A 144,179-nucleotide genomic window follows, 5' to 3' on the forward strand; every position below is an offset into this window, starting at 1 on the left:
AGCGCACGGGTGCACATGAGTTCGATGTGATGCGACCGAGATAAATCCCGAGTGAATATAACACCTAGACATTTATATTGTTAAACATCCCCTAGAGGGCAGCCATGAAACGAATAGGTAAATCGAGAAGGGAAAGAACGTTTGGTAAATGATATAGATACAGTTTTCTGGAAATTTATTTGCATCTGCCAAGTTTCACACCATGATTGAAATGATGCAAATAAATCATTAAGAATAATGTGATCTTGAGGAGTTTTAACCCTACGGTAAAAAACGCAATCATCTGCGTACATGCGGATTTTAAGAGGCATATTGCTTGGCAGAACATTTATGAACATCAAAAACAGAAGGGGACCTAATATTGAACCTTGAGGTACGCCAGACGTTACACTGGAAGTGGAGGATTGAGAATACCTAAAGAGTACGCACTGAGACCGATTGGATAAAAAAAAAGAGATACAGTTAACTATCGCTTGGTTGTTAAGAATAGCAGTGAGCTTTTTCAACAGTTTGGAGTGTGACACAGTGTCGAAAGCATTTGAAAAATCTATAAATATTGCGTTAATTTGATCACCTGCATCGAAGGCCTGCATGTTGTCATGAGTGAATTCACCGAGCTGGGTTGTGGTGCTAAATCCGCGCCGAAAAGCCTGTTGAGCATCCAATAAAACACTATTGGACTCTAGAAATTCAAATATATTTTTGTAAATTATGTGTTCAAGTATTTTACAAGAATGAGATATGATAGAGATGGGTCTGTAGTTCAGTAAGAACTGCTTATTTCCGGATTTGAATAGTGGAAAAATTTTAGCCGATTTTCATGCAAAAGGGACAACAGACGTCGAGAGAGATTTCTAAAAAATAACAGTTAAATATCGACTAGTCCATAAAGTGTATCTAATGAGGAATGCATTGTCTATATTGTCGGGGCTACTATTCTTTTTCGGATCAAGTTTTAAAATCAAATTCAGCACACCCTGGTTTGAAACACCAATGTTGTTAACAAAACTATGCGTCTGTTCTATTAAAGGAGGAACATATTTCTATTCTATCAAGCGTAAAAACATATTTAAAGTAACTATTAAATGCGTTTGCAATCATAGCAGTATCACATGTAACTATGTTTATTTCAAAAGTATCAGTGGTGGATTCCTTCGGCCGAACAGAGCTCCAAAATTTACGTGGATAATTTGAGGTGAAGTGTTACCGGGAAGAAAAAATCCCGAGCAGCATTAGTTTGGTTCCAAGTTCCTCCTTAAGAGCAATGAATTGTGCAGTAAGAACAGAATCACCAGTACGTTTGCACGCCGCAAACGTCCAAGTCGTCGCGACAGGTGCAAAATTTCCCGTGTGATAAAAGACAGCTCTGAATTCGTCTCTTTTCTTTTTAACGGTACAAAACGCGTGAAGCACTAACAATGTAGCAAGATCACTAAAAAAGTTGATTAAATTATCAACATCGTCAAAAAGACTAATCGCTTCAAACTGGCTTAAGGAAGCGCTAAGTGTATCAATTAAACCCACATCATCAGCATGGCTCATATCGTCGAAAGTAGAATAAATACCCGCTCGTATATCGGTTTCTCGGTACAGGACAAGAAATGGATGCAAATACCGCTTATGATCTGATATGCCAACAAAAGAACATACATAACCATAATCGCTGACCATAGGGCTGAAAAAAACAAGATCTAGAATCGCCGTGCCTCTTGTGACATCACTGACTATTTGCTTTAAGCCGGTAGTCACTGAAAAGTTCAATGTTTCTCTGTACAGTTGGGAATCATGGCCTAGCAGAGATAACGATGGCCAGTGTATACCGGGGGCATCAAAATCACTCATGTATATTAGATTTGGTGAATGAGGTGCTACTTCATGAATGAATGCATTCAAGGAAATCATAGGATCTGCGATCAAGTTAGGTGGGCGGCAAAAGACGCCAACAACATAAGTCAATGACTCAAAACAAAGTTTACATCAAAGCGGCTCAGTTTGAGATGGAACATCAAGCACAGCAAATTCTAAGTGGGAGTATAAATATAAGGCAACGCCACCACCTCTACCTCTTGTTCTATCAGTTCTTATAACATTAATGCCAGGTAGGGATACTTCGGCATTGCAGATTTCACTATGAAATCACGTTTCCGTGACTCCAATAATATGGGGGAAGTAGGACAAAGTTAATGACAATTATTCAGGAAGCTTGTTGACTAAACTTCTGGTGTTAATATTTAAAATGCGGAGATTATCAAGAAACTCACGTGGGCGTCAGCGAGAATTAGAAGCAGTAGCTGAAGTATCGCGATTACGAGACTGCACAATCGTGTTAGTCTGCGCGTCTCAATTGTACACTCTAATCTCGGTAACCTATAAGTATACCTATAAACAAAGTAACGGATAAAATATCCTTTACATCGTCCGTCCTTTTGATGTTTTCATTATATTGCTCATGCTAAGGGTTACAATGACGAAACTGAGTGCGACGGGAGCTGTTTATTATAGTTATCTTGATCTGCTGCAACCATGTAACCTCTATATTGTAACCTAGAGAATCTTAAGTAACCTTTAACGAGACCTCACATAAGTAACCTTTAACCGAGACATGCCGGCGTCCATGCCGGCGGGTGGGCGCCGGCATGTCTCCGTTACAAGGACCGACTGCCAAAGGCTCTCGCCGCCATACCAGAGGGGGAGACAAAAATCCGAGGCTTAGGGCAGCGAGTTCGCGGCTCATATTCCAGGCATAGTTTTTTTAGGAGGCGTTTGCTGTGAATGTGTGTTTTGCTGCTGGTTTCGCGCCAATTTAGTCAGTGGCAATGGCAGTGACGAGCCGGGACTTGTTTGAGATAGCGTGTGGCCGCTGCAATGATTCATTTTGCGACTGTGAGCGTTACAGTGTCCTCATTTCGACAAAGATTCGCTGCGAATACTGTGACCTGCAGCCTTGGATGAATCGCATAAGAGAATAGACGAACTTGGTAAGTGTTATTGCATTGTGCTGGTTTGTCTGTGTTCAGTATATAACTAGGCTGCAGCATTTCTTTCATTAGAGGAGAGGGAAGTGGAAAAAAAGAAAGCAAAGGTTTAAGCAGCGATTATCGAGGGAACGCATCGGTGTTTCTGCCACGCTCAAAAAGCAAGCTTTAAGAGGCCCGTCCACGTTAACGTCACGGCCACTCGCCGCGCGAGGCGTCGGCACATTTGCTTCTATATTCCTTGCCATTCTTTGAGGGATCGGGCATTTGTACATGTTGAATGTCGTCTTTTGTAGAGTGCGTTCATAAGGAGGCTGTCAGTTGCATGGAAGGCCCGGAAGCACCGGGCAAGAAAACGTGCAGATTTATTTGTGTCACCGGCACCCTACGCAACTATTACAAATAGAACGTTGCTTCTGAACTACAGGTTTGTTCCTTAACGTCTTTAATAAACATTAGAAGCAACATCATGCCAAGTCTGTTTCTTTGAGCATGAAACCGTGCGAAACAACGGGACAACATGAGAACTCAGGTACATGGTGCTGTTTCTTTGTGTTCTCTTTTGTTGTCCCGTTTTGCGCTGTTTCACGCTCAGATACGTACCAAATAGGCCCGCCTACAATCCGTGTTGCGGGCTATTTCTCTGTACACATTCTGTCTAGAGAGGGGCGCTGCCATTTATGCAAATAATCAAATTCTTTCCAGGCCCTAAGCTCCTTAATTATGACGGGTGCATCACTTGATATGGAAAGAATAAGAATCATGCTCACGGTGACGCTTCCAGACCGCCGCAATAGACAAATGGACTCTCTCCTACAGTACTTTTTAGTAGAGGAAATAGTAAGTTACCGTTACTAATATTTTAACGTTGTCTGAAGACAAAACGTGTTTATATAGATGAAGAAAATCAGGTGCATGTAAGATGGGAGTGTTTTAGCTACAAAGCCAAGATTTCGTATGGGGACTTGCCTAGCGCAGGCAAATTCCTGGCTTAAACGAGAGCTTATGCACGACTGTTCAACTTATAGTCTGTTGTTACTAATGTTACTTTATGGGCCGAATATCATACAAGCCGCTGCAGAGTTGTTTCTTTTACGAAAAGTGATTGCAGGTTGTAGTGCATATTTCGCGAAATGCCACACAGGATGCAATCATTATGCAAATGTTATTGACATAAGTTAAAACTTTCAGTTAAGTTGGCAGAAGAGGAAACGTAGCAGGTATTAAAGCATGTGAGCGTAAATAAAAAAGAGAAACAAATAGGTTAGCAGCTTTCATTAAACTCTTAACGTATGTCGTAGTCTATCTGGAGTTTGTTTGAACTGTGCAAGAATGTCATCTCGAAAATTTTAAATCAAGTTTAGAATATATACTCATTAAATATCGGCCAATAAACACGATAGTAGTATTAATGGTGAACAGTCCCAAGTAGTTCTCAGCGAATGAGCCACTGCACTTAATTATTGATAGTGTTCTCATCTGTGCAGCTTATTTTTACGATGTCAAACAATATTTATTATTTGAAGCCCATTTTGTGAACAGTTATTCATCCTAATTTTCCAAATTTCAGTGTTGCAGCTATGCATTGACGTGTAAATTCGGTTTGGATCGAAGATAAGAGAACTTGAAAACAAACTAACTACTGTGGCACCAGTCTTCTCAGAAAATGAAGACTGGGAATACGCGCTGGTTGAAGGACATACAAGGCAATGTTGGGCACAGTCTCATACATGAGATAGGTGGGCATGCCCTCTTATACACTTTGCTGCTCATATCCTCTCATAGATGTGTGAACAGGATTCTTTGCGAGACTGAAAAATCTAGTTCAACATATTCGCATCTATACCACTTCTAAAGTTCGATGTACTTTATTGTGTGGTTGGGATCTGTCTTTATATGCCTTTGCTTCTTTAAAACACATTTAGTAAAGTATTTAGAGGCAGTATCATCAATAAAATAATATTGGGGCTTTGAGTTAGTAAGTATAGCACAAAGCCACGAATGAAATCCCTTCTCTGCTTTGTGCAGCAATACAGCTTTTCATCCTTGGATAAACCTCCCTACTTTTGTGAGTGTTTCTTGCAATGTTTACAACAATGAGTCGGGATTTATTAAGCAGATTCACTTGCGAGTCGGAAAATGTTGTAGCTGGTCAAGTGGCGTGCTTTGAAATGGACGAACTGACTGGCATGTTAGATCCAGTGTAGAGAATAGAGGGCGAAAAAGGATAGAACGTCAGATGATTGTGTCGTTTGGCTGAGAGCGTCGTGCCGGAACGCACTGTTCGACGTTACAATATTATTCAATTAGTCTCAGTGATACGTTGCACTTTGTGCCCTAGGCGGACGAGTTCCTTGTGCTGCATATAAGTGGCCACAAAGGGCTGCAGCGTGGACATTCCGTGTCTTGTGGTGGGGCATCCAGGTGCCCATAGGCGTATTTACCAGGGGATGGGGGGGGGGGGGGGCACTTGCCCCTCCAGTATCAAAAGAGGGGGGCTGAGCTCCCCCTCCTCCATTCACTTTTGATTTGGTCGCTGTCGGCAGGCATAAAATGAAATCAGCTCGCCCAAAAAGGGGTAAATTCTAAAATATTGGAAAGGCCTTGGCCATGCAGTGGACATAGCATATGCTGATGATGTGGACGCTTGGCAGCACATTGGCAAATCCAGCTGAGGCGAACTTTTCTTTCGGCGTAGCAATTATATAATTAACGGGCCTTTATTACGTATTCCGTCTTTGAACAGAAGTGAGCATCGCCTTTCATGCCCCAACGCATAACAGGTTCTGTCGGTGCGAGCCACCTGCGCGACGCTTTCATGCCCTGCGAGCCAGCATTGCAAACGAGGCTACCGCTGCACAGACCTCCTCATAGTAAGTTTGAGCTTGTACCACTTGCATAGGTGTATTTACTAGGGTCGGGGGAAAGGGAGACCATACCTCCTCCCCTTCACTTCTGAAAGCGCGCATTGTCGGCTGCATGCGTGCACTCGAGTGCAGTCAAAATATGGTGCGGTAGGGATGCATCTTTGCTGAAAGGAATCCAGGCGTAGACCAAAGTGAACACAATATTTCAGAATAAGCTGAGGTATGCTGATACAATGCAGGTGTCCTGAGAAATGAAAGGAATTTGAGTGAGTGCCTCTCTCTCTGAAGTTGCTTTTTACCAGGGCAACCACAACAACTTTTAAAACCAAACGGCAGAAATATCCCGATTTACGCATTGTACTTTAATTCATGCATATATAATAGATTTGATTCTATATTTGTCATGAGCCAATAAAGGAAGAAAGAAAAAAGAAGAAAAAGCAGAAGATAAAAAGAGAACAAGAAGACACGATGAGTCGGTGGCAGAAATAAAAAAAGAAAGAAGCTAGAAAATAAGAGCGTCTGAATAAGAATACAATATGAAAGCAGAAGAAGCGCAAAAGTGACCGCGCAGCTACGCGGTCAACGAGAGAAGAGACACGTAGCCGAAGAGAGCAGCTCAGCTACGCTCTGGGACGACGAGGGGCAGAAGAAGCTGGAGGCCGAACAGGAAAGGTGGATCGCGGAGACGGCGGCTATGCAATGGAAGCTGTTCTTCAGCTGCCGCGGCCACAACCCGCGAGCTGAGCGAACGCCCCACCTGAAGCCGCAGCTACAGGCTGACGGCGCCGCTTCTCGGATTCCCTGCGGATACGATCCGCAGCCTAGCGGAGTTGATCGGGCGATCCAGGCGCCTCGGTCACCCCACCTACCTGACCTCCCGACCAGCTCAACAGTGGACCGAACGTCGGACACAGCGACGCCGAGTCCACGACGCATCGGCGGGCCCAACGACGTGTCGTCGGAAGCCGCGACGACGAGGTGACGTGGCTACGCCGGGGGACGCAATGTAAATATTTCGGACTTAACAATTGAAGATAGGTGACAACTTTGGGGAACTTGTAGAATTAACCTGTGCTGTAAATTGTTTGTTTTGAGCTGTTTTCTTTGTCGTTTTTTTTAATTACAAATGTCTGTATTAAACGAGCGACTTGTCCCTGTCTGTCTTTAGTCTACCGTAATTCGTGACAATTTGGCGAACCTGCCAGGATATTCCAGCATTTCCGGCCCTTCTGGTGATAACCGGCCCTGTCACATATTTTTGGTGGTCTGGAGATGGATTGGGACAGCATATTAGCTACCGTTCGAGAGAAAAAAAAACTCAGTAAGGAGCAAGGCCTCAAACTAATTGAGGACGAAATGAACCGCGTCTATGCTGCTCGATCTTTGGAACTTGATACACTTAGGCAAGCATATGAGAAGAGGAGACAGTTCCATGGAAGGAAGACAGAGATTCCAGAGACAGTCAAAAGAATACATAGTAATCATAGTATAACTGAAGAGGGGCCTCGCCGCCGTCCTCCTCTCCTGGCCTTCCCGGTATCCCCAGCGGTCGTCACAATGTCACCGGGGTGCGTCTGGTGATGTCAACCGGGTCGACGATGTCGATTGGTCGAGCAATGACCTACGACTTCGGGTCAGTCTGCTAGCAAGTACGCGCACTCCCTGCTCTTCCTCGCCGTGTTGCTCGCTTGTATGCCCTTGCGAATCGGTAATTATACAGAACGCAACGCAAGTGCCAAATCGCTCGCGTTCCAACACAGGGGTGCTTAGCGGTCTGATTAGCTATGCGAACAGAGTGCGACAATGTTGGCCTTTCAGACGTGCGCGCTACACAGGGTTCATGGCGGCACGCTTCGCATGAGCACGGGCCGGCACGGAAGCAACTGCGGCTAGCAGAGAAGCGCTGAGTCGCGGCTAAGGCCCGTCCACGTTACCGGCACGGTAACTCGCCGCACGCCGTTTGCATTCGCAGGCCGCCGTTCGACAGCGGTTAGGCTCGCGAACGGCGAGATTTCCTCGCCGTAGAGAGGATGAGACCGAGTCTCATTTGTGCGGCAGCCTCACCGCGGCTGATCGCTCGAATGCACCGATATTGTCGCTAGGCCTTTTCCGGTTCCCTTCAAAGCTAAAGGGGACGGTGCTTCGGAATGAATTACCGACGCTCACGAGCCGCACTATTTTCTTATCGTTGTTGTCACTCTTCGCAATAACAGTACACAATGAAGAAATACACGCTGAAATTAGGAGCGCCGTCCGCTGCGATGCGAGCACAGCCGAGCCGGTCGTCCCCCGTCGGTAGCCGTGCGCTGCAGCTGAGCTCGACAAATATCGGAGCTCTCGCTCATGTTGAACGTTTGACAGCGGATATTGTTTTTCATAAAATGTACAATTAATGCATCGATCGCTTTATCTAGCGGAAATAATTTTGCTTGGAACAGAAGCTGCAGCCGATGTTTTCGTCGCTGGCGGGGGAGGCGCGCAGCTTCGCGCGTCGTCGATTGGCCCGTCGATTGGCCCCTCGATCGTGCAGCGGGCGGTGCGCCGGTCGAACTGCCGTATACTTTGGACATCTCTCGCGCGGCAGACGTTCTACGGCACTGGAGGTCGGTTCGCCGTCGGTATATTTGCCGCCAGCGCGGACGTGCCTTAACCGGAAGTGCACAGTGTTTTGAGAAGCGCGTTGGCGACGAGGAATGTCACGTGACATTTGGAGGAGTACATGGCGAGGAGGAGAGACCAGCCGACGAGGAGAGTAGCGAAGGAAAGAGCGAGGGCCGTGTTTCGATAATCAAACTGCGTGTAACTCCGCCATTACGGCACCATTTCGAAAAATTCTCTGGGCTACGTGTTCGTTGTAGACTCGTGCACAACTGCAACACCACAACTAAATTTCGACCTCTGGGTGGTTTACGGGTACTTTAAGAGAACCAACAGTGCTTTTTAATTCATCCATCATTTTTGGGCACACTAGACGCAGTACTCGATGACTCAAGAGCGTTAATTAAGACGCAACTCAACAGCCTCGAAGCGCGAATTGACAGAAGAACGAAGGTCATTCAGCAATATCCTGTGCTATTTTATTTTGTCCAGCCAGCTAGTCTGAAAAACATGGAAGAATACACTACACATTCATTTCGTATATCAAGTCCTTTACAATAGTACAATACTGATTTACTTCATGTACACCAGTGAACTTCATGCGCAAAGAAAATTGAGGCAGAAGGCTGCAACATTATTGAAAATTTGTGTCATGTAACGAGGATGCCGTCACCCGAGGAGGAGGCAACAACGTTATTTTGGTAATTTTGCTTAGTGAGGGGTGGCTACTAGGTGATGCCTTACAGCCACCTCCTCGGCTCTCTGGATGGCCCGAAGCTGAACCTCCAGGTTCGGGTTCATAACTATCGCTTCCCACGCTTCAGGCGAGGGAGCGGCCAGGAGATCTGGTGAGGGGGGGGGGGGGGATCTTCTCTGCTGTCGCAGAGATTAGGATTTAAGGAGGCTGTGGACGCGCATAATGAGCAGTGTGGCTCTGTCAAGTCAAGGTACAAGTGTGCGTATATTTGTGGGTTGGGAAACGAGTGCGTTTCGAGTCGGCGCCAGGTGACTTCTCCCTTGGTGAGCTTGGGATGAGGTGGGGGTTTTGTCCGTCTTGCGATGCGGTAGTATTGGGCAATATCGTGGTATCTGGTCAGTGGCTCGCTGACCAGGTCCCCTGGGTCAGAGAAGGGACCAGCCGCTGGGCTGACGAATCCTCGAGCACAATGGTTTGCCACCTCGTTCCCCGGTTTCCCTGAGTAAGCCGGGACCCATAATTTATTTGGGATGGGTTCTTCTTCTCTATCTTTTTGTTTGGGGGAGAGTAGGGGATGCAGTATTCGTAGCGTGGCTGGGGACACGATTCCACGTGCGAAATTGGATATTGCGGTCTTTGAGTCGCTGATTATAGTTGTAAATCCGGCCGCTGCAGCGAGGGCAATGGCCGCCTCTTGCCTCCGCCGAGTTGAGGGCGCGGACAGAACAGGCCGTCCTTATTGGTGTTGCTCGGGGCGTAAATTTGTTGTTGTCATTGTTGTTGATGATCTTGGGGAGGCTAATCACGCTGATTGCGTACGTGTTATGTGTCATGGCATATTGAGCACCCGAAAATTGCTTTATTACAGATGTTTCAAGCTGTCGCGATGCCATAGATGTTATTTCTAAGCAGTACAGGCACGTTGAGCTGAATCGAATTTATCTCTATACTAGTGAAACCGGCGTTTTCCAGCACAGCACCGCTTTCGCGATTCATGTGACAACCGCACGCACATTTCTTGCTCAGTGGGGTCAGGGTATCTTGTATAAACCTTGAGAAGGTGCCTTTCTTGTAGCCGACGTGCTCAGCAAAGAGAAGGCGACCACCCTAGAAGTAGTACAGAAGAAAAAAGCATATCCTAGCATGAACACTTGCTTCCCGAAGAAGGGAAAAGCTAAACTCCGAAGCTGTTGTTGAACTTATTAAGAACCAGAATAAGAGGAGTCTATGCGCCCAAGAAATGACCATTGAAAGGCGTGCTCTAAATTATGTTAGCTTATATTCAAAACGTTTCGGAGGCAATCATTTGACGCATTGGCAGTGTATAGTCCTAGCTCATTTGCACACTTGTTTTTGTAGCTTCTAGGACACAGTCTGTACTGGTATAATGCTAAAAACGAATGTAACAAGTTCAGAGTCGTAGAAGCTGCCGTTCAAAATCTTTGTTCTTACTTGAAAAAAACGAATACTAGGTGTTATTTTTTTCAGTTGAACCAAATTTTAAAAACTGCCTGTGACCGATAGGAAATTCTAAACCTTCAGCTAAATTACTTCATGTGGGGGCCATTAGTTTTTTGAGAAACGAAAGTGCCTAATTGAATAAATAACATACCTACACTAACTATTTTTTTAAAATTAATTACTTCACGGTACACATTTCAGCCTACGAATTGCAGACGGTGAGTACACAACGCATATGCAATTGAAAAGAATTCTCAAGACTACACCAGTTTAGAGATAATAATTTTCAATGTGTCTGACGAAATGCCACGGCGTACCATTTACTTCGTGATGCAATGCATGAAATAAGGATTCATAAAAAAGTAAGGGCAACAACATTGGATTAGCACAAGTATGACGGCGCATATCTCGAAACTGGTGCAATCGGCATAATTTTTTTAGGTCGATACGTCTTGCGAACTCATTAGTTACAATTCGTAGATTGAATTATGTGCCATAAAGTGAATCCTTACAAAACTATGGTGCGATTATATTAATTATTCAATAAGGTATTTTGAGTTCTCGTAGAAGTAATGGGCCCCTCATCGAATAATTTAGATCAAGGATTAGGACTGCGCTATTTGCGGCAGGAAATGTTTACCAATTTGATGCAGCTATAAAAACGCCCAATCATCATCATCATCATCAACCTATATTTTATGTCCACTGCAGGACGAAGGCCTCTCCCTGCGATCTCCAATTACCCCTGCCTTGCGCTAGCGTATTCCAACTTGCGCCTGCAAATTTCCTAACTTCATCATCCCATCTGGTTTCCTGCCGACCTCGACTGCGCTTCCCGTCTCTTGGTATCCATTCTGTAACCCTAATGGTCCACCGGTTATCCATCCTACGCATTACATGGCCTGCCCAGCTCCATTTCTTTCGTTTAATGTCAACTAGAATATCGGCTATCCCCGTTTGATCTCTGATCCACACCGCTCTCTTCCTGTCTCTTAACGTTAGTTCTAAGATCTTTCTTTCCATCGCTCTTTGTGCGGTCCTTAACTTGTTCTCGAGCTTCTTTGTTAACCTCCAAGTTTCTGCCCCATATGTTAGCACCGGTAGAATGCAATGATTGTACACATAAAAACGCCCAATATATCTGAGTAATTAAGAAGTTTACAGCAGTTATAGGTTATTCGTCCTATGAACAATGAAAGTTGTCTCATGGAAAGACAATTGGAGCTCGAGTAAGCAAATAAATGTTCAACTGCGCTTGTCTCCCTCAAGGTATAGAGGCTTCCATGACCTCTCAGAAGCAAGGACGACCACATGACCCCTTCAGACTCGCAGAAATTGCACAACTTTCGAAGAAGTTATATTTTTACGTCAGAACTGCGTTTTTGTTGTGGTGTCATTTTTATTGCTGTTTACTCAGCAATGGTTAATACGGTATTATGTAGCACAGTGACCACCCTTGCTCAAAATAATCTCAAAATAAACTTCATTTTTTCGTATTCACGTCCATGCTATTGCGAAACAATTTGATCTTATCCATACGTTCAGCATTGTGTGATTATATCCATTGGCTTGTTGCTAACGATGGAATCTCTAATTATATGTTTATTTTGATGTGTCAACTAATTATGTCTGTTCTGCTGCGAACCATTGTAATGGGGCAGCGGTCTATTCATGGTGCCGAATGGCAGCTGGTATCCACCACTACCAGGTCTGTCGAAGTGGAGAAAATAAATATGATTGATTATTGGAAAATGATATTTCCGTACATGTCTCAGATGTTCAATGAATACGTTTTAAAGGCCATTTTTTGACTACACATAGTATAAAGCAGTCGTCATCAGTCTGCTTTTTTTTTCGTGCCTCGAATGAGCTATTTTTGCTACTCATAAGGCAGCCACAATATCACTTAGAACAGATAACGTTTTCCAAGAAGCCTATTTGCTGGGAGCACGTGAAGCTAGTCCCCCATACACCGCTGCAAGTAAAAGGCAACGATGTCCAAGAGTCCAGTGAGCGGTTCGTCCGAAGCCTTGAAAGCATGAATTCATTTGTCTTCGCAATGCCTAAATTTATGAAATACTCACCTTCTTTAATACACGCTTGCATTCGCCCAGGAGCTTCGATCCGTCCTTTGCGGAGCAGAGTACGAAAAAGAGGACAACTGCGTCGAAGTAGCCGTCTGGCAACATATGCATGTCCTCCCCGTGTCCGGTGATCAATTGCTTCATCTCCACCTGAGAACAAGGACGCTTGTTTCGCTCAAGTGCTCCTGCGCTTGCAGAAAGCACGACGCATTCTTAAAGCAACTGAAAGAACACCTTCTTCCAAGATTCCTGTTTTTGTAGAATTTCAGATACACGAAGCAGTAGGCATTTTCAAAATATCTATAGAAAATCTTAAGCTAGAACAAGAGCACCCTCGCACTAAAGCGTACACGAAGAGTTACGCTACTCCGCATAGCACAATTTCTAGCACATAGTTATTAGTAATAGTTGTCAAAGCCGCATTGTCATCGCTCTGTCGAGAGCTTCAGCCAATGGGATAGTAGGGGAGAGAAGGGGATTAGGGCCCTGAGCGTTCTAACAGAAGCGACAGTCATAATGTCCCGTGCGGAATGTCGGAAAGCGCAGAGTGAAAGAGCGAAGGATAGTCATGCGGCATGCATGCAGCTTTCGCAGACACAAGGTGATTGTGGGGCGTGCCATCACTGCACCTTCCTGACCGGCATATGCGCCGGCGGTTTGGGATCACTGCTTCCGAATTTCGTGACGTGGAGCGATGAATAGTGAACTGCCCTATGCCATGAAGCAGTGTTCCATTTGAAGGGCATCACTTTAAGCAAGATCGCTTTTCCACTGTTATTCTCGACATAATACTGATGCCAGGCATAGCTACATTTATACAGTCGTACAAACGTAAAAAAACGCGAGTCTTACGTCGACAAATGGTGAAAGTGAGATAGCAGAGACACTACCTAAATATTCGCCAGATATATAGGGCGCTCAGTCTAATGTAACCGCAAACTTTTGTATTCGAGGGCAAAGCTTGTATTGCAGCGACGGAGTTAAAAATGACGTCGTAAATCTGTAAAACGTATGATGCTTCTGAAAGATAGAAAGGAAAATACAAACGTTCGAGTTTCTCTGAAGGTTTCGCATAAAGGAATCCTCGAAGCTCCTGTTGGGCTCCACTGTCCAGTACTCGACGGGTCGCTGGATGAACTCGAGATTTGGTCCGTAGGCTGCTCCGACTTCCAGGACGCGCAGTGAATCGCGGACACTCGACGATCGTTTTTGCGGAGACATCTCGTTGAGGTGGGACAAGACGGCTTGTCGAATCGTGGCCACTTCTTCATTCATGAAACGCTGCATGATCACGTAGATGAAAGCGAAGAAGTTTTCCTGGAAACGGTGGCTCACGATCAAGAGGGGCATGATTAAAATACCAGCTATACCAATTATGATGTGCAAGGCGTAGTTCAGTATGAGGCGAGACCACTTTTGCTCGACGGGGGCGATCGGTTGCGTTGAAGGCGACATGATTCCCATCAAGAAGTTTTTTTTTCACAATATTCAATTCTGCTAATTTGTTTGTGTTTGTAGAGTATTTCCAGCGGTCGTTGCGTTCGCTTTCTTTATAGTACCAGAAGGGATTTGTCGTTCCGTGTAAACTCTGACGCAAGATCCGTCACCTTTACAGGCATGGGGCTTGGCATGAAGGCGCTCTACACTGCAGTCCAGACTTCAAAAGCTGTGTAATCTCGGCCTCTGCGGGAAATCTTGTCGGTCACATAAAAGCGATGGAGGCTGTTTTGTACTCGCTGCTTGTCCTCTGCACCAACAGAGCAAATTGCAAAAAATAACGTAAGACGAACTATTTTAAAAATTATGTGCAGTAAACAAAATTCAAGGGAACAAAGCCATTATTTGAGCCCAGCTCGTTTTCTGGAAAGAAAAACTGATGTGGTATTTCATTGCACTTCATGTTCCGCCCTTTGTGCGTTTCGCCAGTCGTTCTCGCGAGGTCGGACGACAATTTTCCTGGTATTGACCGCTCGGCACGACGAGTGGAAGTTCTAGATATGGAAGAACGAATATTGATACAAACTACTGTCCCTGGACAACCTATTAACACAGAATAATATTACTAATAACTATGTTATTATTATATCAATCAATCAATCATTTTATTTCAGCATCAATGGAAATCAATGACACTTGGTGGGTACAGACAAAAAGCCATTTATCAGGCTTGACAGGGTCTGTACCCCCGGGCTTGTCAAACAAGGCACATGATTATACAATACAGAAGTACAAAGGAACCAATCTGTATATTATAAGGAAGATAAGTTTTCACTGAACGGTCATAAATGCGCTAGTAAGGTCGGAAATTCTAAAGGAACTGATAATGCCATCTTTATACAAATACAAACAAGACACGCGAGCACGTTACATGTGAAGGTCTGAATTATTAAGTAGCATAGGTAACTGGTATTTTAACATTTGTGCGCCGTAATTTGTTCGTATTCTAGGCACCCTCCAGACTTCGCGTACCCTCAGGGTGCGCACATGCTCAGCTTTTCATGCGGCGGATAGTTTATGTTTTCATAGTTATGTTAGCATGTGCGTACACTCAGGGTGCGCACATGCTCAGCTTGTCTTAACCCAGACAATTCTGTAAAAAACCTGTCGTTGTTTTTCGTAGCCAATGTATAGCGTTTACGTAACATTGAACGGTAAACCTCATTCACTGGTAATAGATTGAGAGCCTTGAAAATTGGTTCCGTGTGTGCGTCGTATGCAGCATTAACGATATTTCTAAGTGCTTTCTTTTGAAGTTTGTGTAGTTTTTCAGTGTTAGTTTTGGTGGTCGTGCCCCAAACAAAGTAACAGTACGATAGGTTTGACAAAAATAGCGATTTGTAAATTAACAACTTTATGTTCTGGGGCAGGATGTAGCGAAATTTGCATAAGATGCCTACAGTTTTTGAAAGTTTATTTAAGGTTGCATTTAATTTATCTGTCCACGTCACGTGTTCTTCAAAAATGACGCCAAGGCTTCTAGCTACGCGTGAAAGCTCTATAGTTGATGACCCTAATTTTAAGTTGTCGGTGATATTCAGCCTTTTATTCTGAGGGCGAAATAATGCTGCATTTGTCTTTGCCGCATTTAAGTTCAATAAATTGGCAACACTCCGTGTGTGGATTTTTCTTAGTACTGCGTTGCCTTTTTCTATGAGTTTTGAAGGGTCATGGCCTGTAATAAGAATACTTGTGTCGTCCGCGTAAATGATAAACTTAGTGTTAGCACAAGTATTTACGATGTCATTTATGTACAAGTTGAAGTGTAAAGGGCGCAAAATACTGCCTTGAGGCACACCAGCAGTAACTGGCTTGAATTCGGATACAAAGTCGTTAACAGTGACTTGCTGCCGACGGTGATGAAAGTAAGAAGTGATAAGTTTTAGGAAAGTACCCCTAAAGCCATAATGTTGCAATTTCTCAAACAAGGAATGGTGATTAATTGAGTCAATGCTTTTGAGTAGTCAATGAAAATGCCTAGTGTACATAATGATCTTCAAATGACTGCAAGATAAAGTCCTTTTTCCTCAGAAGAGCCGTTTCAGTTGAACAACCCTTCCGGAAGCCACTACTGGCAAGGCGTAATAATGTCATGCTTCGTAGTGAAACTCGACATGCGTTGATATATCAATTTTTCAATGCATTTCGAAAAAACGGAAATTATTGAAATAGGCCTAAAGTTAGATAAATTAGTGATATCACCACCCTTGTATATAACGGTTACTTTTGACATCTGAAGTTGTTTAGGGAAAATACCAACAACAAACATTAGGTTAATCACATGCTCTAGAATTGGCGCGATAGTATCGATAACATATTTTACAGGTTGTATCTGTAAGTCATCAACGTCGGTACACATACTGTTTCTCAGTGACATGACAGAACTTACAATTTCATGCACGGTAGTGGGAAACAAGAATGCACTTTCCTGTATTGGCGTTCTTAAGTACTGGATTCATTTGGGATCGTGCTTACTTTTTACTAATGATGTGAAATAGTCGTTGAAAGAGTTCGCTAATCGTGTATCTGTTAATGTGTCGCCTTTTAATTGATAAAGTGGATTTTTCTTGGGGGTCACCGTGGAGCGCGTTGTTCAAACGCTTCCACACAAGGTGTGGCCTTTTAAGTACCTCGGGAGAAAAAAGATTACTGAGGTAGGTCTGCTTTGCTCCACGGAGCTGTTTGTTGAGTTTATTCCGGAAACGCTTAAAGGCAAGCAGGTCTGTTAGAGCTCTTGTTTTCATAAAAGTTTGGTACAGTTTGTCTTTTTCTTTCATACTCTTTAGGTGTTCCCACGTGACCCATGGTTTACGGGCTTTCCGAGCTCGCTTTCGTAATTTACGTGGAAAACATTGGTCATATACCACCTTGAAAACTTTTATGAACTCAATATAGGCTTTCTCTGGTTCAACAGTTTCTAATACTTTGATCCAGTCGGTGAGACGCAAATGAGAGCGAAAACGTTCCAGAGTGTAAGAATTTATCTGCCTGTAAGTTTTGGTAGACGGGTGCTGTAACGTGTTGGAGGGCTTCATATATTCCGATAGAAGATAAATCGGTAAGTGATCGCTCACGTGAGAAATGATAACACCGACACTGAGATGCTCGGAGGGAATATTGGTAATCAAGACGTCTAGTAGTGTCGAAGAAGTTGGTTGTACTCGTGTAGGTAGACTTATTGCGTTAATATAATTGTTCGCATCCAAGATTCTACAAAATTCTTGATTATTTCTTGATTGTTGCAAGCAGTCGATGTTTATGTCACCTCCCAGAATGACAGTGACACCATCATCATTGAAATAGCTAAAGTACCTCTCTAAAAATGTAAAGAAATTCGAAACACTCGCGTGGGGCGGACGATACATCACGGTGTACACTTTAACGTCATTTCTGACGGTGAGCACTTCATAATCTGAAGTGATTTTGGAAAATTCTTCCACAATAACAACACTCGAACTATTTTTTACTAACAGCATGACACCGCCTCCTTTTCTTAAGCTACGGTTTAGAAAGAAAGAAGTATATCCTGGAATTTTCAGCACTTCTGGAGCATCACGGTACCATGTCTCGGTAAACATCAGAATATCAAATTGAAAATCCATGCGCAATAATAAGCATTGTATTTCTTGCTCGTTATTTCTAGCGGACTGGGTGTTAATATGCAGTACAGAGGATGAATATTTGTTACGTGATAACCTGCGAATTTCTGAAACTGACAACAGGCGGTTTTCCATGTTCACTTATTGAAATGATTTACACGTGCTTGCTTACTCTATCTTATCTAGGTCACTGAGCTTCGTGACGCGAAGCACACGTGACGACTCATTTTTCCTTGCAAAGATTTTGCCTTCTTTCTTCCAGCAGAAACGCCAGTTCTTCTCATTTTTCTTGGCTACTGTTTTTCCAAGTAGCACTTTCAATGTGGGGCAAAGATGCCCATTTATATAGATAGGCTGGCGATCCTGGTGTCCGATGTCGGCAGTGGTTACGCGTTTTTTTCGTGCCTTTTCAAGCAGGGCATTCCGTTTTGATCGGTTATGGAACTGGACAACAATGTTATGTCTTGAGGCGTCCCGTGTTGGTAGACGGTGGCAAACTTCAATGTCACTTTCTGATACCGGTTCGTCCACTGCATTGCCAATAGCTGCAAGCACGCTCTCCAGTTTTTTGTTCTGTGTCGTAGGAACACCCTTAATCTCGATGTTCTTATTTCAAGAGTATTGTTCTAGTCGGGTGATTCTAAGTTCGTTCTCAGTCACTTTGTCTCTTAGCAGCGCGCATTCACTCGCGAGGGAGCTGTTGGCTGCCTTCAGTTCGGCGTTTTCAGTTTCAACTTTTTTCATTTGGTTTGCCATGTTTTCAAAAACTTTATTCATGAAATCAAGAGATGCCTTGATCTCGCGATGCTCTTTACGCAGTTCCCTCTCGAGTGACTGCCGCATTTCAGTCAAGTCATTACTTAGCTCCTTCACAAGTTTGCCCACTTCAGTACGGGATAAGCTCATGGCAAAGGACAGCACAGTGCACTTTTGATGGCAGCAGCAGCAACAGTGAAAAATTAATGCACTAATAAATCGCGTTTACAAGAGAATTTCAGACTTGCGATCAGTAGAAGGATGATTGTGAGCGACGTTGCAAGCCTGCTGCCGCTGCTGCCAAATGGACGGTGCCAGTCGATGGTCCTGTGGAAATACTGATGGTCCCTGGCGGCACAGTCGCCTTCCGGAGTGACGTCACAGACTATTAAGACCGTCGCCGTCCCCCAGGAAAAAACGAGTCATGTTGCCACCAACTTCTTCACGCACGTATCGGCACTGGTGGTATCTGCGATCAGTAGAAGGGTGATTGTGAGCGACGTTGCAAGCCTGCTGCCGCTGCTGCCAAATGGACGGTGCCAGCCGATGGTCCTGTAGAAATACTGATGGTCCCTGGCGGCACAGTCACCTTCCGGAGTGACGTCACAGACTAGTAAGGCCGTCGCCGTCCCCCAGTAAAAAACGAGTGATGTTGCCACCAACTTCTTCACGCACGTATCAGACGTAAAACACCCGGCTTGTAATCTGAAGGTGTAAGTTTGAATCCTCCTCCAGTCCTCTACATCTCATGCACGGAGTGGCGCCTGACACCGGCAAAAGAAATATATTGCCGAGAGCTAGTGCGGCTGTACTAATCCAGGTGCAACCAAATTATGAAGGCCCACTAAGCTTCAATAAGGTCACTCCCTCATCAGAACAGGAATTGGCCTCTCTGGTGCAGTATTTGGCGACCACCTCCCTCATGTCTCATACAATTAACCCATGGCCCTCATTTCCCAGCGGCTGCGGAGCCCCTGACCAAGGCGGCGGTCAGACCTGAGACGCGGCAGAGGATGGTAAGAATCTCTGGGTCCGGACAGGCCGCCACTGGAAACTGAACCTGGAAACGCTCAACACGTGCGCCCTATGGTGTGAGGTTAGCTTAGCAGGGCTATTTGAAAAATTATCAGGTATTGCCTGGGATATTATTACCCTTAGTGAGGTTAGAACCGCTGAGGATTATACAGTGCTGACTAATGGCCACGTCCTCTGCTACAGAGGTCTTCGATATAAGAGAGAAGTCAGCGTAGGATTTCTAGTCCATAAGGACATAGCGGGTAGCATTAATTAATTCTACAGCATTAATGAGAGGGTAGCAGCCATTGTAATAAAGCTGAATAGGAGGTACTGAGTGCAGGTAGTACAAGCCTATGCCCCAAACTCCACTGACGATGATGAAGAAATAGAACAGTTTTATGAAGATGTTGAGTTAGCAATGAGAAACGTGCAAACTCAGTATACGGCAGTCATGGGCGACGTCAATGCAAAAGTGGGGAAAAAGCAGGTTGGTGAGCAAGCAATTAGCAACAACGGCATCGATTCTAGGAATGCAAGAGGAGAGATGTTGGTAGAATTCGCGGAAAAGAATAGGCTCCGAATAATGAATACATTCTTCAGGAAGCGCAGCAACAGGAAGTGGACCTGTAAAAGCCCTAACGGAGATACAAGGAATGAAACAGATTTCATACTCTGCCGATCCCAGCATAGTGCAGGATGTAGAAATGTTCGGTAGGGTAAAGTGCAATCACCATAGGTTAGTGAGGCCTAGAATTTCTCTCAATTTGAAGAGAGAAAGAATAAAATTAGTAAAGAAGAAACATGCGAACCTAGACGCAGCAAGAGTAAAAGCAGACCAATTGAGGCTAGTGCTCGCAAGCAAATATGCAGCTTTAGAAGAGGCAGACGACGAAACATAGAGGTAATGAATGAAACCGTGACTACGCTGATCTCAGAAGCAGCAATTGAAGTTAGAGGTAAGGCACCAAGGCAACCAGTAGGTAAGCTCTCCCAAGTAACAAAGGACCTAAGAAAGAAACGGCAAAACATAAATGTTTCAAACTCGAGAGATCAGATAAAATTCGCTGAACTGTCTAAACTGATCAACAAGAAGAAAGTAAGGGATATCCAAAATTATAACGTGGTAAAGACTGAGGAAGCAGTATGGACGCAGCATGAAATCGGTGAGAAGAAAACTTGGCATAGGACAAGGCAAAATGCTTGCACTGAAAGATAAGCAGGGTAATATCATCAGCAATTTCGTCGATGACATAGTAAAAGCAGCGGAAGAATTCTAAACTGACTTGTACAGTACCCAGAGCAGCCAAGACACTTTCATTCGAAGGAGTGATGAACAGGATACAGAGGTCCCTTCTATAACTATCGATCAAGTTAGAAGGACATTGAAAGACATGAACAGGGGAAAAGCTGATGGAAAAGATGGAATATCAGTCGATTTAATCAAAGATGGAAAAGATATCACACTTGAAAAGCTTGCGGCCCTTTATACGCAATGCCTCACGACTTCAAGTGTACCAGAAAGCTGGAAGAATGCCAACATTATACTCATCCATAAGAAGGCAGACGTTAAAGAATTGAAGAATTATATACCCATTAGCTTGCTCTCAGTATTGTATAAAATATTCACCAAGATAATTTCTAATAGAATCAGGGCAACACTTGACTCCAGCCAACCAAGAGAATAATTCAGCCAGAATGGGGACGAATTATAACAAATGATGGAGGACCTCAACCTATAAGGTGTAAGAGTCGGGTTGAAGATCAATATGCAGAAGACCAAAATAATGTTCAATAGCCTGGCAAGGAAACAAGAATTCAGGATCGCCAGTCAGCCTCTAGAGTCTGTAAAGCAGTACGTTTATCTAGGTCAATTACTCACAGGCGACCCTGATCATGAGAAAGAAATTTACAGAAGAATAAAATTGGGTTGGAGTGCTTACCGCAGGCATTGCCAAATCCTGACAGGGAGCTTACCACTGTCGTTGAAAAGAAAAGTGCACAATGATTGCATTTTACCGGTGCTTACATATGGGGCAGAAACTTGGAGGTTAACAAAGGTGATCAAGAACAACTTAAGAACCACACAAAGAGTGATGGAACGAAAAATGTTAGGCCTAACATTAGGAGCCAGGAAGATAGCGGCGTGGATCATAGAACAAGCAGGGATAGTCGATATTCTAGTTGACATTAAGCGGGGAAAAAATGGGACTGGACTGGCCATGTAATGCGTAGGATTGATAACCGGTGGACCATTAGAGTTACAGAATGGATACCAAGAGAAGAGAAGTGCTGTCAAGGACGGCAGAAAACTCGGTGAGGTGATGAAGTTAGGAAATTTGCAGGCGCAAGTTGGAATCAGCAAATGCAAGACAGGGGTAATTGGAGATCACAGGGAGAGGCCTTCCTCCTGCAGTGGAAATAAATATAGGCTGATGATGATGATGATGATCTTTATGTCTGCATCATGTACAAATATAAACACGGCAGGACGATCCAAGCCTGAATAGTTTATCGGACTGTACTTGGCAGCAGGTATACCTGAAGCACTCAGAGAAACACTAAAAGAGTTTGGACTGTTGCTGAAAAATTTATTGTCGTTTTTTTCGGTAATATGTCCATTATTGGAAAAGAAAATGAGTGTCGAAGTTTCATTTCCTCCGTTTCCCACCGGAACCACCGGAACCGCAGCGGTAGGTGAATGTGATGTCACATATTCAAAGTATTTGTTTTCGTATTTGAGTCTTTGTAGCTCACTAAAGTTCCTGAAGTTTGATCAATTGAGTGTATGGCTCTTTTGAAACACAACGTAGTCTGGCTTTACCTAAAAAAAGGAACTAAGTTCGAGCTGACACCCTCCAAATTCGTGACGTCACGGCGATCTTGTGCGAGAACCTCAAGCTTGTCTTTCCACCAATCTTTCGTTTTTGCATCTTTCCTGGCTTTCCCAGGCTCTTCTCACTATAATGGGGCTTCTAATGTGATAGCAACTAAGGCGGACTTTCCTCCCAATGGATGTATTACCGCTTGGTCTAAGAACGTGGGACGATCCTGAATGTTACCACTTTTCTTTACAGCATTATAGGCTGATTTCATCCATTTTGTAGGTGCCTAACTGAAAGCTAGAGGTGTATTGAGAATGCGCCAGCGCGTCACATTGTTCTCAATTTCGAAGTTACTTAAGATAATCGAGGCATGGAAACATCAATGCGATATGCGATAGTGTGCAATGACACACACGCGCGCAGTCATCGACACGTCAATGTCATCACAATCTAACAATAAAGTAACAGGCCTTCGCGGCACACGCAGAACAGTCACAGCGTAAGCTGGTTGAACGGCGCAAGAGTAGCTCCAATTTCGGCACCACGAACAACAAGGTCTTCGCGGCAAAGTGTTTTCGCCTCGATTTTGACGAAAACGATCTGAACTGTCCGCCTGGCGACGTCGAGCCGCGGTCTTAATGCTCTCTGCACAACAGTCTGCTGAGCCGGATGATGCCTGGTTGTAGCCGCGCACGTAGCTCTACGATTCGCTTCTTGAGCAGCGGTTCGTACCTTGCGTGGAGACGCCATAACGTGTACCGAAGAGGTACCCAGAATACGTGGAGCTCATCTAACATCGGGATAGCTTTGATTGTGCGCCTCCTCTGAATGGCATCGCGTTTGAATTGCATTTCGTCGCACGCGGCGCTTGCAGGCACGTTAACTAAATGGCTCCAGCATACTGTCGGAGGCTTGGGTCGTCCGCGCCTGGGCGTCTGCCTAGGCGCGCCAGCGCAGAGGCGCAGCGCGCGTACAAAGGGAATATTTCTTCTCCCTGATAGCAAGCGCTTGCGTGGCTCATTGGTAAATTATCCGACTCCCACGCAGCGAGCCTGGCCTCGATCCCGGCGGAGAGCGGGTACTTTTTTCGAATTTCCCGCGATAGCGACTACGGGGCGGCGGTGGAGGCAACATCGCGACTAGAAACAGCTATTGGAATGAGCCCATATAACAGCCTACGCTGTAAAAGAAACAAACTATATTCCGTTGTTGTACTCACCGAAGCTTCAATCTCATTATGGCGCACGCCTTAATGGAGATACTCCGGATTAATTTCGGCCACTTGGGAGTCTTTAAAGTGCACCAAATGTACGGCAGACGGGAGTTTTTCATTTCGACTCGATCGAACTGTGGTTGCCACAATGCCAAAGCTACTAAGCAACCAGGCCGGGTATCTCAATCTAAGTAAGCTGTCAACACTTAGAGAGGTAGCGGTGCTAAGTTCTATCCCCGTTTCTTTTTTGATATTGCAGAACCGTAATTTACTTATACACTTCAAGCCATTTTTTTCTTTAGTGGCCCTTTATTAATACTTTACTAAATTACAAAAAAGGTGAATTGCAATAAGATTTCACAACGTGAGAATTAAAAATACAAAATTGACAAAGCCATGCAGTTAGGAATTACAACGCAGAAATAAGAAAATAGTTCCGAGAGTCCGCGCAAATATTACCTTATGTTTTCTCGTACAAAGTGTTTCAGTGAGCATTTAGAATTAATGAAATGATGCTTGGCCGAAAGTGGAGTACATGGGAGCGTAATCACTTGATAAGATGCCTTAGGGGATAAAGCATCAAAGGCTAGAAAATGCTCGGTTATGACTTAACTAGCGCACCGGGATATGATGGACAACGACATCAATAAATCGGAAGTGTCTGCATACAACAGTGTGACTGAAAAAGGCATCAAAAGAAGGATTAAAACAACAAAATGTTAAGGTAGTAAAAGAATAGGATCAGGTGAGCAGCAAATGAAGGCCCGACAGTTGTTGTGTAACAACACACTAACAAGTTCGAAGAATGCAGGTATGGCGCAATATATGAAGTTCTTTTCTGCTACATTGGATTTTATGTACGACAGACAAGCCATTCTATCAATGAGAGAGTATTTAGCGTAAAAGGTCGTTAAGTGGGGGCCCACCTTCTAATATTCCGTGGCCCTGTCGCAATTGTAAATTTTATGACTGCATAGAGTTTTGTTCAGACATAAAAGAGAAGAAGCGCGTATTATGGTCGAGGATATGCATATCCATAATTATGGAAGTGCATGCGTCAGCCCGCCTTCGTTTATTTTACATAAGTATGAAGCAAGGTCTATCTATATCGGTCACGAAGGTTTGAATGAATAGCATGCAATAACTTATTGCTAAAGACATCATGCAGTGCTCCACGATTGAAGCGTGACTAGGTGTAGTAGCACTGAAACAAAAAATCCTGAATGCAAAAAATTGTCCAGAAACGTTTATTTAGAGAACTTACAAACAAAGTAACAATTAAATTTCAGGCAATTTGGCGTCCGAACAAGCCCCGAATGCATTTGTTTTAAATTTACAAATTCTTAGTAGGCTATTGGTTACCCCTGCAGACCACTGCTTATAGCACAAGAGAAAGCCGGCCTGTGCATGCTTGTGTTAAGATTTTATGCGGTGCAGAATGGCATTGCTTATTTAAGTGAGGCGTATTAGTCGGAGTACTTTAATTTCTGGGCCCGTTTTAGGACATGGCGTGTGCTTCACTTCAAATTTCGGCTGAGCTAGCGCATTACATTTATTGGCAAAGGAAACTGGGAAATAGTTTTAAGCGCAAAAACACAGACACAAAAGAGCACATGAGACACAGACGAGCGCAAACTACCAACAAGGTTTATTGACCACCACATGTGTTTATACTATGTCCCGCATTACCGCTGCACATGCGCAGAGTTCCTTCTAAGAAAGGACAGCTCTTTATCGGACAGGTCTACAGAAGGAGTGCTGATAAAGGCTGAGCCTAATGCAGATATCTTTTGAGCTTCTATTATCTCACGGGTGAGTCTATGGTCACTTCTGCGGACAACAGCACACTTTTCAAAAAGAGGTCTACATTACAGGAACTACAGTGCATCGCCAACCAACCATCACGTGCCGTTTTCTTTACGTTTAGCGCGTGCTCTTTCAACCGTTCATTTAAACATCTCCCAGTCTGCCCTATGTATTGCTTGCCACATGTTAGCGGGATACTGTAGACTACACTAGTAGTACAGTGAACAAAAGGGTCTTTGTGCTGCTTATTGCAGCCTCTTTGATTACGACCGTACTTCTGATTGCAGAATTTAATGAGCTTTTGTAGTGCCGAAAACACAACTTTAACTTTCGAGCGGCCTGCAATCTTTTTGATGTTATGTGACAGCCCATGAATGTCGACGACTTTTAATATGATGCGCATGACACCGACACTTGCGTCCTGGTCTGCGTCTGATCTGCGTGACATCCGCACTGAACAACAGCGTGATTACTCCTTGCGTGTTCTCATCGATCGCCTTAATTGTGGACAATAGGAGCCCACTCTGCATATGTTCGTACTCCACGTCAATTTTCTGTACCATCGCAGCTTACGCCCCAAAGGACCAGAATATTTACTCGTTGTGCCACGCCACCTCCGGACCTCAGTTCTTGATCACTTCCATGACGCTCCTTTTGCAGGCCACCTCGGCGTTTCGCCTACCTACGACCTCGTACGGCGCCGCTTCTACTGGCCAGACCTGCACACCGCTCGGTGCTCCACTACATTGCAGCCTGTGCGCTATACCAGCGCCGCACAAAACCTGCTGTGCTGCTTGCTAGATGCCTTCACTCTATCGATGTGTCCTCAGAACCTTTCTCTCGCATCGGTCTCGATCTTCTCAGGCCTTTTCTGACGTCGAAATCTGGCAATAAGTGGGTCATTGTCACGACTGCCTACGTGACCCGTTACGCTTTCACGTCAGCTTTGCCCACCAGCTGTGCAACTGAGGTGGCGGATTTCCTTTTACATGATGTCATCCTAAATCACGGTGCAAACTGTCAACTGCTCACTGATCGCGGCCGCACCTTCCTGTTCTGCGTCATTGTAGACTTACTTCGTTCCTGTTCTGCCGAGCACAAGCTTTCCACCCGCAGACAAACAGACTCGCGGAGCGGCTCAATCGCACGTTTAGAGAAATTCTGTCGATGTACGTTTCTGACGACGACAGTGATTGGAACAACGCGTTACCCTTCGTGACTTTCGCTTACAATTTGTTTCATCACGAGACCACTGGGTTTTCACACTTTTACCTTCGGTTCGGCCGCCCCCCTACCACCCTACTACGAACATCGCCAGATGACAGATGCTTGACAAACGCGTATGCTCCTGAAGACGTCTTTTCCATGGACAGCGAAGTTGAGTTGCCAGAATAGAGGAACTTGACCGGTTCGCGTACCTGACGCACAGTCCCGCAGGAATGCTGGGCTTGTCAGCCGTCCCATAATCCCGCGTCGAATCGTAACGCCTCTCAGATTTTTCAGTGCCCCGCTTATGGGCGCGGGCGCTGCCTAAACTCCTAAACTCAGGGTTCATTGCTGGGATTTTAACCATTTAATGACGAGGCATATAAAAACCGAGAAGAACTGTTTTTTTTTGCTATCTAAATCTGCAAAACGCATCAAGAATACGCATAATCAACAAAAAATATTTTGCGGAATTTTTTTCAGCAATAGGTGTAACACCCCAGGCAGGAAAATGGAAGTGGCCTCCACCCAAAGCCACCTAAGGCTTCGTATTTAATTAGTATAGACAGCTCTTATCATATGTGAACCATAGGTGTGCATTTAATTTACTTTACATCAGATGTGGGACACCAACGAAGCTGGGTATCTTGCATATTAGCCTGTCTCCTCTGACCTTACTTTCAAAAGAGCGTCAGTCGCGTGCCAAACTGCTTCTTCTTCCTCAGAGTTCCTGCTCTACACCAACAAATGACGCTTGCTGGCTGTAATTTCGTGTTAGCCGAATACACTTAGCAGGAAACTTCGCACTCAATACCGAGTGTTGCCTGTAGGCAACAGTCGGTTAAGGTTAAGCATTAAATGCTTTAGGCTCCCGTTGTCGGTGACCTTGAAATGACCTTGAGCCAAAATTCACAGCCGCTATCCAGGCACTCAAACGAGAACATCCTGAACCAGTCAAAAATTTAAAAAAAAACACGGTCTCTGGCCCATAAGCTTTTGCAGAGGATCACATTAGATACGCTAGTTACTGCCCAAAAAAGTTACAAAAAATATTGCTTTCGACTTCATGCTAATATTTGTTCGCAATATAACTATAGCTGTAACTTCTAGTACGCAGAAGTTTTATTTGTCATTTCCAATAGTAACGTCGAAAAGAGAGCTAGAGCGCACCATACACTTGATTGTGATCTTTTGGCGCTAAGACAGGATTGCCCGTGCTCTTTTAACGCCAGCGGTCCGTGAGCCGTGAGCGGTCCGCGACAAGAAGAAAAAGTAGCGACAGACGCTGAGCGCGCAGCACTATAGGAAGTAGAAAAGCGGTTGAAGGCGGTGGCACCACGCGCTGCAAAATACGCCATAGGAGCCATTTCATACATCTACTCTCCATTACAAGAGAGCCAGCATTTTTTAAAGTTTTGGTATCAAAGGCGCCTTTTTTGCAAACTTTATATTAGCACTATCCGAAACAAGGCGTATTACGCGCCCAAACAATTCGTGGTAGTCGCCATTTAACAGAAGTTTCCTGAAAAACCACAGTAGTCAGCGTCTTACATATCTTGGAACCTAAGTGTTGCTAGTGACTACAAAAACAATATATTTCCTTGTGCAAGCTCTCAATACTCTCAATGGTTTTACACTAACTTGAGTACAAACTCACCTAAAATGAATAAATATGCACTCTCTGGCGATGCGTTCTAACACTATGGCGAAAACCTTTACCACACTCGTTCACTTGACAGCCATGAGAATAGAACCTAAGTAAACATTACTTGGGCAGACACTCAGCAACTAGGGATAACTTGGCTCCGGGGCGAGAAAGTTAAGTGGTAGCCGAAACCTCAACAGACGGTAGATCGAGTGGACGGCAATGTGTGCGAATTTCACGGAAAAGTATTTGCGGCGTGCGAACTATCGGAATTTTCATCGCGAGTGCCCTGCTCTGGGATACATGATAACAGGATGGCTTTACACTACAACTATTCTTGATCGGTACTCAGGCGTTGCACTGTGTGGTGAGTGACTACGAGGAGGTCAAGAACGCGGCGGCAATTACGTAAGGAACTTGTATACACATGCCCTCAAACAACCTCGCCTATATGGCCGTTCTCTCCTTTCTTATACGTCGTATCCACGTTCACGCCTATAAGGCTACTCTGAGCGCTTCCTTGCCACAAAACATCTTGCCCTGCTGAAGGAACTCTTTCGTGCGTCAAATGTGAGGAATAAACGTGAGAAAGTATCAATTGCTTTCATTTGTCTTTCCTTGGTGTAGATCTCGACAATGCACGCACGTACGCCTAGAGCAGAGTGTTGGCGACTCCGCGTTTTGTGCATCATGTCAGTTAAATTCCTCTCCTAATACCCTTCTTGAAACAATCCGGTTGTGCCATGAGTCGTATTCTCTGTCTCTACTTTGAAGTCTTGAAGACCAAGACGAGCTCATTCTTTTTAAACAGCTGGCTTCCATGTCATCGTGCCATTAGCATTTGTCGCGGAGCTATTCCTTGAGGGGAGGAGGGATCCAATGGTAGAAGCAGCGCGCTTTTTTAGGGGAAGATCTTGTCCTGCAATTTTGACTTGTAACTGATAGCATAGTTGTCTGCGAATTGTGATTGACACTCCAGCCAACGCACAACCATGTCCTTCCAATTTGAGGAGACATGCCAGCGAATGGCGCTAGTATAAAAAACAGGCCGGTCACGTTTCCAAAACGCATGGGCGCTGTCACCGTTTATAAAGACGCTTCATAGTTGCAAAGTACAGGCAATCAGTGAGCTTACCGACAGTGGTAGAGTAACCGTTGAAAGCAGAGAACCCCAGCACCTCTGTGCCAGAGAAATGACGATTTACAGGTAATAATCTTATGCGTTGTTCAGCGACGGAGGTGTTTGCTACCGCATTAAAGTGAACGGTCTCCCTCGCTTAGTCTTTTGAATGCAACAGGCGCAGCGGTTCGTTGTACCATCAAGCAGAAAGAAAAACCCAAACATGTAGCTGCCCGACGACATTCTCAAATCTAATTTCCATCATGCATAATGCATAAAGTGGATGGGGGAAACCACCGTTTTAGTGCAGGTCGAACAGGATCGCACGCATGCGGTGTTTAAGGGTTCGGCGCCCAACCGGCATCAACTTTGTTTTCGCTTTCCGTATTTGATGTAAATGTCAATGAAAAGTGGACGGTCTTTTAATACACTGCTCCGTTTTATTGCTATTCGTTTCATGCAGTTTAATACTATTGAATACTTCGGTATCTTTCCATGTGTCTTTGTGGCTGTATCCCAAGTACGCAAGTGCGCTCCTTGAAAAGTGTTCATGGTCAGAATGACATAGACTGTTTTTTCTTTCTTTTTTCGGAAAGCTTTGGCAAGACAACTGCAGTCATGCAACTAAGCTTTCAAGCAGTTTTTACGAGGGGCACCCGTTAAGTCGCGTTAATCAGGCTTCATTGTTTATGTTAAGGGAACTCGTGCTTACGGTAATGCTTTGTTGCACATTTACACAACTTTTGAAGCGCTGCCGGAGTGATCTGAAACGGCCACTTCCAGGTATTATAAGTTAAAGGCCTCGGTGCAATGTTTTTTGAAAATATAGTTACGTCACGCCACCCGTCGCCCTAACCGTGTTTCTGTAAACAGCGAAGGAGTCGAAGGCGTCTGTGAAAACACCGCAAAGTGGCCTTCATTTTAATGAATGAAGCAGCATCACTGACTGTCGCGCTCGATGACCTTGAACGCCAGCTACGGCATGCGCGCTTCTCGATTCTAACAAGGAGTAGCAGCTCAACGATAGGCAGTGGCGACAATTGCGGAGACATGAATTCAAGCCGTCGCACAAACCCAAAACGATGTCCAACAGTTATATTTCATCGTTTCTGACTATATGTAACTTCCGAAGACAGAGGAGACGCTGACGTCAGCGTCGTACAGTGGAGAGGAGAAGCCGACAGGGCTTCAGTAGCCCTTCTATCGCGTCATGAATTAGCGTCTGGTGCCCCAAGTTCACTCTCGAGGCACAGTGCAGAGAGCGTATGACAAAAATTACAACACGAAATAGTCGCACTGTGATTGTTCGGCGACCCCCCGAATGAAGGGTGTTACATGGACTGATCTCAACTTCGTGCTTCTAGTTTAAGGCGTTCTTGTGACGTAATATAGTACAGTTTTCTATATTGCCAAGCAATCAATTCTTTATAAACACCAGACAGTAATGAGTCTCTGCGCACATGTAATATCGCAGTGACTTTGCATGTATACCGCAATAGATCACTCTTTGTAGTCACGTAGCCGTCCGAAGCCAAAAGACAAAGTTTGGTCAAATCTATACGCTAACCATTATTTCTATTCTCGCTGAACCACTATATACTAGTAATTTGTGTAGGAAACAATGGTACATCGTTCCCTGCTTTAGTATCGCCGATGGCAAAAGTCTTCGACAGAAAAGGTTCCGTTCTGTAGTTCGAATCCTTGTGGTGCATTGTAGTTTATCAATTACTACTTTTGCAAATATCCCGCAAAGCACTCTGTTATTCGTTCGGCGTTCCCGGCGGACGTCAAAATGACTAAGGGAGTGAGCTATCACTCCAAAACTGAGTTCGTGCCAGCCGACTCAAGTGAATTCCTTGCTTGACCCGTGGACATTATTCGAGGAGAAAAAAAAAGGATTGCGAGACGCGAGTGGGACTCCGGGAATATTGTTTCGCTAAGGGAAATGCTAATTACTTTAATGCTGTTGCATATGTTTAACCAGCTCGACTATACCTGGTAGCTAATGTCTGTTAGGGCAAGGTGGCGTATATGCTTCCTTATGTTAAATCCAAAAGCGCTCTCTGCGGACTGGTTTGGCCAAACAAACCATCGTATATTGAAGCGATTAGCAGTACATTCGATCACGTAACAATGATAACAGTGAGAACAGAAATTATAAATGTAATATTGACGAAATGTATATGTATCGTACTTACTTTTTGCGAGCAGCCATGGTGTATTACACTTCCAGAAGCTAAGCTGCTTTTCATCGATATAGCCTTGTGTCATACACACAGGGCAAACGGAGCGCACCTTTTTCTCCTTGAAGAAGCTACATAAAAGTGTGTTTTGCAGAATGCGACCTCTGTATGGACAAATACGAGGATTAGGAATAAATTAAAATGTGCAGTCCGGTTTCCTTGCCACTACAAAACGACCCAACCAACATCCCGACGCATTCGTTTTTGTTAAAATTTGGAGCGCAGCTACACAAAGAAAACAAGACAGCTGACCTGAGCAACTTTGCAAAATCACAAACCAATTTGCAGCGAAGCAATTTCTTTTTTTTTAGAGAAGCTGCAATAAAAGTTTCAGTTGCGTGTAGATATATAGTATGGGTACGTTCAGAGAAGGACAGATTTACTTACTAAATCTATAGCCCTTACTATTTTTTGTCTGCGCGTGAAAGCATTAAATGCAGTGGTCCAATTTATCTAGAAATAATAAACCTTCGTTTGGCGAGACACAGCGCGGATTTCCTGAAAAAAAAAACCCTGTAATTCTATCAAGATGTAGAAGGGCATTTTTGTGACTCCCAGATTTCACAATATTGAGGAATTATCACGCAAAAACTAAAAACATTATACACAGCCTAATTATTTCTGGCAATTCTACACCAAGAGAGCTACTGGCCCAACAAAATTTTGACGTATGCCGCCTACAGTATTCTTTTTTTATCTTCAAAAAATAAGTAAAACTTGCTTTCTGAGCAAGCGCCTCGGACTGACTCCAAAATCATAGACCTTTTGGGGCCATTTCAGCTTTCTTGGCGAAGCTGAAAATACTTCTGACAAATTTTCAATGCTGTTTTTAAAGTTAAAAAACAGGTGCAGGTAAATTACCTATCTATTTCGTAATAAAATTCCGAACAAGCCAAAATGGGAAAAGTAGTGACAACTGGCACATGTCAGTGGCATTGAAAAACACTCATTGCCGGTTTCTATGACAATTCCCACCCAGGACTGATAAACTTAGTACTTCAATGTTGTATTATTTTGCTTTAAGCGGAAAAAAAATCGTTCAGCTTTATACCTCCTATGGTGCTCCCTATAATCGATGTTGTCCTAATAAATATTGAGCTATTCCACTCTGTGAAGTTGGATGACCAGCCAAGCTGTTTAGCATGCGACATAGAGGCCACGCAGAATGGGGAGGCCGCCTATAGTCCGGGCTCCCGAGGAGCAATGCGCGTACGAAGAATGGCGGCAGAAACAGCGACCAGATCGCAAACGTCGCCGGGAGTGCGCACTACACGCGGCCTCCCCATTACGACGAGGGAAGAGAAGTGAAATTCCAAATGGAGGCGGCACCTTGTCTTATATACACGCCCGATGAAGCCGTCACCCCGAAAGAGCAGCAGGAAACTAGGCATGCAAGCGGTTGGAACGCCGACAAATGGGGGGGGGGGGGGGGGCACGAACGTAGACATGGCCGACGCGGATCGGCTTTTTGGGCTATCATTCGAAGTAACATCTGTTGCTACCCTTGTTCCTTTGGGTCCCAGGCGTGACAAGGGCAGTTCGAGGTAGCGTTACAGGTCCCGGAGCCCACCAACAGAGTCCACAGGGATATGGGCCATCGCACATGGACCCTTTCTGCACAATCACCAGGATCGGCCCACATTTTTGCACACGCACACGAAAAATGCTTGGAAGCCTAGCCATAAACAGCTTCGCTGCAAAAGAAATGCATTCATACCTAATTTGGAGCTCGTTATTTCCTTGGTAGTAAAGAAAAGTGACAGACTCTCTTTTGCTTTTTCTGACCAACGAAATGAGTGGAGTTTGGGTTTTCAGGCCTCCATCTTGTAGCCGTATTTTTTCTATGGTACGTTGAAATTGCAAGCGCGCGATGGCACCCACGGCGAGCTGTTTAAGACTGGTCAGGGGAAACTACCTCTGACACTAGTCTCTAAATTCACCTGCTGTCTGAAAGGCTCCCTGTGTATATGAGCTATGCACCAGTCTAGTGGGAAAGTGTGGTGACGCCACAGCAGTGGAGAAGCCAGCTGGGTGTGTTCAGATAAGGACGGTATAGGAGAAATACGAATACAAGAGCCCTGACAACCCAAGCACCACTTATTTCGCTGCTCAACAGATGTAAGAAAGAGACATTTGGAGTCAATGTTCTTTACTACCATAAAAAAGCCAGTTTAAACGTAATACGAATGTAATTTTTATTTTTTATTAGGCCAACACAAAAATACAAGGATGACCATACAGGGGTCTAAGATTGGCAAAATGTTTTCGCATAAAAGAAAATAAGCCAACATGTCTTTTTTTCAATACTAGATTTATCAGTTCTTTGTTGGGAACGTCTTGCATTTTTTATCAAAATCGGGGTTTTATAGCCGGTAACATGTGCCAACTATCGCTACTTGGCAATTTTGGCGTTTTCTGGATTTTATTACAAAGCTACGTACGCAATGTTCTGCTCATTTGGTCTAACTTGCAAGAAATTCTTGCAATATTTGTCACAAAAAATTTCAGCTTCATCCCCTTTGCTAAAATGGCCAGAAAAAGTTCACTGATTTTGGAGTCAGAGAGAGCCGCATGCTCAGAGAGCAAGGTATGGCAATTGTTCAAACTACTGCAGGCAACTTAAGCTAAAATTTTATTGGACCTGCAATTCTAGTAATATAACGTTACTTGAAATACATTGCGGGGGGGGGGGGGGGTACAACGCTTTAGTTGTTTCGTGATAAGCCGTCGACATTGTAAAATCTGGCTTAAAGGGCCCATGAAGCACTCAAAGGACGAAATTCAGTTGTGGTGTTGCAGCTGTGCACGAGTCTACAACGGACACGTAGCCGCAAGAATTTTTCGAAACGGTGCCGTAACTAGAACAGTTACACGCGTTTGATTTTCTAAACACGGCCCTCCCTCGTTTCACTATTTCATTTGCTACGCTCCGTTCGTCGCCTGGTCTCTCCTCCTCACTGAGTGCTCCTACAAATGTTACGTGACATACGTCATCGTCACAGCGCTTTCAAGACAATGTCCACTTCCGGTTAAGGCACGTCCACCCTTGGGGCAAACATACCGACAGTGACCCGGCGTTTTTCTTCTTTGTGTACAATCATTGCGAATAGCGACAACAACGGTAAGAAAATATTCGGGCTCGTGAGCGTCGGTAATTGATTCCGAAGCACCGTTCGCTTTGGCATTGAAGTGAACCGGAAAAGGACGATATCGGTGCTGTCGACCGATCAGCAGTGGCGAAGCGGCTGCAGAAATGGTTCGCGGTCACATCCTCTCCAGGGCAAGGAAATCTCGCCGCTCCCGAGCAAAACCGCCGTCGAACAGCGGCCCGCGGATGGCAAATGGCGTGGGGCGAGTTACCATGCCGGTAACATGGACGGGCCTTAGCCGCGACTTCGCGATTCTCGGCCACCCGCTGTTGCTGCCGTGCCGGCCCGTGCTCAAGCGAAGCGTGCCGCTATGGAGCCTGTCTTGCGCGCACGTCAAGAAAGGCCAACACTGTCGCACTCTGTTCGCGCAGCTAATCAGACCGCTAAGCACGACTGTGCTGGAACGAGACCAATTTGGCACTTGCGTTACCCGCAGTAATTAGCGATTCGCAATTGCGCACAAGCGAGTAACATGACGAGGAAGAGGAGGAAGCGCGGTTACCTGCTAGCAGACTAACCGGAAGTCGTAGCTTCTTGTTCGACCCATCGATATTGTCGCCCCCGTTGACATCACCAGATGCACCCTGGTGGCGTCATGACGACCGCTGGGCATACCCGAAAGGACCGTAGAGGAGTATGGCATTGTTTTTTTTTTTTCTTGTGGCGCAACCGCGGAATGTAGCGCTGCGGCGTTTGGCATCGTTTATTGTGACGGCATTCTGAACATGATGCGCGTGTTGACTTGAAATGTTAAAAAAAATATCCGAGATGGTTTAGGGGCCCTTTAAGCTGCGAATATGCTCGTCTCCGCGTTCATTGATATGTAATTGTTTCCCCAGGAAATGCGCCCTGAATCTCTATAAACGAAAGTTTATTCATTTCTACAAAGAGTTTTACCCACCACATACTCCTCCATATAATCGTCTGTTCCGTTTGAAACCTCTAACGCTTTCGAGCACTTGTTGAGAAATACGTGCAAAAACAGTATTTCATGAACACAAATTTTACTTCGCCAGAACATTGGCCATAGGGTCCCCCCACCATCCCCCCAGCCCTTTATATCTGCTAAATTTATTCTCGGTTGGGCTCGCGGTTCTCCCAGGGCAGCGGGATGAATTGGGCGCTGTTCACATATCGCACTTATAAAGCTTTGGAGCTTGCATATGTAATTTATTGAACGCCGTTAACAGTGCCAACGCTTCCTACTTTCCCTACATATTAAGGAATAATGAAAACCTGTACATCTGGAATAACGATCAGAACAAAATGGAGCCATTACACGGCTCGAAACCCCACGTGACAGCGAACGCTAGCACTTCCAATGAATGACAAATATAAAGTACTGCACGGCTGACGTTACTGTGCTTTAATGCGAGAAGAATTACTTGAAAAATTTGAGGGGCTGCTGCTGTTGTACGGCCCAGATATAATCGCAATTACAGAGACGTGGTTGAACTCAGATATCCATGATTATGAGGTTATTCTTCCCTCCTATGCATTTATACGCACAGATCGGCACGGTCGTGGTGGAGGCGTTGCCATTGCTGTTAAGCGGCACTTGTTTTTTCGCCGAGAAAGCGGTATCACTGGTCATGAGAGCGCATGGTGTACAATAAAGTACAACGATGTTACTTTACTAATAGGCGGTGTCTACAGACGACCAGGCGCTCCGGGCAGTTACCTTGTAGAACTATACGACTTCTTATATAACAACATCAACCAAAGAACCACATTAATTCTAGCTGGAGTCTTTAACTTGGAAGGCATTGATTGGGATAACTTGTTAATTGGCAATAAAGAAGTCAAAAGTTGTGACCTTCTTTTTGGTATCATGCAGAGTTTCTCGATAGCTCAACTTGTGCATGAACCAACACGCGTTCAAGAGTAAGTGTGTTCATTGCTAGACCTTGTCTTTGTGTCCACATCTATAACCACTGAAGTTAGCATAGAACCGAGTGTGTCCGACCATAAAATGATTTTATTGACGTTTTTTTGCCCCGGCCTGGCGTTCGGCTTTCTTCAGGGGTGATGCGCTTGGGAAAGGAGCCTGCGCCCTGAATTCCCGTCGAAACCAACGTGAGCACGGAAAACAAGTGATGTCTGGGCCGCTCCCATGGCGGTCATTTCCCATGTGGCGCCCCAAGCACCTATTGAGGTGGGGGCACCTTCGGGCTGAGGTCAAACACCCCTTTCCAAGCGTTGAGGTCCCAGAATGGACGAGCACCAGGCCGGGAGCGCGCTTGAACCTATTTTACCGGTAGGTACCCGGCGGCAGCACTTGCCTGCCACAGCCGCGGCGGATGCTCGTCTACAAGGCCGTCTGTGGTTGGACAAGAGGCGCCCAGAGACAAGAGCTGAAATCTCTATTGGGCCCTCTTTCGAGATGTGGACCCCCACGACAGCCGAGCACCAGGCCAGGGGACATCTCTACCCATTAGAAAAACCGGTGGGTTCCCGGCGGCACTGGGATTTGAGCTCGGTACCTCCCGCATACGAGGCGGATGCTCTACCGCTAGGCCATCGCTGCGGACAGTACGGGTACAAGGTACCCTAGTACTGACACCAGAATTTTGGTTAAGGATTACACAAGTGCAAATGATGAAAGCATCATTGATGTTTTAGGAATTATGGAAGATGATTTTGACGATATTACGTTGGACGCCAACGACCTCTGGTTAAAATGAAAGGTGGGATTGTTCACTGTGGAAGTAATTTTATTCCTACCAAGTTCAGAATAATAAAGCGGAGAACGCCGTGGATTACAAGAACTATCATACACCTGAAAAGATGGTTGCAATGGCTGCGCAAGAAAAAAACATAATTCCACTATGGTTAGTCAGCTTTCACGAGAACTGAAAGAAATGTGAAGAAGCACGACAGACAACTTTTCTTCTAATACTTTACTTGTGTTCATGACAAATCAGCCGCGTAAATTCTGGCGGTATCTTTCAAAGCCGGAAAGTGCTCCAATCAAATTGGACATTGCCGGTGTAGTGCGTGAGGGTGCACGGACTATCGCTAACTCATTCCATACATATTTTCAGTTCGTCTTCTCCCGTGCCCACGTCCCTAATATTCCCTTGTCCGAGTACGAATCGGCAATGCCTGAAATCCTGATAACAGTGTCCGGCATTTTGAATTTGCTGCTACAAATAGACGTTAAAAAATCATCTGGCCCTGATAATTTATCAAGCACCTTTCTCAAGCGATATGCGGGTCAGTTGTTCCCTTTCCTGCATAAAATTTTCAGTACATCACTTGAAACGGCAGTGCTTCCCGCGGACTGGTTGTGCGCAAAGGTCGTACCAATTCACAAAGGTGGAAACAAGCAGCTTCTAGACACATACAGGCCAATATCCCTAACCAGCACATGTTGCAAACGAATGGAACATATAATAAATAAGGCTATCTTAACTTATCTAGAAGAAAATAACCTATTATACTTCAGACAACACGGCTTCAGGCAGGGGCTTTCAACTGTTACTCAACCTTTAAAAATTATACACGACTTTGCTGTAGTAATCGATTCAAGACTGCAATCTGACGCAATTTTCGTCGATTTTGCGAAGGCTTTCGACCAGGCTCTACACACTTTACTAATCTTCAAACTCAAATCAATTGGTATTATTCCCAAGATTGTAGCATGAATTGAAGCCTACCTCTCGAATTGGTCTCTGTTTGTTTCCGTAAATAATGCTGAATCAGATTATCTTGATGTTGTTCCTGGTGTGCCACAGGGATCGGTTCTGGGACCAACTCTGTTTCTTGTATATATTAACGACTTGTATACATGTATGGAACCAGGGGTTACAATAAGGCTTTTTGCGGACGACTGCGTCATATACACACCTGTTAAAACAGTCGATGAAGAGATAAAGCGTAGCAAGTCTCTACAAAACAGCGTTACCTGGTGCAAAAAAAAGGGGCATGCAAATTAACACACAGAAAACTATGTGTATCAGTGTAACACGTAAAAAAGAGCCCTTAAATGTCACATATAAATTAATTAATACTTCGTTGGAACGAGTAGACTCAGTCAAATATCTAGGTGCCCCAATAGCAAGATCATTGAAATCGGACGTACATATCAATAACGTTTGCGCACGTGCGTTCAAACAATTCGGATTTTTACGAAGAAAGCTAGCGACAGCCCCCACTTCGGTGAAATTACCTGCTTATAAAACCCTGGTTAGGCCGATATTAGAATACGGCAGCATAGTATGGAACCCGCATCAAAAATATTTGAACTTAGCATTAGAAAAGATTCAAAGCAGGGCGCTCCGCTTCATATACACAAAGTATTCAACATTAAAACGGATAGGCGGGCTAGTTGGTTTGGCATCATAATGAAACTTTTGCGCACACAACACGAAACCACAACGAAGAAGTACACAAGGACTAGCGCAGTTAATGAAACTTTTGCGCACACAACACGAAACCACAAGGAAGAAGTACACAAGGACTAGCGCAGTCCTTGTGTACTTCTTCGTTGTGGTTTCGTGTTGTGTGCGCAAAAGTTTCATTAAAAAGTATTCAAGGTATGACAGCGTAACTGCCCTTCGCACACAAGCAGGCATACCAACACTTGCGGGCAGGCCGCCTTCGATAAATAATAAGTCCAACATCATCTATGGCAGGCCTGTGCTATTCTATCGTAATTACTTTTTGATTCACCTGCGCTGGTCTCTTCCTGTGTGCAGGAGATTCTTCTAAGTCTCATTTCCGCCTCGGGAATCACATCCTACTCCGGTCTGCTGCTCTAATATTTATCATACCTGCCGTTTTCATCGTTAACTTGAAATCCTGTTTTTTTTTTTTTGTCTAAACATTGCACTTTATATCAAGCTATCGAGATTCATCCCTTCCAGCTGCTCGAAACGCCGGACGTTCCAGCCGCCATCCCAAATGTAGCTTGACCTAGAAAATTTACTAACACTCGAAGTACAAGAAATCAAAGCCGAACGCCTCACTAATCACTGTCCGAGAGATTCCGAGCAGCACGTTGTGTCTCGTGGCTTTGTAGTTGGCTTTCCTGCAGTGCGTTTTCAATGCTCACGGACGAACCAGTGAGACATAGAAAGCTTCGCTGTATTACGGCAATTTTCGCCATACGGTAGTCGACACCGACCGGATATTCAGCGACACGGGGCCCTTAACGCTATCGCGTTAATAATAAGTCATGTATAAATCATGTATTTTAGATCTTTGGTGCGCAGGCAAGCTGGGAGGTTCAATATGCCATATATAAGTAGCTGACGTGTCTCATCCACCGAGCAGATTTCGATGATCGAGGTGTGTGCTCGCTGCTAACATTACGCTGAGTGTTACTTGTTTCGCTGAGTGCAGGTTCACCTAATAAATAGTTAGTTTCGTGAAATGAGTCGTGCCACTGTGGTTGTTCGCCGTCAATACAACGTGACAACATATAGAGACCGGTGCGGAAAGTCTTTTTGCTACTCGTATGAATGCAATGTGGGTGTTATGCTTGGCGATCACAAAGCCAACCGTAACCGTTGCAGTTCACGCTTGGAAACTCAGCACGAAAACACGACTAAGACTAGGTGTTTCCCGCATGGGAAACACCAAGCCATGTATTTCACTCATTGAAAAGGACATGCTTTGAAGCTGGATATATCTATGGCATCGTCGACAAATCATACCAGTGCGCACCAGGGCGCGCTGAGGCGATAATGATTGGATGAAACAACGCCCCGGTGCCATTTGTCGAGGATGTCATAGATATCACCAGCAATCGCTCGCCTACATGTTTGGCCAGACGGGGTTACTCGAGGTGAACATTCCAGCTGATTGGTGGCTAGTCTTCATCAATGAAGTGTTGGTATATTTGAAGATAACACGTTCCCTTGAAAGGACGTTGAGGTAACACTTGTTCCATGTCGAGTTCGCGATCAGCTGTCCACCGTGCTTCTGTATTTTGATGTTTTCATTGCACAGTTCTATATAAGTGTCTCTTCTGCGAATAAACACAGTTGGAAGTCAGAAATTTCCGCGTGTCTTGTCTCTGTCTAGGTTTTGCCTTAAACTGCAAGAAAATTTTGCACGTAATTTGTTAAATGTGTAAGCATTTTTATGCTTACCGAACGACAATACTCCTTCCATCTGTCCTTCTCTTAAGAAAATCGCTTTCAAGATAGAGCCCGCAGCAGCGAGAGACTTTACCTACGTGCTGCCTTTCGCTACAACGTGAACGAAGCGGCGATAACACAGCGCTCACGAAGGTCTCAACACAGACCGCACCCTGTCCCGTTCGGAGATCACTTTCATGATAAGGGCCCACACGTGTCTCTTCAACTCGAAGCGCCGAAAACAAAGCGCGAGGAGCTATCAGCAGTCGGTGCACTCTGTCCGCTTCACAGATCGTTTTCAAGAGACGGCCCGCACGGCTGTGCCAGGGTAGGTTTGATTGGTCCGGGCCGCCGCCGGAGTCTTTCATAATTTGACATAGATGGACAAGACGCTAAAGAGCGATAACGGCCTATGAAAAGTGGAACGTGATCACCGCACCTGCAGTACTTTGCTTGTGTAATCAATGTACCTTGCGCCGCCATCCGCACCACTTCGTGTCCCCGCCGTGCTGTCGTTTTTGCTGGCCGGATAACGCGTCATAACACTAATGACACCGCGCTGCGTACATATGAGCAAGTGGCACAATGCTTACGCGTACCTAAACAAATACCAGACGAATTTCTGCGTGAATCTGTTGCGTAACTTTTTTATAATGCGCAATGATCATATGCACCATGAAGGGCTAAAATCCGGCGTCCGTCCGGCGTTAACATCCGATGGAACCAAAACACATATGACCAAGTGATGATGTCATGTCACAATATCACATGACAGGGACGTCGAAATAGTATGGACGTCGATATGGTGGACTCGGGCTCACACACCGTGGCCAGACACGCCAGGGTCTCGCCAAGGATCTCAAAAAGCATCGCACGGTAGAGTCATAATGTGTTCGCCTTCATTGAACGTAAGGAGACTTAAGTGCCTTGTAGCTTTTTTAGTTAGATGAAAATGCCTGCCGTTTTTCTGCCACGGCTTCCTGAGAGCGGGGGGATCACACAATGAGCCAAGTATGCTCTCGCACTAAAGAAAATAAGGTATTTTTAACTGTGAGCTCAAAGCTGTTCGCAGCCCTTCGGAATCAAGGGAGAACCTGAGCGTCCAAACGTCACAATAAATTTAGCATTTTTGCGCTTGTATGCATACTTCAGTTGCTTATCTAATGTATTCATTTTAATTATCCTAAATCAGTTTGGACATGCTTCAGCACCGAACACTATAGCTGTTTTAAAACGCTTCAGGAAGAAATGTAGAAAGAGAATTTGTCGTGTTGGACTTTCCACCTTCTAATTCCGCAGTAAACCGCTAAGAGTAAGTGTACACACTTTGGCGGGACGCCATGAACTCCATCTCACGTACAAATATTGGGGTAGTATTGTGTCAACAGGCGCCAGGTCTCAATCTCATGCTAGGGTTTCTGCGTAGAGAGTAACACACGTTGAACAACGGCAGTGTTCATTGGGCTAGCCGAGGGTGTGAACAAAGCCTGCAAGCCTCGACTTCTTACTGTAAAATTGATACACAAACAAACGCAAAATAAGCCAGATGGCACTCAAATGCAATCTTCCAAACGACGTGCGGAATATAGGTGATTACGAGGCCTGCTGATAATCCGTATTGAATGCACTACACATTTATTTCGTATCTGAAGTCCTTTACAATAGTACAGCAGTGTTTCACTTCATGTACACCAGTGAACTTCATGTGCAAAGAAATTTGAGCAAGAAGGTTGTACCGCGATGTAAAATTGGTGTCATGTAACCAGGACTCCGTCAACAGAAAAATTTGCTTTAGCACAGACTGCTTCATTAGAGATGTTTCAAGCTGTCGCGACGCCGTAGATGTTATTTCTAAGCAGTACAGGCACGTTGAGCTGAATCGAATTTATCTCTATATTAGTGAAACCGGCCTTTTCCAGCACAGCACCGCTTTCGCGATTCATGTGACAACCGCAGGCACATTTCTTGGTCAGTGGGGTCAGGGTATCTTGTATAAACCTTGAGAAGGTGCCCTTCTTGTAGCCGACATGCTCAGCGAAGAAAAGACGACCACCCTATAAGTACAGAAAAAAAGGATATCCTATAGCATGAGAACTTGCTTCCCGAAGAAGAAAAAAGCGAAACTCCGAAACTGTTGTTGAACTTAGTAAGAACCAGAGTAAGAGGAGTCTATGCGCACAAGAAATGACCATTCAAACGCTGCCTCGAAATTAGCTTAGCCTGCATTTAAATTGTTTCGGAGGAAATCACTTGACATCTTGGCAGTATATAGCCCTAGCTCACTTGCACACACGTGTTTGTAGCTTCTAGGACTCACTCTGTGCTGGTATAATGCTAAATAAATGTCGCAGTTTCACCCGAAAGGCAAAGCATCAATTGCGATAGCAACTTAGTAGAGAAGCTATACGGAGTAAGGATAGTAGTTTTGTCAGCTCTATAAACTTGGACATGCAGCAGCACCAAAAACGCGCCGAAGTGTTGTCGACGCCGTCGAAGTTTTGCCCGCGTTCGCACCGAACGCGCGCGGCGTTGATCACTGTTGCAGGGCCTCTGGGGGCGGCTCGGAGGTTTTCGACGAGATCAGAACGGGAAATTCGTCGAGCAGCGTCGGAAGTCTTTACCATCTTCTCGCTTCGCAACGTTTTTATATAAATACGCATTTGGTGCCGAAGCTAAACGTCGCCTCCCTTCCCTCCCTCCCTCCCATCCCCCCACAACCTTTCGGGCGCCGGAAGAAGTCGCGTTTGCTCTCTGTCTGTCTCTCTCTCTCTCTCTCTCTCTCTATATATATATATATATATATATATATATATATATATATATGGTGATTGTAAAGGAGGAAAGAGACGCTAAATTCTGCAGTCCTTCAGGGAGCATGGCGCAGAACGCGCGTTCCTTCTCCGCCGTGCGTTCGCTCCCCGTGAAAGTGCGCGTTCCTCGCGCGCTTTCACTCGCCCCATACTGCGTACTGTGCGCGGCGACGATTTCGTCGCCGTTAACGTCATACATAACCTCACGGCGACGGCGACGACGACGGCAGAAATCCTCTTTGAGTGTCTATGATGATGATGATATATGTTGTTTTCTGGCGCAAGGGCCAGCTATGGCCAAAGAGCGCCAAGACGTGGTGTACTGAGTGAGCAATGGTATGATCAATGACAGTGGGTAGGTGTAGGGTGGCTGTAAAGGGGCCTAAAATTCTGCGCACTAAAGGTGCGTAAAATACAAAATTAATAAGATCATGACAATGATGTGATAGGGCGCAATGAATATGGTATAAAAAAGCTGTGAGCGATACAAGGCACTACTGCCTCACAGAGACCCTTAGAAGCAAGAGCCTGGAGCAGAGTGCATTTCAAAATGCTGTCGCAGCAGCGTCCTCTGAAAGAGGACCCTGCTACGAATCTCTCGGGCGAAGAACTTGCAAAATGTCGATGTCGTTTAAAAAGGCTAGAACTGAGTCGTGCTGAAATACCGGGTCATTAGCTAAAAACATCGCTGGGTGAAGGGGTATGTTCTCTCTATAGGCTTGAACAAAGTGTTTCTTTCTTTCAGGTTCTATTAGAGGACACTGCACTAGGATGTGAAGTACAGTAAGTACCTCCCCACATCTAGTACAGGTCGGGGGTTCGCCTCCAGACAACAAGTAATTGTGCGTGCCGTAAGTGTGTCCTATTCTGAGCCTACAGAATAGGACATCATTTCTTCTAGATTTCGTGGTGGATGGCCAGTTCCCTAAGCGAGGCTTAATTAAATGAAGTTTGTTTAGACTCTGGGCGTCCCACAAACGTTGCCAGTGGGCTCGAAGTCTCTTGCGTAGATATGGCTTCATATCGGGAACAGGGACGGGCATGGATGTGTTTCCAGCTTTTGCGTCGATGGATGTGGCAATCTGGTCTGCCAGTACATTTCCCTCGATGTCTCGGTGTCCTGGCACCCAGCACACCACAACATGCTGCCCAGACGCATATATATTACATATTAATGAATAAAGCGATACTATTACTGGATTTTTGTGCCTTTTAAGAGATTTTAAAGCTTTTACTACGCTCAGCGAGTCTGTGTAGATAATTGCTTTTGGTATTTTCGATTCTTTGATATGTTTAAGAGCCGACAGTATTGCACAAGCCTCTGCTGTAAAAATGCTCGTTTGGGGGTGCAGGGCGTCGGCATTTGAAAATGATGGGCCAACCGCTGCATAAGAGACGCCAGCATGAGACTTTGATGCATCGGTGTAAAATTCCGGACAGGAGTATTTATGCTGCAGTTCGAGGAAATGCATTCGAATGTGTGCAACTGGGGCGTGCTTCGAAACATGTAAAAAGGACAAATCACAGTCGACAATCTGCCACTGCCACGGTGAGACCTGTATAGTGGGTGTCATTAGACGATGTTCAAAGAGTGGGACATCCATTTCCTCAGCCAGACTTCTCACACGCAACGAGAAGGGCTCTCTTACTGCAGGTCGGTTATGAAAGAGGTGGGAGCTGGACAAATCATTTACGGTGGAATATGAGGGATGTTCACTGTTTGCATTCACTCTAAGAAAATACATGAAAGCTGTGTAGGTCCTCTGTAAGTGGAGGGACCACTCATTGGATTCCACGTAAAGGCTTTCTACAGGGCTTGTCCTAAAGGCACCTGTAGACAAGCGAATACCTAGATGGTGGATGGGGTCCAGCATCTTCAACGCGGTTGGGGTGGCTGACTGGTAAATTATGGCCCCGTAGTCTAGGCGTGTTCGTATGAGGCTTTTATACAAATTTAACAGACACTTTCTGTCACTACCCCATGTAGTGCGTGACAACACTTTTAAAATATTCATTGTTTTCATGCAGTTGTTTTTTAGATGTTTTAGGTGTGGTATGAATGTTAGCTTAGTGTCAAGAATTATGCCTAAGAATTTATGTTCCGTTTTTACAGGTAGACGCTGTCCTTGCAGGTCAATGTCGGGGTCGGGGTACAGTCCTCTCTTTCTAGAAAAAAGGACGCAGGCGCTCTTTTGTGGATTTAGGCAGAACCCATTCTCGTCTGCCCATTTAGCCACCTTGTTCAGACCAAGTTGAACCTGCCGCTCACAGATTGCAAGGTTGCATGATTTAAATCCAATCTGTACATCATCGACGTACGTTGAATAAAACATGTTGCGTGGGATGTATAGGCGCAAGGAATTCATTTTTATAATGAAGAGAGTGCAACTGAGCACCCCACCCTGTGGGACTCCAGTTTCCTGCACAAAAGGTCGTGATAAAGCGCTGCCAACCCGAACACGGAATGTGCGATTCAGCAGGTAACTTTCAATGACATTTAACATATTACCACGTATACCAAAGTGGGAAAGGTCTCTCAATATACCAAACCGCCATGTGGTGTCGTAGGCCTTTTCCATGTCTAGGAACACAGATAAAAAGAATTGTTTGTGAACAAAAGCTTCACGTATCTGTGCCTCAATACGTATCAGATGGTCAGTGGTGGATCGACCTTCGCGAAAACCGCACTGGTATGGGTCAAGGAGCTTGTTTGATTCTAGGAAATGTATCAGACGGCGGTTTATCATCTTCTCGAAGACCTTGCAGAGGCAGCTTGTTAGAGCTATGGGCCTGTAACTCGATACGGACGATGGATCCTTGCCCTGCTTCAGGATGGGGATCACTATGGCCTCTTTCCAGGCAGAGGGGATCTCGCCGGAGGTCCATATAGAATTATAAAGACAGAGAAGGGTTTTCTTCGTTTCAGAGGGTAGGTTTTTCAACATGTCATATAGTATACGGTCAGGGCCTGGGGCAGATTGCTTGCAACAGGTGAGTGATGCATGCAGCTCTGCTAGGGAGAAAGGTAGGTTATATGGCTCGTTCCCAGTGCTCTTTCGGTCTATTTTTTGTTTTTCTATAGCTGTTTTATATCTTATAAATGCTGGTGAATAGTGTGAGGAACTGGACACATGTTGAAAATGTGCACCCAGATGGTTCGCTTGGTCCTCAAGGCTGTCTCCCTGCGTGTGTACCAGGGGAGGTGGATGTGTTTGTCGTCCTCTTACTCTATTCACCCTGTTCCAAACCTTGGCCTCATCCGTGTACGAGTTGATACTTGATAAAAATGTTTTCCAGCTGTCTCTCCTGGCTTGTCTGCGTGTTCTCCTACCTTGGGACTTGATTTTCTTGAAATTTACAAGGTTTTCAGCAGTAGGATAATCGCGAAGCTGCCTCCATGCTTTGTTCTGCTGCCTACGTGCATTCCGGCATTGTTCATTCCACCACGGAACACGACTTTTGCTAGAAAGTCCACTTGTTTGGGGAATACACTTAGAGGCTGCATCAATTATGAATTTAGTAAAATACTCGACGGCACCATCAATTCCGAGCGATGAAATGTCAGCCCACGAGAGTTTACTGGTAAGAGTTTGGAATTTATCCCAGACCGCTGCATCAACCTTCCACCGGGGGGCATGTGGTGGTGACTCATATTGTCTTGTTGCTCTCAGCAGTACTGGGAAATGGTCGCTCCCGTAAGGGTTTTTTATAACTTCCCATTCAAGTTCTGAAAATAGAGACGGGGAAGCTATGCTAAGATCAATAGAAGAAAAGGTTCTATTTGCGATACAGTAAAATGTAGGCTCCTTCTTATTCAGGAGACACGCACCAGAGGAAAAAAGAAATTGTTCAACAAGACGGCCTCGCGCATCGATACGAGAGTCGCCCCACAGACTGCTGTGTGCATTAAAATCGCCAAGAACAAGATAAGGTTCTGGAAATTCGTCTATAAAGGACTGAAATTCATGTTTGTGTAAGTGGTAATGTGGGGGTATGTAAAGCGAGCAAATGGTGACGAGTTTGTTCAGAAGGACAAGTCGAACTGCCACTGCTTCAAGGGGCGTTTGTAGCTGCAAACGTTGACATGCTATGCTTTTGTGAATTACAATGGCAACACCGCCTGATGATGCGAGAGCATCATCGCGATCTTTACGAAACGTAACATACTGTCGGAGAAAATTTGTATGTTTCGATTTTAAGTGCGTTTCCTGTACACACAGCACTTTTGGATTGTGTTGGTAAAGAAGTTCTTGGACATCGTCGAGGTTCCTAATAAGGCCTCTGACGTTCCATTGAATGATTTGTGTATCCATAATGAAGTAAATTGGTGCTGTGTGGACAAAAAGGAAGTGTTGCCTTAGATTACAGAGCCGTTTGCGGCCCTGTAATTTTGGTTTTGTCTTTTCTAGAGCGGTCCAAAGAATTTGGCCGCTCTTTAGGTGCTGGTTGCACCACCTTGCTTGGGGTAGTGTCCATAGCCTCTTGTGAAGCGCTGGACACTCGCTCTAACGAGCGATGTGTACGTCGTGTAGCCTTCGCCTCGAGGGACGAAGGCTGTGGCCTCACCAGCCCGGAGGCCGATGGAACCTCCTTAGCCTCTGAGCTGCGATGGCTGCTGCCAGCGCTAGTAGAGGCCTCTGGTGTGGCCGATTTCGAGGGAGGCAGGGCAGCCTCAGCTGCTCCCACCATGGGGGCGGGTGGAAGTCGCCTCAATACGCTGCGCGTGCCTTGGGCGACCGCCGGGGTCCGTCGTGGTGCTGCCCCCTGTTGCACCACTTCGGCAAAAGAAGTTTTCATCGAAAATGCAGGTGAAAGACGCTGTCGTGCTTCCCGGAAACTGATATTTTCTTTGACTTTGATAGTAATGATCTCCTTTTCTTTCTTCCAGGCTACGCAAGATCTGGAATATGCAGGGTGGCTGCCATCGCAGTTCGCGCAATGGGCCTCAGCAGTACAGTCATCAGCAGAGTGATCTTTTGTAGCACATTTCGCACAAGTTAGTCGTCCTCGGCAGCTTTGAGAGGCATGACCAAACCTCTGACACTTGTAGCAGCGTCGTGGATTTGGGATGTAGGGTCTAACACGCAGTTTGAGGTAGCCTGTTTCGATTGCATCCGGGAGTGTGCTAGAGCCAAAAGTAAGTACTATGTGTTTGGTTGGTAGTTCTTTGTTATCGCGCCTGATTTTTATTCGTTGTACATTTATAACATTTTCTTCTTTCCATCCATTCAGGAGTTCTTCATCAGTCAAATCCATGAGGTCGTCGTCTGAAACCACACCCTTGACGGTGTTCATTGTTCGGTGTGGACTAACAGATATGGTTTTATCACCAAATGCCACCAGGTTTGTTAGTTTCTCGCACTGCATCTTGTCTTTTACTTCAATGAGAAGGTCCCCAGTTGCCATCTTGGTGGCTTTGTAGCCACTTCCAATTACCTCCGTGAGACATTTTGACACCAAGAAGGGTGAAATGTTTGTTGCTTTTTTATCAGTGCTTTCACAGTGAATCACATGATACTTTGGGAATGTGTCTCGTTTCTTCAAAAAGAATTCAAAGGTTGCGTCGGTGCGCCCCCTTTTTGGGGGACGATCAGGTGAGAAGGGTTTCGAGGGTCCCATGGAATGAGTTGTTTGTTCGGTATCAATGCCAGTCACCCACCACCGAGCCCAACGAGGGGACACGGCAGAGATTGTTATGAAGCAAGCACTGCCATGCCAACTGTACATTGTTACTATAACCGCATATGTTATAATCAAGGTAGATCATAACACACAAGGTTAACCCTTGCTGCCAGGAATGTTGGAAGTAAATGGAAGAGAGAAGAAGACAGGAAAGATTGAAGGTGAGAGGGATAGGCGAAGATTGGAGAGAGAGAGAGACAGGAAAAGGCAACTACCGTTTTCCCCCGGGTGGGTCAGTCCGGGGGTGCCGTCTACGTGAAGCGGAGGCCAAAGAGGTGTGTTGCCTCCGCCGAGGGGCCATAAAGGTCCAAGCACTCAGCATTGGCTCAACCCCCAGGATCCCCTTTTCCCCGGACACGGCTAAGCCACGCACGGTTAGGCGTGGGAGGGTCCGACCCCCATGTGCTCGGGTCCGTGGTGTCGCAACCCACCAAACGCCTGCTTACGCAGGCGCCCCTGCGGGGTTTGAGTGTCTATATAATTGCTATCGCAATAAAATGGATATAACAAGTTCAGCGTCGTACAAGGCGCCGTTCATAATGTTTGTTCTTACTTGGAACGAACGAATACTAGGTGTTACTTTTATTGCGATAGCAATTATATGGACACTCAAAAGCAGATTTCTGCCGTCGGCGTCGCCGTCGCCGTTGCCGTCGCTGTCGCCGTCGCCGTCGCCGTCGCCGTCGCCGTGAGGTTCCGTATGACGTCAATCGAGATAAAATCGTCGCCGCGCGATGATGATAAGTGGTTCTTGAGGGAAAGGGAAAGGTTGGCGCTATCTTCTGCAGCCCTTGTGGCGCTGAGCCGTGCTCCCTCAAGGGCTGCAGAAGATAGCGTCAACCTTTCCCTTTCCCTCAAGAACCACTTATCATATGAGGGAGCACGGCTCAGCGCCAATCGCCGCGCGCCGCCGAACGCTGTATGTGCGAGTGAAAGGGCGCGAGGGACGCGCTCTTTCACGGCGAGTGAACGCACGGCGGAGAACAAACGCGCGTTCTGCGCCGTGCTTCCTTAAGGGCTGCAGAAGTAGGCGTCTCTTTCCTCCTTTACAATCATCATATATGTAGAGCAAACGCGCCTTCTTTCGACGCGGGAGAGGCCGTGGGGGAGGGGGAGGGAAGGGAGACGACGTTTAGCTGCGGCACCAAATGCCTATTTATATCAGAGGCTCCGGCAACAGTCACCAACGCCGCAGGCATTTTGAGCGAACGCGGGAAAAACGCCGACGGCGTCGACAACAGTTCTGCGCGTTGCCGGTGCTGCTGCATGTCCAAATTTATACAGCTGATAAAGCTAATATCATTACTCCGTATAGCTCTCTACAAATTTGCTATCGCAATTGATGCTTCGCCTTTCAGGTGAAACTGCGACAACTTTTTTATTGCGATAGCAATTATATGGACACTCAAAAGCAGATTTCTGCCGTCGGCGTCGCCGTCGCCGTTGCCGTCGCCCTCGCCGTCGCCGTCGCCGTCGCCGTGAGGTTCCGTATGACGTCAATCGAGATGAAATCGTCGCCGCGCGCCGCCGAACGCTGTATGTGCGAGTGAAAGGGCGCGAGGGACGCGCTCTTTCACGGCGAGTGAACGCACGGCGGAGAACAAACGCGCGTTCTGCGCCGTGCTTCCTTAAGGGCTGCAGAAGTAGGCGTCTCTTTTATTGCGATAGCAATTATATGGACACTCAAAAGCAGATTTCTGCCGTCGGCGTCGCCGTCGCCGTTGCCGTCGCCGTCGCCGTCGCCGTGAGGTTCCGTATGGCGTCAATCGAGATGAAATCGTCGCCGCGCGCCGCCGAACGCTGTATGTGCGAGTGAAAGGGCGCGAGGGACGCGCTCTTTCACGGCGAGTGAACGCATGGCGGAGAACAAACGCGCGTTCTGCGCCGTGCTTCCTTAAGGGCTGCAGAAGTAGGCGTCTCTTTCCTCCTTTACAATCATCATATATGTAGAGCAAACGCGCCTTCTTTCGACGAGCGAGAGGCCGTGGGGGAGGGGGGAGGGGGAGGGAAGGGAGACGACGTTTAGCTGCGGCACCAAATGTCTATTTATATCACAGGCTCCGGCAACAGTCACCAACGCCGCAGGCATTTTGAGCGAACGCGGGAAAAACGCCGACGGCGTCGACAACAGTTCTGCGCGTTGCCGGTGCTGCTGCATGTCCAAATTTATACAGCTGATAAAGCTAATATCATTATTCCGTATAGCTCTCTACAAATTTGCTATCGCAATTTATGCTTCGCCTTTCAGGTGAAACTGCGACAACTTTTTTTTAGTTGAACAAAAATTTGAAAAATTGCCTGTGACCGATAGCAAATTGTAATCCTTCAGCTAAATTACCTGATGTGGCGCCCATTAGTTTGATGAGAATTCAAAGTGCGTAACAGAATAAAGAACATAACTACACTAATCACTTTTTAATTAATTACTTGACAGTACACACGTCCGCCTACGAATTCTAGCCGGTGAGTACACAACGCATACCCAATTAAAAAGAAATCTCCGGACTACACCATTTTCGAGATAATTATTTTCAATGTGTCCGACGTAATACCATGGTATTCCGGTTAATTTGGTGATTCAATGCATAAAATAGGGTTTTCATAAAACAGTAAATGCCACAACAGCGGATCTTTAGCGCAAGTTTGTCGGCGGATATCATGAAACTGATGCAATGGTCAGAATTCGTTTTAAGTCGATATGTCTTGCGAACTCATCAGCTACAATTCGTAGATTGAATTATGTGCCGCATAGTAAAAATTTCAGAAGATGTAATTTGAATATATTAATTATTCGATAAGGCATTTTGATTTCTCGCAGAAGTAATGGCCTCTCGTCGAATAATTTACATCAAGAATTAGGACTGTGCTATTTGTCACAGGAAATGTTTAACAATTTGGTGCAACTAAAAAAAGCCTATATATGGGAGTAGTTAGGTTCATAGCAGTTATCGGTAATTCTTCGTGTGAACAATCACAGCTGTCTTATGGAAATACAATTGGAGCCAGAATAAACAAATCGATGTTCAACGGCGTTTGTCTCCCTCAAGATAAAGGCTTCCTGACCTCCGATAAGCAAGGATGACCACGTGACCCCTTGAGACTCGAGATATTGCACCTCTATCTCAGAAGCGATACTTTTACATCAAAACTGTGTTGTCATTTTCTTTTGCAGCGCTGTTATTGCTGTTTACCCAGTCATGGTGAATTCGGTGGGCTTTTTCATGTAGCACAGCGACCATCCTTGTGCACGGTAACCGCGCCGCTGCATTTTTGCATGTCCTTTTTTCCGGTACCTAATTGGTAGCTTGAAGAAACACGGGGAAAATGTGTAATTTTGTTCGTTCTTTTTATATAAGTTTTGCAGACAGTCTTTGTGGTATACAGTCACCAACACAATGCTGTATATAAATACACTGTACTGTGGGAAAAAAAGAAAATATTCACTTTTACACTGTGAATTTGTGAATTTACTCTTGCACAACCTCTCAGGCTCGCTAAACGTGCCACGCAAGATCAAAAAAGAAAAACAAAAAACGAGTTATGCCCCGAGGACTCCTCTGAAAGTTTCATTTTCTCTGTGACAGCAAGTTGCGTATATGGCTTACACGCGTTATAAATGTTCGCTGGGAATGAATTAGGCCGCTGGCCCCTTTGTTCCAAGTTAATACTATCTGAAACACAAAAGATTGCGATGTTTGTACAGCTGTCAAATGCTTATGAAGTAATGTACAGAAAATGCGAATAGTAATCACCAGATATGAGAGTACTTCCACAATTCTGTTTAAATGTCTCTAGCCTTGCTAAAATTCAGCTTAATCTTGCGGAAATATGCCTTCGGAAGCTAAATACAGACGCAAGTGTTATGCAATAAATTGTCTAGAGAATTTTTTACACCTTCACTGATGCTGTAAATTTAAATTGTAAATCGTATTTTTAAATGCATATCTTTGTACACGATGCAGAAAGTGATATTCTGCTTTTGTTGAAGTTGAATCAGGAACGAGGGGTCATTTAGACATCACAGGAGGCAGCGCATAATGTCTTGCTTTGTAGTGTCTGCCCAAACACACATTTTGGCAGCAGTGGTCACGGCTGGAAGCTACGAACTTCAGGGAGAACATTTCTGCTTACTTTTGCAGTGTTCGTCGTCCATACCTACAAGCCAAGCACGGTCACTTCATTCCACGTGTTGTGCCTACATCCACTGCATTGCATTTGTCATCAATCGTCGTGCATCACCGGACCAGCTGGCTGCGTGGTCTACCGGAGTTGAAAGCCTCCACTGCGCCCCTGCCTGGTCGTGACGTCGCGCTTTTGTCGGTATAAGAGGGACGGCGGAATCGACTTGGCATCATTTGGCAGCAGTGGTCATGGCTGGAAGCTACGAACTTCAGGGAGAACATTTCTGCTTAATTTTGCAGGTTAGTGCCACTCCAGGTTACGCATTTGTTAAAGTTACCGTTTTCTCCATGACTGCTGCTGCTCCAAGTGTTCGTATTATATTTTGTGCTTGCCACTATGCCGACTTGTGCGGAGCGCGCGAAACGTATTGATCAGCTGGAAGCCTTGTTCAATGGTCGATGTGAAGAGAAGAGGTAGTCGCTGATCTTGTGAAAAAGTGTTCAATGAAGCTATCAACAGAACCAAACATAGTTGAACTGAAAGGTTAAATGGAAGCCCTGATAAAAAGTGTCGACATGCTCAACTCAATTGTTCAAGATGCTCGAGCTCAAAATATTTCTTTGACCTCGGCTAACAAAGAATCAAAGGCCGAGAATGAAGCATTCACCAAACGCCTGTCAGGACTTGAGCAGCACTCAAGAATAAACAACGTGGAAATTAAGGGAGTAGCATGTACATAGGGCGAGAGCTGTCTTGCGATCATGAAAGCTGTAGGTGAAAAAATATGCTCTCCAATTTCTGAAGACAACATCGATGTTGTACACCGCGTCCGAACGAGGTCAGAGCGGGCAATAAGAACATCATTGCCCGGTTTTGCTGAAGGACAAAGAAGCAGGATTTTTTTGCTAAGGCCCGAAAGGCCTGCCTAAATTCTAAAGATCTCGGTTACGCAGGGCCGAATCATGTTCCCATTTATATCAATGATCACCTGACCCAAGAAAACAAAGTGCTGTTTGCAAAGGCTCAGTCGCTAAAAAGGGACAAAGGTTGGCAATTCCTATGGACCGAGAATTGCGAAATTAAGTCTAGAGAGACGTGCGACAGTCGTGTCTTTCGCATGTCGTCTGAAGGTGATTTATCGGTTATCCCTTGAATATTGGAGGGTCAAGGAACTAACATATTTTGTTGCATTCGAAAATGTAATCTTACACTGAGCAACTCAAATCTTTTTTTATGAACCCATGCCTATCTTCAATTCACTTTAATGCGCGAAGTCTAGAAAAACGCTACGACGAAATCTACAATTTTTTAGCATCTTTACACCATACATTTTCTCTTATCTGCATTTTTGAAACTTGGCTTTCACAAGCAGATCATAACTTATTTGGTTTTCCTTCCTATGCTTCTGAATACTGCTATCGTTCTCACCAGAGTTACGGAGGTGTTGCTGTTTTTGTCTCTCCTGATGTACGGTACAAGCGCAGACACGACATATCATTTTCAGCGCCAAATTGTGAAGCTGTGTGGATTGAACTTGAGGATGTGAACCAGAAATTTATAGGCTGTGTGTACCGCTCACCTTCATCTTCAATATCTGCTTTTTGCGATGACTTGAATACTGTACTTGAAAACTTCTCGACAAAAAGGAAAAATGTTGTGCTTCTCGGAGACATTAACATTAACCTTTCAGAGGACTGCAGCGCTGCAACTACAGCCTACACTAAATGCCTTCATGAACTTGGCTTCGAATGACTGGTTTCCCTCCCAACTAGATGTACTTAAGGGGCTTCCGCCACGGTAATAGTTCATATATTCTCCAACCTTATGTGTCCTCCAGCTTGTGGTATACTTGAAAATAACTTGACTGATCACTTCCCTGTCTTTTTTAAACTTCCTTGTCAATTATATAAACCTTGTCATGAATTCTACAGGGCTGTGATTAATAAAGATGTCTTCATCGCTCGCGTTAATGAGGTAAATTGGTGTTCTGTGACTTCACAGTCAAGCGCAGAATCAGCTTTAATAAATTTTCGGAGATAATAAAAATGTATTACTAATTCTACCTGCTTTGTGAACTGCAGAAGACATGTTCCAGCGTTATAGAATCCTTGGTTAACCAATGGTCTACTAACTAGCCTATGTAAGAAAGATAACCTTTATCGAAAATTTAAACATCGCCCGTTTAACATTCGACTCCAAACTCGCTATAAAATCTATTGTAACATCCTAAACAGGCTCCTCAAGGTTGCCAAAAGAAATTATTACGAATTCAGAATAGCAGAAGCTGGCACCGATACCAAAAGACAGTGGGAAATAATAAATTCCTTCTTGAACCGAACCAGTCAGGATAAACCAATAAGTAAGCTTCATTCATCAGACGCCACCTATACGCAACCAGTAGACATCGCCAACGTATTTAATGAGTTTTTCTGTGACCATACTTTCTATCATACCAATGATACTCAATTAGCATTTCAGCGCTGCTTACAATCATTTTACTTATTTCCAACTATCCCAGATGAAATAATCAATGTAATTAATCATTTAAAGGTTACAGGAGCAGGTCTGGACGAAATCAGTTCAATTAACAATAAATTAGCAGCTCATCTTATCGCCCGCCCGTTATCTCATGTTACGAATTTAATATTTAAAATTGGAGTATTTCCAATTGAACTGAAAAAAGCAAAAATAATTGCAGTATTTAAAAAGGATGACCGCTCCTGAATTTCTAATTATCCCTCTATAGCAATTCTTCCTTTCTTTAGCAAAGTTATAGAAAAAAATGTATTGAAAAGCGCCTAACTAAATGCTGACTGACTATGCTATACTTTCTCTCACAGATAAAATAAAATACGCCATGGATGCCGGTTTCTACGCAGGATCAGTTTTTATCGATCTATCCAAAGAATTTGACTCAATAAGTCACGTCATCTTACTTGCTAAACTACGGGCAGTAGGCGTCGATGGCCCTACACTAGAACTTATACAAAATTACCTAACAGATAGACAACAGGCTGTGTATTTTAATTCTTCACTTTCTAAATTCAGAACAAACAATAAAGGGGTTCCGCAGGGGTCAATACGTGGCCCACTTCTATTCCTGCTTTATGTAAATGATTTACCTGGCTGTCTATCAGAAACTGAGGCCTTACTTTACGCCAACGACACCACTTTACTTGCAACCGATCATTCACTAACGTCTCTGACAGCTAAGCTAAATACTGATCTGAGCAATATTTTATTCTCGTGCCATTTTAACTCCCTAAAAATAAATCCTGCCAAAACGTCTTTTATGCTTTTTCATTCAAATAATAGAACACCTGTATTCATTCCCACTGTCAACGTAAACTCTGTTGTCATCAGTGCAGTAAATGAATGTTCATTTCTTTGTATAATTCTAGATTGTAAGTTAAAATTTACAAGGCATATTACCTATTTGAAGCGCAAACTTTGCTCCCGGTATTAGAATTCTACTTAAAGCTAGGTATTATTTTAGCAAACCAACATTCATCATCATCATCATCATCATCATCATCAGCCTATATTTTATGTCCACTGCAGGACGAAGGCCTCTCCCTCCGATCTCCAATTACCCCTGTGTTGCGCTAGCGTATTCCAACTTGCGCCTGCGAATTTCCTAACTTCATCATCACACCTGGTTTTCTGCCGTCCTCTACTGCGCTTCCCTTCTCTTAGTATCCATTCTGTAAGCCTGACGGTCCACCGGTTATCCATCCTACGCACTACATGGCCTGCCCAGGTCCATTTCTTCCGCTTAATGTCAACTTGAATATCGTCTATCCCCGTTCGTTCTCTTATCCCTACCGCTCTCTTCCTGTCTCTTAACGTTACTCCTAAGATATTTTGGTCCATCGCTCTTTTTGCAGTCCTTAACTTGTTTTCGAGCTTCTTTGTTAACCTCCAAGTTTCTGCCCCATATGTTAGCACCGGTAGAATGCAATGATTGAACACTTTTCTTTTCGACGACAGTGGTAAGCTCCCAGTCAGGATTTGGCAATGTCTGCCGTACGCACACCAACCCAATTTTATTCTTCTGTAAATTTCCTTCTCATGAGAAAGAACCAACATTGCTAACTCTGTATTATTCATTTATTCATAGCCATATCAATTATTGTATTACGGCGTGGGGTAACACATATCCAACCCATATAGCACCGCTACAGCAATTGCAGAATCAGGCCATCCGGATATTATCGTTCAGCTCATTCTACTGCAGTGCTTCTGATATGCTTCAAAATCACAATCTACTGCCAATTAATAAACTTGTTAAATATAACTTGGTCGTAATGTTATTTAAAGTAATAAATGGTCCTCCCCTAGTAAATATGTTTTCGGAGGTTACCTTGGTAAGCTTGAACTGCACAAGGTTTGCAGCTAGCCATAATGCCCCATTGCCCCTAATTACTACTAATTATGGAAAACAATCTGGATATTTCACAGCATTGTCTACTTGGAACAGCCTCCCACTAGATGTCAAGCGCTCTTCTTCATTAGGTCTCTTCAAGGAAACCTTATTCACTTTTGTACTAGAGAAACAAAATTGATCACATATCTAGTCTATTCACTTCGCTCCGGCTCATTTCTCTTTCGTTTCTTTTTCCTTTATATGATTTACAATTATGCATAAACTTTTTTCGTTCGTTTTGTTGTGAATGCTTTCGCTACTACCCTAATTGTACTAATAGTTAGTGACTCTGTATTATTTCCAGTTTGTACTTAATTTACTTTGCCAAATATTCCACTCAGTGATTCATTGTTGTTTTAAGTTATATATTAGCACAAATGTTTATTTTCTGTCAGGAGGTCCCCTTTCCGCGACATGCTCGGGACCTCCTTCTGTATACTTATGCAATCATGCATTCTTCTTTCTTCTTACGAAAGAAAATAAACTTAACCTGAACCTGAAACATCTCTACCAAGTTTGGTAACAAAGCTGCTTAATAAAGAAACCATTTATGCAAGCTATTCATGGATATTAGTAGCATTTTTCTTACAAATGCACTGATAGACGTGTTGGTAATTTCAATAAGTACTGATTAACCAATGAGAAATAGGTGTGTGTCTAAATAAACAGAAGTTTTTTGTATTCACGTCCATGTTATTGGGAAACAATTTGATCTTATAGATACGTTCAGCATTGTGTGATTATATTCGTTGGCTTTGTACTAAGGATGGTATCTCTAATTATATGTTGAATTTGATCTGTCAACTAATTATGTCTGTGCTGCTGCGAACCCTTGTAATGGGGGCAGCGGGCTTGTCAAGCTGCCGAATGACAGCTTTTAATGACCACTCCCCTATCTGTTGAAGTGGACAAAATAAAAATGATCGATTATTAGAAAATCAAGTTTACGACGTGACTCGGATGTTGAAGCAATATGTTTTAAAGGTAATTGTTTGATTTCATATAATATTAGGCAGTTGTCACCAGTCTGTGTTTCTCGTGCCTCGAATGAGCTATTTTGGCTACTCTTAAAGCAGTCGTAATATCAATTAGAACACAACTTTTCCCAAGAAGCTTCCTTGATGGGAACACATGAAGCTAATCTCCCATACACAGCTGCAAGTAAAAGGCAACAATGGCGAAGAGTCCAGTGAACGGTTCGTCCGAAGCCTTGAAAGCATGAATTCATTTGTCTTCGCAATGCCTAAATCTATGAAATGCTCACCTTCTTTAATACACGCTTGCATTCGCTCAGGAGTTTAGATCCGTCCTTTGCCGTGCAGAGTACATAGAAGAGGACAACTGCGTCGAAGTAGCCGTCTGGCAACATATGCATGTCCTCCCCGTGTCCGGTGATCAATTGCTTCATCTCCACCTGAGAACGAGGACGCTTGTTTCGCTCAAGTGCTCGTGCGCTTGCAGAAAGCACGAGGCATTCTTAAAGCAACTGAAAGAACACCTTCCTCCAAGATAATTTTTCTACAGCGAAGCTGTATCCTCTCGCTGGTCGGACAATTTAGGAGTGTAAACACAAAAGCTACCATCATCATCATTGTCTTGAGTGACTCCGTCATCTTAAACAGCTGGCTCGTTGGCGCCCATCGGCTTGCATGCGCTCGTCCATACGGTCTCTCTCTCTCTCTCTCTCTCTCTCTCTATATATATATATATATATATATATATATATATATATATATATCTTGCGAGACAGCTGTTCAATCTCGACGGTTTATTATGCCGGCCACGCGCTGAAGCGAATGACGCTGGCCATGATGATGAGTATATACAGATGAAGAAGATGAAGAGCTAATGCTCACACAAGCGTTTCCAAGAAAAAGGATGCAACCTCCGCTGCGGAACCGGAAGGTAGTGCGGCTGTTTCAGTGTACCGTGTCAAGTGGTCTACAGCTGTGACAATCCATCGTTTACCGCCAGCCGATAAGGGTAGTGGACCATACAAGTCGATACCAACTACTGCGAAAGGAGCTTCAGGACACGGTACAGGTTGTAGCAGTCCAGCCGGAGGTGAGGTCAGTCGTTTGCGGTGTTGGCAGATCGAACAGGAAGCCACGTATTTTGCTACGCTTGTTGCAAGTCCAGGCCAAGAGAAGCGGCTGCGAATTCGCTCATAGGTTTTATGAAAACCAAAGTGACCGGCAGTGGGATCGTCATGAAAGGTCTCCAGTATCTGGGTGCGAAGTGATCGGGGAACTACAGGGACCCAACGGTGTCCTTCGGGATGGAACACGTACCGGTATAGCACCGAATTTTGAATCTTGTGGTTCTTCAACTGCCGACGGAGTCGAGCGTTAGGTGTGCGAGAGGATCCCCGAATACGTTCCATAACGGAGTGGCAGTAGGGGCCACTACGTTGGCAAGTTGCAAACGTATGAGAATGGCTAGGTGGGAGCCGGTCGAGAGCTGCGAGTGAAGGAAATGGAGGAGAGACGTCCGGCGGGTTGCTCACGGAAGGTGGTAAGCAGGCAGTGTTTGAAGACGGTGGTAGGGGACAACGAGAGAGAGCATCGGCATCCTGGTGTTTCTTTCCAGACTTGTAGGAGACGTCGAAGTCGTATTCTTGTAAACGAAGTATCCAACGGCCGAGACGGCCCGTTAAATTTTTTACCGTCGCCAACCAGCACAAGGCGTGGTGATCAGTAACCACCGTAAAGTGGTGGCCGTGCAGATAAGGCCGGAATTTTTGGACGGACCAAACAACGGCAAGACACTCTTGCTCGGTAATCGTATAATTTTTCTCTGCAGGTGTTAGCGTGCGACTTGCGTATGTGACCACACGTTCTTCAGAAGTTTGCTGACGTTGCAGAAGAACAGCCCCGATACCATGGCCGCTGGCGTCAGTATGTAGAAGAGTGGGTGCGGTGTTGTCGAAATGACAAAGCACAGGTTCGGACGTGAGGGCACGCTTGAGGGCGTCAAAAGCAGTTTGGAATTCGTCCAACCATACATAGGGAGCTCCAGAAGGAAGTAGTTGATGGAGCGGCGCCGCAATGGTGGCAAAGTTACGTATGAAGCGCCGGAAATACGAGGCTAGGCCAAGGAAGCTACGCAAGTCTTTGGCGCGTTGAGGCCTGGGGAAGCGCAGGACAGCGGTAATTTTATCGGGATCAGGTCGAATGCCCTCCTTGCTGACAAGGTGTCCGAGTACTTTAATGGTTTTGCTGGCGAAGTGGCACTTTTTTGTATTCAGCTGAAGGCCAGCAGCCGAGAGGCATGTCAAAACTTCGTCGAGGCGCTGCAAGTGCTGATGGAAGGTCGACGAAAATATGACGATGTCGTCAAGGTAGCATAAGCAAGTCTTCCACTTTAGGCCCCGCAGTACGGTGTCAATCATCCGCTCAAATGTGGCGGGAGCATTACACAGGCCGAATGGCATTACGTTAAATTCGTAAAGTCCATCGGGAGTGGCAAAGGCAGTTTTTTCCTTGTCTTCTTCGTGCATGGGGTTCTGCCAGTATCCGGAGCGTAGATCAGGGCTGGTGAAATACTCCGCGCCTTGTAATGAATCTAACGCATCATCGATTCGGGGAAGGGGATATACATCTTTGCGGGTTATTTTGTTCAAGGCACGGTAGTCTACGCAAAATCGCACTGAGCCATCTTTCTTACGCACCAAAACGACAGGTGACGACCAAGGGCTTGAGGAAGGGCGGATGATGCTTCGTTTCAGCATGTCGGCAACGTGGGTATCGATGATCTGGCGTTCGGCGGAAAAAACACGATATGGCCGCCGGCGCACGATGGAAGTCCCATCTGTGTGTATGCGATGAGCCGTTGCAGAAGTCTGTCCCAGAAGAGGAGAGTGCACGTCGAAGGAGTCTTTATGCTTGGATAACAACGCCAGTAACTCTTCCGTCTGCTGTGGCGTTAGATCAGTGCTGATTGCACTAGCGAGAACAGAAGCAGGGGCTGGCTCTATAGCTGTAGGTGCCCGTGAAACAGCAGTAGTCGAGGTAAGCACACAGACAGGCTGAGTGTCCAAGACGCAAATGACAACAGCGCCTTTAGGAAGAAGTACTGGCTCAGTGGTGGTGTTGAGTACAGCCAAAGTGGCCGTACCGTTGGTAAAGCGAACAAGGCTAGGTGCCAGAGCAATCCCTTTGGATAGGCAACGAGCTGATGGTACAACTAAAACGTCACCATCGGCGATGTCAGAGTTAACCACAAGAAGTTGTTCGCGGCCAGGAGGCACCATATAATCGTCAGCAGTTCGTAAGCGAAGGCGCGGGTCGGGCACGTCGTCGGAATTGTCGGTCTCGGTCAAGTTAACGAGGCGTTGACGGCACGAAATAAAAGCGGACGCGGAAGAGAGAAAGTCTCACCCTAGTATAAGCATGTGAGCACAGGAAGTCAACACTGCGAACTGAATATGGTGGCGAATCCCGTCAATCGAAACTCGAACTGTGCATTGCGCCGATGGCCGAATTGCAACATTATTTGCGCCATGGAGAATAGCTCCATTGTAAGGTGTAGTAACCTTGCGTAGACGAGAGCACAAGTCAGCGTGAATAACAGAAACAGCTGCACCCGTATCAATCAATGCAGGAACGGGTACACCTTCTACACACACTAATAAAGTATTGGCCGGGCACACTGGAGGAATTGTAGGCTGTGCGGGCCATGCAGCTTTCCCTCCAAAAACTGCACCATCTAGTTTTCCGATCGGTAGTCAGGAGTGCGGGAGGCCGGTAGCAGAGGTGATGTCGAGCGTCGGAGAGGGGAAGGCGAGCGGCGGCGCCCTGGACGGTAGTTGCGAGGCTCTTCGGGATTTGGAGGCGGAGTAAGTGAGCGTTGGGAAAGCCGGCGCTGGTAGGCACTTGGAAGAGGCAATGGGTCTCGCTCGTAAACATCGTAACCACGGCGTTCGTCCTGTTGTCGTCTGCGACAAAAGCGCGATATGTGCCCGCGAATACCGCAGTAATAACAAATGGGGTGGGGCGAAGGCCGGGTAGGGTAATATGCTGTGGCAGGTGCACGAGGTGCCAGAGTCGCCAGGTGGTTGGGAGTAACAGGAGCAGGAGGCGTTGTCTTAACGAACGCTGGTTGCATAGCCGCAACCTGAGCATACGAGGGCGCCGGCGAAGGAGGGACACAGCCCACAGTGCAGGTCATGGAGGACAGCTCCTCTTTGATGATGTCGCGCAGGCCAGGAACCGAAGGTTGCGGCTGAAGAACGGGAGGACTGCGCAGGCCGTACACTTGGAGCTCCTCGCGTATGAGAGTCCTAATCAGGACACACAGGTCCGTATCGGAGGAAGGAGGCGTGTCACAGGCGACAGGTTGTAAACGGATGGCCTGCAGGGCGTCCAGATGCTGGCAAGTCGCGATAACATCGTTAACGGTATTTGGATTCTTGATGGCCAGTGCGTTGAACGCGACGTGGGCAATGCCCTTGAGGATATGACGAACACGATCTGATTCAGTCATGGCTGCGTCAACCCGGCGACAAAGGGCGAGGACGTCCTCGATATAAGAGGTGTATGTTTCCCCGGGAAGTTGCATGCGTGCATCAAGCTTTTTCTAGGCTTGATGAGTCAGGGAAGGAGCGCTCATGGTTAAGAAACCAAGTCCTGGCAACGTCAGTGAGGTAGAATGCGACGCTCCGAAGCTTGTGAGAATCATCCCACCGGTTAGACTCACTCACGCGGTCATAATTGTCTAACCAGTCATCAACGTCCTCACTAGGAAGGCCAGCGAACATGGTGGGATCGCGCTGCCGCGCGCTGACGGTCCATGAAGGAATGGCCGGTGGGGCAGAGACGGTGACGCTGGGGGCTCCTGGTGGATCTTCTTGGGGCATGGTGGCGGAAAGGCGGGGCAAGCGGTGACCGGAACGAAGCTCCAGGGAAACTCGAAGTCGTAGAGGACCGAGGGATCGAGAGCACTCTCCACCACATGCGAGACAGCTGTTCAATCTCGACGGTTTATTATGCCGGCCACGCGCTGAAGCGAATGACGCTGGCCATGATGATGAGTATATACAGATGAAGAAGATGAACAGCTAATATAATGCTCACAATATATATATATATATATATATATATATATATATATATATATATACCTGTATACATCCAGTCACAGCGCTGGAGCGGAGCAGCTCAGCGCCTTCTGCGTGCTACGTCTTCCATAACCCTGACTGGTGCTCTAATTGGGGCGCAGTTTTTTTAATGTAATTTTCTTTTTCTCCATAAATAAATAATTAGCATTTGCTGTACTTGAAGGAACATCATCTTTGCTGTGTATCCTTTAGTGCCAGAGCAGAAAAAGATTACTTGCAGGATTGTTGTTTTGCCTAAGCTGCATTACTGAATGCGGTCGCGGAGTTCTCTTTCGTCGGTCATTACAAAGGAGGTTTGGGCACTACATTGTGACATTTATACATATATATATATATATATATATATATATATATATATATATATACTTAGTGACGTCACCACGCTTTCATATATAAAAGGGAGACTCGTCTAGCAACTCATTCAGTTCATTGTAAGGCTACCATGGGTAGACCACAGACATTAAATACACCAGAAGAACAGCGTGAATAGCATGCTCTACCGTGTGTGGTGTTTGATGCAGCTTCGCTAGGCATTCACGTTCGCAGGGCGGGATGGCGGCCATTCTTTTTGTAACAGTTCAGATATATTTATCAGTACGCATTCTATAAAAAATTCTATTGAAATATCCATTGAAAATTTTAAGCTAAAAGCAACAACACCCTCGCACTAAAGCGTACACACAGAGTTACGGTACTCGGCGTAGCACATTTTCTTCTGGTGCATGATGTGTCAAAAGCTCCGAGCTGCAAAGCTATAACATAATGGCGAAAGAAAGGGGTGCACCACTACGAACCTGCCACAAATAAAAGAAAAAAAAAACAGTTCTCAGTAAGACAATCTCGTGGACACCAGTTACACAAAATAAATCGCTACTGAAAATGAAATGTCTCTGACACGTTTATGATTGCATGAATTTCTTACATTATAGAGTATGTAAAATAGTCTTAAGAACAAATGGAAGATACCAGGAGTCTGAGAGGGATACGTATTACAATAATCACGTACATTGGATTTGAAGCTAATTGCATTTTTAACTGTCAGCATCATATTTTGTCAGTATTCTGAATATTGCATGCGCACCTTGTGTGTTGCAATATACTTCTCACAGCTTTGATATTATTAAAACGCTAGTACGAAGAATCCTGGTGAGTAGTTCATATGCACATCGCTCCTTTTTTGTAGTTTTAATTTATTCAGTGTAGCCGTAAGAGGTTACTTAATTAGCGTATGCGTTGAAGGACATGCCCAAATACTGCACCCGCTATTACTGCGCCAGTATCATTTTATTTTTAAGTTAAGTATTTCTGCACATAAGGCAGGTCCGTAATGTACAGAAGGGTTTTTAGACAATAGATATTTTTGTAAAAAATGCTATGACCATGAGAACCAGTCGTACTCGCATGCTAGCTCTACGGCGAGGTGGAAATACTTCGTCGCGGCTTATTATAAAAAGTCTGAATAACAAAGATTTATTAAATGACTTCCTTATGATGAACTTTAGTGCCATTGTTTATATGAGCAACTTGTAGGGCGTCAGAATTTATGGGATACCTATTTTTTAGAAATCCAAGGAATTGCACCTGATTCCACATATTCACCATGGAAATTTAAGGCTAAATCGAGGCAATATTGAGACTGAGCGTGTACCGCTGGGCATCGGACGGCAACGCCCCGTAAAGGAGTGTGGGGCGAATTATGAATGATAGTCTGCCGTGGCAAATCCTGACCCGACACATGGCGGCACGTGCTTGCCTGGCAAAGCGTGCCGTGTCATTAGGAGCCGCGAGTGGCCGAGACGTTCAGTTTCAATCTGCCTCGCGCCTATCATCTCGGAGAGTTTAGGTCTGACATGATAGCGGGGCCGCCATTTCTGTGCTCCCGCGGCGCTCGAATTTGATACTACGTGGATTTACCACTGAAATTCGATGATAACTACATTGAATTTAGCGTCGTTTTCAAGATCGTAAAAAATGAGGGTGCATTACAATGTGACTGCATTCCAGGTAGACATTTAAACCAATGGTCCCTGAGGCACTAGTAAGAACGTTAATGAAAAACTTTTTGCCTTTTAGTCTTTTTAGAGTACCATAAGCAGCGGAAAAGTATCTCGACCTCACGGTAGAGTGCATATGCAGAGACGACAGGTGTCTCAAAGTCATAGGCTCTATATAAAAAACCTATATTTTCTAACAAAACAGCCTTTATATGCTATGGAGTGCTATTGCACGGACGGTATGTAAAACCACATCACTGAGTTCTTTCACTTTCAGTAAACTTAAAGGATAATGAAACAAAATTTTTGATCTCGTACTGTTGCTTAATTTTGTTTGTTTCTTATTTTATGTGCTGCATTCGATACGGAATGTGGGAAAGTGCGGAGTGAAAGAGCGAAGGATGGTTCATGCGGCGTGCGTGCAGCTTCCGGAGACACAAGGCCATTGTGGGGCGGGCCATCACTGGACCAGTCTGACCAGCACATGCGCCTGCGGTTTGCGATCACTGCTTCCGATTTTCGAGAAGTGGAGCTATGAATTGTCAACATACCTTATGCCATGAAGCGGTGTTCTACTTGAAGCACCTCACTTTAAGCAAGATCAATTTTCCACTGTTATTCTTGACATAATACGGATGCCAGGCATAGCTACATTTGTGTAGTCATAAAAAAAACGCGAGCTTTATGTCATAAAATTGTGCAAGTGAGATAACAGAGACACTACCAAAATATCCACCTTGTATATAGAGCGCGCAGTATAATGTAACCGCAAACTTTTGCATTCGAGGACAGTGCTCATTAGCAGCGACGGAGGTACAAGTAACGTCATAAATCTGTAAATCCTATGAGGCTCCTAAAAGATAAGAAGGAAAATACAGACGTTCGGATTTCTTTTAATGTTTCGCCTGAAGGTATCCTCGAAGCTTCTGTTGGGCTCCACCGTCCAATACTCGACGGGTCGCTGAATGAACTCGAGATTTGGTCCGTAGGCTGCTCCGACTTCCAGGACGCGCAGTGAACCGCGGACACTCGACGATGGCTTTTGCGGGGACATCTCGTTGAGGTGGGACATGATGGCTCGTCGCATCACGGCCACTTCGCTGTTCGCGAAACGCATTAGGATCACGTAGATGAAAGCGAAGAATTTTTCTTGGAAACGGTGGCTCACGATCAACAGGGGCATGAGTACAATACCAGATATCCCAACAGTGGCGAGCCAGGCGTAGTTCAGCAGGAGGAGGCGAGACCACTTTCGCTCAATGACGGCGATCGGTTTTGTTGGAGGCGACATGCTTCCGAGCAAGAAGTTTTTTTCACAGTATATCTATCCTGCTAATTATTTCCAGCGACGGTTACGTTAACTTTCTTTTATAGTAGTAGAGGGGAGATATCGCTCCGTGTAAACTCTGCACCAAAATTCGTCACTTTTCCAGGCGGCTGTGTTGAACTCGCTGCTTGAGATCTGCAGCAAGAGAACAAATAGCAAAGAATAACATAAGAAGAAGCACTTTTGAAAGTTATGTGCAGTAATCGAACTTCAAGGAAATAAAGCCACTATTTCTACACCACGCCTTTGCTGGAAGGAAAAAGTGATGGGGAATTGTATTGCACCTCATTTCACCCCATTTGTGCCTTTCGCCAGTAATTATCACGGTGCCGTAACCACAATCTTGCTGGGATTAACCCCTCGGCACGACGAGAGGAAGGTCTAGATAGTCAAAAACGAAAATTGATCGAAGCTACGGCCCCTAGATAACCGAGTAATAAAAAATAATAATACAAATAACATTATTATTATATATTTATCTTCAGGTCTGAATCATTTACAATGAAACAAGACGGGACAAAGTTTGAGTACTTTGTCGGAGTGTACCCGGCTGAAGGTAGGAGAAGAACGTTATAGGGGCACTCAATGAAACACGGAACGAGTTTAGATTGATAAAGTATTTGTTGAAAAATCCATTGTCGTTTTTTCGCGGTAATATGTGGATTAGAAGAAGAGAAAATGAGTCTCGAGATTCCCGCCGAAACCGTTTGTGCGCTACGTGAATATGGTATCAAAAATTTCAAAGCATTTTGTTTGCATATCTGAGTATTTGTGGCTCAGTAACGTTCTCGAAAATTTTGCTAAATTCAGTTTATGGATCTTTTACAAAAAAAAAACATCCCATTGCAAGAACCAACGTCTTCCAGTGTCTTCCAGTGTGAAACCAGCGCGTTTTTTGGCATTGGATGGCACTATGGATGCTGGTGCTGGCTGTGAGTCACTGGGACACAGTTGAGATCGCTGGAAAAGAGCTGGGTCACAGAGGACGAGGCGCTGGTTTCACTGCTATGACGCCGGGGTGAACTGGTGTGTGCTGTACACGCGCTGGTTGTCGCTGGCGTTCGCTTGCTCGTACAGGAAACAGTGCTGGTTGCGATGGTGCGATGCTGTTTCCAGTACGCAAGGAGTATAGGCGCTGTTTATTATTAGCTGTGTAAAGTGGGTTTATTCGGGTCGTAGAGTGGCAGCGAGAAATGCAGCACCAGCAGGTAGGGCATAACCAGAGGGAGAACTGGGTACAAGCCACACGATGGCAACGGGGCTGTTCAACCTGCCGATCTTCTTCCTCACAATCACCCCCCCCCTCCCCAATATTGAAGGTTAGCCATCCTGGCAACCTAGGGAGAGTTCAGCGGATCGTAGTAAGGCTTGAGCCGGTCAATGTGTACAGGCTCTCGCCCGCGACGACGGATATCGGAAGATGGCGACACGGGTTGAACCACGTAATTAACTGGTGATTTTTGCGCAACCACGCGGTAGGGCCCGTGGTACTTAGGCAGGAGCTTCGAAGAAAGTCCAGGAGCAGCAACAGGCGGGACCCAAAACCACATAAGGGAGTCGATGGCGAAAGGGTGAGAAGGTTGTTTGAGGTCATGACGTTGTTTCTGGCGACACTGTTGAGCAGAGGTCAACGAACAGGCAAGTTGTCGGCATTACTCGGCGTGCTTAGCGACCGTAGCAACAGGTACCGTATCAATGGTGCTGGAGGGCTGGCGGCCGTAAAGCAGAAAGAATGGTGGGAACCCAGTAGTGGCTTGGGAGGCAGTGTTATATGCGTATGTGACGAAGGGAAGTACAAGATCCCTCCAAGAGTTCGGTGGAATCGTTCTCTTAGGTCATTTGTCTGTGAGTGATAAGCGGTAGTTGTACGGTGAATAATTTCGCTTTCCGATAGGAGTGACTGCTGCGCGTCCGAGAGGAATACGCGACCCCGATCGCTCAGCAGTTCACGAGGTGCGCCATGGCAGAGAACAAAGTTGTGTAGAATGAACGAGGCGACGTCTTTTGCTGATGCGGCACGTAAGGCGGCGGTTTCAGCATATCGTGTCACATAATCTACGGCGACGACAATCCATCGGTTCACAGCGCCAGTAGATAGAACAGGCCCGTATAAGTCAATGCCGACACAGTCAAATGGGTGAGCTGGGCAGGGAAGTGGCTGTAGAGGGGTGGTGGAGAGATGCGAAACACATTTGTGTCGCTGGCAGGCAATGCAGGAGAGTACGTATTTGCAAATGAAGGTGTACACCCTGCGCCTATATAGTAGCGTAAGCGAAGCCGTGTGTAGGTCGACACTCCGCCGTGACCACACTGGGGGTCGGAGTGAAAATCGGAGCATAAATCGTTTCGAAGGTGGCGGGGCACGACTAACAGCCATGTGCGGCCGTCATTGTGGTAGTTGCGGCGGTCTTAAAGTCCGTCGTGGATGGCGAACTGCTGGGCCCGTCGGCGTAACACTCGAGTTGCCGAAGCCGCCGGAGGATTTGACAAAATATCGAATATCATGACGATCCAAGGGTCTCTCCGTTGCTCCGAGGCCATGTCCATGATGTTAAGTGGTGAGATATCATGACTGTCGGTGGAAGTACTGGCGTCTGAAGTAACTGGGAAGCGCGAGAGGGCATCGGCTTCAGAGTGTCTGCGTCCAGAGCGAAAGACGACACGGATCATATTTCTGGAGTCGGAGGGCCCACCGAGCGAGGCGACCCGATGGGTCTTTGAGGTCAGACAACCAGCAAAGAGCGCGATGATCTGTCACCACGTCAAAGGGTCGACCGTAGAGATATGAGCGAAATTTTGTAGCGTTAGCTACACTGGCCTAGCCAAGCCCGTTTCGCGCGGCACATCAAGAGCCGTGCTGCGCATGCGCAAGGATCAGTGATGTCACACGGCTTGCGCAGCGGAGCCACCGGAGCCGGCACCTGTCGCGCACTCCGCCGCGGCCACGCGCGACTCACCGCCGCCGGTCTGCGCATTCCAGAGGAGTGACGTCGTAGCCGTGGTGGACGCACTGGCGCCGGCGCGCGCTCGCTGTGCAGTCGCCGTCTGACACTGCGCTGTAGCCGCTGCGCTTCTGACCGGCGTTTGCCAGTGTGGTATAGCCATGGAGAAGGAGAGCGCAAATGATGCTCAACAGCGCAGAAGAACGGAGAAGCTTGACTCATAAGAATAATCTTATCTTAAGAATAATCTTAAGAATAAGCTAAGAATAATCAGCTGAACCTTTGCTAACGCTACGTATATCCTGGCATAGCCGAGCTAAGCCACTGCAACTTTTTTTTTGAAGAGCCCATACGATGGCCAGGTCCTGTTTTTCTGTTACTGTGTAATTGGCCTCAGGTTTTATAAGGGCACGACTGGCCTAAGCGACCACGTATTCGCGTTGATGTTCTTACGTTGTGCGAGCACGGCACCAAGGCCTACATCACTGGCGTCAGTGTGAAGTTCTGTAGGTGCGCTTGGATCAAAATGGCGCAAGATTGGCGGAGACGTGAGTAGGCGACGAAGAGTCGTAAACAAATCCTCAGAGGCTTCCAACCAAGTGGAAAGTTCATTGTCACCTTGGAGAAGTAGTTTAGGGGTGCGATCACAGTAGCGAAATTGCGAGCGAATCGTCGAAAATAGGAGGATAGTCCAATGAAGCTCCATAGTGCTTTCAAGTTATTGGACTTCGGGAATTTGGATACGGGACGAAGTTTAGCAGGGTCGGGAAGATTGCCTTCTTTGGAGACAACGTGGCCTAGTATAGTCAGTTTTCGAACTGCAAATAGGCACTTTTTTCAAGTTAAGCTGGAGAGCAGCATTCCGGAGACAGGTCAAAAGTTGATTTAGACAGCGAATATGGGCCGGAAAATGTGGGGGAACGATGAAAACGTCATCAAGGTAGCAGAGACAAGTATGCCACTTCAGGCGGCCCAGGATGCCGTCCATCATGCGTTCGAAGGGGGCGGGCGCGTTGCAGACACCGAACGGCATTAGTGTATTCATACAAGCCGTCTGGTTTTACAAACGGGGTTTTATGGCGATAGCAATTATATAGACACTCCAAAGCAGATTTCTGCCGTTGGTGTCGCCGTCGTCGTCGCCGTGAGGTTCCGTATGACGTTAATGGAGATGAAATCGTCGCCGCGCGCCGCCGAACGCTGTATGTGCGAGTGAAAGGCGCGAGGGACGCGTGCTTTCACGGGGCGTGAACCCACGGCGGAGAAGAAACGCGCGTTCTGCGCCGTGCTCCCTTAAGGGCTGCAGAAGTATAGGCGTCTCTTTCCTCCTTTACACTCACCATATATGTAGAGCAAACGCGCCTTCTTCCGACGCGCGAAAGGCCGCGGGGGGGGGGGGGGGAGAGGGAAGGGAGGCGACATTTAGCTGCGGCACCAAGTGCCTGTTTATACCAGAGGCTCCGGCAACAGTCACCAACGCCGCACGCATTTTGTGCGAACGCGGACAAAACGCCGACGGCGTCGACAACAGTTCTGCGTGTTGCCGGTGCTGCGGCATGTCCAAGTTTATACAGCTGATAAAGCTACTATCATTACGCCGTATAGCTCTCTACACATTCGCTATCGCAATTGATGCTTCGCCTTTCAGGTGAAACTGCGATAAATTTTTGAACAGTCAGCGCCAGGCATGGGCACCTGAGTAGCCAGAGCGGATATCTAAGGAGGAAAAAAATCTCCGCTCTTTGTAATTCAAAGCTATGGCTCAGACGACAGAGCAGCCTTCGTAGACGCGGCTGAATACACACACAGAAATAGCTACGTGGCAGTAGTCGTAGATCACACCCAAAAACCCCTTACAATCATGTCAGTTAAAATACCAAACATTCCGAGACAGCAGAGGAGGTAGCCATTGCACTAGCATTGGTCTCCACAAATGCTCAATACATAATTAGTGATTCTCAGGCGGCCATTAGAAACTATGCTAAGGGTAAGATCTCTCCTGAGGCGTGGCACATCATCATAGTCAACAAAGCAAAATTCTCTAACGCAGAGAAGAACGGCAGGCAATTGCTCGGGTTCCCAGCGCATACGACTCCAGCAATTCACGCAATCAACCCCAACGAGGTAGTAAACCGCGAAGCTCGAGGTCTTACTCGCCGAGCTGAGCAAGGAGTGACTTCCATTGGTCAGGGAAGCGCGGAGGAGGAGATCTGGAGAGAAAAAGACAGATTAACAAGATTTAGCGATATTACAAAATTCTATCAAAATCAGAGGCGAATATTACCACCGCCTCATACTAAACTGAACAGAACTGAGTCTGTTGCTTGGAGGCGATTACAAACAGAAACCTATGTGAGTCCCGTTCAGTTAAAGACTTTCTACCCCGAGATATACGCCAGCGATATATGCAAGCTATGCAAGTCTGCTAGAGCCACCCTTCAACACATGTCGTGGGGATGCACAATATATCAAGAAAAAATGACAGTCTCCCCGAAAAATCTACGGGCGCGGTGGTCGGCCACGCTGCTCAGCTCAGAACTCCAAGACCAACTTTGGGCCGTCCAGCGAGCCATGGATGCCGTGCGGGACCAACAGCTCTCAGTGGCCATCTAGGCGGCCCCAGGCCCGGGCCTCCCAATCGCCGGATTTAAAATAAAGTTATGTCACTCACTCTTTGTAAACAGTAAAGTGTGTCGTCTATACGGGGCAACGGGTATACATATTTTCGAGTAACCTTGTTAAGCCTTCGATAATGAACGTAAAAACGTATGGTGCCATCTTTTCTCTTAACTACGACGACTGGTGAGGCACAGGGACTACTAGAAGGCTGGATGACACCACGTTTGAGGATATCGGTCACCTGGTCATCGATAACGTGTCTTTCGTTCGCCGATAATCGGTATTTACGCTGGAGAATGGGTGCATGGCTTCTAGTGTCGATAGTGTGCGAAACAGTCGTCCTGTAGCCTAGTGACGCTGCTTGACAGTCAAATGAGGAAGACAAGTCTTGGAGCAAGTGTACAAGTTCAGCTCGCTGCGTCGTCGTAAGATCACTGGCAATAGATGGCGCAAAAAAACGAGGCAGTGACTGATGAGGCGATGCTTCGAGTGCCGCAAAATAAGCGCAGTCGTTCATTGTGCCAAAGATTGAAGGTGAAGCCGAAATACCGATGGCGACACCGATCAAGTAAAGCTACACGTAATTCAGCTTTTCGGTGTCGTCCCAGTGGTTGTGGGTGCTCACCCGGTCGTAGTAAGCGAGCCAGTCTTCTACGTCATGATCTTCTGTACCACTGAAGATGGGTGGGTCGTGTTGACGTAACGGGTAGTCACCGGGACAGCGGGTTGTGTTTGTGGTGGTCCTTCGTCCGGCATAATGAAGATGGCCTGTAGTGTCCGGTTGCGAAGTTGCAGATTTCCTGCTGTACCCGCACCTCCACCAATTGTAAAGGAGGTTTATTCGGGTTGTAGAGTGGCCACGACAAACGCAGCACAAGCAGGTAGGGCGTAGCCAGCGAGCGAACTGGGTACGAGCCATATGATGGCAAGGGGGCTGTTCAGCGTGCCGATCTTCTTCCTCACAGATGCATTATACGATGTTATGGTGACGTACTACTTTCTTCTCCTAAGTAACGCTACATTTTGGGGTTATAAATGTGGGTTTCATCTCGCAGCTAGGAATAACGTGCGTGAGCTGCCCATGCATATGCGGCACTGAAGATCAGTTTCGTTTTGTGCTGTTCGCTTTTGAATGTGCGGAGAGCTATATTAATGACCGAATTTACGCAAACGCAGGGAACGGCTCTTTTTCTAGTAGTTTGTACGCAACCGATGGCTGCCAGTTGTCGCAGTGTTGTGCAGCCGAAACGGAACGCAGCAGTCGTTCAGACGCGTTCGAACGGACCCCAGAAAGCATGTCGCTGATTGATATTATCGCACCGATAAAAAAGGTGAGGCGATTCGTGCGCTTCCACTATCTCTAGTGTACTGAAAGATAATAGTTAAAAGGTTGTGCGGCTAGAATACAACTATATAGTATTCACCAAATACTTGGGCCGAAATCGTTCGCTTCCACCGAACGTTAGGCCTATCTTACCCGCTGAGTCTGTCTACGCTCTATCGGCCAGTCTGGGCTCAGGAATCAGCAAGTCTAACGAGGGTAAATCACTCCATATTTCGGCGTTCCCGTTGGTGTTTTTAAACAGACCATTTTTTCGTGTCTACACTGTCAGCACAAGCGATGAGTGCCGATGTGACGCCTTATAAACTTTTGCATATGTGCTATTGCCGAAGGCTGCTAGCCGCACTAACCGACGCTTCTCTGACGGAGATATGTGACTACACAGACGTGTCGATTGAAACACATTGTTGAACTAAGGAAATGTTGCATTTCCCTTGCGCGAAGAACAAGAAACGGATGTTGAAAATCAGCAGTAAGAGCCCGTGCAGCGTGCCGGGTGGGCGGTTTATTTCAGACTTTTTTCTAAGTTAAAATGCCAGTCGTGATAGCAAGTCAGTGGTGCAGCATTTCCAGACATACTACTAAATACGGACAGTCAGTCAGTCAGGAACTTGATTGAGGTCCTGAGGAGTTTTAAGCTGTTGGAGATTCCACGCGGAGAGCTCCTATGGCCGAAACCGTAGGTGAAGCCCAAGTCGGGACGGGAACGTGGTGACGCTCCGCCAGTTCTTGGGCCCTCTGGACGGCCTTGGGTTGGAGTTTGAGGTCCGAATTTTTGAGGGCTTCTTCCCATTCGCGCTCACTGGAAAGAGGGGCCCTTCGGTAACGCGGCACATTGCCATAGCATGTGCGAGAGTGAGCTATAAAGTTCTGGCAGTCTGGGCAATTTGCCGGGATGTCTGAGTTGTAGTGACTTAGAAGGCCTCCTGACGGATACGAGTCCGTTTGTAGCATTCTAAACGCGGCCGCCTGCACGCGTTCGATTTTGGCGTGCGGGAGCGGGTATTTCAATCTGCCTTTTCGATAGTGTGAGGTGATTTTGTGGTAAATGAGTAGCGGGTCATCAAACTGAATGTCCAGCCCCTCGGAGCCCGTGGGACCGTCGCGGCCGGCAAGTTCTCGCTCACAGTCATGGGCCCTTTCATTGAGGTTAGGTTATTGCGGGTGAATGTCTTTCCCCGTGCGAACAGGGAACCGGGAGAGGCATAGTTTGCTCTCTTTTGAGGTCGCTAGTAGTATACGCGCTACTTCTTTAGATACGTTGTCGCTTTCGTAGGCCCAAATTGGCCCACACGAGTCCGTGAGGACATGGGTAAATGTGGGGTCTGCCATGGCGATAGCTACAGCTATCTGTTCTGCTTTAGCGCGGGCGGTCGTTATAACCAATGCGGATGATGGTAACGTTCAGTTGCCGTCCACGACTGCTATCGCGAAAGTCGATGTGTTGCCGTACTGGGCCGCATCGACAAATGCGGTGGCTTCACGATCCGCATCGGTGCGGTCGAGAATCACGCGGGCGCGGGCCCGGCGCCTACCGACGTTCTGTTGTGGGTGGACTGTTTCTGGGAAACGGTGACACGGCAGTTATTTCTAATTTCGCTCGGTAGGGTAACCGAGTGATCGAGATATGGAGATGGGGATTCATTAGCTTCGTTTAGGATTAGTTTACCGGCTTTGGACGAGGATAGGCAGAGTATTAGCGCCATAGTCTCAGCCTCGATCACTTCGTCGATGTTGTTGTGCATGCCTATAGCTGATCAACCTTTGCTCTTTGTGGAATGCCCAAGACATGTTTGATGCTTTTGCGCATGAGTGTGTTTAGTTTTGCCTTTTCTATTTTCGTCCAGTTGTGGGCAGAGGCGGCGTAATTAATGTGGCTCATAAGGAACACGTGGTATACGCGCAGAAGGTTATCTTCGCAGATAGGTTATCTGCGCACCGAGACTCTGCGGCTGAAGCTGATCACGTTTTCGGTTTTGGCGGTTAAGTGTTTGATCGTGAGTCCATGGCATCCGGTGGCTTCGATTAGGAGCCCAAGAATGCGTATGTGGTTGACTCGCGGAATCGGTTGTCCATCTCTTGTGTGTAGTGCGATCGGAAGTTCGTCTAGAGGAGTTGGGTAGCGGACTCCGTGACAAGACTTGCGAAATAGTAAGAGTTCCGATTTCTTGGAGGATAGTTTCATTCCTTTGTCTAGTAGGCACTCTTCTGTGGCATCTAGGGCAGACTATAATGCCTGCTCCATGTCTGACAGGGAGCCTATCGGGCTCACAACTTTTTTTCTTTCTGATAGACGCGTAAGGTTTAGTGGCGGGACGAGACATGTATATGCAAAAGTGTAACAGCGTCTGCGTGTTGACATGGTAAATTATTCATCGTTCACGACGTAGCGGCGTAGTGTAATGGTGATTCCTTCGTTGGCTCTCGCGTGCGTCGAACGCTGGGATCATGCTCTCTTTCCGAGCAGTGCCAGCTGCCCCAAGTGCCAACTGGAAACGTGTCCCTGAACACCGTCTTTCTGCATTGTGATGTTTCTGCCAGGCCATATCGAATGAACGACTTCGGCGAAGAATGTGAGCGACTACAAGTAGTCAAGGATGTGGCGTCGATAGGTGTCTACCAGATGAATCATGTCGGGGCATTAACTACATAATCAATGACAGCGAAGCAAGTTCTCGTAGAAGCAAGGGGACCGCGCATCAAAGATAAAAGATGCCTTGTCATCGATCCCAACGACAGCCAGGTGAGAGTCAGGCTTCATTGGCTTCCTTACCAGATCAGTGACGACGTCATACGAAAAGAACTGGAATCGTTTGAAAAATTTGAGGAAGTGAGCAGGGAAACGTGCGCTACAGGAAAATCCAAGGGAGCCCAAACTTCATCAAGGTCAGTGATTTTGAAACTGAAACACGAATTTACTGTCGAGATGCTCCCGCATAAGATTTGTATATTGGGCAACAATACTCTTGTAACTGTGCCTGGATGACCACCGCTGTGTCTAAGATGCAAAAATATCGCACCATATAAGAAATGATTGTCGAATTCCTCGGTGTTCTGAATGTGGAAAGTTTGGCCATGAAGCCGACGTCTGCAGGAAAACATACGTTACCCTGACACGGGAAGATAGCGATAACGACGATACAGAGGCGCTCATAGACGTAGACGAAGCTGTAGATACATTACAGCCTCGTAACCTTAACCTTTCCTCAATGTTTCATGTGCCTGAACCTGAAATACCAGCCACACAAAAAGGAACTGAGAACGCCAATTCTGCAGTGAAGGCTGCGGCAGCAGTTTCGCCTGCTGTGTCTCTGATAACAGATAAAACTTCGGAGGAGCCGGAAAAAGAGTGCAGCGCGCAGTTTGAAGCTCCACGCCTTTCAGTGTCAGCGGTTTCGCAGAAGGCGACGGAAGTGATCCACCCAGAACTAGGGAGCCTAAAACGGCGTTGCATGTAGGCTTCCTACCAAGAACTAGAACGCCCAGAGACGCCAGTGGTGTCTGAAGACGTGGTCCCTGTCATGGAAACAGAAGCTGTAGACCTGGAAGCAGAACGCACCAAGAAGCCGGCAGCGTCTGTAGCCACGGGCCTTCCGATGAACGCGGGGACGCCGGAAGCATACCTATCCTTGGAGACAGAGCCAGACGACGCAAGTAATATGGCTTCCAGGATGCCTGTGCCACAGCCGCTGGATAAAAAAAGGCTTTTTTTTATCCAGCGGCCGTGCCTGTGCTTTGTTCGGACGAGGATCAAGGCACGTCAGGGACGACCGCAGAGATGTGAAGCATGGTGCCAAAAGCAAAATCGAACGCCGCCATCAAGAGAAACCGTGTTAACACCAAGGTTTTTGGTTAACACGGCTCCTTGAATACCGTCCGTGGAGAAACGTCAGAAGCGTTCCTTGTGACCTGTGAAGATCACACTTCGAAGGAATACAAAGGCGCTATGATATGGTCTAGGACGCAATCGCAGCAGTAAAATAAGGAGCCCCTCAAGATTTTCAAGACAAAAGAAAGGCAGCGGGGCCGAAAAAAAAAAGAACAATACAAGCACTACAAAGTGGCGACAGCATTCTCACATGACAAAACGACATCGAGGCTGCTTTTGCTCAAGCATACAGGGACCTCTTTGAATATGGAAGTAACACATGTGACCGTGAACTCTTGCAAAAATACGCCTCAGCGGTAAATTGCATCAATGACGACATAAGAGAGCAAACGGATTAGTGGATATCAGAGTGCGAAATAGAATGGGCCATTAGTAAATGAAAACCAAGGAAGACGCCATGAATTGATGGGCTCAGCACTGTTTTTACAATAAATTTTCACCCGAACTAATGCCATACTACGCGAAGTGTACTATGACATTTCCAAACGAGGATTGCTGCCGCCATCTATGCGACAAGGTCTTACTGTACTACTGTCGAAGAAGCAATCAAGGCCTGCAACATTGGGTACCGCCTTCTGAAATGTATAAGTGTCAGCTACAGACAAGCATCGATGCGACTGGTGACCAACGGGCAAACAACACCGACAATAGAGCTCAACAGGTCCGATTGGCAAGGATGTCCCATGTCACCAGCTCTTTTTGCTCTGTACTTGGAACCCCTGTGCCGAACAATTCTGAACGATGGTGACATAACCGGCTTCAGTTTCTCAGATACCTCTCTGAAACTCCTCGCCTACGCCGACGACCTTACGTTTATGTGTGCCTCTAAAGAAGACGTCCGCCAAGGAGGGCAGCATGTCATGGACTTCAGTAAAGTGTCTTCTGCTAAAGTGAATAGTGAAAACTGCGCGGGTGCATAGCTAGCTAGGTGTATGGGACTCAAAGCCAACCACCTGTCTAGATGTGAAGTGGACGTCTGAAATCAATAGCTACCTCGGTGTGTGCTTTGAAACTGCGCGGATGAAACTTTGAACTTTGAAAACTGCGCGGGTGCATAGCTAGCTAGATGTATGGGACTCAAAGCCAACCACCTTTCTAGATGTGAAGTGGACGTCTGAAATCAATAGCTACCTCGTTGTGTGCTTTGAAACTGCCAAACTACAGAACGGGGAGAATACAATTCGAAGTGACACTCTCACGGCAAAAGTGCAAGAGTGGCATGGGCGAACTGTTACACTTAGGAACAGAGCACTTCTGTGCAATACTGTGTTCTCTCGAGCTGTGTGGTACTTAGCGCAGCTGATGCCGTTTGCCGCTACACGTGAATGGAGTACATAGATTGTGTGCAACGTTTATTTGGGAGTCACGTTTTGAGCGCATGAGGTGCAGTAATTTATGTTTAAGTAAGGCGAAAGGAGGCCTAAGGCTTCTAAACGTAGAGGTAAAATTCAAGTCGACAGGTCCTTTAAAAAAAACTAATCATATTGTTAAGCAAAAGCTACGGCAAGTACGGAAGCTAGAACAGGGGAACGAAGTGCGGTTGTCTTTGCAGCGGCTCGGTGTTGGTGCGGTCCCTTTTCATCAATTCATCTTTGAATAAACGCACCCCATCGTAGCAGTTTTGGTGGACGGTGCGGGGTAAAACAACGGCACCCCCGAAGAACGACGTGGAACCTCCCACAGAAGCACAATCCATGGAGCTTCGCCGAAGTCGCCGAATTGCCGGTCTGCCACCAGTGATGGCTTCCGACGGCGACAACCCGCCACCTTCTTCCAGCTATCCATCGCAGCCCTACATCGAACCATGATCCTTCGCCGGAAAAGCCGGAGAATACGTGGACGGAAAGCTCAGCTTTTCCCAACGCGCAAGTCGGTTCAGTGGCTGGAATGCCATCGCCCAGATTAACATCGTTGCCTTCTTCCTCAAGGGAACCTCGTCTGTGTGAATTGAAAATCACGAAGAAAGCATGACGACGTGGTTCAAGTTCGTGAATGAAATCAGGAAGTGCTTCGAAGATCCGGCAGCTAAAAAAGCGTGTAGAGCAAACTCTAATGCCCAAGTTCCCGGCGAAACCTGCACGACGTACATTGAGGAAGTGCTGAAGTTGTGCAAGGCCCTGGACGCTCAGATGACAGAAGAGGACAAAGTTGATCATCTTCTAAAAGGGATCACCGAGGACGTGTACCAGTTATTCATGGGAAAAGACAGCCTGGACTCCGTAAGTGACGTCATTTGGCACTGCCGCAGATTTGAAGCCTTGAAAGCTGGGCGTATCACCGACCTATTGAGTATGCGGCACTGGCGAGCTTTCCCTCTCTCCTCTTACCGACCAACCTGCTACACCTGCGCACGCAATCTCGCCGTCATTGAAGACGTCTTACCGGCACGTTCTTTATCCAGGGTTCGAGTTGCTGCTTTCGGTGTCGACGCCGATACATTTGATGCAATTGTTCAGCCTGTGCCTTCGATGGTTGTGAAGAAAATTGTGCTCATACCTCGATGCGTCCTCTCTGTGGACTGCGAAACAACTACACTGTGGGTGTCCAATTTAGCCTCATAGTCTGTTGTTCTTCCCAGCTGTATGCAACTTGCCTCTTTTGAAGTGGATACCAGTCTCAGCATAGGCATGTTAACTCATGACAGGTCACACGAATCTCTAGAGCACGGGGCTGGCCCCGGTGTCCCTGAAGACTCGTTGCCTGTTCTAAAAATGATCGACGAGTCACGGTCTTCAGAGAAGCGCCAAGCCCTGATCAGCGTCCTTAGCAAGCATGCGCCAATATTTGATTTCGCACAGAATGCTAACAAAGTTCGCGTTCCAACTACGCGGGCTCGCCACAGGATTGACACAGGGTCCGCGCATCCCACCAGGCAGTAGCCTTACCGTCTGTCAGCGTCAGAGCGCAAGCTCATCGCTCAACAGGTCGACGACAATGGCGTCATCCAAGATTCATCTACCCTTGGACTGTGCCGGTCACCCCGCTGAAAAGAGAGCTGGGTCCTGGAGGTTTTGTGTCGACTACCGGCGTCTCAATTCTGTGACGAAGAAAGATGGGTATCCACTTCCCTGGATCGATGACTTTATCGACTGCCTTTATTCCGCATCCTACTTTCCATCTGTGGTCCTCCGATCGGGCTACTGGCCAATACCCATGCATTCAGCTGACAAAGAGAAAACAGCTTTTGTGACCTCAGACGGCTTGCTTGAATTCAACGTCATGCCGTTTGGTTTGTGCAACGCGCCTGAAACATTTGAAAGGTTTAGGGACATGGAACTGCGCGGCCTGAAATGGGAGATTTGTTTGTGTTATCTAGACGACGTCGTCATTTTTGGCCGCACTATTGCAGAGCACAACCATCGACTGGACGTTGTTCTGACATGCCTTGAACAAGCTGCCCTTACCCTCAAATCCAAGAAATGTCGCTTTGGCCAACGAGAGGCTCTAGTACTTGGACATCTAGTGGACAAGCAGGGGGTGGGACCAGACCCACAGAAGATCGCTGCAGTTAGCAGCTTTAAACAACCGCAGTCACAACGTGGGCTCAGGAGCTTCTTGGGTGTTTGCTCGTACTTCCGATAATTGTGCCCAACTTTGCCGATACTGCCTCCCCTCCGACTTCATTGCTGCGCAAGGATAACCCTTTCACCTGGACAGCAGATTGCGATTTGTCGTTTCGTCAACTGAAATTCTTGCTTTCTTTCGGACCAATACTTCGTTATTTTGACCCCTGTTCCACAAAATAATTGCACACCGACGCAAGTGGAATCGGCCTCGGCGCCGTCCACATCCAGCGTTTTGGTGACGCCGAGCATGCCTATCGTTCGTCGAGCAAGGTCGAACATAATTACACCGTCACTGAGCAAGAGTGTCTCGCTGTCGTCTTTGCAGCCCAGAAGTTCCGCCCATATACCTACGGGCGCCGCTTCATGATTGTTACTGACCACTATTCACTATGTGCGTTGGTTGGTCTCCGCGACCCGTCTGGCAGCCTTGCTCGATGGGCGCTACGTTTGCAGGAGTTTAGACTTTGCAGTCCGTTACAAGAGTGGCCGACATCATGCGGACGCCGACTGTCTTTCGACGCTCCCTCTACCAACAAGTGCTTGTGACGGCGACAATTTCGATGAGTTTCTGGCCGCCATCAACAACATCCTTTTTCCCGACCTGGCCACCTTCCGGGAAGAGCAGCGTGACGACCGCAGCCTGGATGCCCCCTTCTCCTCGGCTGCTCAGCCGACAGGCAACAATGGCTTTGTCATCCTGCTCTACAAGAAGAATTATGCGGCTCATGGGGCCCGCCTGCTCTTGGTCCCTAAGAATTTGAGAACCCACTTGCTCCGTGCTATGCACGACGACTGGACCGTTGGGAACCTGGGTTTCACCATAACATATCACCGCATTCAGGGCCGATTCTACTGGACCAGTATGCGACAGGATATAGAAAACTACGTTGCCAGTTGCAACAAGTGCCAGTAATTCAAGCGCCCTAATACTGCTCCGGTCGGACTCCTTAACCATGCGGCGCCACCATCATCTCCTTTCGAAATGCTTGGATGGATCTTCTCGCCCTATTCCCGCGTCATCAAACAAAAACCGTTGGATTACGGTCTGCGTCGACCATCTGACGCGTTATGCTGAAACCGCGGCGAAGCCAACGGTCACGGCTGTTGATAGTTCGAGCTTTCTCCTTTGCTCCGTTATACTGCGTCATGGACCCCCTCGTGTTGTTATGAGTGATCGTGGTCACCAGGTCGTGGCCTACGTAGTCGAAGAGCTGTTGCTTCTCTGTGCTTGCCAGTTTTGTCACGCGACCCAGTATCACCAGCAGAGAAATGGTCTCGTCCAGCGCACTAACAGAACATTGACCAACATGCTTTCGATGTACATCAATTCCAGGCACAAAAATTAGGATGACATCTTGCCTTTTATCACTTACGCCTACAACACTGCAAAGCATGAAACTACCAGCTACAGCCCTTTCTATGTTCTTTATGTCAGACCCCACCCCCCCACCCCCCCGCAGTTTCCTTGACACCATTCTACCTTTTACTCCTCATGCGGAGTCTTCTATTGCCCATACTCTCTGCCGCGCTGAGGAAGCACGCCGCATAGCTCAGCTCCGTACGTTGGCATCCCAGGACCGCTCCAAGGTCAGCTACGATTCACGACATAAGAATGTGTCGTACGATAAACGGGATATAGTATGGCTTTGGACACCAGTTCGCAAACGCAGCCTGTGCCAGAAGTTTCTGGCTCGTTACACCGGGCCTTTCGTCATCACCGATCGCCTAAGTGATGTGACCTATTGGATTGCTCGTCTCGTTTCTAATGGTTACCGGTCGAAGGAGACACAGCTTGTTCACGTCACCCACCTGAAACGCTGTCATCCTCGTGACTCCAAGTGGACGTAACAGTTACTCGCCCAGTAACTGTTACGAAGAGGGGAACGAAGTGTTAACGATGTGTTACGAAAGAAGAGAAAGAAGTGCGCTTGTCTTTGCAGCGGCTCGGTGTCGGCGCTGCCCCTTTTCATCAATTCATCTTTAAATAAACGCAGCCCGTCGTAACAATATAAATTGTAACAACCGCAATTGTAATTGTAACAATCTAAAATTGTAACAATCAAACAATTAGGCGCTGGGTACTTAAGTGCGTGGATTGATGGCGTCCAAGGAGTCCCACGTGTGCACACCCTAAAATTCTACAGAGATCGAAATAGCACAGGCAGCTCGCTTTCTGCAGCGTTTTTCGCAAGAGTACCTAAAAATGTAAAACGGAATAGCCTATACTGGAATCCTATAGATATGCTATTCCCACCACCACTATATCGGTCTCGATATGGAAGCCAGCTGGAGCCCGACGTTGACAAGCATCTTCCAAATTATCCTGGAAAAACAGCGATTAAGAATCTTTTTGTTAAGTTAGATGTCGAAGTTTTTCCCGTAAAAACATGGTAGCCTTGGTGCTCTGCCCTATCCAGAATCGTATTTTTGTTTTGTGCAAATGTAGCACAATTTGGCACAACATACGAATTGTATTTGATGTACAGGTATAACCATAATGGGAAGATGTAAAGTTTTTGATAGTTTAACACGCGAAAAGTAACAGCTGTGTTGAAACCCTGATGCTAATAGGTTTGTATGCAATTTGTAGATCATGAACTGACTACGTCCTAGCTCTAGAAAACGCGAAATCGGTGTGTACCCACTTTTGTGATGTTTTTGCATACAAACATTCATTGTTTGACGGTGAAGATGAGTTTAGCAAGAGATGAAAGGTGTGTCAGAAGCGCCTGCAGCAAAGACTTCTTTATGTAGATATGTGATGCCTTCCCTCTGAGTGTTAGGAAACCTTTGAAAAACGCTTCAGTGCATGGTACTCACTAGGTTGGAAAAATAAACAATGGGCGAGAAAAACAAAAATACAAAAGGCATAGCGTAGTGTTAAGGTACTCGGCGTGCGATCTGTAGGTAAGACAATCTAAACCTAGTGGCGGTATGGTTTTTTTTCTCTTTTTATTGTATTAAAATGCTCTCTGTTGCTTTCTGTATTTAAAAGACTATATATATATGTATATATATATATATATATATCTTGTGCGCGAAATTTAAGGTACTATTGGCACCCAGCATTCATTTTATTGAGATAGCAATTATGTCGGCACTCCAGGCGCATTTCCGCCGTCGGTGTTGCCGTCGCGTCGATGTGATGTTCTGTATATAGTCCAACGGCGACAAAGTCCAAGGCCTTATAAAGCGCGCGACAAGTCCAAGTTCCGTATAATGTAAAAGGCAGCGCAGGCCACATTCTTTACAACCATCTTTGTCGGGGACACAGTCCGCCGTGCGATATGTTTTCGCGGGTTAGTTTACGTTGATGCGAGACGCAGCACGAAGGTCAATTCGCTCGCTGGTGCTGCCGCGCTTCCTCACTCCAGCATTTTGACAGGGACTTTCCGCAGTCGTCGAGTGAGATTTGTTCATGTTTGCTTGTGCATGCGTGACACCATGCTGGTTAATTTAGGTAGTATGCCTATGTTTACGAGTTTATACAGCCGATACAATTACTGTTCGTGCTTCGTATAGCTGTAGCTGTGCACTAATTTGCTATGGCAATCAGTGGTTCGCCTTTCGGGTGAAACTGCGACATTTTTGTATCTTTTTTGGTTTAGCCAGCCTCCTCTCAATATAAGAGGATCTTTTAATGGCAAGCCATTTTAGGCGGTCTTCCCTTACAATTGAGGTATTACCGCTTTGCCTAAAAGCGTGTGACGATCGCGAAGGCAGTGTTGTCTAACGCTGCGCCTCATAGCGCTAGCTGTGACGAGGGAAGAATGTGAAAAACTACCTGTGACGCAAGCGCATGGCGTTTTGCTGAGGCGCTTTGGCAAAAAAGTAGCATGCATGCCACTGTGGCCTAATTGTTAAAGCATTGGGTTGTTGTGCTAGACGTCAGAGGTTTGGTCATGGCTTTGTTTACAGCGTTTTAGGCGGACTTCACCAACTCTGCAGGTATTTTGCGGAAAACTATAGGAATGTTGAGAGTACGCGAGCGCATCACATTGTGCTCAAAATCGCAGCTTTTTAAGATATTTGATGCATAGACACGTCACTGTGATAAACGAGAGTGCGCAAGGACACACACGCGCGCAGCTATCGAGACGTCACAGTCATCACATTCTAAACAAAAGATAAGTTTTGGTGTTTTACCCACCAAAACCACGATCTCATTATGAGGCAAGCCATAGTGGTGTCACTCCGGAATAATTTCGACCACTTAGGGTCCTTAAAGCTCAAGCAAAGCAAGATACATGGGGGTTTTTGCATTTCGCCTCCATCGAAATGCGGCCGCCGCAACCGCGATTTGATCCGGCGACCTCGTGCTTATAGCAACGCAACGTCAAGCCACTAAGCAACCGCAGCGTCTATCACAGTCTAAATAAGCTGCCACATGCTTTGAGAATTAGCGGTGCTAAGTTCTGGCCGAGTTTCTTTCTTGATATTCTTCAAGCGTAATTTACTAATACACCTGAGACAATTTTGCTCTTAAGTGACCCATTATTGATAATTGGCTACATTAAACAAAGAGCTGAATAGCAACGAGATTTTAAAACGTGAAAACTAAAAATACAAAACTGACAAAAGCATGCTGTAAGGAATTAAACGAACGCTTTAAAGTAATAATTACCAGTGTCCGAGCAAATATTAAGATACATCTTCTCGTACAAGTTGTTTTAGTGAGCATTTAGAACTGATTAAAGAAAGCTTGACCGAAAGTGGAATACATGGAAGCGTAATGATAACTTGTCAAGACGCATAATGGGTAAAGCATCAACGGCTAGAAAATGCGAGGTTATGTCTTAATTAGTGCATCAGAATATGACGGACAACGAAATCAATAAATCAGAAGTGTCTGCATACAATAGTGTGACCCAATAAGGCATCAAAAGAAAGATTAGAACAACAAAATGTTGAGCTAGTTGATAGGAATTCGTGTTACAAAAAAGTATCAGGTGAGCAGCAAATGAAGGCCCGACAGGTGTTATGTATGAAACAATAACAAGTTCGAGGAATGCATTATGGCGTAATATGTAAAGTACTTTCCCGCTACATTTGCTTTTACGTAGGGCAGACAAGCCGTTGTATTAATGAGAAATTATTGAGCATAAAGATCGTTAACTGGAGGCACACCTTCTAACATTTCGTTTCTGTTTCGGAATTGTGAAATTCATGACAGTATAGACTTTTATTCAGACATAAGGGCAAGAAGCGTGCGTTATCGTCGAGGCTTTGCATGTCGATAATTGTGAAAGTGCATGCGTCAGCCCGCATTCGATTATCTTACATAATTATGAAACACGGTAGATCTATATCGGTTGCGAAAGTTGGAACCAAAAGCGCTCCAAAACTTGTTGCCAAAGACATCATGCAGTGCAGCACGATTGAAGCGCGACTAGGTGTAGTATCACTGAAACAAGAAAGCCTAAAGGAAAAAATAAGTTCAGAAATGTTTACTTAGATAACTTCCAAAGAAAGTAACAATTCAATTTCCGGTAATTTGGCGTCCAAACAATTTCTTAGTTGGTTATTGGTGACCTCTGCAGACCGGTGCTTCAAACACAAGAGGTAGCCGGCCTGTGCAAACGTGTGTACAGCCATATGCCGCGCAGCATGACATTGCTTAATTGAGCGACGCGCTTTAGTCCGAGTTCTTTAATTTCTTGGCGTGTTTCAAGTCATGGCGTGCGCTTCACTCCAAATTTCGGCTCAGCTAGCGCATGGTATTTATACGCAAAGGAAAGTGTGATTGTAGACTCTTTTCTACCGTGCATTTTCACACTGCTGCATCCGACGTGTTTGTCGCGTTGTGACGATGACAGCGGAGCGCTATACGAATGGTAGTCTGGGTCCGCTGTGGCTCTTTTGTAACGTCATGATAGCCTTTTGAAGCTAACAAAGTACCCTCGCTGAAATTCGTCAGGCAATAAAAGTTAGCTGCAAGCATATTTCATTTCAACTAAATTTGACAGAGCCGCATGGGTAGTACTTAATATTCGCAACCCGCCGTGGTTGCCCAGTGGCTATGGTGTTGGGCTGCTGAGCACGAGGTCGCGGGATCGAATCCCGGCCACGGCGGCCGTATTTCAATGGGGGCGAAATACGAAGACACCCGTGTACTTAGATTTAGGTGCACGTTAAAGAACTCTAAGTAGTCCAAATTTCCGGAGTCCCACACTACGGCGTGCCTCATAATCAGATCGTGGTTTTGGCACGTAAAACCCCATATATTTAATTTATTTCATTTTAATATTCGCAGCCTTAAACACTCTCAAGCAAACGATGTGTACACCTAGTAGTGAGCAGATATGAAGTTATTTCCAGCACGTCACCTGTCTTGGGGTCCTGGTTCTCAGTTCGTGGTTCGGTGTCGGGCGTCACACATACGGTAGCTTGCCTACGCCATCGGAGGCTTGTTTAAACATTGTGGCTGGCCTGTGCTATATATGCTCCTCAGCGTCTTCGTTCCCCATCAGCCGCTTTCACGAGGCTATCGATAAGCAGCTGTTGATGCCATTGTCACTGTCGGACATTGGCCGAACTAGTAACTTGGTGCAATATAAAACACAGAACTAATTCAACAATTAGCCTAACAATCAACTATTCTAGGACATTGGCTCTTGCAGCAATTAGCTGTGTCTCTGTGACGGTTAGCTTATGCTGCTTCGAGCGATTGCAGTTTCACACGAACATCGCCAGATGACAGATGCTTGACAAACGCCTACGCTTCGGTAGACGAGTCCCCCAGTGACAGCGAAGTTGAGTTGCCATAATTGAGGCGGTTGACCGCTTCGCGACGCTGATGCACGGTCCCGCTGGAATGCTGGGCTTGTCAGCTGTCACAAGACCCCACGCCCCGTCATAAAACTCTGCGATTTTTCAGCGCACCACTGGTAGCCGCGGGTGCTGGTTAACATCCAAGGTCATGCCAATGACTTTTGAGTTGTGGGTCATGCATCACTTCAGGCGAGCGGCAATGGTTAGGTCCGGTAATTTGGCGTAACTTCGGTGTCAAAGGCGGTCTTTTATTGGGGGCGGCAGCCTTTTCGTGACGCATCCAGTTGAACTTCAAATGCAATTCTTGCAACGGGGCTGTTCTATATCTATGATGCGCTAATACCTTTTGTGACAGTCGCCATTCAACAGCAGTTTCTTGAAAAACCACAGTAGTCACGGTCTCAGATATCTTGGAGCCTAAGTGGTGCTACGAAAACAATATATTTTCTTCCGTAAGTGTCAATCGTTTAATTGGTTTTAGATTAGCTTGAATACAAACTTATCTACGATGAATAAAAATGCACTCTCTGGTGACTCGTTCTAGCACAGTGGCGAAAACTCTTGCTACACTCATTCACTTGACAACCATGAGAGTAGAGCCAAAGTAAACATTGTCAGCTGAACAAACACGCAGCAACTAGCGAGCAACATGGCTCCAAGGCAGGCGAGTTAAACTGGTTGCCTAAACCTCAATAGGCGATAGTTGCCGTGGACGGCAATGCGTGCGATTTTCAACGAAAACAATTTTCCGCTTGCGAGGTATCGGACTTCTCGTCAAGAATACCCACTGGGGAATTGTTAGTAGTAGGATGGCCTTACACTATACCAACTCTTGCCCGGTACTCAGGCGTTGCACTGTGTGGTGAGTGACTACGAGGAATTCAAGAACGCAGCAGCAAGTTTGTTGCTTTGGTTGCAGTTTGTTCCTTTGTGTCGCTTTTTCCCCCTACATAATCGTTCTTATTCAGTTGAACATGGCTCACAAACTTGCATTTTGCTTTAACATTGTATAAGCCAGCATGCAAGTTAATTTTTTCTACTTTACATTTATATTATACCTGTACTAGCTGAGCGAAATACTTGTACTTGCATTATTTGTTTGTTACCTTTTTGTGCTTGCTGTAAACGGTTGCTGCTCTAACGTTTCGGGGGTGAGAACCCGTCAAGCTGCCTTTTCGGCAGCTTTTTCTTTTCACCACCCCATGTACACTGATACATGTATAAATCATTGATTGATTTATTGAAAAAAAGTTCGGGAAGATGTATGCACATGTCACCAAGCAACCTAGCCTATGGGCCTTCTCTCGTTTCTTATCCTAGAGCAGAAGCAGAGAGGGTATTAGTAGCCCAGCTATCGCGTCATCAATAAGCAGCTGGTGTCCCAAGCTCGCTATCGAGGCGCAATGCATAGAAAGTATGACAAAAATTGCAACACGGAATTGTGGCACTGTAATTGTTCGGCTACGAACGGAATGAAGGGTGCTACATGGACTGATCTCAACTTTATGCTTCTAGATTTAGGCATTCTTGTGACGCGTTAAATTACACTTTATTTTTTAGATATTGCCAAGCAATCAATTTTTTCTGAACACTCGACAGCAATGAGCCTCTGCACGCTTGTGTTATCTCACCGACTGTTGCACGTATAAAGCAATATTGGCGTAAATCATGGGCGTAAACTTGTCGTTGCTTGAAGTAGGACGGCCGGAAGCTGCAGCAGTGTCAAATTGTGGTTCGGTCGTAAGAGCAGCTACTCCACACTCTTCCAAAGGGGACAGCAAAGCGAGAGATACACCCTCAGGAAGCACTTGCAGACACGAACCAAAGTTCAGAAGGGGAAGCCACGCTCGATTGCTAACAAGAGTGACAATGGAGCTGGGTAGTGCGTTTTGGCGTGCCAGGAGAACGTCGCAAAGTGGGGACACCACGTAAGGACCATCTCGAAGTGGAGGAGAAGGCGACATGAGGACGTAGGTCGCAGCATCAGGTTGCAGGCGAACAAATTCAGCAGAACGAAGTCGGGACTTGTGGTCTTCGGTCGGGTCGACAAAGTAATGGGGCAGTTCAAGGCGAAAGGTGCCGGTTGCACAGTCAATAAGTGCTGAATGAGCAGTCAGGAAGTCGATTCCAAGAATCACTTCGTGGGGACACTCGGCCAGTACAGTGAACAGGACTAACACTGGACGACCGGCAATGTTAACACGGGTGGCGCACATTCCCATCACGGCTGTTGTAGTGCCATTAGCCACTCGGACGGCAGGCGACTCGGCAGGTGTCAGGACTTTACGGAGACGGCTACGAAGATCTGATCGCATAACCGACACCTGAGCGCCAGTATCGAGGAGGGCTTGAACGGGTACATCATCAACAAAAATTTCTACAAGGTTCGGTCGAGCAGCAGGGGTCAGCAGAGGTTTTGCAGTTCGAGTCGTCAACGCAGCCTCACCTCCGGGGGCTGCATTGCTTAGTTTCCCGAGAAGCGGCCCGCGTAGGACGGGGACGAGGGACGTCGAGGTGTAGGCGAGCGGGACTGGCGGCGTTGCGGCGAGGGCGAGCGGCTAGTGGTGCTTCCCCGAGAGGGAAGGCCGGCATGGTATGGTTCAGAAGTCTGTAATGTCACCTGCTGTCTGAAATGCTCTCTGTGTATATGAGCGATGCACCAGTCTAGCGTGAAAGCGTGATGACGCCACTGCATTTGAGGAGCCAGCTGGGTGTGATGACATAAGCACGGTCGCATAAGGGGTGCCGAATATATCTCATTTTCACAAAAATATCTATATTGTTACCCGAAGGACGAGGCAGTTAGACGAGCAACTATTTACAGACTATATTTACAGCAACGGTTGCAGCGCTGACCGGTTTGATCCACAGCGCGAGCCCAGTTCGTTCTTCCTCCTCTTTGCTCGAGTGATGGCGCCCGCGCGCCTCGTTAAAACAACCAAATACAAAACGCGTGTAGCATAATCCCCGGCGGCAGAAGCGACGTCTCGGAGCGTCTTAATGTCATCATTGGGAGGGTGATACTGCTTCAGTCGTGTAACGTGCGCGATATCTCTGGACTGGGAAGCAGATGAGGCGCCAGGGTCGATTTGGTAGGTGAAGGGAGTCACGGCACGAAGCACTCAGTATGGGCCTGTGTAGCGAGACAGCAGTTTTTCTGACAGGCCGACCTCATGCGACGGAGACCACAGAAGCACCAATCACTCAGGCGGGAAGTGCACGTCAGGGTGTCGCCGGTCGTTCAAGCGCCTTTGACTATCTTGGGAGTTCAGATGGCGGTCACGGGCAATTTCCCTTGCATGGGCAGCGCGGGCGATAGCGTGAGGTGCATATTCACTGGTTGGTGCCGCGTGAACAGGGAGGGTTGCGTAGAGGGGCAGTGCTGGTTCTCGGCCGAACAGAAGGAAAAATGGGGAATAACCAGCTGTGTCGTAGCGCGAGGAATTATAAGCAAACGTGACATACGGTAGAGAGAAGTCTCAGTCCGTGTGGTCTGAAGAGACATACTTAGCGAGCGTGTCTGTGAGAGTGCGATTGAGACGCTCCGTGAGGCCATTTGTGTGCGGATGGTATGACGTGGATAACTTGTGCCTCGTTGCATAGGACGTACTGCTGGATGTCTGCGATAACCTTTGATAGGATTGTCCGGCCATGGTCCGTGAGAAGTTGTCATGGAGCTCCGTGTAATAAAATCACGTCGCGTTGAAGAAAATCGGCGATATCTGTGGCGCAGCTTGAAGGAAGCGCTCGGGTAATGGCGTAGCGCGTGGCGTAATCCGTGGCCACAGCGATCCACCTATTCTCAGAGGTGGAGAGAAGAAAAATGCCAAGTCCAAACCAACCCGAAAGAATGGCTCAGCGGGAATGTCGAGTGGTTGAAGGAACCCGGCAGGTAGCGTCGATGGTGTCTTGCGTCGCTGGCACTTCTCACACACTACTACGTATCTTCGAACGGAGCGAGCAAGCCCTGGCCAAAAGAAGCGTCGGTGGATCCGGTTGTAGGTACGTGACACACCGAGGTGGCGGGCAGTCGAGAGGTCGTGAAGTTCGTGGAGAACAGCTGAGCGACGGTGCTAAGGGATCCCAAGGAATAACGCAGGGCTGTCGGGGTGAACGTTGTGGCGGTAGTGTACGCCTTCTTGAAGCATGAGTAAGCGGAGGGAACTGTTGACAAATGACGATTCCAGGCGGTCAATGATGATGAGCAAGAACGGGTCACGGTGCTGCTCGTCGGCGACATGGAGCAGTGGAAAAACTGAGAGAACGCAGGCGTCGGTGCCAGTATTAGACGTAGCGGTCGGGTCTTCGACTGGGTATGTTCGGAGAGCAAATATGAACTCTTGCTGCTTAGACCTCCCGACCGCCGCAGATCAAACACCCCCCTTTACCGACCATCCAAGTCTACGTAAATGGCACGGCCTTACCGCAAGTGAACCACATGCGAACCCTCGGTCTTCACGTCCAAACCGGCCAATACAACACCACCACGCTCGACCGGCTGACCGTTGCGGTCACACAGACGGCCCGTCTCATCGCACGCGTGTCTGCCCGCCGGCAAGGCATGCGCGAAAAGGAACTTGTCCAACTCATCCCCACCTTCGTGATATCGCGCATCACCTACGCCCTACCGTACCTCCGCCTTTTACGCACCGAAAAGGACAGAGTCGAACGACTCATTCGCAAGGTCTACAAGCTAGCTCTAGGCCTTGCCCCCACCACCTCCACGACACATCTCCTGAGCCTCGGTCTTCACAACACCCTCGACGAACTGATTGAGGCACATCGCACTGCCCAAATACAACGTCTTCGCGGAAGCAAGACCAGCCGGTGGATCCTCGATCGCATCGGCCTCACTGCATCGCCCTCTGGCCAAGACCCGATCTGCCTACCTTCTCCGATACGACAACGCTTTGTAGTAAAACCACAACCCAAAAACATGCTGGCCGGTCACCACGACGGGCGTCGACAGGCGAGGGCCCAGGCCCTGCACGAGACCTACGCCTCAAGCACAGAGGCAGCATATGTATATGCGGCCCGTTACACTTCGCAGTCGAAAGCGTACGCTCTCAGCGATATGGCTATCCGCACTCCCTCAGACACGGCCACTGCCTTACGCATCGCCGGCTCCGTCTGCGCCCTAAACCCCGCCGAAGCCGAAGAAGCGGCCATCGCGCTTGCGGCATCTGCCGTTTACATTACAATACTTAGCGATTCGAAAACCGCCATATTTCACTTTGCTCGCGGCACTGTCACCCCTGCCACCCTACGCCTTCTTCAACCCCTCGCTCGTCAGTCTGACGACGAGGACCCCCAACCCATCTCGCTAGTTTGGGTCCCTGCACACGTGGGCAACCCGGGAAACGAGGCCGCCCACCGGCAAGCTCGAGGATTCGTCAACCGAGCGGCGGGCAGTGCCACGGATCCCGGGGAGGGCCCCGGCGAGCCTCTGACCTCGTATCACGAAATCGCGCACCACTACCGCCTCGCTCGCCAAACAAAACCGCCAGCGCACACCAAACTCACGAAACCCCAGCAAATCGTTTGGAGCCGCCTTCAGACCCATTCGTTCCCTTGCCCGCAAATATACAGTCACATATACCCCGACCTCTTTAGCCCACACTGTTCGCAGTGCGGCACGACCGCCACCCTTGCCCACATACTCTGGGACTGCAGCGAGGACCCACCCCCGCCTGATCGCCTGACCACTCCCACTCCCGAAGCGTGGGATAACGTGCTCCGGAACTCTAGCCTCGACGTCCAACTCCGGGCCATTCAACGAGCGAAGGAGGTGGCGGCCAGATACCGCCTGACCACCATTCCTCAGTGAATTTTTTTTTCACTTAAATAAAGCTGGTTCTCTCTCTCTCTCTCTCGACTGGGTAGCGAGAGAGGCAGTCTGGGTCCTGGTGTTGGCGTCCCGACTTTTAAGTCACTGCGTAGGGATATTCTTGTAGTCAGAGGGCCCAATGACCGAGCCAGCCAGTAGGATCCTTGAGCGACGAAAGCCAACAGAGCGCATGATGGTCTGTCATTACTGAGAATGGCTTGTCATATAAATATGGGCGGAACATTGAAACAGCCCAGACGAGAGCAAGACATTCGCGCTGGGTAATCGAATACGTTGCGTCATGCAGTTGTCAGAAGCCGGCTAGCATAGGCTATAACACGTTCGTCTCCATGTTGGCGTTGCGATAAGACGGCTCCGATCCCATAACCACTGGCATCGGCTCGGACCTCTGCAGGTGCGAATGGGTCAAAGTGGGCCAAGACAGGTAGATTGGTGAGAATCGTTATAAGGCGTGAAAACGCGGAAGTCTGAGAGGAACCCCACGTAAAAGGCACGTCTTTCTTCAGACGTTTAGTGGCCGGTCGAGCGATCGCTGCGAAATCTTTCACGAACCATCTCAAATAAGAACACAGCCCCACAAAATTCTGGACGTCTTTCACAGACTGAGGTACAAGAAAAGCCGTTACTGCTCGAACCTTCTCCGGGTCTGGTTGTACGCCAGACGCATCGATACGATGGGCTAGCACTGTAATCTGTCGGCACCCGAAGTGGCACTTCGATTAATTTAATTGGAGCCCAGCCTTGCGGCAATAAAGACGTCAATAAGAGCCAATAAAGACGTCAAGGATAGCTGCGACGCGCTCAAGGGGCGTCTCAAATGTAGGAGAAAACACAAGGACTTCGTCGAGGTAACAAAGGCAAGTTGACCATTTGAAACCTTGAAGCAGAGAGTCCATCATCCGTTCAAACGAGGCGGGCATAGAGTTTCTCACCAAATTACCTTGAGGGAAAACTGGCGCTGCTGCGCTGTGGTATCCATGGGAATGACGGTATATTGTGACTTCGGATTGGCATCGTTCTTGGAGAGCCAGAACGCCTTGAAGACGCGCCTGGCTAGCACCGTTCCGTCTGTCACAATGATTCATTTCCAGCTAAAACAGCACTTCAAAAACTTCTTCAGCTTTATTATTACACATAAATATGTTTTGTTTAATTTTGAGGACTTACTATTGGATGTGCAACTATATGAAACGTAAGAAAGTATGAGCTGGCCGCTAAAGGTGGAGGGCAGACGACAAGATTATCACTCGCTTTGGAACAACTTGTCGTCTGTTCTTACTTTTCTTCACTTTATTCTGCATTGTAGGTGAGTAAACTTTATTGAGAGATGTAATATGGGTGAATGAAAGCCTTTTATGTAGATTTTACATTAAGAACGCATTATTTGTGTTGCCATATGTACGTTTTAGACGAAGTCTCGTTCAACATCAGCCAACACAAGCCTCGCAGACACATATCCCGTCATTCTCATGAGGGCACGGCGCCCTTTAAGAAACGGGCATAGACGATGGTGCCAGTTTACTCTCTATGTGTTATAGTGAGAAACTATATGGAGGCGGGGGCACTACCTAAACCAAACGGCATAACCTTAAATTAGTAGAGGCCATCTGGAGTGACGAAAGCTGTCTTTTCTTAGTCTTGCTCATCTACAGAAATCAGCCAATAACCCGATCGAAGGTTTATGGAAGAAAAGTATTTGGTACCGTGCAGAAAAATCAAGAGCGTCGTCAATTCGTGGTAAAGCGTAAACGTCCTTTTTAGTGATTCGCTTTAGGTGGATGTAATCAACGCAGAAACGCCACGTGCCATCTTTGTTTTTGACGAGCACTACCGGCGACGCTCAAGGACTTGACGAGGGCTCAACAATGCCTTTGGCGAGCATCTTGTTTACGTTCTGCGGAATAACTTGCCGCTCTGCGGTGGACACGCGATACGGTCGGCGGTGAATGAGAACAGCATCACCATTGTTTATCCGATGCTTAACAAGGGACGTCTGACCAAGTGATTGATTGTCAGTGTCAAATATGTCATGGTAAAAAAGCAAAAGGCGGTATAGGGCGGCTGCTTGAGCAGGTGCGAGGTCCGGAGCGACCATGGGACGTAATGGGCCATCGAGGTTCATGGCATCCTGCGGGTAATCAGGACGATCTGGAGACGCGTCGTCTGCAAAAGCAGTGACGTGATCATCTGTCACCGACAGGAGCGTGGCCCCCGCTATGCCTTCAGTTACCACTTGCTTCGTCAAGCCAAAATTGATAACGGGTAGGCACATCCGATTAGCGGCAAGGGTTACGACAGAGTGTGGCACAAAGATGTCGTGCGCCAGGAGGACATCAATAATAGGTGCGATGACATAGTCGCCATCAGGCACGGTTCACGTTGAAGCCAATTCGACGAAGGTTTAGGCTTTTGGAGGTAAGCGAAGAAACGCTGTAGTGCACAGGGTGTTCAGTTGTTCGCGGCGAACATCTGAAAGAAGAGGAAGCTCCAGGCACAGCATACCGGCAGAACAGTCGATGAGGGCAGAATGCGTCGTCAGAAAGTCGAGCCCGAAGACTAGGTAAATGAGGGCAACTGGTCCGCACGGTGAACAGGACCGGAACTTGGCGGCCGGCAATCCCTATGCGAGCAGTGTACATACCACTGACGGCAACAGTGGCACCATTAGCGACGTGTACGGCTTGAGTGATTACGGGCGTAAGAACTTTCCTGAGGTGACAACATAGGTTAGCGCTCATTATGGACACTTGGACTCCAGTATCAACCAATGCCGTCAACGGAACACCATCTACGTCTACTTCAATTAGGTTCGTGTTCTGAGGAGCGTCAACGGAGGATTTGGACAGGACGAACCTGATGCAGCACTACCTCCAAGAGCTGCATGGCCTAGTTTTCCGGCCGGAGGGTTGGCGAGGAAAAGCGGCGAGGTTGGGGTGACGGGGAGCGACGACGTTGAGGCGACTGCGATCGCACGGAGAATCGGCTGTCAGGAGCATCAGAAGTAGCGTACAGACGGCGAGGAGAGTAACGGCGAGCGTCGGCGTATGGGCGAGGAGCAGGTAATGAGCTCCAGTATCGCGGCATCCAGGGGGTGCGGCAGTGGCGGGATATATAACCAACTCGGTGGCAGCGGAAGCATATCGGTTTGTCGTCTATGGTTCTTCATTCAGCAGAATTACGTGGTCTGAGAGCGAAATACTGGCCATTGCAGGTTGTGGCCATGGGGGTGGATGCTGAATCAGGTCGGGAGACAGAGTAGGCGGTAGGGATGCCAAGGTTTGCAATTTATTGCCGCACAACAGTTTGAATAACGGAAATAGTGGGGGCCGCTTGGCCAAAGGTACCGACAAGGGGTCTCGGGTAAAGTGGGGCCGGCCTCGCCGCTTCAAGCTCTCGGCGAACGATACGCGTGACATTCTCTTGAAATGGTTATGTGGCGGTAAGATCGGAGCAAGAGGACGTGGCAGGTGTGTTTGGGAGCCGGGAAAACTGTGCGACGGCGCGGCGGCTTTTGGCTACCTCGCAGCGGCGGCATTCTTTGACGATGGCGTGGACAGTAGAAACGTCGTTATAGACGAGCCAATTGAAGGCATCGTCCGCGATTCCTTTTAGAATATGGCCCACCTTGTCAACCTCGGTCATGTGCTCGTCGACTTTCCGACGAAGCCCGAGTACTTCCTGTACTTATGAGACATACGATTAGGTCGACGACTGCACCCGGATAAAAAGCTCTTTTTGCGCAGCCTGTTGGCGACCTGACGGGTTGCCAAATAGGTCGCGAAGCCACTCATTGAAAATGTCGCAGCGGGAGAGCTCGGCCTCATGGGTGTGAAACCAGACACGCGTTGTCTCGTCCAGATAAAAGATCGCATTGGCAAGCATGATGGTAGGGTCCCAGGGCTGGCTTTGCCTAACATGCTAATACATGCTGAGCCAGTCGTCGACGTCAACGCCATTTTGAGCGGAGAATGTCCTAGGATCACGGAGACTGGGAACGAACACCTCCACCACAATGCTATATGCGAAGGACGAGTTAATTAGACGCGCAACTATTTACAGATTATATTGACAAAACGGTTGCAGCGCTGACCGGTTGGATCCACAGCGCGAGCCCACGTCTTTCTTGCTCCTCTTTGCTCGAGTGATGGCGCCCGCGCGCCTCGTTCAAACAACTAATTACAACACTCTTCTAGCAATATTAAGCAAGCCAACCATGCCACTCATTGAAAACGAGACTACGTTTCCAAAATACGCTTTTGTTTGACTCCGAAAAAAATGCTAACCAACACAAAATGCGAAAATTGCGTTATCGAGTAGCAAAATATTGCCATTTACAGAATATAATCTTTAACACATTAACCATTATACAAGTTGCAAGAAATGTTGTAACAAAGTTGCACTATGTTCTGACTCGATAACGACATTTTTGCAATTGGTCGAGTTGAAATTTTTTGCGGGCTGAACAAAGACGTATGTTGGAAAATGTAGTCACGGTTTCGTTGTGTTGAAGTGTTTGCTTGCCCAATATAAAGATTTTAGTGAAAATGAAAATTATTGTGAGGCCCTTGTTACTGTACGTTTACGAGCGCACCCAGCTGACTCCTGAATTGCAGGGGCGTCATATCGCTTTCCCATAGACTGGTACATCGGTCATATAAACGGGTATAATTTCAGATAGGAAGTGTATTTAGACACTAGTGCCAGAACTAGTTCCCCTAGGCCCGAGTTAAACATACCACTGGGGCCGCTCTCGCCTGCTTGCTCCCTCAACCTACCGTAGGAGAAATACGGATACAAGAGCCCTCAAAACCTAAGCACCACTCATTTGGTTGCTCAACAGACGCGAGAAAGACACAATCGAACTCAATGTTCTTTACTACCACAAAGACAACCAGCTTGAAATGTAATATGAACGCAATTTGGTTTTTTAATAGGCCAACACAAAAATACAAGGATGACCATAAAGGGCTCTAAAATTCGCAAAATTTTTTCGCATACAAGAAAATAAGCGAACATGTTTTTTTTTTTCATAACTACATTTATTAGTCCTTTCTTGGGAACGTCCCGAAATTTTTATCAAAATCTGCGCTTTATAGCCGGTAACATGTGCCAACTTTTGCTACTTTGGCAATTTTGGTGGGTTCCGGATTTTATTACAAAACTAAATACGTAATGTTCTGCACGCTTTGTCCAACTTGCAAAAAGACTCTTTCAATACCTGTCACAAAAAATTTCGTCCCCTTTGTTAAAATGGCCCAGAAAAACGCACTGATATCGGAGTCTGAGAGTCTCTTTCTCAGAGAGCAAGGTATGGCAATTTTTCAAAGAACTACTGTAGGCGACCTAAGTTTAAACTTTATTAGGCCTGGAATTCTAGTAATATAAAGTTTGTTTAACAGCGATCTTAAGTGGCACAAGAGAAACGCAGCTGACAAAGGTAGAATGAGACTTTCGATCATTTCTTTATGAATTTTTTTTTACAAAAGCGGTATTTGATGCACATACGTTGACCTTCGCATACAAACTTGCAATAGAGGTTCCGCTTAAACTCGCGGAATTTTATTTTGGCGGCCATTGTAGTTACGCCAAGGGCACGGGCAAAATTTGGTGCCGCTCGTAAGACACTCATAATGTAGCCCTCAGATATGTAATTTATTGCCAAGACCGTAATTAACTAATACACTTTGAACTCTGCCTACACATAACCCATAACGTGCCTCTTACTTTCGCCTTTTATCAACACAGTACATCGGGTAGTTCACCGACGTCACTATAGATGTTAAAGAAAAAACTCCTATGACAAATGATAATATAAAAAAATATTCAGCAAATATTTCCAACGCTTCTATCAGAACCATCAACGCAAATATTTCGCCACATATTACACATAAGATTCCTTTTATTTTGTGCGAACTTGAAGTTGGCATACTGTGCAGTTGTTTTACGATCTAGGAAACATTGCGGATAAAGGCAGTATGGCACTCTGAAGCGCTAAAAGAAGTAACTTTCCGGAAAGGCTGCAATTAACCGCCACGGAATAATCATTTATGGCTCGTCTCTCACAACATACTTCTTACTTTTACGAAAAAAATAAACACCTTGCCTTGCACCTTTAATGAGGAGATCGCGAAAAGCAACTACATTCCTTGTATACCGCGTAAAGTTCCGAAGAACGCAAGTATTAGGTAAGTTGTTTTAATGCTGCTACGAACCTGCAAACTGTGTGGGTGTTCTAGGTTTTTTCTGAACACCATGAAAATTGGCATATAAGGTTTCGAGTGTGGCTATTTGCATTAACAGCATTTCTGTAAAAAACAGATCTAAGGCCCAATGATATTTACTCGGAAATAAGTCATGCCATTGGAAGTCTCTAATATTTATCATCGAAATTATTATTAATTCTTGCGATATACAAGGTGTTTCAGCGAACACTCAAAAATTTTTAGGGAAGCCTGTGGCAGATAGCACAATTCTAGTTCATTATGTGGTCTACTCGAAGAGCCGGACATTGCTTGCAAAAAAAATTTAAATTCAAAATCGACTAAATAATAAATATCCACTAATTAAGTTTTTTACTAAATACCTTGTGGCCCATGTTGCAGTTTACAAATTGTAGCAGTGGAGTGCGCCAGGCGGATCCAGTTGGAATGAATTCTCAGGATGACCCCAGTTTCGAGATATTAATTCCCGAAATTTGCGGAGAAATGCACCAGCGTTCCAGTTAATTTTTTAACGAAACGTCGTTCTATACATTGAAGCACAAAAGTAGAAGCATACAAGATGTTACAGCTGGAGTGATATTGTGAACCAACATTAGGAAGAAATCAGAAGAAATACTTTTTCTGTCACTTGTTTGAGCGGTAACAAGCGCAGGTAATGCCGTCCTGTAAAAGGGGTTAGGGGCAAGAGGCCCCATTTTCTTAACTTTTCACTGGTGGCCCGGATGACCTTGTTTGGTTCCTGCAACGATGCCCGGATGTTCTCGTTTGAGTTCCCGGATAACGGCTCAGGCTTTTGGCTCAAGGTGATTTGAAGGTCTCCGACAACGGAAGCTAAAAGCATTTCATGCTTAACACCTCACCAAAGGGATAATAATGATTATAATGCTCTTGCAATCCCACACGTACGTAAGCAGTCTTAAGTGGCTCTGTCAAAGTTTTGTTTTACCGCAGTTATGTGAAACTGTTTTTTAAATAGACTCAGTATGGAATGAAAAAAAAAAGAAAAAGCTTCGATCCTTAGAAACAAACAAAAGTTCGGCAGGTGTTACACTCTCAAGAAGGCGAAAGCCTGCTGCACATTGGTAGTGCACGATCCTCCATCGCTCGCCGCCGAGATGTGCGACCGCCGCCGCCACCGCTCGGATAGAACAGAGAACTCAAAAGTCCGAGAATTCGTGGCACCTACTGCTTGTGGGTCAGTGCCGTCAGCTCCTCCGCAGAGGGAGGGGCAGTATGGGAACGCGGCAATCAGAGCCAGCTGTGGAAGAAGACGACGATGAACGCGTGAGCGGTGGCACGAGCGTGTCTCTGTGACCGCGTGACGTGTGCAATCAGTCACGCCCTATACTCCATCTCACAAAGTGGTTGCAGCACCGCCGAAGATACGAGGTCTACACAGGCAATTTCCTTGCCCAGCGGCATATAGTTCCGGGTGTAACTGGCTGAATATTGCTTAAACTAGATATTTATTTTTGCTCGCTACATGATACGGTACAGTGATACGTGACATGTTGGGACCTTTGCGCATGCATGTCGTATAGCGAAAATTATTGTGGCAGTTACCGCCGGTAATGGTAATAGCCATCCGAACCGCACGTGGCAACATGGCGGCCCCCATAAGCGCCGACCACCCTTTTCGATCGGAATTGACCCTTTTCGCGGAGCAGTTTGCTCTAGAGAAACGAGATGGCTCTTTCGGCGGCGCGCCATACTTTGCCTCAGCGAATGCGCATGAATACGAAACCATTTCCGCTTCTGCCCTGCTACTGTGCGATCAGCTGTCGGAAATGCAACTGTGTGTGCGCTAATGATTTGTGCCCCTTTCATGCTGCAAATTGTGTATGGGTAAAGGGAAGACGTGCGCGGTAGTTCGCTGCAAAAATAGTGATTCGCATATTAAGGAACGGAATCAACCTGTGTCGCCACTGCTACATTACGACTGCCTGTGTCCGCCCTTCGCGATGCACGGCTTTCCTCGAGGATAAAAGACATGCAGCAGCACCGGCCACACGCAGAACTTGTCGGCGCCGTCGGCGTTTTGCCCGCGTTCGCCCAAAATGCGTGCGGCGTTGGTGACTGTGGCCGGAGCCTCTGATATAAATAGGCACTTGGTGCCGCAGCTAAACGTCGCCTCCCTCCCCCCCCCCCCCCCCCCCCCGCCTCCACGGCCTTTCGCGCGTCGGAAGAAGGCGCGTTTGCTCTGCATATATGGTGATTGTAAAGGAGGAAAGAGACGCCCACTTCTGCAGCCCTTAAGGGAGCACGGCGCAGAACGCAAGTTTGTTCTCCGCCGTGCGTTCACTCCCCGTGAAAGCGCGCGTCCCTCGCGCCCTTTCACTCGCACATACAGCGTTCGGTTGGCGCTGAGCCGTGCTCCCTCAAGGGCTGCAGAAGATAGCGCCAACGTTTCCCTTTCCCTCAAGAACCACTTATCATCAACGACGATGGCGACGCCGACGGCAGAAATCTGCTTTGGAGTGTCCATATAATTGCTATCGCAATAAAAAGATTATTCATCCGCCAGCGGTGTATAGCTAACCTAATCAACTGCGGAAAGTCAGCACTTAAGAGAGTATCGCTCCTTACAAACGGAAATAACGCTACTTACTGGCACAGTAAGTTTCTCGCACGTGATTTACACACATCCACCCCTTTACTCGCACGCAAACTTATACCCACCCTTTCACCAACGTATCAATAATATTTGAATGGGCGCATACGTGAATGAATATGCCGAATCATGAGTGACGGCGACTATACTCCGACAAGACACGAATGTTTCAAGCTGAACGTTTAGTGACGGTCCACAAGGTAAGCGGGGGACTAGCGATAATGCGTCTTTGCTACAAGCTACCACAAAGTACCGAAGACTTACATTCTAAGCTTTCTGCGCCGCATGAACAAATCTATCGCAGCAGAGCACACCAGCGAGCGATTAGGCTGAAAATGAACAATCAAATAGTCGCCGCACCGAGGAACTTAATGACTCAGAAACATGATAAGCCGCGGCTTCAAAATGTTTGCCAAATAAGGAAGAGCACACTGATCCTGATTCAATTCATAAGCCGAAAGTTTGGGCAGCTTGAAAAACATTTCTAGCCCTGCTTTTAGTACAAGCACCGTATACGCTGCTCGCGCCGTTTGGACAAGGCGTAATGAGCTCTGAAAGCACTCACATGTCCTCTAGCTAAAGCTGTGCCCAAAGCTTCGTGTCGTCCACACAGTCACCGTCTACGATATGCGTCGAAACGGAGGGTTGCTGCGCCGCACCAGCATCACGCGCTTGCACTGTAAACACATATGCAACAGAGGTAGCTTAGGTATGCAATGGACGTGTCACCACGTGATCAAACATGGCAGCGCCCATGTGAGCGCCACGAAAAGGATGATTTCCAGCTTGTTACTCGAAACAAGCGGCAAAATCCGTCATCGCTAAGTTTCATCTCAAGCTGAGATCAAATGATTAGGTATGTTTGGTCATAATTATTGATATCGACGATTTGTTTTCACGCTGCTAGGACTACAGGCACGGCACCGAGCAGTAAAACTGGTTTGATTTCTATAGCTAGCAGATGGCACCACAGCATTAGCATTGGTGATGTGATGACGATGCGGAATGCTATAGAATCCTAACTGTTCCTTGCATCATTGCCTTACTATACTCGCGGACAACTTTCTGTGGCAATGAAGGGGAAGCTACGGACGCGTGCATGCTGCACATCTGTTACCGCGCCAAGTAGTCCGGCAGGGTTTTACCGTGCTTTTGGTGGCTCGGAACAGACGCTGAATCGACGCAGCATCCTCGTGCGATGGTTGAGCGTTTGCTCAGACGCGGAAGAGAAAAACCCGCAAGATAAGCAAACTTTTACACTCAGTGGTGTGTTCGGTCTTATTTAACTGTTGCTAATGAGGTGTTAATGTTTTCTCTTCTCCAGCCTAACCTAACGTGTATTTAAACCTGGGACTCTTTTCAGAAGCGCTCTCACTTGTGAGCGCTTGGCCTCCGTAGCTTTCCCTTCATTGCCACAGAAAGTTGTCCGCGAGTATAGTCGGCTCTAGCATGGTACATGATGAATGAAGCTAGCAAACGCCGAGTAGACGCCGAACAGACGCGGTGGTGAAGGGGAACATCTGTAAGGGCATCCGCCCGTACTATTTGCTAAAGAGGCTGCAAGGTAACTGCAAGGAAAGCGTACAGGTAAAGCGAAGCCCTGCCGTCGCATGCATGTAAACGCTGCTTAAGATTACGGCGTCAATTTCTTTTTTGCGCCAATCCACCATGTATGGAGCAGGTACCAGGACAGCAAGCAGACGCTGAGCAGACGACGCGGCGCTGATGAGCACATTTGAGGGGCATTCGGCCTTCCTATTGGCTAAGAATTCGTGCACCTTGCACAGTGCTGCAGCCACCTTGTGAGATGGAGTTTGGGTACATTTTTAACAAGCCGGAACGCTAGAGCAGCCCATCAGGGAAGCGTGCGCGTCTCGCAGTGTGGAGGTCAGGGTTCGATTCCCGCCCAGACCGAAATTTACGAAATTTCATTTTCGAAGCAACTAATTTACTTTGTTTAAAGGAACTTCCCACAGAAATGTGACGTCGATACCAGCGATTGTTGACGTTATTTTACTATTTGCTGCGTTTCCATTTTTTGTCACGGCTCAGTTTCGCCAATATCATCGCAATGGGCACGCCAACACAGCCAATTAAGGCTTTCGCCTTAACAACTGTGATCTACTGCTCTTAATGCGTTGTTTTAGGTCATTTCGCTTCTCGCGGTTTTCTTTCTGGCGTTTTTATTTGCAGCCCGTTGCGGCGGTCTCACGTCCATGCTCGCGCAAGCTAAATCCGGAGCGCAGCAAAGCTTGGACGCAACGCACGGCGCGACACATTTTCGGTGACCAAACTTCTTGCGTAGTGTCCAGAATGGACCTATTAACTCAAGCGGAACTGCACTCTAGCCAACCCTTGAGCTATCAAAGGTTCTGCTGTTTTTTATGTAAATAATTCAGTATGTAAGCTGAAATGAACACTTACATTTGAGCACAACGACACAAGAGGTTCCTATGTAGGCATTCCTTAATCTAAACTTAGATTTGCGCGGGTAGTTTTGCCAAACGCCGACGTACCCGTTAGTTCTCGGTGCTTCGCGAAAGCATGCATTATGATAGAAATTAATCCTAAGATTTCGACGGTTGTGTTTAACGCTACCACAATTTAGTGTTTTCTTACTCTTCGCCATACTAAGTGTCCTGTCATAATTACCGATTACAAACCGGACTGCGCTGTTGTGCACAATTAGAGCGCCGCTCTTAGGCGTTTGTTCCTGCGGCGAGACCGAGCGAACGAGCACAGCGGAATATGAAAGAGCGAACGCGGAGCGGGATGTGAAAGAAGTGAACCCCGAACTACAGTGTACTAGAAGGGGAGACCAGTGAGGGCAGCCCTTTTAGTGACGTGCGTGCGGGTATCGGATGTCAGGCGAACCCGCCCGACCGCTCGATGCGTACTCGTATCTGGTCTGAGCCTGACCGTTCCTCTCGTACTATCGTCTGCTCGCGTCAGCCTTCACTCGCGCTTGTTTGGTTTTCTTGGTTTCGTCTCGTTCGCACGTGTTTTGATTTTCATGGTTTGCGATTGATTTTTACAATGATGAATCTAAACCGAGTCGTCGTGATGAAAAGGTTTTTGAGGCAGTACGCCATATCCTGTTCTGTACGACAACACGGATCCTGAATACAAGAACGCGGAGGCGACACCCAATGCTTCATTCTCCTGGACTTTGGAACGCGGCGAAGCTGCAACAGAACAGCGCACACCAACATGTTTATGGTCAGTGTCAACGACGTCGTCATCTTGCACGACTCGCGTTAAGAACGAAGGTCGAAGAATGTAAACACAGCGTCGACCTGTCAGCAGACGAAGGAAAAAGCGCGCGACATCTCGCACCTACAGAGAGGAGGCGAGATTTGCATGCTGTCGCGTGACTGCTGCAGCGTCTCGCCGGCAGTTGGTGTGGCTGCTCTGCCACAGCGCCAGCGGCGCCCCTCGGGCGTTTTACCGCTACCGTGCATGGGGCTTTCCGCCGCGACTATCACTGCGACATGGCGCCAGAGTAGCGCGCTTTGTCTGTTCACCCGTGAAGCTATCTATAAGGCGTGCGGCGAGCGCGTCAAAACAAAGCGCTGCATGAGTAGAGGCCTGTCTGCGGCAGCTGCTCTGAATCCTGCCAACGCGCACCCGCGTGCTGCCTCTCGTGATATCCTGATTAACTAGTCGGCGTTCCTCATAATCAGAACTGGTTTTGGCCGGTAAAACCCCAGAAAGAAGAAGCTAGTCAGTCGCGCCACACTTCGCTCCGTTTGCAATGTGCCGCACGAGACAGATTGTCCGCGCCAGCCAGTATATGTGAAAGGAAAACACGTATAGAGCTGCGCTCAAATTTCGCATGAGGGCGTCTCGTGATCGTCGGTGAATTTTTTTTTCAAGCTTGTGTGAGAACTCATAAATGTGTGTATTCGAGCAAAAGCTCCCAAAATCGAAAACACCCCGCACAGTGCTGAAATATTTCTTGGTAATGACCTAAGGTTCCTGTTAAAAAAAGAGCCATAGCCAGAGTTACTTCCTTTCGAATGTGATCTACACGCATGTTCCATCCTTAATTGGCTGTGCAGAAGACACCGCGATAATTATATTCTACCGCGCTATCAACATAGATAAACTATTCAGAGAGCAATGATTGTTATCGTGTGAACGCTTCCTGGTAAAGGTGACGTGCGCACTCTTTTTGACATTAGGTGACATTTACCCTTTACCACTCCGTGCGACAATCTAATCACACAAGTTCACACCCCACACGGACATATTTCACCATATCGTAACGCTTTGCGGTAGCCCAAGCCATGTTAGACAAGTAGCTACAGTGTGAAGGATTTGCATGTCTATGTATTCATTTTGTGTTTTTATAATTATACATTCAAAAAGACTTATTCCTTGAAGCCGATGCTCGATGAAGAAGCTTAGGCTTCTCTGCGCTACTGGAGACTATCCCTTCTCATACTACTTAGTTACGTATTGAGCAACTTTGCAAAAGGTGCCTATTCCCGGGTGACTAAGAATCCATGTTTCCAGGGACCCTACCTTTGAGTATCTTCAAGCTAATTTGCTCGAAAATTTCTCGCTTCTCATCGTGCCTGCGAGCATATTTCAGCTAGGATTGCTTAAAGCTTGTTAGCTTGTGTACAAGCTCTGGGCAGCTTTAACCACTATTTTCAACACATTTGGACACTTCGACGAGATGATCACGGGCGAGTAATTATACTTCTGCAAGAAAACGTACTTCACTTCTGTGTAACTGCCTCCTCGGAACTAAGTCGTGCAAGAATGTCCACTCCCTGCGGTGAGAGCATACTCAGCCTCTGGTTCGCCATTTCAATTTTGCTTCAGTTCATATGCCACCAAAGTGCTGCTAGAAAGCCCTATTCGACAAGAGAAATGTGCTGAATGAAGCCTCTGAAACCCAAGCAGAGTACCGTGGCACATTCGTGCGGCTTTTCTATGCTCCGTTTCAAATGTTGCAGTTGCTTAGCTTCCCGGAGCTAAATTTTCAAAGCTTTTCTTTAATCAGTGCTCTTTCCTATTGGCAGACCCCCTTCGATAAATAATAAGTCCAACATCATCAATAGCAGGCATGTGCTATTCTATCGTAATAACTTTTGATGCACGTGCGCTGGTCTCCTCCTGTGTCCAGGAGTTTCTTCTAAGTCTCATGTACCGCCTCGGGAATCGCATCCTACTCTAGTCTGCGTTCTAATATTCATCATAACTGCCGTTTTCGTCGCTAACTTTAAATCAAGTTTTTTTTCTTTATTCAAAGAAACTAACTTCCTCCCTTCCAGCTGCTCAAAACACCACACGTTCCAGCCGCCTTCGCTATTGCAGCTTGACCTTGAAAATTTGCTAACACTCGGCTTACCAGAAATCAAAGCCGAAAGCCTCACGAAACAATAAAACGAGAAATTCTCTGTAGCACTTTGTGTCTGCTTTCAGCTGCACTTACTTCTCAGCTCGGGTCTCAGCTAAACTTCGTAAGCAAATTGTTGATACGCGAATTTAAACAGGTGCCAATGGTTTAATAGCGCTAGCTTTCAGATAACCGAAAGTGACTCGCTCGTTCCACGCCTGCGTCGGTTGCATTCAAATGTTCCTGACATCTTCTCACGCCTCCCGGCTACTACTCATATCATAAGAAGCCAATAAACAAACCGGCTATGTATGCCAGGCCAACCCCGCCTGCTTCAACATCACCACCACCACCAACAAACAAAGACACCAAGGACAACATAGGGGAAATTACTTGTACTCATTAATTGAAATAAACAAATGACAAATTAATCGAAATGAAAACGGATGAAAAAACAACTGTCCGCAGGTGGGGAACGAACCCACGTCTTCGCATTACGCGTGCGATGCTCTCACCATTGAGCCACCGCGGAGCCGTTTTCCCATCCATTTTCTGGGGTATTTATGTTTTACAACTTGAACTAACCCTGGGAGTGTTAGCCAGCGCCACCACTCACAAACCTAGGGGCGGATTTTGAACATCCTTTCTGCCGTCTTCGCATTACGCCAAGACGTGGTTGTTTGTTGCCTTCTTATGATATGATTAATAAAAATCGCACCCCTCGGTTCCCTTCCTTCTCGTTCTCCCGGCTACTGCAGCTTATGTAACCGTAATGTTTACCGGTAAACGATGGCGTCGAACGAAATGAACGATGACGAGATTTCTGGTAGAAACGCGGCCTCTTGCGTGCGCCGATCTTCTGTCGTTATTATTTCAGTCTTAGAAGATTTAACGTAAAAGGCATAAGCTGTGCGTGTTTTGTTTCGCGACGGTTGTTTGTGGGTTCTCATTCTCAAAATTCTGAGGATTAACTTTGCAAAGAATGTAATACTCCTGTCACACGGCACATGTAATGTCATTTGCAGTAAATGACATTCATATCAATGTCATTGCAGTCTTGCGTTCCCAGTATACACAGGTAACCAAATATTATTCGCAATTTATAGCGACGTTTCTCGCCAGGCTGCTGTGATAACGAAACCTTTCATATCGTGCTTCTTGTTTATATATGTGCATTATATTTTTAGCAATACAATGGTGAACATTGGAAGGTTATTTGAAAATATATTTCATTTTGTTTTAACTTATCAATTTGTAATTTTTTGCCAAGCGCCTGTCGTTGAGATTACGCAAGTCATGCATGCATGAGTTCGGGAAACTCATTCAATGGGCGAATCCTATTAGTTGTGAATGTCATTTACTATGCCCGTGTACAAGCAAAAAAATGGCATTGACACGTAATCTCATTCGCTACGAATGACATTACATGTGCCATGTGACAGGGGTATAAGACAAGGTATGAGGCACTTTACTGATAGTAGAACTTTATTGTGGTGTAGAATATATACGGCAATTTTCGCTCACGGTAGCCAACGCTGGCTACGGCACCGACGCCGACACCGGATTTTCTGCGACACGGGGCCATTAACTCTCTCGCGTTAATAAAAAGTCATGTATAATTCATGCATTTTAGAACTTTCGTGAGCACGAGCGATTAAGCTGGGAGGTTCAATATGTCATGCAAAAGTAGCCGACGTGTCTCATCCGCAGAGCAGATTTCGATGACCGACGAGTGTGCTCGCTGCTAACATTGCGCTGAGTGTTAGTTGTTTCGCTGTGCGCAGGTTCACCTAAAAATAGTTAGTTTTGTGAAATGAGTCATGCCGCTGTGGTTGCTCGTCATCAACACAACGTGACAATATATAGAGACCAGCACAGAAAGTATTTTTGCTACTCGTACGAATGCAATGTGGGTGTTATGCTTGGCGATCACAAAGCCAACCGTAATCGTTGCAGTTCATGCTTGGAAACTCAGCGCGGAAACACGACTAGGACAAGGTGTTTCCCGCGTCGGAAACACCAAGCCATGTTTTTCACTTACTGAAAACATATCACTTCCTTTGAAGCTGGATATATCTATGGAATCGTCGACAAATCACACCGGTGCGCACCGGGGCGCACTGAGGCCACAATGATTGGATGAAACAATGCGCCGGTGCGATTTGTCGCGGATGCCATAGATATCGCCAGCAGTCACTCGCGTACATGTTTGGCTATGCGGGGTTACCGGACGTAGATATTCCATGCTGATTAGTGGGTTTCCCTAACCGATAAAGCGCTAGAATATTTGAACATAACACGTGCCCTTGAAGTGACGCAGAGGTAATTAACACTGGTTTTATGCCGTGTTCCAAATTTGGTGCTAACCGTGCGTCTGTACTTTTCATTTTTGGTGTTTTCATTGCACATTTCTATATAAGCATCTTTTCTGAAAATAAACTCAGAAGTCCGCGCTCTCCGTGTTTCTTGTTTCTGTTTACGTTTTGCATTGAGCTGTAAGAATATTTCGCAGGTGATAATTGCCTTTAGTTGTCATGGTTTTGTTTAATTGCTAAACTGATTACCAGATATCAAACCGTGGTTTTTAGTTATTCGGGTGTCACTTACTTTTGTCAATGACGTCATTCCCAACACGTGCTGGCCCTTTGTGAATATATCCACACTTCCATGTAATAAGTCATTCAAATGATACCCGCCGTGGTTGCTCAGTGGCTATGGTGTTGGGCTGCTGAACACGAGGTCGCGGGATCGAATCCCGGCCACGGCGGCCGCATTTAGATGGGGGTGAAATGCGAAAACACCCGTGTACATAGATTTAGGTGCACGTTAAAGAACCCCAGGTGGTCCAAATTTCCGGAGTCCCCCACTACCGCGTGCCTCATAATCACAACTGGTTTTGGCACGTAAAACCCCATAATTTTTTTTTCATTGAAATTATTTTAAGTGCCAATTGAAGTTTGCACCTCTTTCGTCCTAGCCGTACATTGGTGTTTTATTTCCAAGCAATAAGTATTTCGAACTAGCCAAACTGTACATCCTTGTGCACTCCTTGCGCGAATACCGTTAAACAAGAAATAACACATGCGAAAAAAAGAATTGCTTCGGAACGTCCAGATTCACAAGTCATACATTCTTTAGGGAAGAAAATTTTGGGGCGCCTTAGCAATTCTTATGATGCGTAAACGCGAGAGTATTACTTGTCGCTGAGAATGTCGCTTAGAAATGTCGTTGAGTTTAGTATAGCTGCGAAGTGTTGCTGAGTTTAGTGGTGCTGCATTATGTTTCCGATTGTAATATTGCTGCTTATGAGGTCGCAACAGCGCAAGACGACAAACCTGCAATATTGCGATCTCTCGGCTGAGTTTTATTTGCGGAGTTCGCAATAAAGTAGTGTTTCATGCACATTGCGTTGAGTGTTATTTCTCGATGGCGCCACATTTCAGCCCGATGACACCACCTCGCCGAGCGATGACAATACTTTTCCGAGTGACACAGCATTTCTTCATCGGTTTCGTCGGCGAACTCCACCTCATACTGGGGGGATGTCGTAGTCATCGTCCGACTGGCACCTGAAGCGCGTTGTATCTTTTATTCGTCGTCGTCCCCAACGGGCTCCGGCGACGGCGGGCCCCCGACAATGCGGAAGGCAGAGGCTGCAGCTCACGGCGCTCGCGTCGCAATCGCTCGCTCTGCCATCTAGGGAATCGCCTGTCAGGCACAGCGCAACTACGTGCACAGACTTGAACAAAATCATCACTGTGCCTGTTGCAACGTTGGCGCAATGCAACGGTGGAGCAGTGTTTAGTGCACTCGGCTACGAAGTGGCGGTAGAGCAGATGATCTTTTTTTTTTCAATACGAAAGCATTATATGCCTTATGAAGCGCAAAATCCGCCGTCCGTCTGGCGTTAACATTCGATGGTAACAAAACATTCGTGATCGAGTGATGACATCACATTTAAACCTCAATTAAAGGTGACCGGGCCCACACCAAGAAAAATACACTTTGCCCAATTGTAAAATTGCGTTTACTCACGTTCGAAACCGACCCGCCCACTCCCAAATCTGACTTGGCCCACCCTTAAAATTGGGGTGACCCAACCTCAAAATCTACTTTGCCCGACTCGAGCACATGACCAAGTGATCACGTCGCGGGACATAGTCAAGTGACTAAGTAAAAATCTTAAGTTGCAAGGTTGCATGACCAAGTGATGACGACCTGTAATACTGTCACTTGCATTGCACGCCGAAATAATATGAATGTCAATATAGTCGACAGGCCCAGGCACGCCGTGACCGCACACGACCGCGGCCTCTCCATGCAACGCAAAAAGTATCGCGCGGAAGAGTCATATCACTTTCCGATTCAATGCACGTAAGGACACTTAAGTGCCACGGCAACTCTTTTTGAAGATGTGGGCCCTTTTTCTGCCGCGGCTATCTGATGACGGCGGGGCCGCAAAATGAGGGAAGTAATGCTCTCGCATTAAAAATAGAAATAAGGTATTTTTTTTATTGTGAATTAAAACCTGTTGGCAGCCTTTCAGTATATAGGCAGCTACTGAGCATCCAAAGATCACATACATTTCGCCTTTATGTACAAATATACATGCTTCAGTAGCTAATCTAATCTGTTCATTTATACTATCCTTAGTCGGTTTGGACATGCTTCATTAACGAACATTATAACCATGTAATACGCACGAGGAAGAAATGTAGAAAAAGAAGTTGTTGTGCGGGACTTTCCGTCTTTCAACTGCGCAGTAAATCGCTAAGAGTTAGTGTCACAAAAGAGTGCGTAATCCAAGCGCGCGCCGCGAGTCACGCAAGCCAGCGAAATAACACGCCGGCCCCGCGGCGACTTCAACAGAGGGGAGTGCACATACGCCTCAAACAACAACGCGAGCAGCGGCGCCGAAACGTCTAGAAGGACCGCGACGAAGCGACGTTAACCTGAGAAAGAGAGAGACCACGCGCGCGCCGGGACACCTTCTTGCCCGGCAAGGCGAGAGAAATCACTACAGCGTGAGCGTGCGCCACCAGCATGAGTCATCACCCCCCCCCCCCCCCCTTCGACAAAGCTCCGACAGCAGCGGTCGAAGGTCCGAGAACAGACTCGACGGTTCCCAAGCTTTGGCCAAGCTACGAGATCACGACTCCGGTAGGAAGGTTCGAGAACGCCTGTGGAAGCTATATAACCGCCGTGCGAGAATCAGTGTGGAATTCAGGGAGTTCGAGAGTTCAGTCCACACCGGTGAAGTGATGTAACGTGAAGACCGAGCGTCTGCGGAAAAAGGGCATTCCCCGGCAAGCTAGTCGACGAGTTCATCGAGCGTCTGCATTTTCGGAAGAAGTTCCTTCTTCGAGATTTGTCCCGAGTTACGCCCAGATCGTCTGACTCCAAGACCAACCAGCACGGTGAATACGATTGGACACGTAGTGTTCCTATTCATTTTGTACTTTACGTGTTGGACTCTTAGTGCTTGTCGTGAATTATTTTCTTGTGTTTGTTAATACCCATCTGGATTTGTATTGTGTTGTGTCTAGCCTAAGTGTGCAAGTGTGTGTGTAACTGCCTTGTGTGAAGAATACATTTTGTTGTGTTTTGACAACTCTGGACTCTGACTCCGTCTTTGGACAGCGATCGGCATTCGCTGGCGCACCAGAGGGCCATCTCCTAATTGTCCTTGCTTTCGTGGGATTATTTTTGGAAGCTGATAAGTCGGCTTTGGAATTTGGTCCGGCGACTGCACCTCGTTCACGGGGTCTGTGACAGTAAGCATATGCACTTCGACGGTGATGATGGTGATGAATGGTGTTTAATGGCGCAAGGGCCATGTATGGCCAAAGAGCGCCAGGCCAGTGTTAATAGGTTGACAATGGAGCAATGAATTGCGAAAGATAGATGTGTCGTGGCTGTAAAAGGGCCTAAAAACAATCGCTGTAAAATGCGTAAAATATATATGTAATAAAAATATGGCAATGGCTACTGAGGTGCACTATGAGACGAAAGAACAATTTGCAAGATAATCATGATAAATGAGAATTTATCACTGATAAGTCTTTTCAAACAGCACTACTGCCTTGACAGGCCCTTTGAAATGCAAGGGCCTGGAGACTCGTGCTATACAAAACTACTATCGCAGCGGCATCCTCTGGAGAGAGGATGCGCTATGAAACTATTGGGCAAATAACATGCAATATAACATCGCTAAGAAAGCCCAGGACAGCTTTGGTGTTAAAGAGGGGTTTGTCACCCAGAAACATAGCGGGATGGAGAGGGAGACAGTACCGGTACGCTAGAGGAAAGTGCCTTTTTCTCTCTGTTTCGGCTTCTCTGCACTCCACGAGGGCGTGAAGCACGGTAAGCCTCTCTCCACATCTACCACAGGTTGGTGGGTCATTTCCAGTTAAAAGAAAATTGTGGGTGCCGTATGTATGTCCTATTCTCAAACGAGAGAATAGGACATTAGTTCTTCGTATTTTCGTAACGGGATGCCAGGGACCTATCTGTGGCTTAAGTAAGTGGAGCTTATTGTTGGTTTCGGCATCCCACAAGCGCTGCCAATGGCTTCGAAGTTTCTTTCTCAAGTAGGGCTTGAGGTCTGCGGCAGGGATAGAAGCGGTAGGGTTAAGGGCTCGCGATGTAGTTGATGAGGCCATTTGATCAGCCAGAACATTGCCCTCGATGCCTCTATGGCCAGGCACCCAGCACAAAATAATATGCTGGTTAGACATGTATGCTTTGCACAGAGCAGAATACAGTTCAATGAGTACAGGGTTTTTGTGTCTATGTAGAGTCATGATAGCTTTCACAACGCTTAGGGAGTCTGTAAATATTATTGATCGTTGGAGTTTTGACTTGCCTATATTCTTCACGGCTGATAAAAGTGCATAGGCTTCAGCCGTAAAATGCTTGTTTCCGGGTGCAGTACATCGGACTCGGAGAACGATGGGCCGACTACTGCATAAGAAACTCCTGCATGTGACTTGGAAGCGTCAGTGTAAAACTGAGTGCAGGACGAGTACTTGAACTGGATTTCTAGAAAATGCATCTGGATATGTACCTCTGGAGCGTCTTTTGTGACCTCTACAAACGAAGTATCACACTCTATGAGTTGCCACTGCCACGGTGGCACTGGATTTGCTGGGGCCATCAAATTATTTTCAAGTAGTGGGATATCCATTTCTGCGCTAATTTTTCTTATACGTAGTGAGAAGGGTTCTCTTACTGTCGGCCGGTTATTAAAGAGTGTGGCACTGGTCATATCATTTATGATTGAGAAGGACGGATGTTCCGAGTTCGAATTTACTTTCAGGAAATAGGTAAGGCTTAAGTATGAACGTTGCATGTCAAGCGACCACACGTCCACTTCTACGTACAAGCTTGACACAGGACTTGTCCTGAAGGCACCAGTGGCTAGGCGGATGCCTAGATGGTGTACAGGATCCAGCATCTTTAGGGCGCTTGGCGTAGCGGAATGGTACACTATGGCGCCGTAATCTAGTCGTGTGAGTATGAGGCTCTTATACAGATTTAAAAGGCACTTTGTGTCACTAACCCAAACGGTGCGTGACAACACTTTTAGAATATTCATTGTTTTCATGCACTTGTTCCTTATATACTGTATGTGTGCCACAAATGTAAGTTTCGTATCTAGAATCACACCTAAAAATTTGTGTTCTGTTTTTACGGCCACACGTTGTCCCTGCAACTCAATGTCAGGATCGGGGTGCAGACCCTTCTTCCTGGAGAACAGGACGCAGGTGGTCTTTTGTGGGTTAAGGCTAAATCCATTCTCGTCTGCCCACTTAGACACTTTGTTCAGACCAAGCTGAATCTGCCGCTCACAGACTGCAAGATTGCACGAGGCGAAACCTAACTGTACATCATCCACGTATGCAGAGTAAAACATGTTTCTTGGGATATACAGACGCAAAGAACTCATTTTTACGATAAAGAGAGTGCAACTCAGCACACCGCCCTGTGGCACTCCAGTTTCCTGCACAAATGGTCTTGATACAGCATTTTCCACACGAACACGGAATGTGCGATTAGATAAATAACTTTCTATGACATTTAACATGTTACCACGTATACCAACGTGTGAGAGGTCTCTTAGTATTCCAAACCGCCACGTGGTGTCGTAGGCTTTTTCCATATCAAGGAATACAGACAGAAAGAACTGCTTATGGACAAAAGCTTCACGAATTTGCGTTTCAATACGTATCAAGTGGTCGGCGGTGGATCGACCCTCTCGAAACCCGCATTGGTACGGGTCAAGCAGTTTGTTTGATTCAAGGAAATGTATTAGTCGGCGGTTTATCAATTTTTCGAACAGTTTGCAGAGACAGCTTGTTAGTGCTATAGGCCGGTAACTTGAAGCAGACGATGGGTCCTTGCCCTGCTTCAGTATAGGAATGACAATGGCCTCTTTCCAGGCAGAGGGGATCTTGCCGGAGGACCATATAGCATTGTAAAGGCAGAGGAGAGTTTTCTTTGTTTTTTGGGGAAGGTGTTTTAGCATTTGATAAACTATGCGGTCAGAGCCTGGGGCAGACTTGTTGCAACAACTAAGGGACGCATACAGCTCAGCGATGCAAAATGGCCGGTTGTATGCCTCGTCTCCGGTGCATTTTCTTTATATTTTCTGTTTTTCTATGGTAGCCTTGTGTCTTTTAAATGTTGGTGAATAATGGAATGAGCTGGACACATGTTCAAAATGTGCTCCCAGGCAGTTAGCTTGTACTTCCAGACTGTCGCCTTGTGTGTTTACCAACGGGAGTGAATAAGTTTGTAGCCCTTTTATCTTATTAACTTTCTTCCAGACTCTGCCCTCATCTGTATACGAGTTGATGCCTGATAAAAACTTCTCCCAACTCTCTCTCCTGGCCTGTCGACGCGTTCTTCTGCCCTGCGATTTTATCTTCTTAAAATTGACAAGATTCTCCGCAGTTGGGGAGTCCCGTAGCAAGCCCCACGCTTTGTTCTGTTTCCTACGTGCGTTCCGACATTCGCCGTTCCACCATGGGACACGGCGTTTGCAGGTCGCACCACTTATTTGAGGTATACATTCAGAGGCGGCATCAATTATAAGAGATGTAAGACACTCGACAGCAGCATCAATTCCCAGCGAAGATATGTCAGACCACGAGATACTACTTGTAAGACTTTGGAATTTCTCCCAATCTGCCGTATCCAACTTCCAGCGAGGTGCCTGTGGTGGTTCGTTTTGTAGTGGTGATCTCAGCAGTATCGGGAAGTGGTCACTCCCGTAAGGATTTTTTATAACTTCCCATTTAAGCTCAGCAAATATAGACGGGGAAGCTACACTGAGATCAATGGAAGAAAACGTTTTGTTTGCGAGATTGTAGTAGGTGGGTTCCTTCTTATTCAGGAGACACGCACCAGAGGAGAAAAGAAATTGTTCGATTAGGCGTCCTCGTGCATCGATACGCGTGTCGCCCCACAAGCTGCTGTGTGCATTGAAATCGCCAAGAACGAGGTAAGGTTCTGGTAATTCATCTATAAATGACTGAAATTCATGCTTGTGTAAAGGATAATGTGGCGGTATGTAGAGCGAGCAAACGGTTATGAGCTTACCCAGAAGTACAGCACGAACGGCTACCGCCTCAAGTGCTGTATTGAGTAGAAGTTGCTGACAGGCTACACTTCTGTCGAGTATGATGGCCACACCACCAGATGATGCGGCAGAGTCCTCGCGGTCTCTTCTGAAAACAATATTCTGACGTAGGAAGTTGGTGTTTCTGGAGTTTAGGTGTGTTTCTTGAACACACAGCACCTTTGGATTAAATTTATTGATAAGTTCTTGGATGTCGTCGAGGTTGTGGATTAGTCCCCTAACATTCCACTGCATTATTGTGTTCATGTTGGAGGAAAATAAAAGGTGCTGTGTGTCTCAAAAGGGAGAAGGGTGACTTACTTTACAGAGCCTTTGCTAGGCCCTGTAATTGGTGTTTTGTCTTTTTTGGAGCGGTCAAGAGAACCTCGCCGCTCCTTCGACGCTACTAGCGCCGTTTGGCTTGGACTAGTGTCCATAGCCTCTTGCGAGGCACTGGACACCCGCTCCAGAGAGCGATGTGTGCGTCGCGTAGACTTCATCTCGAGCGATGAAGCCTTCGCCCCCACCGGGCTGGAAGTCGACAGGACCCCTGTGGCCTCTGCGGTGCCCTGGCTGCTGCCGGAGCTTGTAGAGGCCACTGGTGTGGACACTGTGAGAGATGGCAGGGCAGCGTTGGCTGCTCCCACCTTAGGGGCGGGTGGCGTTAGCCTCGGCACGCTAGACGTGGTCCGGGCTACCGCCAGAGGCCGTTGTGGTGCCGCCCCCCGTTGCACCACTTCGGCGAAAGATGTTTTAAGCAAGAACAACGAGGAGATACGTTGACGTGCTTCGCGGAATGTGATATTCTCCTTCACTTTTACAGTAATTATTTCTTTTTCTTTCTTCCAGGCTGGACAAGCTCTGGAGTATGCCGGGTGACTGCCGTCGCAGTTCGCACAATGTACCTCGTCATTATTGCAATCGTCAGAAGAGTGACCAGTTGTGCCGCACTTTGCGCACATAAGCTGCCCTCGGCAGCTCTGGGATGCGTGACCAAATCTTTGACATTTGAAGCAACGTCGCGGGTTCGGAATGTATGGTCGAACATGAAGTTTTACGTAGCCGGTTTCCAGAGTCTCGGGTAAAGTAGTTGAACTGAAAGTGAGTATTAAATGCTTTGTTGGGATTTCGTTGTCATTCCGTCTGATTTTGATGCGCTGCACATGGATTACCCCTTGGTCCTTCCATCCATCCAGGAGTTCTTCTTCATTCAATGTCATTAGGTCTTCGTCTGATACTACACCTTTTACTGTGTTCATTGTTCGATGTGCGCTTACAGAAACAGGGATGTTACCAAAGGCTACGAGATGTGCGAGTTTGTTGTATTGTTCCTTGTCTTTTAGTTCGAGTAGCAAATCTCCGGTTGCCATCTTTGTTGCCTTATACCCAGCTCCAATGGTCTCTTTTAGGCACTTGGCCACAAGAAATGGGGAAATTGCTCTAGCTTTCGTAGATGGTTGCTCACAGTGAAGGACGTGAAATTTCGGGAAAGTTTCTTTGTTTTTGGGCCACAATAGCGAGGTTGGTTCGAGGCACGATCGGTTGTAAACGGGTTTGAGGATCCCATGGAAAGAAGTGGTTTATTCGGCAACGGCGTCTGCCACCCACCACGGAGCCCAACAAGGGGACGTGGCAGAACATGTAAACAAGTCTGCACAGCGCCAGCAGTATGCCGTTACTATAACCTAATATGGTATACCCAAGGTAGGACAGCCACACCAGGTTAACCCTTGCCGCCAGGAAAAGTTGAAGTGAATGGAAAAGATGAGAAGACAGGAAAGATTAAAAGTGATAGGGAAAGACGAAGATTGGAGAGAGAGCCAGGAAAAGGCAACTACCGATTTCCCCCGGGTGGGTCAGTCCGGGGGTGCCGTCTACGTGAAGCGGAGGCCAAAGAAGTGTGTTGCCTCCGCCGGGGGGCCATAAAGGTCCAACTCCCGGCATCGGCTCAACCCCCAGGATCCCCTTTTCCCCGGACACGGCTAAGCCACGCACGGTTAAGCGTATGAGGGTCCGACCCTCATGTGCTCGGGTCCGTGGTGTCGCAACACACCAAACGCCTGCTGACGCAGACGCCCCTGCGGGAGCACTTCGACGGTACGCCGTGAACTCCACATATCTCAGAAATATTGGGGTAATACTCTGTCACCGTGCAATAGGCGCCAGGTCTGCATCTCATATAGGGGTTTCATCGTAGAGAGCAACACTTATTGAACAACGGCAGTATTCACGGGGCTAGCCGAGGGGGAGAACAAAGCCTGCAAGCCTCGCCTTATTTCTGTAAAGATGACACACAGACACACGCACAATATGCCGGCTGGCACTCAAATGCAATCTTCCAAAAGACGTGCTGGTTATATGTGATCAGGAGGCATGCTGGTATTATTTATTTATTATCCATTCCCACATTCGCTCAGAGAGCATTACAGGGGGGGGGGGATAATACAAATGCAAAACAGTGGTAATTAAGGTTACTTAACAAAAAAAAACACGGTGACGAATAATGCAGCGCAGGCAGCATAACTATCTCCAAGACAAAAAAGAAAAAAGAAATAAAAGGACTATATGTACATATATACACATTTACACATACACGTGCACATATAAATATATTGTAGCGAAGCGTTGGAATCCTGAAGTGGGTCGTCCGCTCCAGCGCCTTGAAGTGGGTCTCCTTCTCCGTACCTTCTAGTGGGTCGTTTTCTTCGGCTCTCGAGCGCCGCTCGTGCTGAGAGTCCGTGCTGCGCTTTTTGGACAGTCGCCCTTGCGCTACTTCAAGTGCCGTCCAATAAACATCCTTATAAATTGGTGGAAAGTGCTGTACCCTCACAACCGCTCCGAAACCCCTTCGATGCCCCTGGAGCTTCGATCCCGTGCACTATTATCTACCATGCCGCAAGACGCCTCCCAGCAAACGCCGGGACATGCACCACACGCATGTCCCGGTGTCCCTCGTCAACGCGACCCACTTATCTTCAGCGGCGCGGATGGCACCGACCTGGAGGACTGGCTCGCTATTGTTAGATACGGACCCTTTCCAGGAATCACCCAATTTTCCCCACCACCTTAAAAAGGTCGTCGCCTTCCAATTATGGTGCACCGAGGCGCGTCAACCACGCTACCGGACCCGTCAGACAGGTTGGCGACTCCTACCTCACGCACCGCACGTCGAGCTATTGTCTCTCTCCCTGCTTGACTCTTCCCAAAAGTGGAACGGGAGGCTGGCACGGTTCCAGGAAGGAAGCCTTGGTCAAGTGCAAAGCGGTTTTGCGGCTCTGTTGGGCCGTTCCGAGAACATCCCGTCTCCTTCAGCCGAGCGCTTCCAGGCGAGGAGGCAACCCGGAGGTAAATCAGCCATCGGACAATGAAGCCATCGGAGCGTCCCCATTGGCCGAATATGACGGCACTTGCACGAGCCAATACCAGGGCAGGAAAATGACGACACCTGAGCTGGCTCGACGATTGGCCAAAAGTAACGGGACCCCGAGAGACCGAAGGGGTTAAAAGGGCGACAAATGAAGGAGAAGAAGGTAGCGCTTCTTGCCACGGCCCGCAGCGTCCGATATGCTGCCGGCCGTCGATCACTGTTTGATTGTTCATTACTTTGTATTTTAATCACTGTACATAATGTAAATAAATCCCTCCTGTTTCTCCCAAGTCCGCCTCAACGTCCCCCAACTCCCGCAACCAACGCCAACCAGATATAATAACTGGTGTCAGCGATAAGGATGAACCTTCGACCGAAGAAGATTCAATAACTGGTGGCAGCGGTGGGATGAACCTTCGACCGAAGAAGAATGAGCCTTCGACCAAAGGAGTCCTGAGAGCGAACAGCGAAGGAACTGGGAGCAACGAAGAAGTATGAGCCTTCGACCCAGGGATTCCAGCTGAACAACTCGGAACAACGACATCGACGAACCTTCGACCAAAGTCCGGAGAAACTGGGAACATCGAAAAAGAACGAGCCTTCGACCCAGGGAGTCCCAAGGAACTGGGAAAAACGGACGGATGGACGAGATGGCGTGGTGCTGCATCCATGGGTGAGCGCGTGGTTTTTTCCTTTGATTCGCCAGACTTCAAATTTTGTGTGTTTATTTTGATTGTTCTGGGAATCGGGCATTTGTAGCATATTTTGAGTTTGCACAAATTAAGGAAACAGTTCTAACCACCAGTCGGGGCAGCTACCATGGATCTCATTAGAAGGTTGACGAGGGCAGACTTGCTGTTGGTGTGCGAGGATTTGGGAGTTGAGGCTGAAGAAACAATGGAAAGGCCAGCTATCGAAAATGCAATAATAGATAGTGGCTTTGATGATGAAAGCATTGAGATTGCTTGGGAGGTAGTACAGCGTGAGCGTCAAGAACGTGAGGAGGAACGTGAGCGCAAGAACGTGAAAAAGAACGTGAGCGTCAAATACAAGAGCGCGACAGGGAACGCGAGCGAGAATGACAAGAACGTGAGCGTCAGGAACGTGAGCGCGAGAGTGAACTCGAACGTCGAGAACGAGAGCTTGACAGTGAACGCGAGCGAGAACGGCAAGAGCACGAAAGGGTAATGGCAGCCTTGAACAAAAAGATTCAAGCGTTGATCGAATAAAGACAACCGCAGCCAAAAAAATCTGTAGGTAATGCGCAGCGAAAGTATGAGGAACTCGCTAGCAGATTTTCTTCAAAAGCCGAAGAGAAGAGTAACTCATGTGAGATTAGCAGCATGTTCATAAGTGAACCAAAAGTGTTATCTGCTAGCAATGCCTCAGTGGCAACGGGGGCCGTTGAAGGCCGTAGTAAGAGCAACGAGGTGCTGTGCCAACAGAGCACCGTAGAGACAGCTAAGCCAGCTGTGACCGAATTGGCACAGTCACCGTGTGTGTACGTCGCATCTAATGTTAACAAGGGCGTTAACGAAATGGTGAATGCTGCTGACCCGACAGACATGAGCACCCATGTCTAGTCAGGACTGAGTGCCGTAGCGCAGTGCAGGATGGACGATGTAGTTGAGGGTAGACCGCAAGAGTGCGAGCTGAGTAGCTCAAGGTCAGACAACTGCATTGTTCAGGGATCAGGGAAGCTGTCAGCCAGTCCAGATAGCCAAATGAGCGGGAATCGTTCAGACTGTGCGAGTGAGACAGCGATCGAGACCGCAGTATTGTGTGTCGATCCACAGCGGGAACTGGGCAGTGTAGCAGCGCGCAGTTCGCAGGAGTGCGAGTTGCGTAGCTCGAGTAAAGCCTGCTGCATTGTTCCAGAGTCGGTCGAGCGGTCCGCCAGTCAAGGCAAAGAGAGAGATGATTTAATGGATAATCACTCTGACTGTGCGGATGAGACAGTGATCCGGGCCGACGAGATGAGTAACGGCCAGCACGAGGCGCGAGCAGATGGCTCAGAAAAGAGCACTAGGAAAAGGCGCCGTAGAAAGAAGCGTTGTAAATATCGGAATGCGGCGAAGAGTGTGACGCCGCCTAAGAAAGTGACAAGAGTCAAACAGCATCAGCGGGGCGCAAATAAAAGAAAGGTGCGATCGCCGTTGACAACGTTTTCCATTCAAGCGCGTCCGGGCCACCGCAGAAAACGAGTCAGAGAAGCGTGTTCAGTGCGGAAAAAGGGCAAGGGGCAAGTAGTGTCCCAGTCATTCTGTCGATCTTTTCGGGGTGCAGCACGCATTCCGAGAAAGCGCAAGGTGGCAGGACGAGAGGAGGTTGCAGGGAGACGCGACGCGGTCAGACGAGGTCATGGCCAAAGCGTGTCGCTGGGACGCAAATTGACAGGGGACCGTGACGTCTCTAAAGAGCTGATGGGCTGTCAGGCCTTTTGTTGTCCCTGGTTAGCTAGAATAGCTTTCAGCGCGCGACCACCTCGCGTACGGCTCAAAAAACGAGTTCGTCGTAAACAGTCGGAACGATATACAAAAATAACGGTTCCGTAGAAGCAAACATTCTGTTTTGTTTGTTTATTTTTGAGCATTTGATAGTTTTCGCGATTTGAGTTAGTTTCTTTCAAAATGTAAGTTATGAGCTTTGTTTATTTTTTAGTTTGAAAAGCTCCGTAGTTTGAAAGATGCGCTTTGAGTTAAGCGTTAGTTTCGCGAAATAATCATTCAATTAGTGTTTAGGCTTTTTTTGTGTGAGCGACCTGAAGCGTCTAGGCCATTTGTTAAAAGCCTATTGTAACGCGCGTTTGTGTTAGTTAACCCTTTGTTAGAAATGTTTTCCAAGTTACCTTTTCGGGTTAGGCGCGTTGACTTTCCGTATTGCATACTTTGCATTGAGAAGCGTTCGTACGATACCACTTAACACGTGTCCTGTGCGGACAGAAGGAACCAGAACATTTGTGACTGGGTCGCTCGTGTGTTTTGAGGGCGGCAGTGTTCTGAGTTTTCTATAAAGCGAGCGTGGAATTAGTTAATAGCAGACGCGGTTTCTTTTAAAGGTTTTTGTGAGTGCGTAAATTACGCAAGTTTAATGTTGTTGTTCACTTAAGATATGTCCTGTGCGGACGAAAGGAAGAAACCTGCCTGAGCGTTATAAATCGTCTGCTTGAGACGCAAGAAGGCATCGAGAATAGTGCCCCCAAAATTCGAGCGGTTTTGATTATATGTCAATAGATTTTCCGAGGCTGTTTAGTGGCACCATTACGTACGATAAGTAGGCCACTGTGATAGAGTATGAACAGGCTGTTCATGAAGTTAGGCAGCATACTGTGTTTTGAAGCATAGGTTATTTGTGGCCTTTGAATTAGCTTTACGTGTTGCCTTCCTTCATTTGGATAACGAGGTATGGCATAGTATTATGGCCTGGAAGTCATCCTCGTAGCGTCAAAACTTCGCTTGCTTATGATTAAAATGGTTGTTTCCATTGGTTGTTACGTTTCCTCCCGATTCTTTTGCGACGACAATAGCATTCTGGGCTTGTCGGGATTCGAGGAGACATGGAAAGCTGTTTGGAAAGGTGGTTGGAACGACTGTATAAAAATTGGGAAAAAAAGAACACAGGGTTGATTTTGACAGGGTAATAGCCTGGCGAGTCAGGGGTGAAGAGCCTGCGCTTGCACGTGGTGCAGCGCTATGTTGTTTCGTTTGTTTGACGTATGTTCTCCAGGGCCCAGGATCCAGAAATTCGTCACACGAGGCTCGTCGCCCGTGTACTAGAGGCTTCATCAACGTTCTTCATTGCCAGCGAATTGAGTTCACCGGCTATTCCGAACTTCCGGGGCGAGGAGGAGCTGTTAGATACGGACCCTTTCCAGGAATCACCCAAGTTTCCCCACCACCTTAAAAAGGTCATCGCCTTCCAATTATGGTGCACCGAGGCGCGTCAACCACGCTACCGAACCCGTCAGACAGGTTGGCGACTCCTACCTCACGCACCGCACGTCGAGCTATTGTCTCTCTCCCTGCTTGACTCTTCCCAAAAGTGGAACGGGAGGCTGGCACGGTTCCAGGAAGGAAGCCTTGGTCAAGTGCAAAGCGGTTTTGCGGCTCTGTTGGGCCGTTCCGAGAACATCCCGTCTCCTTCAGCCGAGCGCTTCCAGGCGAGGAGGCAACCCGGAGGTAAATCAGCCATCGGACAATGAAGCCATCGGAGCGTCCCCATTGGCCGAATATGACGGCACTTGCACGAGCCAATACCAGGGCAGGAAAATGACGACACCTGAGCTGGCTCGACGATTGGCCAAAAGTAACGGGACCCCGAGAGACCGAAGGGGTTAAAAGGGCGACAAATGAAGGAGAAGAAGGTAGCGCTTCTTGCCACGGCCCGCAGCGTCCGATATGCTGCCGGCCGTCGATCACTGTTTGATTGTTCATTACTTTGTATTTTAATCACTGTATATAATGTAAATAAATCCCTCCTTTTTCTCCCAAGTCCGCCTCAACGTCCCCCAACTCCCGCAACCAACGCCAACCAGATATAATAACTGGTGTCAGCGATAAGGATGAACCTTCGACCGAAGAAGATTCAATACTATCTACGAGCGCGTGAGCGTGCCCAACAAATGAGACGAGGTAGGCTAAGTGAGCAACTTGGTCTTTTACCTGGCGGGAGTAGCAAGTCTGTGGTACAACAACCACGAATCCGATTTCCCGACCTGGTCCGCTTTCAAGACTGCCATTATCGACGTGTTTGGGTGCCCTGCTGTTCGTAAGCTGCAAGCAGAACAGCGTTTGCGCGAACGAGCTCAGCAGGCCGGGGAATCTTTCACAAGTTACATAGAGGACATTCTAGACTTGTGCAAGAAAACCAACGCGACCATGTCCGAGTCGGATAAGATTAAAAATGTCATGAAAGGCATCGACGATGACGCCTTCACCATGCTCCTCGCCAAAAATCCTCCCACGGTGGCAGAGATAATATCGCTGTGCCAGAATTATGAGGAGCTACGCAGGCAGCGGTCGTTGACCCGTCGGCCGCCAGCACGGGACGCAGATCTCGCGGGCTTGTCAACCGTTTCTGACCACACCACCTTGCTGGCAGAAATTAAGACATTTGTGCGCGAAGAAATTGCACGCCAGCTCTCTCTGCTGCCCTTTGCTCACCCGCAGCCTGTGGAACAGCCATCAACCACACTCCCGCCTCCCCTCCACCGAGTGATTGAACAGGAAATCGCCGAAGACATGCCCGAATATCACCAGCGCCATCCGGCACCGGCGCCACTTAGCTACGCTCAAGTTGTCGCCAGGCCGGCCCAAGCGATCTCTGCGGCTGCCCCGTTTAGTTACGCCGAAGCCTTCGCTGGACCTCAGGCGTTCGAAGTGGTTGTGCCGCTACGTACGCCGATGTCACTAGGCTCCGTCTGCAGCCCCCCCATGCAGGCATATCAGCAGCCGCTACGTCCATCGCGTCCTGAGCCATGGGTGGGAACCTCTCCGGCAAACCGTTGGCGCACTTCCGACAACCGTCCCATATGCTTTGCGTGTGGTTACGCCGGCCACGTTGCACGTTTCTGCAATCGCGTGCAGCAGCCTCGAGTCACATCACCCGTCATGAGCCAGTCCAGCCGCCCTAATTACGAACCACCGCCGCCTGTGTCACCGACGTTACGCCCAGCTCCATCTACCAGCCGTTAACCGTCTCCACGACGTCGCTCATTGTCGCCTATGCGGCCACGTCAGGTCGCACGAGATCGGGAAAACTAGTCGTCGCAGTCCACGAGGCAAGGGCTGCGACGCTATCGAACTGTGAAAGCCCTCAGCAGAGACCATCGAACATAACAGACGTGTTTGTAGACGGTGTTCGCGCATCTGCCATTATTGACACTGGAGCCGCCGTACCCGTTATGGACGACAAACTTAGCCGTGTCCTACGCAAAGTGACGACGCAACTTTCGGGGTATCCCTTCGTACGGCTAGCGCCCAAAGTACTCACCCAACAGCAGAATGCACAGCTCGCGTCGTCATTCGGGACGTCATGTATGCCGTCGAATTCATCATCATTCCTTCGTGCTCGCACGACATCATCCTGGGATGGGATTTTATCTCCCGCCACAACGCCGTCATTCATTGCACACCCGCCCAAAAAGAACTCTCGCCGTTCTCTGAGATGACGCCGGCAGACAGACCATCACTTTCGAACAAGATACTCGTCACAGACGATACCCAAGTGCCTCCAAATGCGTCAGCAGCTGTGTCAGTGTACTGCGATGGTCTCTGCGACACCATTGCACTCCTTTCGCCATCTGACCGCGTTCGCACTAAGAAAGGATTGTTGGTGCCCTTTGCGACAGTGCAAATCACTCACGGTGACAGCGCTACTTTTGTTAGCAATCCATCCCCATATACTGTCACATTACTGCGAGGGGAATGTCTCGGCACAGTGGAACCCCTCGAAGACGCAGAAGTTGTGGACGCACCCGATGACACGCACTGGCCCAGGTCCTCTACACTTAGTGCGGTTTCGAAGTCTGATTCGTCGTCCGAAGATGTATTTGGCTCCTCCATCGATGAAACCCTTACGCCGGTTCAGCGTTCACAGCTTCTGTGCCTGTTGGAATAATTTCGCCCATCTTTCGATGTGGCCTAGACTTCCCTGGGCCGCACGTCCACTGTCACGCATGGCATCGACACTGGCTCCCAACCGCCACTGCGGCAAAGCCCATATCGCGTATCTCCTGCCGAGCGTCGTGTAATTAACGAGCAAGTCGACGACATGCTTCAACGGGATGTTATTCGACCATTAAACAGTCCCTGGGCGTCTCCGGTCGTTCTTGTTGCGAAGAAGGACGGTTCCGTACGGTTCTGTGTGGACTACCGACGGCTCAACAAGATCACCCGCAAGGACGTCTATGCGCTGCCACGAATAGACGACGCGATTGACAGCCTCCAAGGAGCTGAATTCTTTTCATCGTTCGATTTGCGCTCAGGGTACTGGCAATAGAGATGCAAAATTTCCGGAAATTTTGAGCAATCGGAAAAAACCCTGTTTTTTTCACGTTTTTTCCGAAATTTTGGAAAAAATGGAAAAGAACAAAGTTTCATGAGCATACGGTCAATAGTTTATTGCGAAATGTCAAAAGCCATAACTCTGATTATGTAAATAACAGAAGTGCAATGCTTTCTGCCTATTCACAAACGAATGCAGGGTTCAACAAATCTAAGACAAGCCAGAAGCATCACCGCGAACGCGTTCAGTTCTCTGTGGACGGGTGAGGCTTCTTAGAATTGCTACGGGAGCTGGAACAAAGAACATAGAAATGTCTCTTCTGTGGCTATTTCTTCGTGGCTTCGACTATGGAAACATGGATCAAGATGTCTCCCCGACCCTGAAGTGCATCCACACGTCGGAAATTGGCCGTACCATTGCAGATTCTGCTTCCACCACACGGCTTCATATGCAGACTTGCGCCACAGGTTGCACAAGTGCACGAGGGAAAGTCAAAATTGAACAATAACGGGCACCAAAACATGAGACACCGCACCCGAATTACAGTGCCTAGAATATACTTACAAGTATATTCTAGGCACTATATTCTAGGCACTATACCCGAATGACGAAGCCACGCTAACGCTGGAGCTGACATTATGTGATATCGATGGCGAGTGGTCAGCCGTCGTTTGCTGTTTCGGTATCATGTGCCACGTTTCGGTTTCGCGTTCTGCGTTTCCCTTTCACGTTCAACGCTGGGTGTTGCCCAAGTTTTATTTCTGTACATTTTTCCCCGCGGACATTTTGGCCAATTTTTCCAACTGTGCTGAAAAAAAAAACGGAAAAAAACTGTTTTTTGGAATTTTACCGTTTTTTCCGCACTTCGCATCTCTTAACTTGCAAGTCCCTATCGCTGAGGACGCTCGACCGAAGACAGCCTTCGTCACGCCCGACGGCTTGTACGAATTCAACGTCATGCCGTTCGGACTGTGTAATGCGCCCGCGATATTCGAGCGCATGATGGATACCGCCTTGCGCAACCTGAAATAGCACACGTGCTTGTGCTACCTCGACGACGTCGTCGTTTTCGCTCCGGACTTCTCCACGCATCTTCAACGCCTCCGGCATGTTTTGACGCGTTTGAGCAACGCCGGCCTACATTTTGAACCTAAAGAAGTGCCGATTTGCAGCATGGCAGCTGACAATGCTGGGCTACGTCGTGTCCAAGGATGGAATCCTCCCCGATCCAACCAAGCTTCGGGCCGTAGCCGAGTTTCCCATACCTACGTCCGTCAAAGAACTGCGCAGTTTCGTAGGACTGTGTTCCTACTTTCGACGTTTCATCCGAAACTTCGCCACTATTATATCGCCACTGACGAAGCTCCTTGGCAGTAAGGGGCCCCTCAACTCGTGGTCGTCAGTGTGCGAGGACGCGTTCGCAAAGCTCCGTCGTTTGTTGACGTCTCCACCCATACTACGCCACTACGACCCTACGGCCCCTACAGAGGTACACACGGACGCTAGCGGTGTTGGCCTTGGCGCTGTCCATGCGCAGCGCAAGGCAGGGTTCCCTGAATTTGTCGTGGCGTATCCAAGTCGTACGCTTACTAAAGCCGAGGCCAACTACTCCGTCTCCGAAAAAGAATGCTTGGCGATCATCTGGGCCCTTACGAAGTTTCGCCCTTATTTGTATGGTCACCCGTTCGATGTCGTTACTGACCACCATGCACTATGCTGGCTGTCGTCATTGAAGGATCCCTCAGGCCGTCTCGCCCGTTGGGCACTTCGTCTGCAGCAGGCAGAAGGGACGAAGCCAAGGGGACACACAATCACGTTCCATTCAATCGCCTCGGCCTGAGCCAGGGCATCGTATACTGACTTCTGCCGCTGGCATGAGTGTTGTCCGCACGCATATTAGCGTTCCTAGCTTCTGACTACCCGGGGAACGCTGCCGGCGCTCGGAGCCGGATGCATCCGCATCCAGCTCCGCGATTTTCCGACTTTCTCGCCGTAAATGTTCTTCTAGGTAAATGCTTTTTGCATGAGTGGGTGCGCGAAGTGTTTCCGAACCCGTGGATATCAATTTCACGTGCTTTCTGACGGCCATTCTCAAGTGAGTTTCTTTTCCCTCGACCACATTTTCCCGCCCGACGGTTGGGCCTAGCGCAGTTGCGCGCCTAGGCTTAGCGCGGCTGCGTGTTCTCTCGCGGCCGCCCGCCTTTCCTACCGCACCCGGCCGCCCACCGACATGAAGTGCGTAGTAGAAGGAAACACGATATCGAGCGACGAATGGGAGACGACTCTTGGCAGCCGCCGCCCAGGTTTTCGTGCCCAGTAGAAGCGAAGGCTCGAGCTTCGCCAAGCCACGCCGGGCCCGAAGGACGCCGAGCAAACGCGGCCACCTCGCAACGATCCGAAGCCACGACCGCCGCCCCAGCGACGACGCAGCCCCTTACCCAGATGCCGGCCGATGCCATCCACATCGTGGGACGGCCCAAAGCCCCAATCGACCTCACGAAGCTGCCGGCCTGGCAACTATACGAAGCCCTACTCAAGGCAGCGTCGCTACCGGACCAACCGCCGGCGTCCCGCGACCAAGTAAGGGTCCACCCTACCAACAATACTTTCACTCTAAGCGTGCAAGACTCAGCTCAAGCAAAGACGTACCTCCAAGTTACGTCCCTAAAATTCAGGGACCAGGCCATCGAAATTCACATTTACGCCCCGCCGCCTGACGATGCGTTTCGTGGGATCATGTTCCACGCATTTGACAATTTTTCCGATGAAGAAATCCTGCAAGACCTACAGGAGAGCAACCCGAATATGCCCGTGGTGGGCGGCCGCCGTATGGGACGGACCAGTCACATACTCATCACGATGCTCGGGGATCATCTACCCCGATATATATTTTACCACGGCGTCCACATACGCATCTACCCTTTCTATCGGAAGGTGGAAGCCTGCTTCAATTGTCGCAAGGTGGGCCACCGAACCGACGTGTGCCCTCATCCAAGACGCAACCGCTGTTCCCGTTGCGGCGCAGACCACCCGCCAGCCCCGCAAGACGCCCAGCCGACATGCCAGGCCCACTGCATTGTTTGCAACGGCGGACACACCACAAACAGTTCGAACTGTAAATATCGCTTTGTGAAGAAGCCAACGCCATTCCAGTCCAAACTCGAAACGGTCTAAATCGCCTCGATGACCGTCGATCCTACGAGCCGGCCGCTCGCCGTCCCGCGATCAGTCTTTCCCGCCTCTCGGCCAACCGCCGCAGCAAGAACGGGCCAGTCGCTCGAGATCCCGCACCACCAACAGATCTCCGTCCCGCTCGAGGTCCCGCTCGAGGACCCCGTCAACCAGCCGCTACTTCTTGGCCTCGTCCTCCCGGGGCGCTTCGACGTCGGTCGACTGTTCCATGGATTCGACCAAGGGCTCGTCGCAGTCGTTGTCCGGCCCCACGAAGGTTGCCTGGGCCCAAGGACCCCCGTCCTCGCTCAAGTCGTCGTCACAGGACCCGTCGCAAGACACACAGGTGAGGGAGCTGGTCAGAGAGAATACCTCTCTTAAGGTCCGATTGTCCTCGCAGCAGTCCCAAATCTCAACACTCCTATCCCAAATAGAAAACCTCACTCAGCATATACAGTCGCTCGGCTCCAAATTTAATAGGGCCCTCACCCAGCCGCCTGTAACAACCACCGTCCCACAGCAGCAGCAGCAGCCACAAGCCGCCGCTGCGGGAAAGCGTAAAGCCACCACTTCAACTGAGTCGCTTCAAATAGACGCATCCATTACAGGGGCAGTCAAGAAAGCCGTAGCTGAGGACATCTCAAGCCAGCGACGCAAAGCTCGAAGCCCGCTTTAACGCCTTGGATGCGAAATTCGAGACCCGTCTGAATACCATGCAACACGCCATAGATGCCCGCTTCGCAAATCTAGAGCAGCGAATCGGCAACACGCACGCTTCGCACAACACTCTTAAGCAATACACAGAAAATGCGCTCGCTAGCGTTCATAAGCATCTTGGACGCCACCGCTCCTCATCGCGCAGTCGCCCCTCCACGCCGCAAGGGGCCACTCCCATGAATTAATCATGGCTCGTACCAATCTGATCGTATGGCAGTGGAACTGCAGGGGGTACCGCAAAAAACGGAGCCATCTGCAGCAACTCATAAAGAAATTACGAAATGATCCGCAGACAAACACTGAATCAACTCTGGACGTCATCGCGTTGCAAGAAACGTCCGCCCCAGCCACCCTTCCTAGCTACGCGGCCTGCCAGCAGCTCGACCCGCACGGCTCCCCTTGCACTTCCACGCTTGTACACAACAACCTCACGGCCACACAGTACGATATAGAATGCACAGACATCCCACACACACTCGTCGAAATCCTACCACGAAAACGCATGGACCGGTCGCTATTCGTTCTGAACGTTTATTGTTCCCCGCGAGCAGCCGTAGAAAATTTCTCTCGTCTTTTTCGCAAAACACTAGCACTCGCCGGCGACGCGCAACTGCTCGTGCTCGGCGATTTCAACGCACGCCACCCTGATTGGGGCTACATGCACACAAACCCCCGAGGCAAAAAGCTATGGTCCCTCATGCAGGATCTGCGCCTTAATTTGCTAAACGACCCGCAACAGCCGCCCACCCGAATAGGCAACAGCGTATGCCGCGACACCTCGCCAGACCTCACGTTTTGCAAGAACGTGACGCGAGCGTCCTGGGAGAACACGGGCCTACTTGCGGGCAGCGATCACTACATCCTTGCGACCACAGTGCAGGCATTCGTCTGCAAGAGGCCCAAGCCCACGGCACGCATCACGGAATGGCCCAAGTTCCGCAAGCTGCGCGAAGAGCAAACCCCGGACGCCATTACCGACCTCCGCGACTGTATCTCTTCTTTACACGAGCACGTGAACATCATGACGCGCGAGATAGAAGCGACCGCCACCGATTCGCCTACGACTTAGGCTTCGTTCACACTTGGTCTCGAAGCAGGCGGAAGCGGCAAAAACTTCTAAAAATCCGCCCGCCTAGGCGGCGAAGCGGGCGGAAAACCAGGCGGAAAGCAAAATCGGTCTCGGACCGATTTTTTCGCCATGGCGAGGCGGAATCACAACGGAAAGTCGTTCCGCTCGACCGGAAGCTCCACTAGCATGTAAACATCCGGTCGTAAAATTGTACATGGCACCACAAGTGTAGGCTACGATGGTGCTCGACGCGATCTAGATCCACCACTTCTCTACAACAAGAGTGGTACTAAAACGTACTGTCCGCAATACTCGCGATAGTATTCAACGTCGCGCAACCGGAGGTGCAGCAACGAAGCCTTGGGGTGACCCAACTTCTCGCGCTTTTGCAAAGCTGGGCGAACCCACCACAGCCGCTTCCGAGGTGTCCGCTCCTTCCGTTTATTCATTGTCCATTTCTAGGAAACAAGTAGGTAGAAGTATAAAAAACAATTTCTTCGCCCACTTCTGTGGCAGAAAAAAGTTGGGCAGATTCCTCGTTGGCGCTCCGCAATTCTCCTCGCACGGGCGCGGTATGTTGAAAAAGTCGCAGGGCGCTTTTTTCGTTGCGCGGTGCTTTTTGTCGCGACAATAGATTGGGAGCAAAGGCGTAGGACGCGCAGGCTTCGGCGAGCCCCAACACAAGGGCCAGCCCGGGTTTTAGCTTTGGTGTACTGGAGGCGCCGCCAATAATACGAAACGATGAAATATTACAACCTGTAAATAAAAGCTATTAAAGAAATATAATCACGCCTAGGCACCCACCTTTGACTCAGCGCTACCGTGCCCGTATGAGGAGAATTACGGAACGCCTACGAGGAATTTACCGAAGGTCGCAGATGACACGCAAAGTTGCGCGAAATGAACACTTTTGATGACGGGTGGGACAATGAATGAACATACCGCTCGAAATGGTGCGATAATGAGCGCCACCACACCTACAAACGTGCGCAGACTGGATGGATGTGGGCGAAAGCGGCAGCGGTGGCCGCGGCGATAGCAAAACAAATGTGAACAACTTGGACATGCGCGGAAAAGATTTTTTGGCCGCTTTGGCCTTTCCGCCCGCTTGCCGCTTCCCGAGTGTGAACGTAGCTACAGTGTACTAGAAGGGGGCAGTGGGCTTACTCTCCGGCGGAGGCTATGCGATGCGGCGGCTCCACGAATGTCGCAAATATGAGCTTCTCCGATAGCCCGAGCGGCGGCGCTGGCGTCGGTTTCAATGAAACGTGGGTGCGACGGCGCAGCTGCCCAGTGCCCGCCCAGTGCCCGATCATATTCGTTGGAGTTGCAGAGCTGCGTTTGTTTTTTCTGTGGACGTCGTCGCGTGTTTTTTTTTTTCCTTCAGTGTTTTTCTTTTTTTTTTTTGCACATAGCCTGCAAGAGATTCGCATGCTTTGCAGTAACTGAGCCATGCTGCGGCATCGACAAAACCACTGTTAGGTGCCTGGCATGCTAAACAGGCTATGTTTATGTGAAGGATGGGCCGAAGTTCTCCTTGTTTGGCGTCCCGAAGGATAAAAATAGGGGGAAAGAGTGGGAAAATAACCTCCCCTGGACGACACGAGCGCAGTATGCGAGCTCCATTTCGAGCCACGTTTTGTGCTCAACTCGAACGCAGTTCCTGATCACTGTGAATTGTTTTTCTTTTTATGGTCTAGTTAGGTCAGTTAGCGAAGGAAACTGCGAGGAATATACACTGGCCTCCTTACTGGAAGTTGACTCTCTCGAAGCATCCTGTGACAGAAATGAGTGCCGTCAAACTGCTGCCAGCGCTACTGCCACAGAGGCCACACAAACGTGGTACCCCAGCATTTCACGGGTCTGCGGGTTTCAAACGACCATAACCAGCACGTGGACAGAAGCGACTCTAGGCTCACTTACCACATTGCGGGCTATGTTGGTATTGTCAATTCCAGTACAAAATGCCAAGAATGCATAAAGCTGCTCACTATGACGCCACCAGGCGAAAGTTTTCAACTTGCCCGGCTAACAAACTTCTGGACCGAAGAGGCCTCCTTTATCCCTCCAGTCAGCTGTACGGCTTTGTGAAAATTCTAGAGGATCTTTTCACAGAATGCTTCTCTCAGAGGGAGGTACACTCTGACAGCGTTATGGATATGCTGGCAGTTGCTAAGAGTAAGCTTTCCTTCGAAGTTGGCTGCAATGTGCACGCTCTTAGCCTCACAGCTAAAATAATTAGTTTTTACGTTGTCACACGTCTGCATTTTTATGTGAAAGGAATTAACTGTGACAAGGCAGGAAAGCGGCAGAGGGCCAAGCAGCTGAAGTTGAGCCGTTGCACATGAGTTGAAGTGCATGAAACAATGGCTTGCTGTACTTCTTACAAATAAAAGCTTTGTGTCAGCAACAGCCCTGTTAACTTCACTTTGCTTACCCTTATATAACCGTACGTACATAAGCATAGGCCGGAGCCTTTGTCAAGTGAACTAGTTTTCACTTTTTTTTTCAGGCCTCCCTCCATTTCTTTATGGAAAAAAAACAAACCTGATTTGATTTAACAAATGTGTGCCGGCGTAATGATGGTTAACAATAAACGCAGAAGGCTACTGGGAAGCATAGAACAACTAAAGTAGAACAATGAAATATTTAAGCCATATATACATATTCATTTTGGCTAAGCAAAGGCACAAACCTGGTTAGCATGCGTGATTTTTTTTTTGAGCCCAGCTGGGAAGTATGCACGCACTGTTTTCTGTCTGACAAAATTTTACATTAGGTCGACACGGCATGAAACCGTTTTCAATTTTTTTTTATTGCGATAGCAATTATATGGACACTCAAAAGCAGATTTCTGCCGTCGGCGTCGCCGTCGGCGTCGCCGTCGCCGTGAGGTTCCGTATGACGTCATTTGGAGATGAAATCGTCGCCGCGCGCCGAACGCTGTATGTGCGAGTGAAAGGGCGCGAGGGGCGCGTCTTTCACGGGGAGTGAACGCGCGGTGGAGAACAAACGCGCGTTCTGCGCCATGCTCGCTTAAGGGCTGCAGAAGTAGGCGTCTCTTTTCTCCTTTACAATCACCATATATGTAGAGCAAACGCGCCTTCTTCAGACGTGCGAGAGGCCGTGGGGGAGGGGGAGGGAAGGGAGGCGACGTTTAGCTGCGGCACCAAGTGCCTATTTATATCAGAGGCTCCAGCAACAGTCACCAACGCCGCACGCATTTTGAGCTAACGCGGGCAAAACGCCGATGGCGTCGACAACAGTTCTGCGTGTTGTTGCTACCAAAGCCGCTCACCTTACTTCGTATGACATTGCTGTGTTTGCTATCGCATTCATTGCTTCGCCCTTAGGGCGAAACTGTGACATTTTTTTTACGATTGCCCGATAATTCGGAAAATTCGAAGGCCCCTTCCGCATAAGCAACATCCGTCAGCGACGACCTCTTTGCACAAAAGGTCTGAGTTAGGATAGGCAGCAAATTGCCCAAAAGTTGCCGTCTTCCTTTTCCACAAGGTACTATTATGGCAAATATCATGTGGCCTAAACAAATATAGTGCTTGCTAAAGATATGTAAAGACTGTCAAGTATGCCAAAATTAAAAACAAATAAGAGTGTGAACTGCTTCGAACTGAAACCGACAAAAAGGCAAGGAAAATCAAAGCTTCTTCAAGCAAAGCTTCCATTGAAGTTGCCAGTGGCGCCACCTCTTGGATGCGACGCTGACTGCGTCAAAGGAGCGGCTGAGTAAGCCCACTGCCCCCTTCTAGTACACTGTACGTAGCCTTACTCTCGTCTTCTGCACATGTGGCATGCGCATGCGAGCCTCCTCGGCAGGTGGCGACGGCAACGACACAACAGGAAGCTGCGCCGCCGCATCGAGGCGCTCGCACGCAATATCGAAAGCCACAGTCACGCCCTCGCGCGGCAACAGTGGGGCCAGTTGTGCGACGGCCTGAACGGGCAGATGAGCAGCAAGAAAACGTGGCATCTTCTGCGTCACTTGCTCGATCCCAGCACTTCAAAGTCGTCAGCCCAGAAACAGCTGCAACAGCTCCTGCACAACTACCCGGGAATGGACGCCGACTTACTCGACGAGCTATCCAACCGCTACGTGGGCCTTGCCCCACCGAATACACCGCCACCATCGTTGCCCCCTTACAATGGCGATCCAAGCCCCACGCTTGAGGCCGATTTTACGAAGGCCGAAATGTATGCGGCTCTTCTCAAACTTCGCACGACCTCGGCGCCCGGTCCCGACGGCGTTACAAACAAAGTACTAAGAAACCTCGACAACAAATAGGTTGTCGCACTCACGCAATATGCAAACGAGTGCTTGCATTCGGGCAAACTACCTCAACAATGGAAACACGCGAAACTCCTGTTCATCCCGAAACCGGGGAAAAAGATGGATATCGCCAACTTACGTCCCATCTCACTCACCTCGTGCCTCGGCAAATTGATCGAACACGTAGTCCTCGCCAGACTGCAAACTTACGCGGAAGAGAACGACCTGTTTCCACCGACGATGCTGGGGTTCCGTGCCCATCTTTCCACGCAAGACGCACTCGTCCAAATACATCACGACCTACTTCGGACACCGCCTCACGCGGGAACCCGCGCCCTGCTCGGCATCGACCTCCACAAGGCCTTCAATACGGTGCAACACGCGGCTATTGCCTCGAACCTTGCCGCCATACATCCGGGCGAGCGCATGTACAATTACCTATGTGACTTCCTCTCAAACCGAACGGTAGAGCTCTCACTGTCCGGCGGCCTCACGTCCGCACGAATGAACCTCGGAGACAGAGGCACCCCTCAAGGGGCAGTCCTCTCCCCATTTCTTTTCAATCTGGTCATGAGTACACTTCCTGCCTCACTCGACGAGATCCCCGGCTTACGCCACAGCATCTATGCCGACGATATTAAACTGTGGACGGCCACGGGCTCGGACGGCCAGATTGAAGAGACCCTTCAACGTGCCGCCGACGCCATCGTTCACCACGCAACGCAGGCAGGCCTCAAATTTTCGGAGAGCAAATCTGAACTCTTGCTGCTTAGACCTCCCGACCGCCGCAAGATCAAACACCCCCCTTTACCGACCATCCAAGTCTACGTAAATGGCACGGCCTTACCGCAAGTGAACCACACGCGACTTACTCTCGGTCTTCATGGTCTTCCTCGGTCTTACCCTCGGTCTTCACGTCCAAGCAGGCCAATACAACAACACGACGCTCGACCGGCTGACCGTTGCGGTCACACAGACGGCCCGTCTCATCGCACGCGTGTCTGCCCGCCGGCAAGGCATGCGCGAAAAGGAACTTCTCAAACTCATTCACGCCTTCGTGATATCGCGCATCACCTACGCCCTACCGTACCTCCGCCTTTTACGCACCGAAAAGGACAGAGTCGAACGACTCATTCGCAAGGTCTACAAGCTAGCTCTAGGCCTTGCCCCCACCACCTCCACGACACATCTCCTGAGCCTCGGTCTTCACAACACCCTCGACGAACTGATTGAGGCACATCGTACTGCCCAAATATAACGTCTTCGCGGAAGCAAGACCGGCCGGTGGATCCTCGATCGCATCGGCCTCACTGCATCGCCCTCTGGCCAAGACCCGATCTGCCTAGCTACCTTCTCCGATACGACAACGCTTTATAGTCAAACCACTACCAAAAAACATGCTGACGGTCACCACGACGGGCGTCGACAGGCGAGGGCGCAGGCCCTGCACGAGACCTACACCTCAAGCACAGAGGCCGCATATGTAGATGCGGCCCGTTACACTTCGCAGTCGAAAGCGTACGCTCTCAGCGTTATGGCTATCCGCACTCCCTCGGACACGACCACTGCCTTACGCATCGCCGGCTCCGTCCGCGCCCTAAACCCCGCCGAAGCCGAAGCAGCGGCTATCGCGCTTGCGGCATCTGCCGGTTACACTACAATACTTAGCGATTCGAAAACCGCCATATTTCACTTTGCTCGCGGCACCGTCACCCCAGCCACCCTACGCCTTCTTCAACCCCTCGCTGGTCAGTCTGACGACGAGGACCCCCAACCCATCTCGCTAGTTTGGGTCCCTGCACACGCGGGCAACCCGGGAAACGAGGCCGCCCACCGGCAAGCTCGAGGATTCGTCAACCGAGCGGCGGGCAGTGCCACGGATCCCGAGGAGGGCCCCGGCGAGCCTCTCACCTCGTATCACGAAATCGCGCAACACTACCGCCTCGCTCGCCAAACAAAACCGCCACCGCACTCCAAACTCACGAAACCCCAGCAAATCGTTTGGCGCCGCCTTCAGACCCATTCGTTCCCTTGCTCGCAAATAAACAGTCACATATACCCCGACCTCTTTAGCCCACACTGTTCGCAGTGCGGCATGACCGCCACCCTTGACCACATACTCTGGGACTGCAGCGAGGACCCACCCCCGCCTGATCTCCTGACCACTCCCTCGCCCGAAGCGTGGGATAAAGTGCTCCGGAACTCTAGCCTCGACGTGCAACTCCGGGCCATTCAACGAGCCGAGGAGGTGGCGGCCAGGCACCGCCTGACCACCATCCCTCAGTGAAATGTTTTCACTTAAAGTAGTTTCTCTCTCTCGTCTGCATGACTACGACATCCGCGTGCTCTACCGCAATGGACGCCAACATGCCGACGCCCTCTCGCGCTCCCCCTTACCCGATGACAACGCCCGCTGCTCAGGAACTCAGCTGGCCGTTTCTTCCATCGACCTTCACACCATCGCTACAGAACAGCGCAAGGACCAATGGATTGTCTCGCTGATAGACTTGCTCACTGATCCGTCGGCAACATCACCCACTCGCGCATTGCGTCTTCAAGCCCACCATTTCGCCATTCGCGACGAGTTACTTCACCGACGCAATTACAGCGCCGACGGCCGCCAGTGTTTACTGGTAGTACCCCGCAGTCTCCGTTCTCAAATATGCGAATCGTTCCACTCTGATCCGCAGTGTGCACACTCTGGTGTATACAAAACTTACCACCGAATTTGACAACGGTACTTTTGGCAGGGAATGTACCGGTACGTGCAGAAATTTGTTCGCTCCTGCCTCGATTGTCAGCGCCGGAAATCTTCGCCGAACCTCTCGCCAACAGGTCTACAACCTTTACCTTGTCCTAACCGGCCGTTTGGGCGCGTTGGCATCGATTTATACGGACCTCTTCCTCTGACGTCGGCTGGTAACCGCTGGGCCATCGTCGCTGTTGACCAGCTCACTTTGACCAAACCGCTGCCCTTCCAGCGGCTGCAGCACGAGATGTTGCCTCCTTCCTGCTCCACCGATTCATACTGCGTCACGGTCCACCCCAGGAGCTACTCAGCGATCGAGGCCGTGTCTTCTTGTCGGAAGTCGTCGAAGCCATTCTCAAAGAGTGTCACGTCATTCACCGAAAAACTACTGCTTACCATCCACAGACAAATGGTCTCACAGAGCGATTTAATCGCACGCTCGGCGACATGCTCTCAATGTACATCGCAGCCGACCACACGAATTGGGATGCCATTCTGCCCTTCGTCACCTACGCCTACAATACCGCCCCACAGAGTACTACTGGCTTCTCACCGTTCTTCTTATTGTACGGCCGCCACCCGTCGCACACGATCGACACGCTCCTTCCATACAGGCCAGACACGTCTGAGTATACGCCTATATCTGGCACAGCAAGACATGCTGAAGAGCCTCGCGACCTTGTCCGGACCTTTACCACTAATGAACAAGAGCGGCAGAAGAGCATTCGCGGTGACACCACCACTTCTGCGCCCACGTTTTTCCCTGGGGCGCTCGTCTGGCTCTCAGTCGCTACCACCGCAACTGGACTCTCTTCGAAACTAATGCCCAAATACGAAGGCCCCTATCGTGTCGTCGAACGCACGTCCCCAGTAAGTTACCTCATCGAACCCATTGAACCATCTCCGGACATGCGCCGTCGAGGGCGCGTCATCGTCAATGTGGAGCGCCTTAAGATATACCATGACCCACTCATGGTGACAACCTGTTAAGTCGCCGGGCGGCTCCCTTTCACACCCGGGGTAATTGTAGCGAAGCGTTGGAACCCTGAAGTGGGTCGTCCGCTCCAGCGCCTTGAAGTGGGTCTCCTTCTCCGGTACCTTCTAGTGGGTCGTTTTCTTCGGCTCTCGAGCGCCGCTCGTGCTGAGAGTCCATGCTGCGCTTTTTGGACAGTCGCCCTTGCGCTACTTCAAGTGCCGTCCAATAAACATCCTTATAATATAAACACATATACGCACATGTACGCTCTCATAAATATACAATAGGCGAGCAAACGCGAAAAAAAAAATAACATCAACACACACGAACTGATCACATTTCAAGCAGTTCATTGAAAAAGGCTGAATTTGATGTTTTAGAAACGGTGTCCTCAGGCAGAGGATTCCATTCATTGAAGGTTTTTGGGAAAAAAGAATACTTTAACAAGTTCGTTCTTGACTTCATTGGCCTTACTTTTAATGTGTGTTCACGGCGATGGGATAGGTAATGTAGGTTAAGCATGTATTTTGATTTATTATTGCCAGTATTGCTGTAAAAGATCTTACGCAAAAATTTGAGACGCAAGCAACGCTGGGGTTCGGCTAGCGTCGAAACCTCTAGGCGTATTTTAATTTCTGTGACGCTACTAGATATGCGATACTTCCCCCTGATAAAGTGTGCCACTCGGTTTTGTACGCGCTCTAGGCTGTATTTAAGGCTGTCCTGATAAGGGTCCCATATCGTGCACGCATACTCAAGAATAGGCCTTACGTATGTCGTGTATAATAACTTCTTAGTTGCCAGAGGACAGGGGTGAAAATTTCGAGCCAGGAACATTAGTGTGTTATTCCCTTTCGCGGCAATCTCGCCAATGTGACCCTGCCAAGTACGATCGCTTGAGAAGTGAACGCCGAGGTACTTGGCCCCTGTTACGCTCGGAATGGTTGAATTGTTCACTCGGTAAGAATGGGAATCGTCAGTTTTTTTTCCTAGAAAAGCCCACGTAGTCGCATTTTGATTCATTTAGTGTCATGCACCAAGTAGCACACCAGTTCGAAATTTTATTAAGGTCCTGTTGAATAATTTCGATGTCACTTGGATTGTTTATCGAGCGGTAAACAACGCAGTCATCTGCGTACAATCGTAGGTTCCATGGATATTTTTAGCATTATCGTCAATAAAAATTAGAAATTATAACGGGCCCAAAACAGACCCCTGCTGTACTCCGGACGTGACTGGAACAGCTGATGAGCAACATCCATTTACCACTGTTATCTGTCTGCGATTTACGAAGTAGTTTTTTAACCAGTTCATTAGGTCAGCGGGAGTTTTTAAATGCTGAAGTTTGTGTTATACAATCATGTCGTACCCGATCAAATGCTTTTTTGAAATCTTAAAACAAGCAGTCAATGCTAGTACCTTAATCTAATGCAGTTGTTATGTCAAAATAAAAATCCGTTAACTGTGTATAACACGAAATCAGACGCGAAAACCATGCTGTTCTGCATAAAAAAGTTTAGTGAATTCAGGTGCCTTATTAGGTTGCTGTATACGATGTGTTCCATAATTTTCGAAGCGCCACATAGGAGAGAAATTGGGCGGTATTGTTCAAAGTTATTTTTTGGTCTTTTCTTATGGACAGGAACCACATGAGCAAATTTCCATTCGCCCGGCATGATTCCTTCAGATAGTAACGTCATATACATTGTGAGAAGAAGATTACTAACAGAGCTAGCTCATTCTTTCAGCACACGATTGGGTATGCCGTCAGGACCTGTCGCTTTGTTTGTGTCTGAGCTGGTAAGGATTTGAAAAATACCATGAATTGATAAAGTGATATCGGGCATTTCCTGAACAACTGAGGCGCATGCCGGTAAAGTAATATTGTTCATTGCGGAATTAGCAGAAAAGGCGGACCTGAAATAGTCGTTGAAAGCAGTGGCTATCAATTGATCATTTGATATCGTGCCATTGTCAGACGTGATGCATTGTATACCAATTTTCTCTTTCCTGGTTTTTTTTTTTTTTGGCAAGCTTCGATATAATTTTGTCCTCGTTTCGAATCTTTGCATCTAAAGTACTGAAAAAATGACGTTTCGCTTCACTAATTTTCGATTTACAAATTTGCTGGACAGAAAATAATTTTTCAGAAGGAACTGGCATTTTTCTGTTTCTGAGGTTCGGAAAAAGACGGCGTGTTCTTCTAAGGAGTTGACGGATTTCGGGGGTTATCCATGGTTTATCTTTCCGACGTTTGGCAGTTAGTAATGTTGATATTATGTGCTCCGAAATTAGTGCAAGTACTTTATCTTTCAGTACGCTCCAAGCAATGTTAACATCTTTATCTGCGCAAACCTCTGTGACAGCTGGAAGAAAATCAGTTAATTCACTGTTCATTGCCTGGTAGTTTCCCTGATCGTAAAAGTATATAAGTTTTGGAGTAAGACGAGCTCTATTTTGGTGTGGATAAGAAACACTGGTTAAAACGACAGCGTGGTCGCTGATACCGGGAACACAGGTAGGTGGAGACACCAGATCAGCTTCATTTGTGAAGAGGAAATCGAGGGTGTTGACTGACAGAGCAGTGACTCTGCTTGGAGACACGATGCACTTGGTAAGGTTGAAGCTACTTGTGAGGTCCAACAAGGCAGAATGTAACGATGAGTTTGATAAATTGGTCGGCCGGCCGCGGCCCCAGGACACGTCTGGTAGGTTGAAGTCACCCCCCAGTAG

At 47.5% G+C, this 144,179-nt stretch overlaps 1 protein-coding gene and 1 non-coding gene across 2 annotated transcripts; both read right to left on the minus strand.

The window, feature by feature from the left end:
* Positions 1 to 8,939: 8,939 nt before the first annotated feature.
* Positions 8,940 to 88,068, minus strand: LOC125947735 (putative methyltransferase-like protein 7A). The gene is made up of 5 exons (XM_049672996.1): positions 87,968 to 88,068; positions 66,877 to 67,458; positions 59,149 to 59,298; positions 10,154 to 10,247; positions 8,940 to 8,944 (listed from the first exon to the last, which is right to left on the minus strand). The coding sequence occupies exons 2-5, from the start codon at positions 67,285 to 67,287 to the stop codon at positions 8,940 to 8,942; spliced, it is 660 nt and encodes a 219-aa protein (XP_049528953.1). The 5' UTR covers positions 67,288 to 67,458; positions 87,968 to 88,068.
* A 20,874-nt stretch (positions 88,069 to 108,942) lies between these two features.
* On the minus strand, positions 108,943 to 109,014 carry Trnat-cgu (transfer RNA threonine (anticodon CGU)). The gene has a single exon. It is a non-coding gene; the product is annotated as a tRNA-Thr (tRNA).
* Between the last annotated feature and the right edge of the window lie 35,165 nt (positions 109,015 to 144,179).

The sequence above is a fragment of the Dermacentor silvarum genome, chromosome 8 (genome assembly GCF_013339745.2).
Source record: "Dermacentor silvarum isolate Dsil-2018 chromosome 8, BIME_Dsil_1.4, whole genome shotgun sequence".
NCBI classification, from domain to species: domain Eukaryota; kingdom Metazoa; phylum Arthropoda; class Arachnida; order Ixodida; family Ixodidae; genus Dermacentor; species Dermacentor silvarum.

Excerpts from the sequence above, each read along its gene's own strand:
- LOC125947735 (XM_049672996.1), bottom strand. The coding sequence starts at position 67,287 with ATGTCGCCTCCAACAAAACCGATCGCCGTCATTGAGCGAAAGTGGTCT. Across the intron at positions 59,299-66,876 it reads ACATTAAAAGAAATCCGAAC|GTGGAGATGAAGCAATTGAT; the intron begins GTCTGTATTTTC and ends CCTCGTTCTCAG. Across the intron at positions 10,248-59,148 it reads GCAAGCGTGTATTAAAGAAG|GGTGGTCGCCTTCTCTTTGC; the intron begins GTGAGCATTTCA and ends TACTACTTCTAG.